Source organism: Haplochromis burtoni, unplaced genomic scaffold (genome assembly GCF_018398535.1).
Source record: "Haplochromis burtoni strain Fernald_Lab_line unplaced genomic scaffold, NCSU_Asbu1 Contig_112, whole genome shotgun sequence".
Lineage (NCBI taxonomy): Eukaryota > Metazoa > Chordata > Actinopteri > Cichliformes > Cichlidae > Haplochromis > Haplochromis burtoni.
The window spans coordinates 1,118,278-1,248,783 of NW_024582473.1; the positions used below are offsets into that span (position 1 = coordinate 1,118,278).

The 130,506-nt window shown below is 41.1% G+C and overlaps 6 protein-coding genes across 14 annotated transcripts in view; 3 read left to right on the top strand and 3 right to left on the bottom strand.

The window, feature by feature from the left end:
- Positions 1-4,014, bottom strand: part of LOC102290818 (ovochymase-2) — a 24,361-nt gene extending 20,347 nt beyond the window's left edge. Inside the window, exons 1-9 of one of the 4 annotated variants that reach the window (XM_014335527.2) lie at positions 3,767-4,012; positions 3,188-3,353; positions 3,033-3,104; positions 2,838-2,935; positions 1,857-1,954; positions 1,583-1,755; positions 536-631; positions 273-451; positions 1-111 (exon numbers count right to left, since the gene is read on the bottom strand). The exon at positions 1-111 is cut by the window's left edge and continues 91 nt beyond it. In XM_014335527.2, the coding sequence (XP_014191013.1) occupies positions 1-111; positions 273-451; positions 536-631; positions 1,583-1,755; positions 1,857-1,954; positions 2,838-2,935; positions 3,033-3,102 (825 nt within the window). In that variant the 5' untranslated portion in view covers positions 3,103-3,104; positions 3,188-3,353; positions 3,767-4,012. Of the gene's footprint in view, positions 112-272; positions 452-535; positions 632-1,582; positions 1,756-1,856; positions 1,955-2,837; positions 2,936-3,032; positions 3,135-3,187; positions 3,354-3,766 lie in introns of all 4 variants that reach the window. The other 3 variants (XM_014335528.2, XM_005928379.3, XM_014335526.2) reach the window with 3 other exon arrangements.
- A 4,250-nt stretch (positions 4,015-8,264) lies between these two features.
- On the bottom strand, positions 8,265-39,925 carry far1 (fatty acyl CoA reductase 1). Of its 2 annotated transcripts, none has more exons than XM_005928383.3 (13): positions 39,792-39,925; positions 25,482-25,586; positions 24,317-24,433; positions 23,494-23,669; positions 21,611-21,790; positions 19,768-19,945; positions 19,392-19,436; positions 18,967-19,094; positions 18,808-18,875; positions 16,116-16,287; positions 13,710-13,839; positions 12,410-12,537; positions 8,265-11,665 (listed from the first exon to the last, which is right to left on the bottom strand). In XM_005928383.3, the coding sequence occupies exons 2-13, from the start codon at positions 25,551-25,553 to the stop codon at positions 11,506-11,508; spliced, it is 1,554 nt and encodes a 517-aa protein (XP_005928445.1). In that variant the 5' UTR covers positions 25,554-25,586; positions 39,792-39,925; the 3' UTR covers positions 8,265-11,505. The 2 variants fall into 2 exon arrangements, with proteins under 2 accessions (XP_005928445.1, XP_005928446.1); XM_005928384.3 differs by lacking the exon at positions 16,116-16,287 and adding an exon at positions 16,801-16,972.
- A 6,586-nt stretch (positions 39,926-46,511) lies between these two features.
- dkk3b (dickkopf WNT signaling pathway inhibitor 3b) lies at positions 46,512-53,779 on the top strand. Its single transcript, XM_005928385.2, has 7 exons — positions 46,512-46,815; positions 47,417-47,542; positions 47,694-47,774; positions 51,108-51,200; positions 52,870-53,014; positions 53,302-53,452; positions 53,547-53,779. Exons 1-7 carry the CDS (start codon positions 46,621-46,623, stop codon positions 53,566-53,568), a joined length of 813 nt encoding a protein of 270 aa, XP_005928447.1. The 5' UTR covers positions 46,512-46,620; the 3' UTR covers positions 53,569-53,779.
- A 6,375-nt stretch (positions 53,780-60,154) lies between these two features.
- Positions 60,155-92,383, top strand: LOC102292780 (aryl hydrocarbon receptor nuclear translocator-like protein 1-like). 3 transcript variants are annotated; one of them, NM_001286304.1, is given in 20 exon segments: positions 60,208-60,308; positions 69,675-69,853; positions 73,143-73,206; positions 75,179-75,326; positions 75,798-75,818; positions 76,041-76,073; positions 77,351-77,380; positions 77,955-78,112; positions 78,660-78,739; positions 78,858-78,950; positions 79,221-79,338; positions 79,717-79,866; positions 83,931-84,177; positions 84,895-85,001; positions 85,108-85,258; positions 85,380-85,459; positions 85,579-85,687; positions 86,963-87,056; positions 88,256-88,349; positions 88,431-88,670. In NM_001286304.1, coding segments are annotated over 17 exon segments (1,863 nt in total). In that variant the 5' UTR covers positions 60,208-60,308; positions 69,675-69,853; positions 73,143-73,206; positions 75,179-75,186; the 3' UTR covers positions 88,589-88,670.
- A 1,529-nt stretch (positions 92,384-93,912) lies between these two features.
- Positions 93,913-116,158, bottom strand: LOC102293480 (BTB/POZ domain-containing protein 10). Of its 2 annotated transcripts, none has more exons than XM_005928389.3 (8): positions 111,029-113,637; positions 105,267-105,508; positions 104,877-105,180; positions 104,497-104,599; positions 101,376-101,496; positions 98,276-98,473; positions 97,833-97,943; positions 93,913-95,785 (listed from the first exon to the last, which is right to left on the bottom strand). In XM_005928389.3, exons 1-8 carry the CDS (start codon positions 111,154-111,156, stop codon positions 95,325-95,327), a joined length of 1,668 nt encoding a protein of 555 aa, XP_005928451.1. In that variant the 5' UTR covers positions 111,157-113,637; the 3' UTR covers positions 93,913-95,324. The 2 variants fall into 2 exon arrangements, with proteins under 2 accessions (XP_005928451.1, XP_005928452.1); XM_005928390.3 differs by lacking the exon at positions 111,029-113,637 and adding an exon at positions 115,980-116,158 and having other exon boundaries at positions 93,915-95,785.
- A 10,330-nt stretch (positions 116,159-126,488) lies between these two features.
- LOC102293959 (stress response protein NST1) overlaps positions 126,489-130,506 on the top strand; it is a 24,622-nt gene continuing 20,604 nt past the window's right edge. Inside the window, exons 1-2 of one of the 2 annotated variants that reach the window (XM_042223494.1) lie at positions 126,515-126,560; positions 126,681-126,781. The gene's annotated coding sequence lies outside the window, so the exon portion shown is untranslated. Of the gene's footprint in view, positions 126,561-126,680; positions 126,782-130,506 lie in introns of both variants that reach the window. The other variant, XM_042223493.1, reaches the window with a different exon arrangement.

Consider the following 130,506-nt stretch of genomic DNA (forward strand, 5'->3'; position numbering starts at 1 on the left):
GTTGTTTCCCCAGCTCCTACCACATCCTTTACCCCAGGAAGTCACACCCAGCGCCACCCAGCGATGACCTTCTGACCCTGCTGGACACACCAAAGGACCTCCTGAGTCTCCCTGGACAGAGGATGAAGTCGTGGGTCAAGGGATGAGTCAATTATTTAAAGCTCAGTGGGATAGAATGACTGATTTACGGCACTGAATTGTGCTGTAAATAGAGCATCTGTGAGGATGGAGAAAAAATCTGAAGTTATAAATAATGAAAAGATTTTTAATACCTGACAGGCATCGCTCCCTCCTGTCTCTGGGCCGGCACACAGAACTGTCATGCTCGGCTGAGGCCGGACGAGTCTCTGGTTCATCATAGAACCTTTAAGAGTTTGGAGGACATATTTACATTTGGCTCGGTCAACCAAATCCAAATGCACCTCTCTCAGAACCATAGGAAGACGACCCCCTAAGAAACAGTTACATAGATTGGAATAGATTAAAAAGCTCCAGTCTAATTTAACAATATTTAAAAGTCAGAAAAACGACATACGTTCCTTTATCCTCCCCCATCCAGCCGTCATGCAAGCAGTCTGAGGAAGGATATTGTCATAAGGTAAAGGCAGACATATCGGCTGGACACGAGCTCCTGTTGAAAAAGTCACATCAGGTCAAATTAAAAACCATGGTGGCCCGAAAGTACAAAACACAACAGAAACACAACATTCCTTGTTTCTGTTTTCACATCATTGCATCATGCTTGAATGTTATTCTCAGCAGTGTCCTTGTGTGACTTTTGTCATTGTTGAACCTGAAAAAGAATCTGTAAGTTGTACTTGCTTGCATGTGAGCTATGTGTGTCCTGTGACGAGCTATGATGCTTCAAGCAAGCATGCAGACTGCATACACATCACTGTGCTCTGAGGATCTGAAGGAACATCTTAGAGCCATTACATATTGAAACTGCACTGACCTTCAGTCTGCTGCTCCCTTCTTTGCAAAGGGTCACCGCAGCAAATCTGCATATCTGATTGGTCGGACGATCTTCCTCACAACTCTTGAGGAATTTGTCTCAAACGACGAGTGGTCACATGTTAAGTGAATGTGTTAACCATGCACTATGTAGCCACACCATCCCAGCATTTCAAGCTTAAAAATTCAGTGCAGTCAGAAAACTTCTAATGTAACAGAGACCTCCCACCTAGATTCAGATACCCGGTTCTTGTGAAATAATCCAGAAGAAATTGTTGTTGTTTTTTAAAATTTGATAGAAAGAGTTGATACAAAAGATATAATTCTATTTTTATAGTTGATTTGATCCATTTGTAGCCACATAGCTTTCTGTAATAACATTTTCTCCTTTACCATATTGATGTCTTGAAACCAGATGTGACAGATGAGGTGTGGATCTGAGAAAACATGCTGATCGACTCAATTGCAAATCATCGGCAAATGAGCGGAACTGGACTGAAATTTACACAGTAGACTTGATTTTTTACTCAATATGACCCAAAATGCACTTGTTTGAGTCTCTGAGTCGAACACAGTGATCAGTATGACACGTTATTTGATTTTGAACCAATGCGAACAGAAAACTTGCCCATCTGGATGCGTTGGTTCAGCTCTATGAGAGCTATGTCATAGTTCATCGGCAGAGCAGGGTTGTACTTTTCATGGACTGAGACAGACTTGACCAGAAAGACTTGCTCCTCCTCATCGTGTACTCTCTGGTCAAACTCTCCAACAAGGACTCTCACACCACTGAGAAACTCTCTAGAGAGAACATTCAAAGCTTATCATTTATTCCGGTTACATAAAATGTTAATTCAATTCTGCTCAATTATAAGTCGTGTCAGCGACATAACGCTTTATACTTTGACAAAGATGTGAAGCAGTGTGCAGCAGTCATTATCCAGCAGTCACTCAAGATGGATCCTCCACAGAAATGAGAGCCCCTGTTCTGGAGGGAAACCTGAGGACAGACGATCCATAAGAAGATTAAGCAGAGCCAACAGCACGAGTCAGTTTGTCACTAAAAGAAAAGGCTGGTTTACCCTTTTCTTTGTGTTTGCTATGCCAGCCTTAAAAATGACACTTTTTTCATGCAGACCCATGAATGCAAGATTCATGTAAATTGCAGCAGATGTGTGAAGTTTAAATGTTTAAAATGATGAGCAAACAAAGTTGCAGTCTCTCATATTGCAGGACTGCGGTGCTGAATAAGGTGTTTTTTTTTTTATAGCAACCCTTTAAAGCCTGAAACATTAAATAATAACCAGAGAAATATATATATATTTTTGAAAGCATTTTGAAGCATTTATTGAACCTTTTGACAATTAAAAAAAAGAAACAAGTTTCAATGCGTATTTTGTTTGCTACATACTTTATATTTTAGTGTGTGTAATTTATTTACATTTTTCTAGGGGAAAAACACACGGATGATTTAGAAGTTTTAAAAAAAACTTTCAAAAGTTTGTATGTGTCAAATATGATATACTAGGCATTAAAGGGGTTAAACCGAGCAATTGAGCAACGAAGCAATTTATCCATAAAATTCCACGGAGCTGTCCTTTTTGGTTCATAGTGTAAAAGGTTACTCCCATCTCTTTGTCATTGAGTGATCCTCAGGAAATACCAGCATGAGCAACCATGTCATGTTTGTGGAGGACAGAATACGTGGTGAGCCTGCATGGCCGCTGATAACCATCAGGGGTGAACAAGAAAGGAAAGTTCAACAATAACTTTAACCACTGATATGCATCTTTAAAGATAAGCAAAATAGCAGTCAGATCAGACAGCTAAGCTAAAGAAAAGAAAGAAAGAGAGAAACGTGAAAGAAGAACTAAATAACTTACCAACCACGGGTGTGATCCGTACATGGCTTCAGTTCCTCCTACCACCCTCAGAGAGGAAACCGTCGGGTTCCACACTTGAGAAATTCCACATTTCGAACCTAACAGAAAGCATCAACACTTTTGAGATCACTCTGTGTCATTTTAAGACATGAAAGGTTGTGTGTTCCTTTTTTCAGTACCCATCCTATTACTCACCTGTTTGAGCAGCATGGATGTCAGTGTTTACCCAAAAATACAGAGAGAGCAGAGCGGCGGTGGTCCTCATCACTAACCCAAGCATGGAGAAAAGGTCTCATACTGGGCAGACAAAAAGGTTTATAAGGACTAGCGTGATGTGAGGGTATACTCACAAACAAACCAGTAAAGGCTGGCCGTGATGGTGATTGGTGAGTTCAAATGTCGCAGTAAAAATTAGTTGGAGAAAAGTGGTGAAAGTGTTTATCATCTCAAGGTCAGCTGTGGTGAGGTGTGCAGAGTGTTATTGGTGCCTCAAAAACAGGGCAGCAGCTGTAAAGCCTTCAAGGGGGAGAAACAGTCATAAAACACGCACAAAAGGACAGAGAGCACACTTACTGCCGCACAGCCTGTGTGAAAAGAAGTGCTGACGTAAAAGCAGCCAGAGGGGGAGGAAAACGGGGAAAGCAGAGAAATAAAACGACAAAATCTTCCAAGTGTCAAAGCTGCAGCCTCTGTGAAGGAGTCCTCTGAATCATCTGACATTCAGAAAAATATTTACATTTTTAAAATTTCACACAAAAATCTCATTTTCAGAGATGTTTGCTTTATTGGATATTAGATTAACACCACTTACTGTATTGCTTGGTCAAAAAACGTGTTGTAAAAGCTTAAAAATAACAAGTCCTGATCGCATTTGTCACTTTGTGATAATAAAAAACGACAACAGGCAGCTGAAAAGTTATTTTACTTACCAGAAAGCAGCACTGTGAGAACGTTTCTCTTTTTCTTAACCTGTGCTACAAAAAAAATACCTCAACATGAGAGTTTCCTCTCCCAGTTACATTTGCAAATGACTGAGAAGTGCGGAGGAGTATTCTGCTCTGAGAGGTGGGAATTAGATACACACCGAGTGTGGCATATCAGCAAAGTAGCAGTATCAGTAGAGTATTCCCAAAAGGAAAGTGTACTGTAGATATTTTAAGAAATACATTGTTCCAACTAAAACCAGTGGGTTACAGGTAAAAACAGATTTTCATCCAAAGCTGCTCATATTGTTTCATTAACAGCCAGGAAGACATGAGTGTGCAGGTATGAGCATAATAATCTATTAGGTTAATATATTTATATATCCTCTCTTCTGGCTCTGCTTTGGGCTCCACCAACTACCAGCTTCATGCTAACTTTGTAACCAGATTTGCTGACCATATAAAGCACAGACGGCATAAAAGATCCACTTAATTCTCAGATCCTAAAGTGAAGCCTAAGTGCCTTAAACCTGCATCTCTTTTAACTCCACCAGAGGTTGATGTCTGTGGTTGCAAAAAGAATTGTGGTTTCTACAGAGTGAGTTTATTGATGTAGTAAATTACTTATACTGAATAAAACATTGAATTCATTTTGCAAGTTTTGATCATTCTAAAGGCCGTTACACATCGTATGTGTGATGAAAAAAATGATACAACATGCCGAATCTTCCATATCTGACCTCGTTGTGCACTGTAAAAATAAAATTATGTCAACATCAAGCAACATCCTGTTTTGTTGTGTCTGAGGTTACTATTTCCATCTCGCTGTGTAATCTCTACCGCTGTGCGATTTGAGGTACGAGCTCGCTTGTTGCCAAATTTAGTGATCCGATTAGTTAGATCTGTTGTATCTGAAAAATCAGAAGAATCGAGCTTGGTTCTGAGTATGCTTTTGGTGTGAGCGGCTGCATTATGAATAGTCCGAAAAACATTTTTAATGCATGAAAGATTCACATGGATTTTACGTGTCCTGAAGGCCTTGAGACTCAAAAAAGGTGGATTGTGCAGGATATCACCATCAGAATTGACCCTCACTCATCACACCAAGATGGCAACTGGGAACACACTCATCTCAGGGTTTTTAAACAGGAGTTCACAAACCAGTGGGTAGCTACGTCCATCTTTTGCACGGTCCATGGCCTAAATCATAAAAAGTAGCATTGCAGGCCACGGAACCACGACGACGAGCTGAAAGACGTTAAAAAGCTCCACAGATTTGAGGTGAACTGCAGATTACAAATTTCTCATATTATTACATGACAACTCAATAAATTACATGACAACTATGACAGGCACAACCACAAGTATCCCTGCTATCAACTTTCCACATTCTCATTTCCCGGCTTTACTCAGCAATCCCACGGAGGGTTTTCCAAGTAACTCACATGAAAACACTTCCAAAAGCTTTCATAAAGTACTTATAGATTGAATCGCCATTTTGTTAACAAGTACACAAATGAGCAGCTATTGACCACGAGTGTTTAAAAGCCTGCACATGAGCATTCCCTGAATTAAAAAATGGAATAGACGTTTAGTGTGTATTTATGTGAGTGTTTTCTGCCTCGGGGCTCCCACTCTAAGCCTTATAAGCCCCCTGCTTCCTGTTTATGCAGCCCAGTGGCCCAGACCCCACAGGGTGTACATGGCTGGATGTGACTCAGTGCTTGGCATAGTTGCTTGGCCACAGTTGCCGGGGCTGCTGTTGCCAGGTGTTGCAGAGAGACGCGTAAAATACCGTGCTGTCGGTAACAATTGGCATAAACAATAAATGGAAGCGTGAAACGAGGTCAGCCTTCAACGGATCATTGTCTTCATTTCTCTTGTTTGTGTAAAGCTGGACAAGAGGAGCGATGAAAGGTTCCCCCCTCACACATAAATCCAGATCGATGTCTGAGCAATATGTAGTAGCTGTACACAATAGCATCCGATTGGTAGGAAGCAATTCAGTCTTTATAAATTCTTTATGTAAAAGAGGAAGCATTAACATGCGGGCACAGAAGGCTTAGCACTTCAGTAAACAAACTTTAACCTCAATCAGACTAATATTGTTTCCAACCTGAAATGTTGTGCTTAAAGAAGCCTGATTATACAGGTAAAGTTTACAGGTCTTGAGTACAATAAAAATTAATGTTGTGTTCCAAATATTAAGCCAATTCTTCACACAAGGACCCCAGATTGTACATCTACTTTCAAACCAAACTATGTTGCATGTTTACATCTGCTTTTTCCCCGAACTCACTGTGTACGTTTATCCCAGCCTTGTTAGTGGGATTCTGGATCCAGTTTCTAAGAGCATTTACTAACTAAAAAAAAAGAACTAACTTAGCAAAATATCAGAATACAAAAAGAACAAAGTACCTGCAAATAACCAAAACTAATGTGAGCAAATGTGCAGTGTTAAAAACTCCAATCAAATTAAAAACCATGCTGGTTCTTCCACATAATGGTATGCATGTAATATTTGTTTTATTACTCTCCCAGTCAGATACTTGAAATTAAGGGTAAGACTCCCTAATTAAGGCCATGTTTGACACAGTCTACTTGAACTCACCTCCACAAATTCAAGAACCAAACCCCTCGAACACTTTGAGCGTTTGTAACTGATTTATCTGGCAAAAACATAGGAGCTGCGATGCTGTACAACCCATCCAAGAAGTTTTTTGCTACACTTTTGGTGAGAAAACTTCTAGTATTTTATAATTCTCTTGCTTAGCAGTATTTATCTTGCAAATCAAACTTTGCAGAATTAGCTGATAACTCCATCCTCTTGCTCAGAGATCACTATTGGCTCCAAAACACCAACATTGAGGTTGGTAAAGCTGATATAACGATGGCAACACACATCTTTAAAATACAGTTTATGGTCACAGTAGCTTGCTAATGTCATGAATGACATTTCAATCTTTGATTGAAGTGCAGACTTTCAGTTTTAATTCAAGTGATTTAACAAAGTACACCATTAAATGTTTAGGAATTACAGCCATTTTTATACACAATGGCCCATTTTCAGAGGCTCAAACACTAATTTGACAACTATATGACAAACAGCACCTTTTCCTTTTTTATTCAAGGACAGACAAAACAGAAAAGATCTGGGATTGATCCAAGTGAATTTGGGAGCAGTTTACGGAAACTCAATATAAGGTCCAAAGAGAAGTTGATGCAAGCGAAGGAAGCCATTGTGTCATTGTCCCAACACTTATGGATTTAGGCCAGTCCACAGATTTACAGTGCTCTGATTTTATCAATACAAAGAGTGTGACGGAACTGTGTGAACATCTGAGATCATAAATCTGAGTCAGAAAATTAGACAACTACTTATCCAAATAACTGCACTTACTCAGATCTCCAGCAATACGCCACCAGGTCTGAAATAGTGTTGATGAAAGGACATTAGTGAAGTATACACACACCAACTGTGGCGCAACAAACTGCATGTTGATAAAACCTGGTAAGATGGAATCTCTCATGACCGCAGTCTTGTTGGAATGCAGACTCCAGCATCCACAACCTTTCTTCTGGAGGTGCTTTTTACTTACATTAATCATGTTACCCACTCCTGTCCGGGCTCACACAGTGTGACTGAGCTTTCAGAACTGTGGCAAGACTGGTTTTAGACTTAAAAGTGTGCAAAATAAAGGTTAACACAGTGCAGCGTCAATGATCGGCTTCTGAGCCTTTATTAGAAATGCAGCCCTTCCAGTCGTGGTTTCTAGAAAATGAAAACAGCCATCAAAAATGATGACAGGCCAATCCTCTCATCCCTGAAGTATAATCCTGATCATATTGAATCTTAATGGAGCCGTCTAATAGCTTCCACTTTAATCTGGCTTCCAGATACAGCGCGTGAGGTGGAGTGCTGATCTGTAATGCACTACAGGAAACAGGAAAACAGGTCAGCTGGACAGATTGAGACTAATGGTTCAGTCATGTGATTTACAGCTGTGTGCCAGAATGACTCAACTACAAAAGAAAAACAACTTCTGAACTAGAAGATTAAACATTGTTTATTCCTTCTTTTTGGTTTACAAACAAAAGGCACCCATTGATATATTTTGAGGAGTGTCACATTAAAATGAATGACAAGAATCCCTTTCCCAACTTCTGAGAGTAGAGTGGGACCGATATTCATCACTGCACTCAAAGTAGGAGCGATTAAACAGGCCTCCCCTCAAGAACCTCACATTTTAAAAATCAAACACTGAAACTAAATCATTTTAAATGCATTCACAACCACTGATGAAAGCTTTATTCTGCACCTTAAACGTGCCCTGCGATCAACTGATCATTTAAAAAGGCCAAATAAAACTACCGCTCCTCCTTTGATGCAGGGGATAAATACTCAGGACATCGAGTCTTTTTAAAACCCCTGAAAACACATTTTAATCTTTTTGTCCCTCCCCTCTATGAAAAGTAGGGTTCTGCTTGATTGCATTTTTTTTTCCTGCCAGGTTACGAGAGCTAAAGTTGTTTCACGTAAGAGATTTTGATCTCAAGTCTGTTGGAAATCGATTGCTATGAAAATGAAACCACAGTAGAAATGGTAATAATTGCAGTTCCTCGAATGGCCACTTGAGGCCGGCTCAACGCAATATCCAAACTTGGCATCTTATGAAGAAAATACTTTTTAAAACTGCAATCATGTTTAAAGATATGCACTTAAGTGGCCGTTCCTTTGTGTTCAGTTTTCTGCCAAGTTATTTTAAGCTAGCCAAACATTAGCATAACATTTGACCTTTGGCACTTTACCAAGTTATCTAGCCATTAGTAACAGTAGCATCACTTTTCCCGCTCAACCTTTTATCCAAATATGGTCACATCCTGTTTCAAAGAAGTCAGTGGATGTTGGCACTGTGGGTACATCTTTTATCTACAGTCTATGGATACCTCTCAAGTCCCAAAATGTAATTTAGCTTAAAGGAAACTGGCATCACCTACTCTATCAAAATGTACAAACGTCTGTTATGCATTGTATTACATTATTTCTTTGCCAAATTTCTGCTGCAATCCGGTTTGGCCCTGCAGAAACTACTCTGGTGGCTGGATTTCGTTTTGGACAGAGGCACACCAAACATTTTTCCCTAAGCTGCTTGTATGACATTAAATTCCTCTAACATGTACCAAAAAATAAAAAAAAATAAAATTCTTGCAAGCAAGCTTATATCACAAAAATGTAAATGTGCCAAAGAAAAACTTTGGTTGTTGCAAAATAATGCTATAATGCAATGCAATTCCTAAACTGTTCAAAGCTGTGATTTCAGAGGTTTACAATCATTTCAATGCTTGTGTGCAATGCCCCGTTTTAACAATCCACTGGTAGGATTCAGTAGTTCCTGACATCAGAAGTGAGAAAACCCTGAATTAGACATGGCGGCGCTTTATTTCCCCTCCCTCCCCCCACCACACTACACAAGAACAGTCATAATCACACCAGAGACTTCACACCCTCGCAAGGAAACAGAGTTAAGCAAGAATTCGTCACATGGTCCCTCAGCTTTTCCCATATTAAAAATCACAGGCAATTACAGAATTTTTCAGAGCTCAGTCAGGGAGAATCTGGCTGAGCAATGAAGTCAGGCTGTTGAATGTCTACTACATTCAGTGATGGAAAAAGTTAAAATGTGCATGTATATACAAAGTCATATGACGAGCAACTTGTAACAGCCAAATTCAGTATTTAAATCTACTGCATTTACATTTTTATAACAGGTTAAATTCTTTTTTTCTTTTTCTTTTTAAATATACAGCAGCTGAAGTTGGTTCAGTTAGCTCTTTATCAGTAAACTAGTCACAATGTTATCAGCATAAAAATACATCTGTTGTGTTATATGTCGTCTACCTAAATAGAGTTATACAGAAAATAACTAGAAAACAGATTTGATTGCTTTCTTTTCACATTATCTTGACAAAAGTTCAGGCACAATTCAGGTTTGAGTCTTGGACTTTCATACGATCTATGCAAAATGACTCATGCTGTGAGATTTGGGAGAAGGGGAGAAAAAAAAAAAAGAAAAAAAAAGAAAATCACACTCCTCAGTGACTCTGGCACGACAAACATGTAGGTGCTTGAAATCTCTATGGCCTAAGATGCAAGCAAACAGCACGCAGTCACACCCTGCTTCATTAAAGCTCGGGGAAAAGACAAACATAACATAGTGCGCAGATTAGCTCAGTTCCAACAATTTAAGACTTAACATGGCAACGAATGGTCCAAGAGGTTATAAACAGCAGCAATAGAATACAGTATGTCCCGCGAAGTTACTCTAACACATGCACACACAAGCACTTGCAAAGAAAAACGACTTAAACCCTTCACAATGTTGGCGAGCTACAATTAGTGCTACCTGAAAAGTAGTGTACTAAAAGAACAGTGTGGAACTCAAGATTTGTACCGGTACAAGAGCGTTTAATTTCCAAGCATTCGAGAAGAAAGAAATAACCATCTCACCCCCACCGTTTTACAGAGGTATGAGCATGTTAGCCAAAATGCAAAAGTGTAGCTTAATAACTTTCAGACGTGATTTAAAACAAAAAAGGAAACTGAAGAAGAAGCTGGATATCTGCTGATGCAAGAACCATTGGTTTGTAGGCACTGGGTAAAGCCACTACAGTACAATCTACATTGTGCTTTGCTGTAATTAGACAGTCTGCCACCGTAGTCCACTGGGGGAACATGCAGAGGTGCATCACTGCTGACAGTTTCTTTCTCACAAGCAGCGAGAGGGGCTAAAGGCCATTCTTTTTGTGGGACATAAAAATCAGCATAAGCAAGCCCCTCCCGTGTTTATACTTCAGTTTCCACAAGCCATCGCTGCAAATGTCACATGTTAGCTAAAATGGCTTCGCTCTTGGTGTTAGGTCATGACAGAGTTAAACAGTGATCCCTAGGTCAGCCGGTCCCTGAATGAGCCTCTTAAAATGTCAAATCAACCAACTGTTTAAGCATCTAGCCAACGCTGCTGTCAGGTGAAAAAACAAAAAAACAAAAAACAACAAAAAAAAACAAAAACAACCCTGATTCTTACAGACTGCTTTAAAAAAAAAAACGTTCCATACCATAAAAATGACACGAACCACAGACAAGCCAGAAGAAAAACAGCAAAACCAGTTATCTTTTCAGATGACAGATATACAACTTACACTTGCAACTTAAAACATATCTGACGCGACTGAAGCCTGGACCGATTCAAAACCAGCTGGGGATTTTTGCAGCAGCATCATCCAATGCATAGCTTCGTTTTGCAGGAAGACAGCCAGGCGAGCACAAAGATGCGAGATGAGCAGGTTTAGAGAAGGTTGCTCTTGAGCAAAGCTGGCGCCGAGGAGGAGGACCGGACATGCTGGGAATAAACAGAACGAGGCTTGTTCCAACTAGTCCAAGTGCTATGAATCAGAGCTGTATGGTGCAATAAATCCATGCACTGAGTTTCTATGAAATGCCAGAGATCCAGATAGCCAACAGACCCCTGTGAACTCCAGGCTTGTCAGGTAGTTCCATCTGTATTTGAGTTGTTAAATGGTTTGGTGGTGTCAATGAAAAAGAGACCAGAGACTGATGTTTTTATTGTTTTTTTTCTTCTTTTCCAAGCACTTTGAACACAAGCACCTTTCACCATCCACAGCCAGTCTTTTCTTAATTTCTTTTGTCGCTCCGCCTCGCAACCCGCCACCACGTCCCTCGGTCACTATCTCATGGTCGAAGAAGCTCGGAAGTAGGACAGGAATTTGAAGCAGAGGCTCACCACAAAGTACCAGATGTTTCTGGCCATCTGGGATCGGGCAATGAATATGCGCCAAATAAACACCACCAGGATGGTGTTGAAGGTGTAACGAATGTTCCTCAGCCTGGAAATAAAACAGATTGTGAGACATGCGATACACCACCCTAGACTGTTTCATATTGACAATGTGTCATTTCCAATGAATGCTCTCTAATAATAACCTAATTAATAAGACTCACAGGCGTTAAGACATGCTTGTAAACTGTGTATAAGCGACCAACCAAACGGTAATACCATATACATCACACTGTCCTGCAATGGTCGAGTGCAGCATGTACCAAAGTCCTGTACACTGTACACGAACTAGGACACTGGTGCATATACCCTGTGTACTCTTGTATCAGTATAATAAGAGTGAGTTGGATGTGCCAAAGTAATACTAGACAAATATTGTGTAGCCAAGTTAGAACTAGTTGGCTATCTACCCCAGTGTGGGTCTTGCATAAACACCCCCTCCCCAAAGAGAAAAACAAAAAAAACAACACAAACCACCCTGCATTTTTACTTTAATCAGCCAATATAGTATTTGGATTTGTGAGCAACAATTCTGCATCTTTTGTGCAAATATTTAAAAATTGAATATTAAAAAAATATTTAAAAAAAAAAAAAGTAAATATTGTCAATAAAACGTTTTCAAATCCACTAACGAAAAGTTGCATACAGCACATTTAACTGGCGATGCAGAAAAGCATCTTTTGTGTGGTGAACTTTAAAGAGCCTGCCAGAGCCCATCACTTTGAATGCTACTACTTCCTGTGTCTCTGTGTTGGAGAAAAGGATGACAGATTTAATTTCATAGACTTCTTACTTGTTGAGGTGTTTGCGTGCAGCAGGCAGCCCCGACAGCTCTTCGTTGAGGACGTATTTTTTGGTGCCCATACAGTAATTTTCCATGTACTCTGCCCAGTGCAGCTGACGCACGTCAAAGTTAAATATCTGCAGCAAGAGAAACAAGAAACACCCTCAGTATGCCTCAGCAGCAACATTTGTTTATGAGAGACGTACTCATGACAAACCTTTATAGATTCTGAATTGACAAACATTTAAATCAACTCTCAACAGGGGACGCTTTCATGGTAAGAAGGCTGCATTGTGGATCTGACAGTGTTCCAGCTTACTGTGGCAGTTCCCCCCCCCCCAGTGGTGCCTTCTAGGAAATAATACAAGCGAGGCACTGTGTGGTCAAATGTTGGGGGACGTGGGAACAGAGTCTCTGCTTCAGTAAGGAAATTCAAGCCCTTGAATCCTCCGTCTAAGGAGCCTGTATCCTCGTTAGGCGAGACAAATGCACTAAAAAAAAAAAAAAAAATAAAAAATACATTCTGTGAAATTAAAAGTTTAACTTTGCTAATATAATGTAAAGCAGAGGTGTCAAACATAAGGCCCGGGGGCCAGAATCAAACCACTGGACAGCTTGGAACAAGCCCAGTATTTTTAAGTTAACTGTATTTTCATAACCGTTACAGCTTCTCCTACATAAAAACATCTCGGATGGCCATTCATGCTACACCTAAATAACTGAGTAACCCACCCACTATAGAAATTTCATAATTAGTCTGGGCAGTGAGCTACCAGAACTTTCTGTGAACTTGCACATTTATTTCTTATTACTTTAAGCCCAAAGAGGCGTCCCAGGAGATTTCCTTCTTTGCTACAGCAACATTAGAAAAACTGTTGAATTTGCCCTTCTTTCTTAAATTACTAAGACATCAGGGATTAAATGTGTAGCTAAAGTTCTGAGATGAAAGTATGCTGTATGTGGCCAGTGTAACATGAATTTGACGCCCCGGATTGAAAGCATCTGATTATTTTCTCGAAAAGACTTCACAAGACGTCAGTGTCGTAATGTTGAGTCCAGATTCCTCCAGACAGTTGCAACGCAGAACAATGATCCCGTTCACAACAAACTGACGTCAGCAGTGAATGAATCACGCTCTGCCTTACCAGCCGACTACTAGACATCATCACTCTGGCACTCCACTCTGCCACAGCGTGTAAACGACTGCAGCGTGGGCGGGGCAGGCACAGGTAACTGAGGCACGGAGTGTGAATGAAGCTGTGTGCGGAGCGATGATTAAACATTGTTTATTCATAGCGACCCTCCCTACCTTTTTATCCTCAGGGCTCATCTGGGCCAACAGCATGGCCATGTTGTCAGTGTTCCACACCCAGGAGTGACTGGTGAAATACTCCAGTACCATCATGGCTTTGTGGAGGCGAGTGATCGTCTTCATCATCCTATGGCAAACGGCATGTAGCGGAGGGGCAGTGTGAGGAAAAGACAGCAGTGTTGTGGATAAATAGTGTTTGCAGAGTAGGACCAGAAGGAAGATGAGGAAGAGGACAGGACAGATAAAGAGTGGTGGGATAAATAGGCAGGATGAGAAGGAAAGGAGAAGAGTATGCCAAAGTGTTTGGGAGCAGGGGCAGAGGTTAGACAGTCTAGAGAAATATTAGGCTATAAAAGACAGGTACCAGAGAGAGCAATGTATATATGTATGTATATAAAAATTAACCGTTTGCAGTCAAATTTGTTATTCCTGTATATCTCAGATCGATTTGACCTCTCCGATTACGCTATGGGCATGACTTCACTGATTTGCACATTTGATTAAGCTGATCTTGATTTTAAAAAGTGATCATTTGAGCTGTACAGTGCTATGAGATTGCATACGGTAGCCATCAGCCACAGCGTTAACACAAATGACAGAAGAAGTGAACACTCAGTGTTACAAACCACATTCTCGAATTAGTAATACCAAAGTCCTGGTGCCAGAAACCAAAGGTACATCTCAGCTGATGTTTGCCCATGACCAGATTGGTTAGAAAACTCAAATGAAGCAATCTGAAACTATTAGGTAGGTGGAGTTAATGCTGTGGCTGATTTATTGATCTAAACTTTGAACTTTTATTGTTCCCATCCTGTCAAAATCTTAAAAAGTGCCAAGAAAAAGTTTTATTAAGCTTTGTGGAAAACAGATTTGTCAGCTACTCCACATAGTTTTCTTTTGCCAGCACTTTTTAAAACTTTTTCTTACTCCTGGAGAGAACAAAGGAAGCATGTTGTAGTTTTTCCAGACAATTAAAATTCAATCGTGTAATAATTTTATTAAACCCCAGATTAGGACATTTGGAGGTCATACTTTTTTCACAGTTTTTGGTAAGTTTATAGCTTGCCTGAAAGATTGGCGTATTTTCCAAACTTTTTCATAGCACTGCAAGTCAAGGTGGCAATTTCTCCCCTGCGGCAAAGTGAGTCACACAAATCAGCAAACAAATCAACTGGATTTAATCTGTTTATAGGCCAGGAGGACAGACAGTTCACTCTCAAATGAACCCATGACCCAGTCTAGGTCAATATTTTACCCAAAATAATTAAAAGCTCAACACAAAAATGAACTAAATCAGCTTAAGTTCCTCAGAAAATAAACTTACAGTGGAGGTGATATTGTCCTCCTGGTAACACAGATGAATCCAGTTAGGATACTTAATTTTTGTGTTAGTTCAGATGGAGATAATCAAATTTTTAGTAGGAATGATTCAAGGTGATGTTGTGATCAGTGTGCAAAGAAGCAGCCAATATTGTTAGCAGGATAAAAGGGATCCGAGTCTTCAAATGCCACCTTTTTTGTCATCCAGTAAATTGTAAATGTCAACCACTTTTGGATCAAATTACTTCAGACGTTTCAATTTGTCATGAACAGAAATGGCAGGCTGCAACGCGAGGCCTGTAATGCTGTCCTTTTAAACTGTTACACTAATGAAGGCAGATTGATATGACTCAGATTCCTTCTGCGAACACGAATGATTCAAAGATGTGACAAACATGCATGGTTGATCAGCATACAGAAGCAGGGATAATCATTTCTTGTAGCTGGTGACAAAGCCAGTTAGGTTCAATACAAATTACCCATTCAGCCATCCATGAGTATTTCAGACAGTTAAGCACAGCAAGTTTTGTCCAATTCATTTTTCATTTATTTTTATTATTTATTTATTTATTTTGAATCAGAAACAGCACTGCTGATTTTAAAACTATAAAGGTGTCACTTTTACCGTCTGAAATATTTGTGGCTTTAGAATTTAGACTAAGAATGAATTACCAATCAGTTTGCATGCAGTAGTGTTGTTTTCAGTGAGACACAAGATGCCCAACTGAGCACAACTTTCTCGATTGGTCAAGAAGTCTCGTGGTGCCTCAGCATTTTCCATGATTGGGTGAAGACCGGCGGATAATGGATGTCATGTTCACAGCATGGCTTGTTCACGAAAAAAAAAAAAAGGCACGTGGCATCTTCTTTGAATTGAAAACACATGCTCGGATACTGCCTACATTAACAGCTGACGTCAAGAAAAGACACTGCAAACATTGTTCCTTCTGCCCTTGTTTCCACCTTCCCAGGAAAAAAAAAAAAAAAAAGACACATTCAGGGAGGAGTGGAGTGTGGGGAAATTGGGAGAGGCAGGGGGCAGACTGGCAGACAGGAGAGGGTTGAGGGCAGTTGCAACCTTACCGGGGCTTCCGGCCCATCAGCGTGAGATAGCCATCATAGAGCAGGGCTGGCAGCGTGTGGCTGACAGTGGTCCAGTACTGATTAGTAAAGGGGTTGGAGCGTAGATTGACATTGGGCCTTCTGAAAGCCTGCTCTAAGGGATTGGTCTTGAAGGACATGTTTATACAGTACTCTGTAGGAGAGAGAATCACATATGACGGAACAGGAAGGACACAGAGGACGAGAAGAAAAGGAATGCACGTTCATTTTCTCCTCCTTTTGATACAAGGAAAGACGCAGGCCCACTGTAATCGTCTAATTAGCAGCACAACAGAACACTGGATCTAGTCTTTGGAAACAAAACAAGACAGTGTGAGTCCACTTCAGTCCATTTATGAGCTGGACTGAAGTGAACTTGGTGCCGAGGTTTTGGAAATCTAACTGAAAATACAAACATTAGAAAGACGCAAAGAGTGCAGAATCCAGCATGTTCAGGAGAACAGCTGGGTTATACATTCTTCACCTGCAAAACTGCACACAAGCATCTTTAACACAGCAGCACTGCAGCTATGACGTTAGGCTACTTCGATAAAGGAAGGGTGACAGTGTAAGCCGGCGGAAATGCGAGTGTGTGTGTGTTTGGGGTAGGGGGTTCTGTTAGAACAGCAGCGGCACGGCACATCCGAAACGGCAATGACGAGGTTACCTGGGTTCTCGTCCAATCAGCCTGAGGTACAGATCATAGAGGAAGGCCGGAGCTTTGTGGCTCACGGCGATCCAGTACTGATTGATTAGGTGATTGGATGTGAGATTAACATTGGGCCGACGGAAGGCCTGCTCAAGGGGGTTCCTCTTGAATGTGGATATTACATGGTACTCTAAGAAACAGAAGGTTGTTCAACACAAGTCATCAATGAGCAGCTTTAAGATTGCCGTTACATTGTTTTGCCTTTATGACTGGCTAGAAGGTTGAGCCATGTGGGAAAACTATACTATATGTTCTGCAGATATACAAAGCCACAAGGTTTGTACCGGAACTAGAAAAAGTTAGATTTCCTAGTTTTCAACTGCCTTAGCTGTTAGGAAACTAGCTAGACAAAAGGGTGCTAATACAATAACAAATAATGTAAGGTGAATAACATCAGGCATCTAAAAATGGCAGCATTACAGGGGATGAGGTGTGTCATAACAGCAACTGATGCAACCAAATGTGCACCTCCACCACCTGTGTGGCGATCAGCCTGCAACTGCTGCGATTGGCCTGTTCAGTCCTGTTGACTCCTCCTATACATTTGAGCTACTAGTTACCGCTGTTGAATGGCTCAGTGTGAGAATAATCACACTTCACTTCAATATGAGAACTCAGCAACCTGTCCAAACTATCAAAATGGATGTGAATGCATGCTCCATGTGGAGAAAAAATTTGAAATTTCTTTAAGTAGTCCTCAGGAACTGTTCTCCAGGGTTCTTTAAGGGCATTTAAAGCTCTTCTTTGAATTTTGGGTGCCCTTTGTTCCATTCTCTGTCGAGATGATCCTACACTTTTCCATCCAGGTTTACTGTGTGTTCAGGATCATCGTCATGCTGAAAAATGAAACTGTTGCCAAGCAGATGGTACTGCATAGTGGATCAGTCTACAGAGGCACGTTTGTGTTCACAGTTCCAATTTTGACAAGATATCCAACAACACTGGGTGAAATGTAGCCACAAACCATGAGAGAGCCTCCACCCTGCTCTATAGATGGGTGTAGACACTCACTGTGAACCTTTGATCAGCTTTGTACATACTAATGATTTGAACAATAATTTCACATTTGGATGAATCGCTCCATCAGACCTGTTGCCGCTGGTTTTTGCTCCAGCTCTTGTGTAGTGTCCCCGTCTCACTTCTTTTATAAGTGAAAAAAGCAGCTAAGAAAAAAAAAAACTTTAAAGGACCTTTAGAAAGCCTGGAGAACTGTTATTTACGACCACCAATAATAATACTAAAGAAATCTGGCAACTTGGAAGCAAACTAATTAAATGAGGGGTGGCTCAAGACTTTTGCACAGCACTGTATGCAGCAGGAGTTGTCAAGATCTGCAAACTGAGAAATTGTGTAATATCATTTAAACTCTGAGGCGAGCCTCTACATGATCTGGATAAAGTCATTTCCCTTCTCAGTTCCTATTTGAAACTGTGTCGTGCTGTTATCTGTCACCTTTTTAATGCACAGTGCAACTTTAAACAAAGGGGAGTGACTCTCAAGCTCGTTCTGTCACGGTCGCTGCCACCCTAATTTTATATATGCAAGCCCTGCACCTGGCTCAGTAATTTAACTGCCAGCACACCAGAATTCAAGTTTTAGGACATAGCGGTTTTACATTTAAAAGCTTAAAACACTGCACTTAGAGCAGGAGCTACAGTTTAAACCATGAAATTTAAATGCAAAGCATTAAGAGAATTCAGCACAAATACAGGACATGATGAGATTATGAACAGTTTTCCAAAATGTGCAACTTCTATACTGGGGAAAGATGCGCTTGGGATACTTTACTGCCCCAAATCAATATCCATAAGGGACAGGTAAACAAAAGCTTCTGCTTTGGGTGTGGCAGGTCGGGAATCAAGTTACAGTGAGGGTATATCATTAGACGCCACGTTAAAGCGCATAAGCTTCCACTGTCAGGGGCTTCCCCCTCATAGGCTGCGTTTAGGCAAGAAATTGTCTTACCGACTTCTCCCCAGCGAAACGGGTTAATCCCACCAGTTGTACAATTGTACACGGGTATGCTTTTAGGCCTGCCGTAAAAAGGGAAAGATGTCAGAGGAACTAAGATGAATTAAAAAAACAAATATTGACTAAAGTTGTGTTAATGTGTGGGTCTCTCACCTGTTAAGCACCTGTGATCCTGAGTACCAGCCTGCAGCCAGCGTAGTGTTGATGACCACATCTACAGGAACCAGGTCAGCCACAGCATTATTAGATGCTCTCATTGTTCGGAGGATCCCTTTACCAGCCTAAGAGGGGGTGGCGTAGAGGAAGTATTAATGCAACTGATTTGTGGAAAACACACCACAATCACAAATCACACCACAGACTTTATAACAATTAATAAACCACAACTAGCTCTTCAAAGCAAACATACGGCACAGTTGTTTATGTAACCAATCATCATGAATAACAGTAAATTACCACCAGAATCTTAAATACTTCAATACCACTCAAAGCTCTCTGATTGTGCTGTAAATACGAGCAATCATAAAACAGTTTAGGCTTCTAGACCCCACCTACAGTTATTTTTCCTGTGTACTTACTGCAATGAAAATCCCACTGGGTCCATTGAAGTTATCAATCCAGCCCTGAAAGATGTTGAAACAATGCGCTTACTCACCAAAGCTGAATGACAACGTTTAACAAAAGCAATGAAAATATTAAAGCTGAAATATAACTTTCAGGCAGATGTTCAACTGACTTAATAAAAAATAAATCAATCACACTGCTGCTTAAACTTTAGGAGAATTCCCACAATTGTGCTTGGCAAAAAGGAGAGGTGAAGAAGACCAAATTTGGGGGGGGGGAACAAATCCAAATTATATATAAAAGACACGATTATGCATTGTTCTTTACCAATGTAAGGTTCTACAGTAATAATGAAAAGGCAGCGTAACACCAGCATCTGGAATTACTCACTGGGAAGGGCTCTTTCCAGCTGGCTCCAACTATGGAGGGTCTGACAATGCCTACGTTGAGGTCTCCAGCCTCCTGCTGCACCATATATTCGGCCAGAGATTTGGTGAAGGTGTAAGTGTTGGGATGTTCTCCAATTAGCTTGGGAGTCAGTGTAGATACCAGATCGTCATCCATCCAGCTGGACCGAGAGAGACAGAGAGAGATTAGCCCTGTATTTGCTTCATTTAATTTTATGACCTGCAGGGCTTTCCAGTCTGAAGTAAACAGAAATATTGCTCATTCTCCAGTACTAATCACTGTGTGGGTGACTGCCCCAACAATATTTAAACCCAGATAATATCCAAAAGGCAATGACACATTCCCCTCAACACTTTGCAATACCTACGTATTGTAGGTTGTCACATCTGTCACTAGCACTACTGCTGCTGTTCAGAAAAACTCTCTTCAAGCGTTAGGAAGCCACACCTCCAGGGGAGCCTTACTCACACAAAAATCAAACCAGTTGTAATTACAGGACAAAAGTATAACAGCCAAAACAATATTCATGTCCTTCTTTTCACTTTATTTTCCTTTAGACTTAGAATTCACCAACTGCTTAAACCAGTTTGTGTAAAATGTCATCGTCTCTCCCACGCTGCACCACGCTCTCATTACACACAACATTTCACTAACAAACACACCAGGGGAAAGGGCAAACAAGTAGTAATGAGCTACATTAAGCTCAAATTAAAGCCAAACCAACAGTGTTCACTCATCAAAGATTACTCTAAAACTACAATGAACAAAGAAGGGATTTTGGGACGGCCGTCAACACCAAAAACATCCAAGAATCTCTACAATGTGGAATTCAGAAAGTTGTAGGCATCTCAAAATGGCAACTTCCATATTTTTGCTTTTTTTTAATAAAAATAAATAAATAAACGGACATGTATACACATCCATTTTTTTATATACAGTCTATAGATAATGCGTGTAAAGAGAATAACTGCTGTTTGATGCACAAGTTCATTAAATGGACCAAAATACCTCATTTCATTACCAGTGCCCACAGTTTTATTAATTTATTCAGTCTGCAGAAAGTCTGCTAAGCAATACGATTTGCTCTTTTGGACTGTTCTCAAGCGTGAGAGAAAAAGAAAAGGAAAAAAAGTCTCCAACAGACCAGGTGGGAAAAGAGTTTAACCCTCTCTTCCATGCAAACCACATGTGATTACACTCCTAAAAATGTGCTCAGAACAAAGAAATGCAAACACGAACAACACAGTTGTCATGATTACATAACTGGAACAAGGTAAAAAGAGAAACCTGAAGAGCGAATTACGTGTGCCAACAATGCCCATCTGCTCCACCTTCCATAGAAAAGCCAGAGTTGGGCAAAAGGAAAAATGATATTCCAGCTCATTAGGTCGTTTCACTCATCACTATTCAACCGCTACACAACAGCCTCGAGCAACTCTGCCCATCCAGAAGATCAGTGTGTACTGTACACAACAAACTCTGCATGCTGTCTCTTTGCACACGCACTCAAACGTTCACTGAACAGCTCTGTACATAAAATCCCCAGAATCATAGCACTAATCTCTACTCCACAGACTTTACTAATCTATCTTGAGCCATTTACTGTAAAGCCAGAGTTAAGCTGAAGTGCTTCGTTTTATTTCACTGGCATTAATCTTGAAATGCACTTCCTACTTGCTTTTAAATCCATCAAAGTCTGGAAAAAAAAAAAAAACTATTAAACTTAATGCTGCCGTTTAGCAATGACTGCTACGTCCTCATATCTGCACACGTGAAGCAGACGTTTGGTGTCAGTGCTGTTTGATCACATTCCAGATCAGCTTACTCCAGAGTATCGATGAGTTTTCGGTAGTCTACGGAGGGAGAGTAGACAACTTCCTCGATGAGCTCTCGGTTACAGTTGGCATAGGCTGTGGAGATGTGAATAAAAACCTCCAGGTGCTTCATCCTGTGAGCCAGGGCCAGCATCATCTGAGTGGCCAGGACATTCAGCTGCACTGCATCCCTGAGTGAAAGAGGGTAAAAGACAGGATAGTACATGTCAGGAAAGCAAGACGTGATTGCAGCTCCACCTAAAAATGCTTACTTCCGTTTTGATTACATAAGGTTCACATATCTGTCGTCGCAAAACACAGAAGTATCATTTAAGCTTCCACAAACAAAAGTTCCTTATCAAATGTTTACCTGACTCCTAGTCTGACTCAAAATCTACACTACACTGATGTGCACAATTTCCTGCTTGCACACTGCCCGAAAACTTTGAACAAGAACACAAATGTCCACAATACTAATTATAAACAACATCCAATTCCACCCATTTAGCACAAATAATTTCCTCCAAGCATAATGTACCATCTCCAAAAGGCTGCAAGAGTTAAATCTCAAAGCAGCTCCAGGCGTGCCCTTTGCATGCCGGGTCAGGTGTCATCAGTCTGTGTGGTTCAAAACAACAGTGGGCAGTCCGTCAACATTGCTGTTTTTTTCTTGTGCCGCACCAAGCAAACACTGACTCCATCACCATTCATTTGAATAAATAACAGCTATTTTTAAAAAAGGCAGTAGATCGCACACACTAAGGTGCTGCCCTTTACCAGGCTCACAGAATTTAATAAGAAGAAACTAAGCTTTTAGGAGAAGCTAAAAGCAGCAAGTTTTAGGCAAAGAACGAAGGAAGGTGCAAGGTCAGAATATAAATGAGCAAAGCTACAATCAGGAGCCCCAAACATAAGACCATACAGCTTAAAACTAATATAGAAATTTAACCCTTTAAGACCTACCATAGAACCAAGTCCGCCAGAGCTTATATTATATTTTTACATGCTGTAGTGCCATTTTTTGGGAGCATTTCAAGTTGCTATACATCAATACAACCATTATAGCCCAAATTTTAATAATATGGATGCATTAAGTGCATAGCAATTACATAAATTGCAAAAAAGTGCAATAAACTACAAAAAAAAAATTGAAAATCGTTTGTAATTATTATATATATTTCTAGTTAGAGAAATTTAAGAGGTTTATCCCTCAAAACTGTAACTACAAAAAAGTTAAAAAAAATAGTTTCCCACCACAGGAAATTTATTTTGAGTGTCTTCACAGTTTTATTTTTGAAATACACCAATTTTTATATACTGCAGGAAAAACGAAAATAAATATTATAGTGCAAATATGCAAAAAAAGCAGCATATGCATCAAAATAAACTATTTCCAGCAGTGCAATATGAGTCCTAAGCATCCCAGAAACTATTCAGAAAAGCATAAAGTCAAACATAACTTTTAAAAACACCAGTACAGGCTCATGAGGCCCTGATGGTAAAAAACTACATTTCCGCGAAAAATACGTCACTTCTGGTTTCGGGCAGGTCATGGCGGACATGCGAAAGTTCGCTCTGATGTCTATTCCAAGTAGGAAGTGTTATGAACAGCTGATCAGATCGGCAAAGCGCGTTTCTGGAATATTATGTTTTTGTTGCTGCAAGCGCTTTTTATGCAGTTTTTGCAAAGCTTTATGTGGAAGGAAACCGTGACCTAGGACAAGCTGATGGCATAAGATGTAAGTACAACTTCTCCGGTTTCATATGCAAAAAAAATTATTGCGCTAGCTTACGTGGTTGCAGTGGTACCGGGATTTAAAAATAGTTACGCAAAACAGAGCGTGCCCGCTCCGACCAGTTTTAAAGGGTTAAAAAGAGGAAAAAAATAACTCACTTGAGTGGCTCACTAAAACGGACAGTGGCAGCACAGTGGAAGACGATGTCAATGTTTTCAGCAAGGATGCTCTGGTCCGCTTTACTCAGATTCAGCTCCGGTTGTGTGAGGTCAGAGTTCACTGCAATGATCTTCTCTGCAAAGTCCGGCTGATCTTGTTGCAATTTTTCAAACAGCTAAAATAGTGAAAAAAGTAAAGTCAGCACGACATGGAAATTACAGAAGACCATAACCAAATACAGATGACTGTCATGCTGTAGAAGACCCCTTTCTTTTTTTGACCTAGTCACAATTTAGGATGAAGAGTCGTCACTTCTCAGACCAGCCTGTTTTTCCTTGTTTTTAAACATTGCATTTGGCATCAAACTGGAAAACTGTTCCCAAAGAATGTGGCAGTATCACGGTGTGGGGGGTTTCTGCACAATCTTTATCAGAAGCTGCTTCACCAACATGTTGCTGCTTGTCACTCTGCAAAATTGGCTGAAACTAAAATAATGACACTGCGATCCCAGAGCCTGATCTGAACCCCACTGAGACTCTGAAGATGACAGGACAAATTTTGGCACACGCAAGCCACTACAGTCTCCAAACTGTGGAAGTGATGAAGTAAGAGGGGAGAAAAAGACCAAACTAGAGCAAAATGAGAAACTGCTGGACTTTGCAAAAGTGCAAAGGCAGTCCATCCAGAGGGTGTTTGTTGTCGATGTGGCAAAAATATGCAGTATAACATTTCTGTGCGCCATTTTTGTTCCATCTGCCAGCTACAGAAGAGCCTCAAAACCATTCATCACATCACACCATCCTCTCTTTTCCCATTACTCACCTTGCTGTTGACGATTTCGGAGATGCGGGCTTTAGGGCTTTGACCAGCTTTCGATCTGACCAGCACATAGACTGATCTGACTTCTGGACAGGACCTCAGCAGCTTCTCCAGCAGCACCTTCAATAACAAGCAAGCAAAATGACTCAGTTTGGACTGAGATTGTTACAACTGGTCAGTCCTGCTAAATCTTCACAAAAGACAAACTCTGATACAGAAGAAAAGTTTTTTTGGCTCCTCTCGTTTCAAAGAGGTTGCATATTTTATTAGGCAAAGATTTTGCACAAGAGTCGTCCTTTTACAACTCCCACTTATGTGCGCTTGGTACTGGCACAAGGAGTACACTAGCTTGTGAACACAGTAAGGCTGACTTCGTGTCCCATCCCCATCTCAAACTGGGGTCTGTCACATGCAAGTTGGATGTGTTAACCAATACATGGTGGTTGACTAAGAGGCCTTCCGACTCTCCTCTAACAGCTTAAGTAAAGTGGAAGTAAGAAATTCAGGACATGACTCTTTGTCTCTTTGTTTCTGTATATCATTCCAAACATATCAACTACTAATGTGCAACATTTTTATTAACCATATAAAAACACAGTGATAATGAAAAAGATCACATTCGAAAACGCTGAAAGATGTTTGAAGTTGGAACTTGAGATTTGCAATGCATCATGGGTTGAGTAATCATTTCTCTTGCCCAAAATTTGTTCTGTACACATTCTTGCACTTTTGCTTTCTTCCGGTTCCCTTTATTTTGAGGACCCAAATCAAATATTTTTGACTCACAGCTGCTCGGCTTGGTTTGACGCTTAAGTCTTTTATATGGAGGAAATGAATGAGAAACTCACTTCTGGAACCAGAGCCTTTTAAAATGAGTGGTCACTGCTGAGCTCTATATTGCAAAATAATAGCTGACAATAGAATTCGATGTGTTTGAATCATCACGAAACTGCAACACTGCAGTTCACTGGATGGCTGCAGTTGTGCAGAGACGTTCCAGCTGATTGAGAGTCTTCGTGTGTGCCACTTCACTTTAACATACAACTTAAGTCAAGTGTGTGTAACATGCTTCAGACTGAAAACTCTCCAGATAGCCACTTTAAAGATTACCAAAGTTCATATTGCTGGGCTCAGCCCTGCTGCTAGATGATGAAAACCACAACTGTACCTTGCCCATGAAGCCGGTCGCTCCGGAGATCAGCACGTTTTTTCCTGCATAGTATTCTGGGATGTTCACCATGATGTCTGCAGTCTCTCAATAATACCACACGACCTGCACAGACAAGATAAGAAAAAGATGAGTAAAATAAAATAAAGCTGTGTTACAAGGACAGTGAAGTCCTACACAGACTCACATTTGAGGAACTTCAAGGTTGCCAAACCTGTTTTGTGCAAAATTTTAAATCAGCCTGTAACATCTGCTTCATTCTGAAAACACACCACACCAGGAAATGCTGCAAACATGCATGTCATTCTGCACTTTAAAATCTAACTTTAAAGTCTCCAACATAGCAATGTGTAAAGTTTTTAAACATGCCTGTGCTTTTCTAAACTGGTTTGAAGTAGGTTTAGCTGGAGAACGGCAGCTGTAACTGAACCAGTCTGTATCCACAGCTTGACTGGGAGGGTTTCCCAGTTATTTTAGTATGTTTTGCTTATTTAATGCTAAAAATAAGAACATGGGTTTCATCAGTTATACAGCTCTTTAAAGTAGAGACCAATTAAATGGTTTGCTTACTATAAATCAAAAGGAAGTAGTTGGACCTGGACAATTTTATATATTAGGAAAACAAAAGTCCAAAGCGCACAACTTTGCTGTCCTTGAAAGACCTCCAAATATGCAAATATAACTTTAACAAGCTGAATAATTTCCATGAAGTACAGGAACAGTATTGTTTATTTTTAGAATAGTGCTGTAATACCACTAACAAGGATTTCCCCAAGAACATAATGGTTCACAGTGAGTTTCTGACATAATAATGAATTGATAACTGCATGTTATTTTATGTATTTACTCATTTTTTAAACGCACCAAATTATTAAATGATAATCCAAATATGAAACAAGTGTTCTGTGGCCTGGCTTATAAAACACAAACGCACACAAAATCAAATCAGCTGTCGATTGCAGCTCTAAACCCAAGTCTGCAAACACTGCAGTAGACAAAGCACTTTGATGTGTGTCAACTTTATCAGTCGCATTATTGGCTTTTATGAAGAATGACACCATCCAGCTGATAACTGGCCACTAGGATAGATATTTCACATAATCATTAACGCAGGTGGTTTTCTCCCGTCGGCTGATTGGAGCCGATTATTGTACGGCACCGTTACAGAAATCCAAATGGGGTGGGTGCAGTTTTCTCTGTGGTGGGGTTGGGTGGACTGTCCCGGGTTCTGTGGGGCCGGGGGGCGCTGCTGCACTGGGCCCCGGTCTGGATGGGCCTGGGCCCCCTTTCCCTGGTGGGTCGCGGAGTATGGGGGTGCCTACTGGGGTCAGCGGGGGAGCTGGCCCCAGGGAGGGGTCACCTGCCCCTCCCTTCCTTCCCTCCCCATCTCCAGCTGCCTCCCTCTTCCCGCTCCACCACAACCACCCACACATGCAGGGCCTTGGAGTAGGGGTATGTCACCAGGGTGCAGAGGAGGCTACCCCCCCCTGTCCCCTTCTGGCTGCCTCTGCCTCAATTTTATCCCACAACTTAGACATTCACATTACTCACACTCTCATTACACATACATATAGGATCTTGGGGGTGGGCACGATACACGGAGTCCAAATTACCATCAGGGTGTACACCTCACCCCTGGCGTCGTTGCCCACCTCTCAATTTTAAATACACGTAGACATTGAGGGCTAGCAGGAGGGACATGCGCTTACCTGCTGCTCTCTGGCAGGTAGCTCCATGCCCTCCTGGGTTTTAAATTGCACCTTAGAACACACATGCATCAACACTACAATGAGCGGGTGGAGGGAGGTTTGGAGTCTTCTCTCACCCCCATTCTCTGCGGCCTGCTGGAGCGGGGGGGCTAGGAGGAGGAGTTGGCCGTCCGACTGCGGTCTGGAGTGTGGGGCCTCCCTGCTGCTGCGGAGTCGGGGCGGTCTGCCTCTCCCCACCGCAGGGAAAAGGGTAACACCACCTGGGTCTGGGTGCAGTTCCCCCCTCCAGGGGCAAGGGTACCTAGACCCGGTTCGTAGAGTACGCTTGGGGAGTGTGATCGTGTGTACAGCGTCTCTTTATGTCTGTCTCCACGTTGGTTGAGTGTGGAGTAAGTGCATATGAGAGCATGAGGGTGGGAATGGATGTTTGTGTCTGTGTGTGCCTGTATGTCTGTGTCTATATGTCAGGTTGGGTATCAGACGCCACCTCTCTGGGGACATCTCAGGCCCTCCAAGGTTTGGAGGCCTATCTCCCCCTACCACCACTTCCCCTGCCAGTGGCGGACTCCCTCAGACATCGGTGCGTTGGTGGTTCTTTGTGTCCGGGGATGGGCGTCCAGGTACACACCGGCTCACTCCTTGGCGGCCGCTTATCGGGGCCTGGAGCCTGGGGCTCGCTCGGGCCACTTCGGAGGTGGGGTGCCCCCGGCCTCTCGGCCTGGGGCTCGGTCACTCAGGCACAGCTGGCTGCCGGCGGAGCTCACGGGCGCGTCACTGCAACTCCCCCTGGCTTCTGCTCCGCGGCTGCTGAGTGAGCCCTCATCTGGGACTCTCCTCAGCTCTTACTGGGACAGTGGCGCGGCTGCCCCTCTGTTGGTCTTCCTTGGTCTCTTGTGTTCTGGGGGCCTCTGGATGTCTGGAGTTTTGATCTCCTCCATACCTGCTTCATACCCTGGTGGACGGGGCTGTGGCTCCCCACACTCCCTAGCAGATCGTTACATGGAGAAACCTTTGGAATGCAAGCATGCTGATCCACACAGGTATGCACACAGGTGTACACACGGGTATTCACAGACGCGGACTACAGCTTTCTTGGCTGCTGCCTCAAAGCACATTGTGCGCTGTCTATCTTGCGTGCTGCACAATATCGTTTATTATTTAGTATCTACTGATATCTACTGCTAGCTAGTTTATTGTGATGGTGCTGTTTTTTTTATTATGTTGCTCTTTGTTGTTTGCTTTCTCTTCTGTTTTTTTTCTCCATACAGGTGACCCAGGTGTTTTGTTTGTTTTTTTCTTTCTTCCCCCCCTTCTCACCGTCTCTTCTCCCCTTTGGTTTTCTTTCTCTCCCTCTCTTTCTTTCATTCTTTCTCCCTGTCCTATCCCCCAGTCATGTCTGTCCCGTTTGTAGCAACTGAAAATAAAATAAATTCATAATTATAATAAAGGTCAATCAAATGGACCAATATGGCAAGGCCATGATGATCCACTTGGTAAAATAAATCCGCTTGGCATCTTTCTTGGCCTTAAGACAACAATTCTGATGGCTAAAGATCCAAACGGGACACAAAAAAAAAAAAAGTTTTACTATTAAGGTGTTGTACTGCTAGAACTTTATACTGTGCAGCGTGTCTGAAAGTGGCTTTCAGAACAAACTTTCAGAAGCATTTTTATTTGTGTGCATCAGTCTGCCTGTGTGATAACACACAGTAGCTGGCTTTAAATGAGATCAGAAGGTCAACACCGCAAGCTTCCCAAATTTCCACTGGGAAAATGATATATTTAGAGTGATGATAGGTACTTTCAACCAATAAACACACAAAATATAAGAAACTAATGTTTGGAAAGCTATTACGATTTTCTATTAGATTTATGTATACTCTAAGCCATTCATCCATTCTTAATACAGGAACAACAACCATGCAAATCGTTATCATGGTCTGCTCGTACTGACTTTATCTTTTATCCTTTCCTCTGAGCAGTTTCCGCCAGATCCAGAGTTATTTCTTTGCATTAAATGGCTTTCTAAAATTATTACAAAATCCACATAATCTGAAACCTGCAGTTTATATTTGCAGCTATCTCCGGTTGTTTAACCACTGTAGATTAAAGTGTATAAAGTTTTAAAAGGGGGTAAACTAAGATTCCATGTTAGCTATCCAGCTCTTTTGTTCACATTGACAGTGCTAAAGGGCGATTCCGTGGTCATTCATGTTTGCATTTTGGCGCTATCGCCACTAGGGATGGGTATCGTTTAGGTTTTATCCGATACCGTGCCAAACCGGTACTTTTGAAACGGTGCCGGTGCTTAAACGGTGCTCAAACCGGTGCTTAAAGAATGGAGAACACAAAATTGGTCCAAAAACCTCTCATGTTCAGCTGTTTTTTTGTAAAAAGATAACAATGTTAGCCTTTTCTGCAGCTATAGGGCATATATGGTATCACTCTTGGCTGGAAGCAGTGCTTAAACAATGGAAAAAACACAAACTTTGTCCAAAAACCTCTCATGTTTAGCTGTTTTCCACTTTTTCTTTGGTCATTTTAGCCTTTTTGGCCAGGGTGAAGGGAGTATCTGCCATCAAACAAGAAGACAGCCGCATGTAGCTATGACTGTGTTTGCTAGTTCACCTTTTGTGCATTACTGTAATAACGTGGTTAGCCTACTCAACGTAAATTACACACGAACAACATTAAGCTACTTGCCCAGAGAAGAACGGCTGCTGCTGCCATCATCATCCGTCATCATTTCTGCTACACTGGCAGGGCTAGGGGCCAGGTCTCTCCTCTTTGGGTTCTTGGGGGATGTTGCTAACTCTGGGTCCGATAACAGGCACCACACCCGCAGTAGATGTGCTCGGTGTGAGGTCTCGCAGCAAGCTATCAAATACAGCGCATTTCTGGGCTTTTAACAAAATGCTATACGTCGCCATATGTTTAATCAGATTCGAGGTGTTACCTCCTTTGACAGTATCAGCTTAAAGCACTTGTTGCAGGCTGCTGAGTTTGCATCTTTTGCTGTGAAGTACAGCCAGACTTTTGACTGCTTCGCCTTGGGCATTTTTAATCTGTAGCTCTGCTCTAAAAGAACGTACGTACCTGGGCCCGCCTACTACGCTCGCAAAGGTAAAATGATTGGCTGGAATCCAAAGTGTATGACATCTAAGGGAAATTTTTTTTTTAAAAAGCACCGAAATGTGCGCTGCTTTTCGGTCTGGTTACTACCGTTTACCCATCCCTAATCGCCACACACGTAGTTACAGTTAAACTGGTTATTCAGGTTTGCACTGTCAGACTAGGACGGGGGTGGGCAACATCCTCCTCTATCTCGGTGTTGCCCGAGGAGAAATTGTAGCTCTACACTCTCCTATCTTAGTTTCCTTTCAGTTGTTATATAAAAGGTCTAAATTATACTCCAAGCATCTGGTAAACATTACAGATCGCTTTACATGAGTCTCATTTCTAAACCAGATGGCTGGTTGCTTGAGAAAACAGCACATCACGACATGCAGCATAAACTGATTTAGTACTTGAAAACTAGACACCAAGTCAAGGGCTACATTGACACCTTATTTTCATTGTCAGCTGGTGGAAAAATCCTGGTGGGCACAACGCTCACTGAATGCAAAAAGCCACTGCCACCAGCCTGAGGACTTAAACTGTCAGTGAATTCTGCTGTGATGCAGAGCAATAGCTCATACACAGCAGATGATTAAAAATATCAAACAAACATTAACTCTGGACACTGATTGCATAACTTTTGCTAACACGGTACTGCAGCTGCTGGGCTCTGGAGCTCATATGGACTGATGTGAGGAACAACTCCCCAGGTCCCACTGCTGTAGACGCTCTGTGGATCCCTGGCCAGTGCTGCAGATGCACAGTTTGCTGCATCACATCTTGTGCCAAGTGCCAAGCTCCAGCTGTACATCTGTCTGATCCCTGCTGCAACTAGGACCAAGTTTCACTGTGTGAGCACAGAACAGCACTCACACCACAGAGAGAATATAAAAGATCTTTATTATAAATATCTATATTATAAAAACATATTTTAGTCTGATATAGCTTGTGGGTTATACTGGGCCTGAGACTGACCTTATTAAAAACATCACACAATGCCCATAATGTGACTGGCCTCCAAACTCAACGGAAAGGGGAGGGAAAGACTAGCTTAGACTAAACGCTGACAGGAAGCATGGTTCAAAAACTAGTTCTGTCAGGACCAATTTGGTCAAAAGTATTGTTACTGCGTCTGCAATCATTTCTATAGCATGGTATTGCTCTGACCCCAAGTGATAAGTGGAAAGCTGAAAGGGGCATTCACACCATGTAACGTCCATGAAATTCAGCAGCTTGAAGCAATAACAGGGAAAATACGTTTTAATAACAGTAAAATACAAAAACCAAACTAGGATATAAACATGCAAGAATAAGAAATTTATTCCTTACTAATACGTTATTAGTAAGGAAAACTGTACAGAATATTAAAAATGCCACATTGAAAGGCTCACTAATGGGAGTAAATGACAACACTATTTGACATGAACCGAGCTTGATTATCTATTGTAGTGACCAACTATCAGGGTAAGGCAAGCGGGAGCACATTAAGTCAGAAATAGCATGAAATGGAGAAGCTGGGGAAATTTGCCAACGGGATACACAAAAGGGTCTCAGCTGAGCCATCAGCTGATGTCACAATCAGCCTATCAGGACTGCGTGAACTCCATGAACTTTCAGAACCAAGGTTAAATTAAATTTTCGGTTTCAATATGGAAAATTGAAGCCGCTTGTCTCTTATCTTCTATTCAGCAAACCCAAACATCAGGTGTAGTATATTAAACCTTTAGTCTGCACTCTGGACTATTATTGTCCCACCGTCTCAAACTCTACGTAAGATTTTATTGATAAGGTTGTCCGATCATTCCCACGATGAATCTTACGATACTGAAAACACAAGCAGAAGAGGCACCGTCGCTTTGTGTGCATTTCTGTCATTTATCTACTTTTAGGATCCGTCTTCTTTCTGAGCTGATCCACAAGGTTCCAAATATGCAAGTGTGCTGTGTTTCTCAAAGGGTTCCCACTCTTGCTGAGCAGTTTAACAATTTGCACAAACTTCAGTTTACACATTAATATTAAGAAAAAAAAATTAGATTGAACATGTTTCAAGGAAGAAAACCAAAACAAAAAAAAAAAAAAAAAAAAAAAAAAAAAAAACACACCCACAAAAGCTGTCAATGCATGAGGTCATTTGGGGAGGAAGTTGGGCTCGAGAGGCTGGAGCGTGTGCACGATGTCCGTGACACACCTAAACCCACTGGCAGTAAAAGTGGATGACACAAATGTGAAGCTATTTGACCGGCCAGCTACTGTTGTCATCTTTCACTTGTTGCTGACAGTAGTTGGCTTACCCCACAAAGCTAAGTCTGCCTTTTGAAGAAAACGAGCACCAGAATGTCAAGTTATTTAAAATGGTCACAGAACAGCCAACTGCTGGCTTCCTACGCCAGATTTATTTTTTCTGTTTTGGAGAGGGTCAAAGTATCAAGTATCTGCATCAAGTTAAGAACACACATATCTGTGAGAGGATTATTTTGGATCAAAAGAGCAGAGGTAATGGGGACAACATAACTGCAGGTGTCCAGCAGAACAAACTCTTCAAACTCACACTGCAGAGCAACTTCAAAAACAGCAGTGTCACAGCTAAACTAAGGAGGACGTACATATGCTTAAACTGGATTATCATATGAATTAAAAGTGTGTGGAAAATGTATTACATAACACTAAGATGGGTCAAACCAGTGGCCAGAAAAACAAAGTACCAGCTAAAGAACAGGAGCCAACAGGATCAGTGTTCAATCATGCAAAGGTTATACAGGCCACAGAGTTTAGAAAGTCAGGAGGTGTGTCAGCCTACTCATCCTGGCATTTAAACCGCAAACATGCAAGACAATCATTCACATCACGCTGCTGTGTTATGGTGCTTTAATAACCAAGACTAGAACAACAAGCCAGCTGTATTAAACCCCCAGGTGCCTTCTGCAAGCATTTATTAATTCTGCTGTAGCTGTAGATTTGCCCCCTGTTTGTGTCTGTGTATGCGAATAACCATCCTTCTAGTTTTTCTTGCTTTGTGTTTAGGGCCCTTGAAGGATCTGCAACATAAAAACTAAAGAGTGTTTAAGTGCCTGAGTAAAACCAAGTGATTTTACAAACCAGTAAATGTGGAATAGCCCACATTTAACTGTAAATGGTCAATGCAAAGCACCTCCTGAAAGATGAACACAAATGACCATGCTGATCATTGAATCGATCACTCATGTAGTGCAATCTGCAGCTAGTTACTGCACTCACTGATTCACTACATGCCTAAATTATCATTCGAATTTAGCAGTATATCCAGCAGCCAGTTTTTGTATACATTTTGCATGGTAGCCGACAGTTTGTAGGAGGAGGGGGATTAAAAAATTTTTATGTCGAAGTCTGACCTTCAAAGCACCTTCAAACTCTAAAGTCAACCAGCACAGACTAACCACTCAAAGCAGCAGTTGGCAAAGAAGTCGATTGTTGAGTGTGGTGGAGTGTAGCTTCACTTCCTCGTGAAACATAACCTGACAGCCGGTAAAACAGGTCATTGTTGTGTGGAGTTCTCTCACCAATGCTGGTGACGCCAACACTTTGAAGAGTTTCAGATTACAAAGTCAGGTGACTGTTGTTTTGGTGCTATACAAATAAAACTACATAGAACATGTTCTATATGCCACATAAATATAAAACAATGATTCTTGTAAGTGGCTTAAGTCCTTGCTGCTACTAATAGGTCCTGTCTGCTTGGGGGCATGCCTGCTACCGTCCACTGCAAGTAAAGGGCAAACCACACGGGCCTAGGCACTGCTCAGTGACCACCTGCCAGTGGTTGTCTCATATTCTGGTTTGCTTTGCACTTTTGTAAGTGTTTTCAGAAGAGTCAGAATCAACAATCACAAGGTTTATGGTGCTCTTTGTGAGCGATTCCACCTAGCATTAGACACCAACCTCCAGCAACCACTCCCCAAGTGGTTGAGGAGTAATTGAGGTGTAATTTTACAGTCACTTTTTGGCATCCAACCTGTTGGTTTCTCAAAAATAAAGACGCAAATCCCCATCCACTATACTAAAACTGTCATTTATTTATTTTTTTAGTTCACCCAGCTCTATTGAAAAAACATTATCAACGTGGCAGTATAGAATGATAGACCAAAATATAGACAAATACCAGCATGTGACCACTTATAAATGGTATTTATAAGAATAAAAACCCCACCAGAGCCTACCTGGAAGCACTGCATGCCTCTTTTGGCCAATATATCCAGGGTTGGAGGAGGACAAACTTTTTTGGCTAATAGCAAGAATTGCTGTGAAGCTGCTTCACAGGCAGGAATCTAGTAATGCTCATGTTTCCTTGTGGTGCCTGGTCTATGATTATAGAGATGAGATAATTGAGAAAAACAAACAAGATGTGATTGTGAAGAAAAACGGGAGTGCAGGGGAGAGAGGGGAGGCATGTCTCTTAGCCTGACCAAAAAACAAACAAAAAAGGATCATGCATGCATTAACCCCTTTAAAGCTGCAGAGAAAGTGTGCACATCACAGGGGGGAAAAAAAAAAAAGACCCTGGAACAAAAGACTGTAAAAGCTTTCTCTCCCCGAACATATCTAGCATCCCACATACAGCTGCCCTTGAAAACTCATCAGCCTACACTGAAATACTCCCTCAAATCGTGTGTCTTCATGTGAATGAACAGAAAGCTCTGTCCCTGGATGTAGCCTTGCAGGGCCTGCTAAGGCGTTTGATCAAGTGTTTGTGAAAGAGCTACTGAAGCCTACAGGCAGGCAGGCAGACAGCAAGTTGATCCCTGATGCTTCACTCTAAATAATTGATCAAATGCATTATAATGCCCCAACTGGGCACCTGTGGCTGAGGTTTAATTGTTTACAGACAGAGGAAGTCTAAGCTTTTGACAAATGCTCTCAGAGGAACAATCCACACCTGACTGATGTGAAACCCCACCTAATACCAAACAAGTGGGAGAGCGATAGATCTTTGAATTAAATGATAAAGCGTTACAGACACTAAAATGTATATATTCACAACACTAATCTAACCAAACTCAAAGATATTAGAGATGATAATAATAAAAATGTCATGATATGAAATGGTAATTCACTTTATTCATGCTTGAATCCTTAAAGATCCTTGCTTTAAATTTAATGAGAAAATCCTTTAGCGTTGCGATGGGTAGCCAACAAACGCTCTAGTTTAATACATGTTTCACACGTTTGATCGTGCTTTTATTGAAAGTGTGTTGACTGTATTATCTTTGGGTTTGTAACAGCCTCTGAGGCACAGAAAAAGGCAATTAAAAAGATGGTAACAATAGCTGGTAGGTTGTTGGGAATTGGATTACCAAGCTTAAAAAGCATTTATAAAGCAGCAAGGCAAATAATATTGTGATTGATGGGAGGCTTAATCCTCAGGCCATCAAATTTCTTAACAAATGAAACACGTAATTTGTCCAATTGGTTCTGGTTAAAATTATCCATGCGATGCAATGATAGTCAAAGTATTTGTATATTGTGTGCTTTCTGTCTTATGTTGATGTGATGCAATCAAATATCCAGACGAGGACAGCTCTACCTACATTACACTGGGCTTAAGTTATTGAGTTTTGCTTTAGGATGCTGTAATGCAAGTCTGTGGCAACTACAAAACTTAACTGGTACAAAGAGAAGACAACACTTCGCTCCCGTTTAAGCTCAGCTGCACTGGTAAAGTTAAAAATTGCGTTTTCAACGCTCTCTGTGCATCAGACTATATAGCACTTATATTACAAGTCTGTTAACTTTATATTATGACTAAAGGTCACTGAGGTAATCACCCAAAGAGTCCTTTGTGTGTCTTTTCTCTCTTATTCTCCATTTGTGGAATTTTTCATATATTTGTTCTCCTTTTGTAATGTTAACATTTTCTTTGTAATTTATTCATTTAATTCTGATTAGAGATTCTCTTTTTCCATTTCAGTTGCACTTGATTTCCCTGTAACTGTTCTATTTACCACATTTTATGTAGATTTTGCAGTTCAATTTTGTTTCACACGCTTAAACGTTAATACATTTGTTTCAAACGGAAAGTACTTTCAGTTAGCTCTCATTTTTGAATGTGCTAAATAAAATTTAGAGTAATACATTTAAATTAATTCAATTGAATTCATTTATATAACACCAAATAACAGCAAGAGTTGCCTCAAGGCACTTTATATTGTAAGGTAGTTCCAACAATAATACAGAGAAAACCCCAACCATCACAGGATCACCTATGAGCACGCACTTGGCAACAGGGGGAAGGAAGAATTCCCCTTTAACAGGAAGAAACCTCCAGCAGAACCAGGCTCAGGGGGTGGGGTGGGGCATCTATCCGGTTGTTCAGTGATGACGCGACGAATCCTACTTCCGGGTCTAAAGTAGTCTGCGTTTAATATGGCTTTTGTGTTGTTAACATATTTAATGTTATGCATTTTCTTCTATTTGATCTCAAAAAGCTCCTAAAACAGTCAGTGATCCCTGTTGACCTCCCTCGGCTTTTATTACCGCTAATCATTTATTTAAGCTCAGTTTTTAAAACCTTAGGATGTAACTACAGCCCAGCCCATGCAGCAGTATATGAATGACTAACCTCGTATTGTGGATGGATTATCTCAGTTGTTCTCCTGGCTGAAGTTTGGTCCTTTTACAGCATCCTGCCATGCGATTACATTTGTTCCTGACCACCGAGAACACTCACGTTAACTTTTATCGAGTGGAAAAAAAGTTAGCTTGTTTATATTATGCTAACATAGCTGTGTCGCTAGCGGTCACCTAGCACATCGTTATATACCAGCTAGCCCAACTTCAGTAACCCTACAAATGTCACTGCTGTTTAGTTTTCTGTCTTCATTTATGCTGGAAGTGATAGCAGAGCTGTACGTTTTAATTTGTTTCCAAAACCCCGCAGTCAGGACATGCTATATTGTATTTAGATAGAAGCTAGCGAGCTAACTCCCTGGTAACTTCCAACTCCGTTAAATTCCGTTTTCATGGATGCCTGGATGTTAAACTCAATTGTTACACCTGGTAGAGCAGAACGCTGATTATTTTATTAAAGATGAAAGACTTTAGACAGTTTTTCAACTCTCAGTAATGCCACAGTGATATATGGCCCTGCAGCGGAGTTTAGACCCAGACACGGCTAGTGACGTCAGACTGAACAACCGGATAGTGACTGGTTAGTGGTGAGGGGAGGAAGACAGAACAAAAGTCACACTGTAGAAGAGAGCCAGAGAATAATAACTAATGATTAAATGCAGTGTGGTGTATAAACACTGTGAGCAAAAAGATGCAAATTAAAGAAAAGAAAGTGCATCATGGGAAGCCCCCAGAGGCCTAAGCCTTCTGCAACTTATCTAAGGGACGGTCATCTGATCCAGCCCTATGATCTTTATCAAAAAAGGAAAGTTAAAAAGCTAATCTTAAAAACAGAGGGTTTCTGAATGGCCTGAAAGCTGATGCTCCCTCTTCTTGAAAGTAGTAATGAGTGAAGACTTAAGATTTAAGTAGGATACTTCCCCACACTAAAGACAGAATCATAAACTGATGCAAAAAGTAACAAAACAAACACATATCTCATGTGCAAAACATCTTCGGTGAGGACCCCCCCCGAGTCTCCAGGCTTAAGCGAAACCTGGACACATGCAATTCATAGCCTGGTGTTTGCAGAAGACAACTTGTGAAATCTCAAAAACAATATCTCTGGCCAGTGTGACGACAACAACTTTAATCCTGTGCGTACATTTTTAAAGCCCTTTACAACATCTTGAAAGCACAAGTTTAATGCAGGTCCAGTCTTCCGATTAGTTAACTGGTTTATGTGTTTGCATTTCTGACTGCATGTTTTTACACTTGAAGATGGACAACTGGGGTTAACATCGTTTTATTACACGGACAACATTTCTGGTGCTCCTTGGCAGTGCATTTTTCCTTAGCTAGGCAACAAATGAGCAACCACAAACAAAAAAAAAAAAAAAAGAGGATAGCTGGCTTTCCCATTTGAAAAAGAGAAGTAAAACAAAGGCAAGTAAAGATTTAGCAGAAGTTTGTTTGCTAACAAACATACTTGATTTTATGATGTTGCACAAGTTATCTTGCAAGAGGATGAGACTGCAGAGATGCTGAATGAAGCTTAACTGATAGAAACCCATTTTGTTTTTTTCCATCTGACTTTTTGATTATGTAGTAGCATCAATATCTCCAACTGACACCATCCTGGTCCAGTTTTTAAATGAAGATTCTACTAAATGTGCTTAATTGCAACTTGCAGTGATTTATACTGAACACAGATGTTGCGATAAAGAGGTTTGCCTTGCCGTTTTGTTGCTGCTAGGCAGGTTTTTTAAGAATGTGCTCGTAGAGGTAGTGCAACTACGGGGGGGGGGATCATGAATCACTTGCTCGCTCTCTGGGGAGGCCAACAAGCATGCGTTGACTTCAAGTCCTGCAGGTGCAAATGCCAACAACGTGCTTAGTCCAGTCAAAATCAACTTCCTGCCTGTAATTGTTGACAAAGCACGGCCATCTATGTACTAGCATTGCAGGTTAACTTAGTTTCAAACTAAGTATGCCAACCAAGTGGGAACAGAGCCAAATCCTAGAGCACTTAATAAACTTTTTACACATGTGTGTGTTAATCATTGAGAGACAAACCTCTTCTGAAAGTTTATATTTGTAGGAGACCTCAGAAATATCTCTAAGGGGAAAAAATTCAAAAAACCCTCTGATGATTGCAACAATTCCATTTTCTTTCAGTCAGCATGTCACCATAATCATCGTGATGAAGTAATTCTTTGAGATTTTACCTAAGCCAGTGTGTGTAATTAGAAAAAGCGTGAAAGAGGAGGGGGGAATAAAAAAAAAGGCAGACTCCATTAGGTAGAGTGAGCAGTGAAGCCCGTGATTCTCATTACACACAGCTGCCTCAAATCATTATCACGGTCACCACTCACTCTCCATTTGCACAGTAGGCGACGATTAAACCGACCACGCAGACTAATGTTTGGCTGTGACTGCCTTTAATGTGATTAGTAGCAGAATCTGCGAGGAAATTAGAAGGTGTGCGCCTCAGCTAGAGCCTCGCCACAAATTAAGAGTCTCCTGTGCTGCTGAAGTAGTTCCCCCTTCCTCGTTTAGGTAGTAAAAACGAGGAAGAGTGGCCACCCCACAAGAAATGCTGCACGAGTTTCGCGGTGGCTGGCTGCCACGTTTGTGCGCGATGTGCGAGAAATGCCAGCAGAGTCGCAGCTGGTCCTCATATCTGCGTAATTTGTTGGAGTTGCGCTACAGAAGCCTCGAGCCACCCCTCCCTTCTCTGTGTCGCATCTCTGCCTACACGTTGACAGCCTGTCGCACGGGCACTTGAAGCTCTGAAACCCCGCTTACAGTTACAGGAGCACGAGCACACACAGACATACACGGACAGAGACGCACACAGGGGCGCGCGCGTGTCTCCACAAGGCGATTTGAAGCGTGTACGTACCAGAAATGTCGGCGCTTTTCCTCCCGGCGTGAAAACTTAGGAGAGAGTGTTGAAGTGAGGCGGGAAGCGAAAAGTAGCGAGTACCGCTACGAAAGACTGAGTGGAGCCCCAGCAGGAAGCCAGCGGAATAAATGAACCCCGTGACGTCAGGGACAGCGGTCTCGCGCACAGATAGGAAGAAGATGAGGTCTCACTCCTACCTGTTTCAACTACTCGGCCTACGGAGACACGAAAAGACTTTCGACTGAGACTTTTCTCCTAATTATGACTTACTATCGTTTAATTATGAGACAGAGGTCATTATTACCTGAGGCAAAACCTGCAAGGCTTTCTAAGCCTTAAATCATCAATTTATTAGGACATCACGTTCACAGTAACACTTTCGTAGAAACTGGAAGTATCCTCGTGGTACGTTAGATGAAGAAAAATGGCAGTAGCTAGGACTAAATAAGGTTTCTGTGCAAAACCTTTTGTTGTTTCAGCACCGTAGGTGTGAAACCACTTCATCAAATTTGCATCTTTAACTTAGCAAAAGTGGGCGGAGTAAGCATCAAACAGTTCACCCTGAAAAGCATGGGCTGAGGAAAAGGAGACACAATCAGGTCATAACATTTTTGTAACTAGCGCATTTCTCAGGCGTGGGCAGTTAATTTCCCCAAGGGGCCTCGTGAGAAACTGGGACTGTTGTGGAGGGCTGCATCAAAACACAGAGCCCAGTTCAGCTCATATTAATGTTATCCTCCTTACTGTATGAGCTCATTGCTGAGGCCCTCCACAGCAGTCCTATTTCTCATCTGGCCCCTTGGGAAAATTAGTTCCTTGATAGAAACTGAAATATGATGTACTGCTGCAACAAAAACGGCAAAAGTGTGCAATCATATTTCTATTTTTGGAAATGGGTTTAATTGGTCCCATTCACTGAACCAGTGATGAGGTGGATAGGATGGTTTTAAAAGGATTAGATAATTTAAAAAAAAAAAGTGGCATGTAGATGGGTGGTTCCCAGACTGCATACACTATACTAGCTACATGTAGTTACATGTCTCCACTCTGGGTCACATGGCACACCTAACAAAGGCAGGTACTTTGAAATTCCTCACCTTGCCCAGTGAGGAAGGAAGCAGAGCCATTAAAAAGCCATGGAAGCTGTTCTAAAAGTGAGGAAAAGTAACATTATGCTGTCGTGGGCTGTCGATTTCATCGAGCCTCTTATTCCTACCGTAATGTAAATGCAAAACTTACACCAGTGTATAAGTACACTGCTCAGAAAATTAAAAGAATCCTCTGAAAACACATCAGATCGCAACTGGATAAAGAAAAAAAAAATATTCCGCATATCTATACTGATATGTACTGGGTAATGTGATATGAATGAAAGGATACCACATCGTTTGATGGAAAAGAAAATGATCAGCCTATAAAGGGCTGAAATCAAAGAAAAAAAATGATGTGGCAGGCTAATCCATTTTGCCAAAATTTCATAGTAGCAGCTAAAAATGGTACTCAATAGATTGTATGTCCCCCAGGTGTTTGTATGCATGTGTGACAATGTCAGGGCATGCTTCTAATGAGACGATAGATGATGTCCTGGGGATCCTCTCCCAGATCTGGACCAGCATCACTGAACTCTTGGACAGTCTGAGGTGCGACCTGGTGAGGTTGGATACTACGAAACATATTGTTCCAGAGTGTTCTGTTGGATTTAGGACAGGCGTCTGAGGGCCACTCAGTGGTAGTAATTCCTTCATCCTCCAGGACTTGTGTGTATACTCTGGACTGGACGGTGGTCTGTCTGATGTGCAGTGCAGGAGTCTGTACTGTCTCCATTCCTGTTCACCCTGTAAACCTCAGACTTTCAGTACAACGCCTGGTCATGCCAACTAACGAGATAATATGACAAAGTGTTGGAGTGCTTGGAAGTATTAGTGATGAGCATAAGAAAGAATACAGAGCATTAGTAGGTAATTTGTGGAGTGGCCTGAAAGGAATCATCTGGTTATGTGTGTGAATAAGAACAGAAACGATGACTGACTTCAACAGGAAGAGGACAGCTCTATGACCCGTGTCTATCCTGAGACAGGATGCTGATGCATGGACATACATCTTGAGAAAGTTGAGGGTAAACAGGAATGTTTCCTCTGGATGAGTCTGACTCTACCAAAGGAAAAGGGGAAAGATGCAGAGAAGACAGCGCGAATGGTTTGAGTACAAGCACTGGGGCCTCCACATTAACAACTGACTGAACTGCAACACCAACACAGATACTGTGTATTTCCTATGAAGCTGAGAGTCTTGTGTGTGTGCAGTAAAATTGAGATTTTCTATTAGTCATGTATGCAGAGTGCAGTGTGCTGGAGCTGGTGACACTGTGGACTCTCATCTCTCTCCCTCTTCTCTCCTCTTAAAGCAGACAGTGTTCTGAAACTTTTAAAGCTCTGCAGAAAGACTTGAGAACTGTTGCGCAGCACCACTTAAAAAAATTACTCCTTGGAAGCACAATATGAAAAAAAGAGGGATGTCTTGAGACATTTGGACACTAACCTCTGTCATATGTGGTCATTGTTAAATAATACACCAATCATCAGATAGCTATATATTTCTAAATATAAAAATTTGGTGAATCTGATCAAACAGATTTTAAGTAAAAGAGAAATGCAAACAAGTTTTGCAACTTTTCCCTAAACAAAATGTACAAAAATGGGCTGATATCAGACAGAGTAGCCATCTGAATACACTTTGACTTTGATACTTCGACCAAGGAAACAAGAAAGGAGAACGAAACAGTAAAATATGCCACTGTGTTACCTGATTTTTGTGTTTATCTTTTACATAAATAAATGTGCACTGTAAATGATTGCAGAGAAGGCACAAATCAGTGCACAAGGAAAACAAAAATCATCAGAATTCAGGAAATGAAGTGTTTGAAGGTCAAAGTTTCCTGGGGGACGTCCAAAAGCTACGCTCATTCTTCCCTATTCTGCCTGCACGCTGCAGAGAAAACAGGTTAGCTTAGTTGTATCTACTGAAACCCAGAGCTAAACTAGCACTCTTACGCTGAAATAATACAAAATGGCCCCATGTTAAGTTAACAAGGACATAATAGTAGATCATCAGAAGCAAGAGACTGTGCTTTTGTTTAGCTGGGTGGACAAACTAGTTTAACAGAGACTTGTTTCATTCTGGATGAATACTGAAAGAGTAGTGTTCCAGCTCCAATATTACTCATAGACTACATTATTAAAGATATACCTTGTATACTTATAGTACAAAAATTAGAAGCTAAATGTACAGAATCACAGGCAACAGGCTCCAGATGCAAGAGCAAGGCATGAGCAGTCCTAACGAAAGAGAAGGATCTGAAATTTTTTTCCATACTTTACACAATATAAGCCAAGAGTTTACAGAAAGGCTTACATCTGCAATATCCATATTCATGAAAGAATCAAAATCTAAGTAGAACATATGGGAGTCTGGTGTGTGTGTGTGTGGAGAGGTTTGGAGATATCACATTTATTTGTGGAAAAACACGGGCTCTTAATGTGGAAATCAAAGAAAGAAAAAAAATCAGCATCAGTCCACGGTATGATCATGTGGGGATCAGCCTCTTCCTTAGCATTTTCCCAGTGTGGGTGGTTTGGTGGGTGCATGTGTGTGAAAGAGTGTTATGTGCTGCCAAACACAAAGCAGGCAACATTTCGCCCTCTAGTGTTCACGGCTGTGTTTGGACTTGATTCCGACGCGCAAATAACTGAGTGCTGCTCAATGAAAAGTACATAGATAGATGAGAAAAGCTCACAAAGTATTAAGGTACTTGGGATTTTTTGGGATTTTTTAAACTTAAATATTTGGATTCTTTTTGTATTACATAGTGTTATAGTGTAAAAATATACAAAACATATTGCATAAATGCATGCATGTGCAATAAAACTAACAGACCTAAAACCCCTGATTATTTTAACAAACATATAACCATTTACTTGTTTGATATCACTAAACAATATCTATACGTCACGCTTATTTACATATCTGAACGTGTATATCAAACACACTGTTGTTGTATTCACATTTTGGCATGGAGATGCTGCTAATCCATTTTTATACCACTGTCATTGCACAAAACAGGTGTTTCTCTGTTCTTTTGTGTTACACTGGTATCTCTCCTTTGAATACAATTACACAGTGCTTTATATTAGAATTTGCAACCCATGTAGATGAGCTAAAGTTAGAGGGCGGGACAACAATTGGATCAAAGCAGGTATATCTTTAGTATCATATGTAGCAGTTTTTACTCTCTCTCTCTGTTATGACAAAAATCTGTAACCATAGAGCCAGTTTCATGTATGAGGGGACAGGGTTCAAGATGTGCTTGAAAATCATGTTCAGATCTTTTTAAATTACTGACTTCATACACTTAATTACTTTTGGATCAAATGGTGATTCCCCCTTGGAACTGTAGCTAATAAATCTTCAACAACAGTTACTTTTACTGGAAGTTAAGAAGTAGGATGAAGCGATGACTTCAGAATTGAGCTATACGTGGCGCCGACTCTTAGCTCAATTACTTTAGAGTCATAGAGATATTATCTTATCGTTAACTGTATTACTGTGCCAACACAGTATATTGCTGCCAAACAGACCTATCAGATCTGCTGAGGTACGTGTCCCTGTAGCATGAAGCTACATTTCTGAGAAAGTGTATGCTAGGCTGAGGCTTCCATGCGTGGGCAATTCATTCTCCAAAGGGGCCACATGAGACACTAGGACTGTTGTGGAGGGCTGCACCAATACGCTGAACTTAGTTCTCCTCATTATTGCTTAGGCTATGCTGTAGTGTATAGAGTTAAGATGAAGCTTTCTATTTCTACGCAGTGTTACTGAGCCATGACTTCATGTTGTAGCTATGAACTGTCACCAGGGGACAGTATCAGACAATATTTCCAGCCACCTGTTTCTGTTTTTATTGGCTCTAGCTTAGCTCTTGCCCCAGAGAAAACAGAAGTCGTAGCATACAAAGAACTTTATGAAAGAGTGAAGCTTGCAGTAAACTTTAAAATACTTGACTATAGTTTTTACATACAAAAAACTTACAGTGTTCACACGTGATGTATGCCGTACCCCTCTGGATACACAGTATGTCCATCCATTCTCTTCCACTTCTCCAATTCAGGGTAGTTGGGGGGCTGGAGCCTATACTGGCTGTCGGAGAGCAAGAGGCAGGATACACCCTGGATAGGTTGCCAGTCTGTCGCAGGGCTAACACATAGAAACAGACCACACAGCATATGTCTGTACTATATTCAAACTTGTTTCATATTTCTGCAAGTAAGATTGGAGTCACTGTAGCCGCAGCTGTTGTTATGCTACCTACCGGTAACCATGTGAAACTCACAAACAGTACTCCTTCCAACAGAACGTGTTTGGTCTTTATTGGTGAACGGCTGTGGAATCAAAGCACTTTGAAATCGGATGATGCTTTTTTAATACACCCTGTACAATCAGACAGTCACATTATTGTACTGACATATGTGCACAATGTACTGAGGTTCACAGTTGTTTCAGGACGTGTAAAGTTGTGAAACCTCATGTGTAATGTGCAAAAGAATAATCTGACCAGGAAGTTGTTCTTTTAAATCTCATTTTGGGGGCATTTTGGGTATAGGAGAACAGCGAGGGATATTTTAAGAAAAGGTAAGCATTTCTTAAAATACACAGTCCAACAGGTAAAATCTAAAACCCACAAACAAGAGACTTAGACATGCAGGAGTAACACAAGACTATATACACAAACAGGACTGATTAGACAACAGGACACGGGAGGGATCACCTGACAGCAGACAATAACGGTCAAGGAAACATAGGAAGAAAGAGACCGGAAGTAAAACTAACCTTCAACATAAAACAGGAAATAACCAAAACATAATAAAAGACATAAAAAGTTACAGACAAAAGAACACAAAGGGACTAAAACCAGACGGAGGACTGGCACTGGAGAGCCGACCTCTACTACTACTACTCTATTATATTATTATACTACTATAATAATGTAATATAAAATTATACTACTATTATATTATTAATACTACTACTACTACTACTACAACTACTATTACTACTACTACTACTAATAATAATAATAAAGACATTAACCCAAAATTATAATACTAAAACTCATCATCAGGGTAATAAGATCAAACCAGAAACAACACTCTGAAATGAACGAAAAACCTCAAATTAAGCCTCATAAACTGAGGAGACTAAGTATCCAAGCTACACAGTATCAGTAATGAAACATCGAGTTGCTCTTCATCACATAAATATAACTAAAATCAAATCTTTTTTCTGTAGGATTGTGCAAAAGAGTCCAAACTTTGTTTAGATTTTCAAAAGAACGGGCAGACCTTCAGTAAAGCTGTCTGACATGATGTGTATTTCTTGCTGTCAGCTCCACTGAAGTGACCGGTGATTAAGCGCAGGCCTACGTGGGAACTTGCCTCTGCAGATCACATCTGGCATTCGTCTGTCAGCCTTTACTTCTGTTTGTTTTACAGTCCGGTTCACATTTATGTCTTTATAAAGGCCACTCGCCTGTGTTTGACGTTTAAATCACGAAATGCAGCGTGAACTTTTTCCACCCCATTAAACCTGATCCTGCTAATACCCCCCCCCCTCCCCACCTTCCTCCCCTCCTCCGCCTCCCCCTCACCACCGCTGCTGCTGCGCTCCTCATACTTTCCAAATAAAACGGATCCAGCTGTGTCCAGCTGTGTGCCCTGCGTGCGTCACACCCGTGTGCTGCTCGGTAGACAGACTAGGTGGAAGAGAAGGAAAGATGTCCGGCATCGCGCAGCTGTCGGTGTTCCGGGGTTTGTGCTTTCTGTGGGCAGCCGTCGGCACGGCGAGGAGCGGGACCTTGTTCCCGCGGGAGAGCCTGGAGCGGGGGCCGGTCAGCTTGACCGATATGTTCCGAGAGGTAGAGGAGTTGATGGAGGACACTCAGCATATACTGGAGGAGGCAGTGGACCAGGTTGGCGTCATATTTTATCCATTCATATAAAGCCAGTGCTGACTGGCAGAGAAATCCAATGTGTCCATATTAAAGTAAATACGCGACAGTTTTATTAGAAAGCAGGGGGATAAAAAAGTGTTTCAAATTATTTTAATGCTCAGTTCCTTTTAGCAGACACATAGTTTCCGTGTCTGCTTTAAATCTGACCCACGCCATGCTGAGTACCACCGTCACTCATCATGATAGTATTTGCTTAAAATAGAGATTTCCCGGCCAGACACTCAGTTCAATAAAAGAAAAGGCAATACGGAAGAGCTCCTGCAAGAAGGTCATACAAACAGCTTTTTCTAGACAGCCTTCAGTACCTTGTGTTTGTTATTTTCCTTCCCAAGAATTGAATTTCAGCAGGTCCGATACATTTCCTGATGTCAGTGAGCGTCTGGTTTTAATCATTTCTGGGCTACTGGGAGGTTTCCCTTTTGCATCAAGCAGAGAATGCAAACTATCCATTCTTATAGCCCCCTTAAGGATCCATATTTTCCAAAATATGAACAACAGATGTACAGTATAACATATGCTGCTCTTTACTTAAGATTTACCCTAATTTTCCTTCCAACAGATCACTACAGAGAGTGCAAAATCCTCTTCAGGCTCACTGGAGCTGGGTCCTAACTACCACAATGAGACTACGATGGTGATAAAGAACGGAGACAAAGCAGTTAAGGTGCTAGACAGAACTGACAAGGTAGGGATTCACTCATTACCGTGTAACTTTCACACACAAGCCATTCACTTCAGTCTGTCTGAGTGGGTTTAGGATTAATTGGTAAGAAAAGAAAAGTTGTTTTTCTACCCCAGGTCTGATACAGTATTTCACCCCCTTACTGTTTTTATAGGACACTAACAACAACACTGGGGAGACTCATTTGTCCCATGTTCATATGGAGATCTCCAGTCAGTGGAACAACATGAATCATGTGAGTCTTTTACCTCTTGTCCTTGATCCAGACCTAAACCTAAACCAAGTTTTAAACAAGGTTTTGTCTTTTTCTTCTGTGTCCACATTTTCCCGATGCTGCCATGAAGCTGCTATTTTTATGTGAGTCAGTATTTTGTACTGAGATTAATAGTTTAACATTTTGGCTTGTATCAAGTTGGGATTCTGGAAATATTTTGGAGAAACACAAAATCCAACTCACTTAGTTTCAGACCTCTTTTCAAAGCGATGGAAAGTTTACAGGCTGCCTTTTGGAAACAGATAAAAGCTCAAGCCTCTTTTTTATTACATTCCAATGAGAATCTGTCAGTATTATTTTAAATATTTATCAGCTTTTAGAGTGCTTGATTTCAGATGCATTTTCCTTCAGTTTGGGAAATATTCCACATTTGTAAGACGAGACAGAGAGAAAGAGAGGTTTTTGAAACCATGGGACCATTGTATTAATACGTTTTTTCAACAACAAAAAAAAGAATGATCTCATCCAGCAAAGAAACCTACCATATACTTTTCATAGTTTTCACCAAGCGGAGGCCAGCTTGGATTGAGGTTGCTGCTGCTGCTTGCTGCCTGCTCTTTACTTTACGGTGGTGGTTTTGATCTTTTTCTTTCCTGGCAGCTGTACAGATGGTGGTTATGTTAATAGAGGAAAAAATGCCAAGGAAGCAAGGAAGATTGTAAGCCAAAAAGCTGTACTTTTGTAAAGAAAATACTAAAACAAATAAATTAAACAACTAACGACATATGTCTTTAACCTTATTTGTTAAGTCACAGTAGAGTCAGTTAATCGCATGGCACTGTTGCTGCTTCAAAAAAAAAAATTAGTCAGCGAATGGGGAGTTGAAGAAAAGCACATGTAAGCTAAAATGTGGAAACATTTGGTTAAAATGTGGATGCTTTTTGGATGAGTGGAGGCAGTCTGTGAGTAATGTGATTTAAGTGAATAGAGGGTCTAGATAATTTCCTACAGCACTGCTGTCCATAACAATTGTCAGTCAAATGCCTTATTGTTGCTACAAAGTGTTGCAGACAACTGTGGCTACTACATTTCAGCTGTTGCGTTAAATGTCCCGTATTTTGCTCCTTTGTGGTTTCATAACTCTGGTCTGTGCTCTTTTTACCCTGATTCTGCATACCTCCATTTCAGCTGCTGAATTTTCTGATGGGTTACCTAGCCCAGCTAAGACACTGCGTTGGCATGAGTTCTCTACCTAACTCGTTAAGTAGCAGTGCAGCATTCTTAGAAAATGTCAGTTGCCAATAAAACAGCAAGGCATGCGCTCCCTCTTTGTTCACTCTTTGCTTGTGAGTGTGCTGAAAGAGCTATTAGGCAGAAACCGTGCCTTTGTGTCAACTTGTAAGATAGATAAGTAATGAGAAGACAAATTGTATTAAGCTGTGTGAGAGAATAACTGAGCTTCTGCCAGGAGCACTTCAGACAAACCTAGGATTGTTTCTCCATTTTCAGACATTTATATTTGGTGGCATTTCTGGGACCTCCCCGCCATTTGAAAATCATACGTAGAAAGCCTAAGAGGAGGGGGAACAGCAGCAAGATCCTCCTACTGTTATGATTTAACCGAAGCAGGACGGGACACAAGAAAAGCAGTTGACAAGGTTTATTCACCAATTCATAATGTGCAGTGGAATTTTCAGAGGCAAAGCCAGAGAGGAGAGACATTGTAGGAGAGTGGTGAAAACAAACAAGCAGACTAGAGAGCAAAACAATAAAATACTGTGTGGAATTCCTTTCACACAAGGAGGAAATCTGGAGCACAGCACAATTCTAAGGTGTTAACTTGAAAACACAAAAAAATTAACACTGAATTATATTATAAACAATCTGTAGAGTGTAGGCGGAAGAGCTGGCGCCATGGTGGATGGGACAAGTGCACAATCCAGGGAACCAGTGATAACAGTTGTGTAGCCATGGCTCTGGGAAACACACAAATGTACACAAATGCAGGGAGAGAAAGGTCAACACTGCAGGCAAGCAAGGATTGCCCACAGAACAAAGCAGACAACCGACATGGTTCAAGTCAAAAATAGCGCAAACAGGCTGAACAATATGGGGTGGTGGTGGTGGGTGACAAAGCAGCTTGCAGCAAAATAGCACGCTCCTATAAGACTTGCTAATAGGATGAGCAGAATAGAATCTGCTAAGCCGCCAGCTGATGAGAGCTGGCATCTGAAATCTGCTGAACTTGACTCCCCGACCTGCAAAAAATAACAGTTGATTTCCAAGCTTTGCAACTTTGTCATGTTACATTTCCTCAGAAAAATATAAAGAAGAAACCCCCAAAAAAGGATGATAGAGGAACTTTAAGTCATCCATTCCTCACAAATAAAACCAGGACTCTGTAATGTGTGATTAATATCTAACCTTTTAGCTTCATTTGACCTGTTTTCCTGTATTGATGAGGTAGAAACGCAGACAGTAATAACGCTTTCGGGCAAGAAAACTGAAATCTAAATTTACAGTGGGAAAGGAGGTCTGGTTTAAAGATGTTCTTTGTTTGCTTCCTGTGTTAAACTTTCACAGGCCACACTTTCAAAGATAAATCAGAGAAATCCACCCATGTGGCTGGGATGGTTTTTGGCATGCACTGTTTCCTCTCACCACTGGAAACAAGTCAAACTAAATCTCAAATATCTCATTAGCATAAAGACTTGTTGACTTCCTCTGCTGGAAAATCCACCCTTAAAAGCGCATTTTTCAGCATGCACAATATTTGTCTCTTTGTTGCATGGTGTACACGGTGTTCCTGCAACAAACTCACAGTTAGCATCATTTAACAACAAGTTTATAATATTTCCAGCTTGGTCTTAAAAGCCCAGATTGTTTCAGGCATTAAAAAAAATTGTGTTTTCTTTTAAGCACCGTTTCTTTCTGTGAGTCATCCTAGAAAGGGCACATATTTGAAGATAATTTCTTTTCCCTTCAACATGCTGGAGTGCAAATCAAGTGTAGAGGACAGAAGGAGGGGATACTCTAGAGACCCAGCCCTTCTGTTGCATTTGGATGCCACTGATGTTGTCCTTAATGCAGTTTGCATGGAGATGGACCCAGCAGATACCGGGAAGTCATTATGTGGGGGTGCAGTGGAATAACGTACAACTGTTATTGTGATACAGGCAAATAGCACTCAGCTACACTGAATTCTGTTTGGCTGAGTGCTTCTTGATAATGATATCCATTGTGAGATGAGATTATTTTCAAGATGCATGTATTTCTTATCTAAAACTATATAAATACTTCTGTTAGGTTCTTCATCACTTCATATATTTGTAATTCATTTTTCTCATCCCACAGGAATGCATGGTGGACGAGGACTGTGGCAACCTGAAATACTGCCTGTATGAGATTGAGAACTCCAAATGCCTCCCCTGTATCCCAACAGACATGGTGGGGAGACAGTTAGTGTTGTCTTTTGTGGTTGCGATGAGCTACTATAATCAGTGTCTTTGCTTCAAGTACAGCATCACTAGTCACGATGAACCCACAGACGATTCACACTTCCCCTCTAATCGTTGTATTGCCTTTCAGCTTTCGAGGGAACAACCTTCCAGCTACAGTACAGTGTGACTGGCTGCATGTAAAAGTAATCACCATAACTTAACCTGGTGGTTTCTGGACTGTCAGTCCCATCGGTCTGAAAGCTCAGCTTTAGCCTCCATGTTGTTTTTGTTGAGTTACAAAGGAATTTGGGCAAAAAGAGTGGAGTACAAGTTTATCAGTTATGCTTGAAAGTTTGAGTAGTGGATGCATCCATGAATGGTTTGGATGATAAGTGCTAACAGACTAATAAAATACTGGAATTTCACTCACTGATAGGAGCTCTGCCGTTGAGAGGTTCAGTTCAGTCACTCAGATTAGCAGTGCTTGGCTAAAACCTGTCAGTCACAGAGACAACATGGCTAACTTTGTCTCAACAAAATACATACAGGGAAAAAAATTAAAATTGAAAAATCACAAACAAACAGTTGTTATCTAGGAGAAACGTCCACAGAAGATAGTTCTGTTCTAAGATGTAAACATCCTTTATAATGCTGATAAGTTGGACAGCATTGTTACTGTGCCTCCCTTGTGTCCATTGTGCTACGTCTTGATAATCCTTGACTCTACGTTTGTGTATTTCCTGTTTTACTTTGACAGTCTGTGTCCTGTGTCAGTGTATTCTGTTTTCCTTCCTCCCTGTCTGGTCTTGTCTGATTAGTCACAGCTGTGTTCCTCACCTGTTTGCCATTTCCTCCTTTCCCTCTGTGTGTATATATGTTTCCGGCTGTTCCTCGTTGGATCATCTGCTTGTTCTTCATGTTCTTTTTTTTAGCTTCTCCCAGTTTAGGTTGTGTTAGTGTTTTCAGTTCCCCTTCCGTTAAATGCTTTACAGTGTTTTTTACAGCCACCAATGAAAGGCTCACTTTCAGTTTAAACCTCCACCTGTTCCTCTACTTGTCTGCACTTGTGTCTGCACCTCTCATCTCCACACAGTCTGCCCTTGCAAACCGTGACAATATGGGGACTTATATATTGGAAGCCTCACGTGGCCAATAGAGGAACTGCAATTTCTGCAGTTTTTTTTATTAGAAATATACAGCATAGAAAATATTGGACATAGTTTTAATGTTATGTGCAGTAGACAAAAAGTAGCACTGAACTTGAGTTTAAAGATAATTTGTGTTGAATGTTTGTTTTGAATAAAACATTTTCTATTGTAAAGTGGCAGAAATAAGTATTTAGATCGTTTACATAATACAATCCATAATCTTGGTTAATTAATGGTACCAACGTTTCTGAAATAAATGATATATACTACAATGTGCAATATTTGCTCCTAAAATATAGTAGATTAGAAGCGGAATGTAGCATAACATAGAAATACCACCCCATGCCCCCCTCTGCACACACCCCTGGACTTGAAAATGTTCAAAAGTAACATAAGTGACATAAAAATGCATTAAGCAAAAAAAAAAAGTGCCCTTTATGCCGTGATGTAATGCTATTTACATGAATCCAAAAGGATGCACTTGACATACTTTTTTTTTAACATATCTGATTGTGTGTCCTCACATAGCCCTGCATCAAGGATGAGGAGTGCTGCTCTGATCAGATGTGTGTTTGGGGCCAGTGCACAGTGAACGCCACCAGTGGAACAGAGGGAACCATCTGTCAGAGTCAGAGTGACTGCAGGCCACACCTCTGCTGTGCTTTCCAGCCAGGTAAGTTTCTTCTGGGTTGGAACACCAGAGAGACTACCTTAAAGTGCCTAATTGGATCTGTTTGCTATTTTCAAGCAATCTGTAATATGTTATTATCTCAACCTGTAACCAGTTCTAAATGCTTGGTGACAGAATTTAGGAATCAAACATAGTCCAAGACTAACAAAGTCAGAACGGGGATAGTCTAAGTGAGACATTGTGATTTGGACTGACCAGTCAATGACTTAGAAGATTCAATAAAGGCAATTTTAAACTCCATGTATTTTTTTCACTGCTGCTTCCATCAGAGCTTTTGTTTCCAGTATGTAACCCCAAACCGGGCAAGGGGGAGTCCTGTCTAAGCCACCCCAACCTGCTGATGGACATGCTAGCCTGGGACCAGGAGGGTCCCCGTGACCACTGCCCCTGTGCCGATGACCTTCAGTGCCAGCCTCATGGGTGAGACCAAACACAGCAGCACACGTTTACAGTGAAAAAAGAGCAAGTGTAATTTGTTTTTGCTTGAAATTCACATTTTTCTCTTTTCTTGCAGCCGTGGGTCTGTGTGTGGATAACAGTACTAGACTTACAGTGCAGCAGAGTTAGATGAAATGACCTTAACGATCCAAAGACGGACGCCTCTGCTGATCAACAGCTGCTGAAAGTACAGGCTGTTGCTTCAGGACTGAACTTGCACTCACTGTATTATTTATGCCTTACTGCCAGTGTATATTATATATATATTAAAAACAACAACAACAACAAATGACTTGTTTTCAGCTTTGAGAACCAAGGAAAGCACGTTCTGTTATTTACTGGTGATCTTATTTTTGGTTTGTCAGCAGTGAACACTAGAGGGCGAACTTTTACACATTTAAAAACTTGGTGGGTATCTCTTTTTGTAATGACCTTTCATTGACATTACTGGAAACTATTAAATGTCAAGAAAATGTGTGAAGGAGAATTAATAAGGAGGAGAATCAGTGAATCAGACTGCATGTGCACTCGGCTCCTTAACCTTGTGATATCTGCTGGACTACAAAATACACATCGTACTTCAGCCTGACTTTCTGACTCATATTATTTCATGCAGGTCATATAAAAAAGAACCAGAGGTGAAAAATATCACTTACAAATTCAAAAAGTTGGATCCATCTATCCACTTATCTTTTTCAGGGTCCTGGGGGGCGCTGGAGCCTATCCCAGCTGTCTTAGGGCGAGAGGCAGGGTACACCCTGGTCAGGTCACCAGTCTGTCGCAGGCGACCAATCATACTCACATTCACTCCTGCATTCAATCCTATGGGCAATTTTATGTTTTCCAGTTAACCTGTCCCCACTAACTGCATGTCTTTGGACTGTGGGAGGAAGCCGGGGGAGAGCCATGCAAACAAATAAAATAGATCCTGGTTTGTTTGTTTTTTTGTTTGTTTTTGTGTTTTTTGCTGGGAAGGGGATCCAGTATAACTCCTTTCTGTGACTGAAGAAAAATTTCTTCCACTCATCTCTTATCGAGTTCAGGCTGGAGGCTGTCTCATATTACCCAAAGTAAAAAATTAAAAATGATGACTATCCTAAATGCTGGCAAAACAAACAAATGTGCATAAAAATGCAAATTAAACTATAGTTAACTTTAAACAGTTATATAGCTCATAATCTGGATATAAATCTATGTTCTTCATGCAACACAATACCTGGATATGAAGCAGATGTTATTACAGCCGCATAATCAACAGGCTGTTGATCAGGTTATGACATAAAATATTAAATGTAATTTTAATCAACATTTACATGATTTGTCAGTCCTTTTGATAGTTTGTTTTCATTAAAGGGCTGATGGTGTGTTGCTATAAATTATGGATTTAGAAAATTCCAACTGTTGCAATGAATTTGTATGAACAAGATATAATAGTGTAATAAATTGTCAATGTGACAAGATATAATACAGCAGAGGGGGCAAAAGCGCAGACAGTCACGTACGTAGCAGAAAAGATGTGTTAAAAATACTCTGGCAAAACTGGGAGTACTAATTCAACTTCTTCAAGGGAAAAAGTGTATTTTAAATTAATAAAATATTCAACTTAAACATCTGTTATATAAAACTCGACCAAAGAAAATAAAGGGAATTTTAAAAAGATATATCTATATTTTCTGTTGCCTACATTGTAGAGCGGTGACTCTGCATACACACTTAAAAACATAGGTTGTAACGGTGCAACATGGGCAAAACAATTACAAAGAAAGATGTCACGCTTTCCATTTGTGAGCACTTCATCTGTAAGTAGAGCAATATCACCACCTGCTGGTGCTCACAGTCAGACACACACTTTTCCTCTGACCTCATTACAGAAACACTAGAACAGCGATCCCCAACCCTTTTCCCGCCACGGACCTGTTTATGTCCGACAGTTTTTTCACTGACCGGCGTTTAAGGTGTCGCGGATAAATATAACAAAATAAAACCGGTACCAAAACCAAAGAATGTTTATTCATATCACACGGGAAAATCATAAATTTCACACCCGAGCTTAAGTTAGCGCAGGCCGGTGTTCTGGGAATCCATCCTACCTGGAAAAACATTCTACCCAATGTTTCTGCGCAGACGCGGCGCATGCGCACAACACCAACGCCAAATAACAGCGGTACCAAACGACTCACGGACCGTTTTTTGTTTTTTTAATCTTCGTCCTGTATTTAATAAATTCAAAATGAAGTAAAATCGCTAAATAAGGCAATATTTCAATTAGGAAAAAAGTGCATTTATGTCAGTCATCCGGAAATATAGTCTTTTAATTCACCCGTTTCCTTACATTATATTGTTAAACTGTTTTAAAATCCAATAACTTGAATCCCAAAAGACTTACTGGTGAAAACTTCTTTGATTGCCCATGCCAAATCATAATATTACAAAAAGGGAAAAATAACACTGTTTGTTATTTAAGGATCACCAAGATTACAAACGTGCTAAAAAATAAAGCTAAGCAGTGCTACATGATCAAAAATACAACTACAAATCTAATCGTGAAGAAGAGAAGAGTTGATTAATAAAAAAAAAAAAGTCATTTTGACTCAAACCTGAGCCCACCTCTGTTTGCAGCTATTTATCTTTAGCTCATATTGATTTTAGTCTAAACTCTAGCTCATACGCACAACAGTTACATTTACATCTGCAACACAAGAATTTCACTTCTACTTGAGCATTGCTTTTTTAAATCCAGAAGAATATTGAAATCATCCTCCAGAATTTTTAAATATAGTTAGTAGTGTCAGACCAGTTTTGATGTTTTGGTCTCCCTGTTTTTCGTTGATTTTTTTTTTTCCATCAGGATTTGGCAGTCACTGAACCAAGCAGAGGAGATAGCACAAACTGCATGGCAGCAGAAGCAGTAGCTGCATAGCTGGCCCCTGGTTTGTTCCCTGTTTTGGCTGTTAAAAAAAGAAAATGAAGATATCCAGTAATATCTGAAAATAGCCTTGTTTATTCCTTTAAAAAAAAAACAAGTTAGAATGTGTCACAGCTTTTCACCTTAAATTGATTTCATACCACTGTCAGTACTATATATCACTTTAATTTCCCCTTTAAGTTTATATCCTGTTTCTAATGTTTGTAGTGTGAAAGCCTCTGTCATCTGCTGTTGATGAACTGTATGAAGGTGTTTGACGGATTGGATGGCATAAACAGGCATTTGAGATCATGTCTGAGGGGTCTCCAGGAGTGGAAGAATTCATGAAAGTTAATGTTTCTCATTCCATTCAAACTGTTTTTGGTAGAAAATATAAACATAGTTTTGCAACAGTAATTTATTACTAACATGCATTATTGTCTAAATTGGTGCATGTGTCTGCTGTCACTAATACCCCAGAGCATACAGTTCATTCTATACAGGAAAAATAAGTAGACAATAAATAAATCATCCATGCCATCAACACACAGCAGTGTAAGAGTGTAATTACTGACTCCTTCTTCACAGTCAAGACAACCCGTTGTTAGACTGGCTGTCTCCATCAGTCTATATGTCTGTGTCTCTGTAGTTTACCTCTGCAGGCTGTTTCTCCAGCCTTTCTGATTCTCACTTTTCCAAGTATTTTTGATGTATTTATTAATTATGCTATGATTCTTTTAGTGCAGTTCTGTTATGAAGTCAAAAGGTAATGTTTTAAAACTGAGGTGACGAGCAAGAGGCAGATCTGACTGAGAAACTCAATTACAAGTATACTGCACACTCAAAGGTTATCAGCATGGGAATTATACAGTAAAGTCCTCTTCATTTAAAAAATGAACATCTTAAATTTAAATTTAGCTTAACACTAGTGATTGAGCTTATGACGTCATCAGGAAAGTGTTTCAGCTTCTATACAGCTTTCTTTTTGTAACTCCACAAGTCGCCCTCTGCTGGCCATAAAAAAGAAAGCAAGTATAATAGACTGCATTCTTTCTCGGAGCCTCGGTGTCCTTTTGGTGTATCACCTCCTCCCTCCTGGCTCACAGCTTCTTCTTCTTCTTCTTGGTTGGCAACCAATGTTAAGGCGCATTACCGCCCCCTGGCTCACAGCTCAGTGCACATTTAGATGAGAAAATATATATTTGACACATTTAAGGAAAATACTAATAAAATAAAATAAAAATGTTCCCTTTAGATTTTTTTTGCTGTATAAAATAGTTGTTTTCTTTTACAATCATTCATCTTAGCAGTAGGATTTACATTAAAAGAGAAACAAATTAAGTTTGAGTGAAAATATACATTTTTGCACTCTCTGGTCAACTGACTCATTGACTCAAATGACTCAAGAAATCCGATTCACTTTGGTGAGTGACTCATTAAAACTTGATTCAGTAAAAAGAATCGAATTTACCATCACTAGCACATAAATAAGTTACATAATATTCAGTACTTACTTTTAAAAGTTTACTCTTTGGCCTCTCCGATTCAGCCGTTTTTTTCGGCAAAATTATCCACACCCACCGCAGCGCTATGGAGTCTGGGATATGTTGGGCCATGAAGTCTACACCGCCATATCCTTAAAATTCAGGAATACATTTGAGGGCTGCATTTCGAGCAGCCTTCGTCGCGTCGCTGTGACATAATCGGCCTTAAAATGCGGCCTTTAAGGCTGCAGACCCTGAATTGGGATACAACCTGTGTTTCCTGCACCCTCTGTACTACTTGAACGTCATCTTCAAGAATGTCTCAATTCCAGAAAATAGTTACTCCATATTAACTTAACTACTTCTGAAAGGTGGGTTGTATAGTGTATATAGTATATTATATAAATGGGTCCAGCTCTTTTTTTTTTTACCTTCATAACTTTTGAAGTACAGGAGACACCCACCTGAAAAAAGCCACAATCTTCTTTTGCACAATTAGTTTCATAATCATAGTTTCAAGTGTTATGAAATCAGTTTTACCCCGGTTCTTTTTATTCCTCAGGCATCCAGAGACGGCACCGGAACTCAGTAATTATTTCACAAAACCTTTATTCATCTTTATTCATCTTCGTTTAAGCATGCATCTTCTAGAAGGGAAGACGTGCAAGGCCGGTGTCCCTCTGCAAATCTTCCACCTCTTTGTTAGTTACAGCCAGCTTTATAGACGTGACCCCATCATAAAACCCCCATGATGTGCTGCAAACTCTGTGTGTCTGTGTGTATGCACGAGCACGTGAGTGCCTGTGTGTGCACGTACCCGTGTGTATGTGTGTGCACATGAGTGAGTGTCCATGTGGGTGTGGGTGCGTAACAGTTAAAGCACTGTGTGTGTGTGTGTGTGTGTGTGTGTGTGTGTGTGTGTGTGTCTGTGTGTGTGTGTGTGTGTGCGTCGTAACAGTCAAAGCACTGTGTGTGTGTCTCTGTGTACGTGACTTCCTGCCGGTCATAAAAGTAATCTCCTCACCCAAGCTACACCAAATTCCTTTAGACAACATACAAAACAGAGTTAACATATTACAAACACTGAGACCCCCACTCTGCCTCCACTGGGCCATTGGCCTCTTGTTGTTTTACATTTACAGATAAGCATGTGGAGAGTCTCCTGCAAACCTACTTCTAAGTTATAACAATTATGCATTTTTATTAAAGGTACAAGCATCAGCATCAGCAACCCCCAACTGTAGCTTCCTGTCTCCTTTTATGACACCAGACCCCCAGTGTCCATAAATTCCTTTCTCTCTAAACAATTACACACACTCTCAGGCCTACAGCTAAGCCAAACTAAAACACAGACCAATCCTTCCTTATTCCTGTAATCTAAACAAATTTAACACATCATATCATAATAATTATTTTCTTGTACTCACACAAGTAACAATACTGCACCAACTTAATGTCCGTGATTTAGAGTAAGAGGAACAATCAGTGGTATACTGAGTCCCATGTCATTCCCCAATTCGTTACTGGACCAAATGCACTTTAGGAATTGAAATGTCCTTCAAAATGTGTAATGAAATGTGTTTTCGGATTACGGTGAGAAAAACAGAGGAGAGAGGAGGCAGAAATGAGAGAAATAGGAAAATCCCTTAGGTTAAGTAATTCCTTTTGTTCTGTTCCCCTCTTTTGGTGTCTCTTGCTCACCTTTTTACATCTCCATTTTGGTGTGGTGTCTGGACTCCAGGATCTACAAACTTTGTTTCAATAAAATTTATTTCAGGCTGTTAAGAAAGACCAAACATAACAAAACAGAATCAAATAATTGAAATGAAGCTCCGTGATAAACAAACAAGAAAAATTGAGTCATAAATTTGCATTTGTGGTTGTGGAACTTGAGAAGGACTTGATATGTCACATCAAGTTAAGCCACCGTCTTAAGCAAATATTTCTGTAGTAAATGAAAATTTCAGAGAAAAAAATTGAATAAAAAGTACATTAATGTTTTTTCTAAAATGATGAAAAATTATTAAATTAAATGGGATTTTTTTTCTGAACACTAGTTACGGAGCAGAATAACCTCCAGGACAACCTGTGAAATGAGAAGAGAGGTTAGGTTCGTCACGAAGTGGGAGGGCGCAGTGGACGGATTGGACTCGGGCCTACGGCTCACACACGGCTAGCGTCTGCGTTCCCTTCATCTCCGACCGTCATTGGCTAACGAGCACGTCGGTCATTGTTTCCCAGCCTGAACTCGCGTCTGATTGGCTGACAGGACACCTACGACGGTAGGGCAAACGCTATTGGTTGAAAAACTAGGTTAGTGGTCCGACAGGCATGACGGTGAAGAGAAACTGGGTCACCGATTGAAAATCGTTTATGTCACACTTCTGTGTGTTGCTATTACATATTACCAGCGGCGTTCAATGGATGGATTAGTCCCCCTGGATCTTTTGTAAGTATAACACAAGAACGAGGATATGTTTGTTGACGCCGCGTCTGTGTGACTTTGCTGGGCTTCAGTCTGTGATGGATATCGTCGATGTTTTCCCAGCGCTGTGGTCATGTCAGTGTGGTTTTCTAGAGCAGGAGGAGGGACTTTAGCTTTGCTGGCCAAGTCTTGACAGTCAGTAGCTAGCAGTGAGCTGTATGCTAATGTTAGCAGACGGGGGAGAAATCGCGTTATGGTCAAAAAGTGCGGAAAACGCCTTTAGTTTGGCGGGGTTGGTTTAAGTGGTGCCAGGAATCGCCGGGACTTAGAGGAAGCTCGGGCGTGGGTAAGTGCCGGTCAGTGGCTTTCAGTTTATTAACTGAACGTGACCCAAGTGAGTAAAGCTCCAGTGCTAGCGCATTAGCTGTGTAAAACGGGCCTTGGTGGGTATACTCGGCAGCATCTATCCTGCTCCGGTAACTTCAAAGCCTCCATTGCTTGTCTCTTTAAAAGGCCTCAACGGTACTGTGCTATTCTTCTATTTATTTGGAGACCTGTGCTTGTCTTAAGTATCGCGACGGTGTATGCACTTGCTGTGGAAATGTGGCCACCGCTAGGTGTCTCTGCTGTGGTTGATCAAAGACTATTTGATTGGGTTGTGGTTATACTATGCATGTAATTAGTGTATTATTTAAGCAGGAGGATATGGGGTGTGATAGATAAAATAAAATCCGAAACAAAACCTAACCAAACCGCTCGAAAGCTGAGTGAGTGACGATTTTAGTTGTTTGTTGTTACACATCTTGGGCATCATAAAAGGGTGGACGTGGCTTAAAAGTGAAACAAGTGCAGAAGGCCTAATGCCCAGGGATGTCAGCTTGGCAAGGCTAATGAGCACCAGAGGGCGATACCTGTGGTTGTAGAAAAGCCTTCCTGTCCTGTATAAGTCTATGGGAAAACTGCCCTCTGGCCTGGCATCAATAAACACTTTCCTCATGTGTTTATGGGCACGGCAACTAATTTCAGGTCACATTGAGTAAGACGTCAAATCCATTTTCTAATGTACTGTCATTATTAGAGACAGACAGGAGGCTTAGGTGTTAGCCAATGAGCATGCAGGTCTCCTTGCATGTCATACCTGGTTTCAGAATACCAAGGCGAGTCCTGCTGAGGACCAGCTGGTTTTGACTGGGAGGATATGAAATGGTCTTGAGCAGGATAGGAAACAGTTGGTTGTCACTGTTGATTCATCATCTGAGTCACTCTCACCACACTGAAGCCTTTTTTTAGTACACAGGGTTTATGGATCTATTTGGGGATACATCATATTAAACCTTTGGACGTTGTGTTAAAGGCAGTTTGCTGTTAATCTTTTTTTTTGTTGGATTACTGTCTCGTGTGTTAGTTTGACAGGTGCACCTTGTGTTTTTGTAGTTTCTCATGCCTGCCTTGAGTAGATTATCCATTAACTGTTTCACCACATGAAAGGCACTTGCTGTGAACTTCAGACTGTGTCTTTGTTTTTGTTTCTAGCCAGGTAGCAACCTATATCAGATCTTATCAGTACGGATCTATGTAGCCACAAAGACATTTTTACAGCAGACATTTGTTGTGATGACTCAGAAGGGTTGCAGTTAACCATCCTGTTGATCATGAAGGCCAGATGACAAACTTCTGGTTTCTATGAGGAAACTGTATGATATAAAACGTTATAGAGAAAAAGATCCTTGTCATAACTATGTGGATGCTAATTTAAATTAACTGGAGATCATTCTAAGTAATTATGTGAGAGAGACTGTCACACTAAAAGTGTCTTGTATTAAAATGTATGTGGAAAATTCTTCAATGCCTAATATTGTGGTAGAAGTATAACGTTAGTGGGGGAAAAGCTTTTTAAAACCTTATTTTAGGGCAACCTTAGTAAACTTATTAAACATATTTTTTTTAATGAGATTTAAGTTGTGATCCTACACATGTAGCTGTTATTTCCTGTTAACCATTGTAATGAATATTCATTTGGATAATGCTTCAACATAAGAGCCCACAAGTGCTCAAGGAAAGTGCCAATTGGTGAGGCTTGCTTAAATGAGATTACGGGACACAGTTTATTTAGAGGTGAATGTATGAGAGCTACTGAAAATGTCCTTCTTAAGGGGTGAATAGCATTGTCAGTAATGAATAATAATAAATAAAGGACATGGCACGGAGGTGTAGTTTGTAGCGCTGATGCCTCACAACAAAGTTTGGATCTTCTGATCTGCTGAGGTCTTTCTTTGTGGAGTTTACACATTCTTTATGTGCCTACATGGGCTTCTTCTGGGTACTCCCACTTCTTCCCAAAGTCCAAAGATATGCATGTTGAGTTTACTTGTGACTGCAGGTGAGAGATTGTGTGGTTGTCTATCTCTGTGTCGGCCCTGTGATGGTCTGGCAACCTGTCCAGTGTGTGTACCCCGCCTCTGATCTTATGATAGCTCCACCGCATTTCCCTAAGTAGGATAAGCAGTTAAGAAAATGGATGGATGTAACCAAGGCACCCTGCCAAGTTTAATAAAGATGCCTCCTGTCTAATTCCCAATAGGAGATGTTGGCCACAGTGACTGGCCATATGCTTTGGCCGGACAAACCTAACGAGCCATGCCATTGACTAAACAGAGAGGTTCCACATCCATCAGGAAACCCTTGCATGTAACTAAGAAGATACGATGCTTGACACTTACTTATTTCTCCCCTGTAAGCTACTGTGGTTTAAAAAAGGGAAAAGGTAAAGAATTGTTGGGGTTGAAAGGAAAATTGATCAATAAATGTGTTTATCTAAATAAAGAGACACAAGTAGCAATAACAAGCCAAAAGATTTTAACTCGTGTAAATACAATAAATAAATAAAAAACAATTTTTTCCATTGTACTTCAAATAATGCATTTTAATGTAATTTTTTTCCTGATATTAAATAAATTAAAATCTAATTTCTCTAAAAACAAAATGTTCTCAGGTGTATGTTTAAGTATGTTTAAAAGGAAACTTAACCTTATCCTTGGCTGGACTAATTTTGGTCTCCAAATATGCAGGTTTTTCAGGCCTGTATATTATCAGGCCTGATTGGTCAATTTTCCTGAAATCCCAAGGATTCTTTCTGCACATATTGCTCATTATTCCCCATTGCATATAGATTGCATAAGGGATTCGAAGCATCCATCCATGCATCGATCTTCTTATGCTTGTCCAGATCAGAATCACAAGGGTGTTGGAAGTCTAACCCAGCTGTCCTATTCTATACACCATACATTTATTCTGCTGGCATACACAACACAAAGTGGGACATGTATTTAGTGTTTATAAAGGGAGCTACTTCAACAAGCTCCACCAAAAATGCCAGCTTATAAATATGCAAAACAATAAGCAAGAAAACAGTTTCCACTACATGTGGAAACAAGAAACGTGTTTACCACCTTAAACAGGCCGTTGAGTACAACTGTGAAATTGAGGTATACAAGAAGGGGTTGCTAGGTGGATGGAAATTATTTACTGCTTTTGTACTCAAAATTGACTTACAGTCACAAGTAAAAAAAAAAAAGAAAACCCCCTTTCAAATCCCAAAGTAAGGAAAAAAAAAAAAAACAACCGGGCCCCAACAAACTCCAAAAAAATGTTAAATACAGTTTGTGTTGAGGAACAACTCACAACATATTGCACTGTCATTTATTTAACAAAAACTAAAGTAAAAACTGAGTATCCCCCATGGTTCAGTAGCTTGTTGGGACAGATGGCCTCACATTGGGCTCAAGAATACTTTGCTTACAAAGGAGCTCGTGGTTGCCTTAATTACTGCAAGGTGCCCACATCATCACCCCTTCAGGTATGAGGTATTTTTGCCGATATGCTGTGGTTTGGTTTTGACAAACGTGGTGCTGTGGATTTTACCCAGACATTTTCAATGTCCAATGAACGTTGTTCCAGAAGTCATGTGGTTTGCTCAGATGTAATTTTGCTAATCTAAGTCATTTGCCATGTTCTTTTTAGAGAGATTAGGTGTTTGAAAACCCTTTAAAATAAGCTGTATTTGTTCAGTCTTTCTAATTTTACTGTTATGAATTTTAACATTTAACTCTTAACTGAGAAGTTTCTCTGACTTTGGGGTGAATTTGCTTGGACGACCACTTTTGTGAAGATTTTATGAATGTTTTCCTCTTGTGAATAACTTTGTCAAATAAAATGATAGACACTGTATTGTTTAGTAGGGCTGCCACAAACGATTATTTTGATAGTCGACTAGTCACCGATTATTTTTGCGATTAGTCGACTAATCAGATCATCATCCATTGGACGTAAAACGTACAGCTTATTGCACCAGCATGCGTCTGCTCTTATATAACTATCATTAGCTTACAGCTTGAAGTGTTTAATGTATGTGATAACTAAAAATAAAGACAAGATGATAGTTTATTAAACTTTTAATGAATTTTTCAGATTGTCTCGGTGGAGTTTAATAAACTCAGCCATCTCTTCTTTCTATGTGAAATATAACAGGACACTGGAGTAAATTCTCTACCATTTCACACTTCTGTTTAATCAGTTCTCTGTTTGACGTTTATTCAGCTGTGTAAAAACTATAACTTTAATCTCAGCCAAACCGATTTACTGAGGAACAAATAAAACACTGAAAAAAAGCCAAACAATAACATTTTTAAATTATCTGAGTGGCTTTTATATCATGTTTAACCTGAGTAGCGAAAGACTGCGGCGGGTTTGAAAATGATGTCCCGGGAGTTTGCCGTTCTCACCGGCTCTAGTGAGCCTTGAACCCTCTAGTTATTGAGCTGGTGGGTAACAGACGTCTCCGAAAACGTCGGAGCACTTTTGCAAAAGTGTGATGTCTTGATAAACCGAGCAGATATTTGAAGCTACACAGCTACATTCTCGCCTGAAAATATGTTAAAAGTTTATTTTGTGACCCAGAAATAGTAATAAGAGTAATATTAAAACTAAGTAGCTGCCGCCATTGTTGGAAACTGGAATTGGCTGGGCCGCGCTATGAATTCTGGGATAGGTTGGGCCACGAAGGATACACCCGACCCATCCTTCAAATCTGGGGAAATGAAGGATGCATTTTTCAGCCACGTTTGGGGAAGTCTTCGAATTTGGGCATGCTTCGCCGTGTCGCTGTAACGTAATTGGCCTACAAATGCGGCCTCCGAAGGATGCGGCCGCTAAATTTGAACACAGCTATAGAAACCGGACACTGCTCTCTTCTTCTTCTGGGGTTTAACGGCAGCGGCATCCCTGGACATGCAGTGCTGCCATCTGTCTGTTTCAGTCTCGTTATTACACTCTTAAATCCTACTACTTATTCCTGTGTCTTTTCAGGATCTTACAAAGCTTCAAACGACACGTCAACGATTTTAATAGTCGACTAATCGTGGCAGCCCTATTGTTTAGTAATGGCCTTTCTATTTATTACTTTGTATTGTAATAAATAAATATAATGTCATTGCCATCTATAATAATTACCTGCCTTGTGTCAAAGTAGATTTCAGATATCATGGCAACAAGAAAAGCAAAGATTTAAAACTGGTGTCTGTGGCTGCTGGTGCTGTCATATCATTGTGATGGGTCTTGATGGATGGGGTCTATTATTACTATGAGGAAAGAGGATCGGTGCTTATTGTGTCACTCAAAAGTGAAAGTTGGTTTCGCTCTTGTCGCTGCACATGTTGTTTGTCGCCACCAGCACTGGCTTGAGTGATTGCATAATCTCTTTGCCATTTGAGATGTCTCTCAGTTAAGGTGCAGTTATTGACACTCGCTCTATGTAACAACAGACTGGGCACTATGTGACGTTTACCCTGTTGAACACTAGGGCTGCCACAAACGATTATTTTGATAGTCGACTAGTCACCGATTATTTATGCGATTAGTCGACTAATCAGATCATCATCCACTGGACGTAAAACTACAGCTTATTGCACCAGCAGCATCTGCTCTTATATAACTATCATTAGCTTACAGCTTTAAGCTTTTAAGGTGCTAACTAAAAATAAAGACAAGATGATAGTTTATTCAATTTTAATGAAATTTGCAGATTGTTTCGGTAAAGTTTAATAAACTCCTTGCTATCTAAAATATAACAGGACACCGGAGTATATTCTCCAGCATCTCACACTTCTGATAATCAGCTGTCTGCTTGACGTTTATTCAGCTGTGTAAAAACTATAACTTTAATCTCAGCCAAACCGATTTACTCAGGAACAAATAAAATACTAAAAAAAAAAAAAGCCAAACAACAACATTTTTAATTTATCTAAGTGACTCATATATATTTAACCTGAGTCGCGAAAGACGGCGGTGGGTTTGAAAACAATTTGCCGGGAGTCCGGTGTTCTCACGGCGCTAGTGACCTAGCCCCCGGCTAGCTATCGAGCTAGTGGGTAACAGACGTCTCCGAAAACGTCGGAGCGCTTTTGAAAATATGTGGTGTCCTGATAAACTGAGCACGATATTTGAGGTTTACACAGCTACATTCTCGCCTGAAAATATGTTAAACGTTTATTTTGTGACCCAGAAAGAATAATAAGAGTAATATTAAAACTAACTAGCTGCCGCCATTGTTGGAAACTGAGCTGGGCCGCGCTATGAATTCTGGGACACAGCTGCTTCTTCTTCTTCTTCTTCGGGGTTTAACGGCAGCTGGCATCCTTGTACATGCAGTGCTGCCATCTTCTGTTTCAGTCCGTTATTACACTCTTAAATCCTGCTACTTATTCCTGCGTCTTTTGGGATCTTACAAAGCTTCAAACGACGCGTCGACTATTAAATCAGTCGTCGACGATTTTGATAGTCGACGTAATCGTGACTAGTCGACAAATCGTGGCAGCCCAATTGAACACTCTCCAGCTGTAGAGTATTAATTCATTACTTTTTCCATCATAAACTTATGCCTTTGTATTTGAATAACAGCAGTAATGACTGCTATGTTACTCAGCACAAGAACAGAATATATACATTTCTGCATTTTCTAGCCACTCGTCTCAGAACACAAAAAGCAGTGTGTGCACAGCATTGTCATGAGTGCCGCCATCAACCGAGGTTGGACTTGTTGGCATGCCGGATGCCTGCATGAGTGTCCCAGCTGGATCAGCAGCCATGCATATCCATGAGAGCACAATCTGTGATCTGATTGTTCGCAATGGAAATGCTCCAACCTGTACTCGGGCCATTTTTGTAGCAGCACCTTGACCTGTGCTTTTTTTTTCCAGCTGGACAGGGCGCAATCTCATGCTGCCAGAGAAGCACAGGTCTTTCTAGATAACAAGCATATCCAGACACTTACTTGGACCTGTTGCCCTGAATCTGAGATTATAATTTCCACATACAGCGCTGCTAGGGTCTTCTTGGGTCAGCACTGTTGAGCCCTGAGACTTGACAACCAGACTTTACTTCCTTGTCAGTGCTTAAATTTAAATCGGTTGTTTATCATTTGTTTAGAAATGTAGCTGGGATTGTTATCGTTTGGCAAGACCTGCCCAGTGATGATGAGAAACTCAAACTCGGCACACAGTTAGTTCTTGGCTGTAAAAAGCTGAATGTGAGCACACTGCACTCAATCTATGCAGTAAACCCTTTCACATCCTTGCAGACAGGCTGCTACACCCTGACTGCTGCAACAATACAAACCCCAAATATGCACGTAAGATTTGGTGACCTCACGTAGAGAAATTCCCAGAATAGCTCCACCCACGAATAGAATTAAAAGAAAACACCTGTGTGAGTGTGCAGGGACTTAAAGTCTGACATAGTTGTACCTGTATATCAGGTTGTTTTACAGGTCAACTTATTGTAGTCTCTTGCATATTTCAGAACTGCCTGTATTGTGATGTTTGTCCTAAGGATTGCATTGTACTGTGAGTTTTATTTTTTATTTTTTAATTAAATTGGTCATTCAAAAGGGGCACATTTAAAGCTTTATGAGTTTAAAAGTCACCAGTTAAGAGTTAATGCTGAGTGAAATCACATTACAAGTACCCACAGAATTATGTCATGCTTGCAGATTCCATCTGTGGAGCTCTGAAAGCTGTAATAATTTTTAAAACTTTTTTTTAAATGACTCATGTTGGGGTTGAAACTATTAAATCTCACAGGAAGCTGGATATAATAACAGTCGTTAAAATATTCCATTTTATTTCACTGACCAGAGGTCTTTGCACAAGCCAGTGTACAGTTTTGATATTTCTGGGTAAGAGAAGACGAGAGTGCAAGGGTTTCGGTTCATCCCTGTTTGAAGCATCGAGTATTAATTTGTAGTGTATTTGATATTTGTAAAATCTTTTCACATCTTTACAAAAACGTTCCATCACTGGCCATGGTGGAAGTATTTGGGAGATTTGGCAGTTGACTTGCCGGCTGGATGCGTCTTTCGTGTATGAACGGGCTTTCTGCCCGCTTCCTGACTGTCTGAGTGGGTGTTTCCCTGTTCAACAGGGAATCAAAGCAGAATGCCTTGCTGACTCACTGATGAAGTAGAAGTAGGTGGTGGATGGAAATCGAGGCTGGCTGGTTAGAGACCATAGAGATTGGCTGACCCACTTTTTACTCCAGCACCAGTTCCTTTCAGTGCTCAATCATGACATACTGGTTTTCCCCTTCTAGCCCAGGGCTTTGTCCCAATAAAAGAGCTCACCAAGCTCGTCCTGACCTAGTACTCTCCTGCCTGCATCTTGAGTTTCACATTGTGTTGTTACTGAAAATTAGATAGTTGTTTTATGAACCCGATCGGCACTCATTCTACATCTATCTTCATCTACTTTTTCTAATAAAGGTTCATTAATATTACACTCTTAAGATTGGAATTGATGGATACACCTGTTAACTAAAGCTGAAAAGATCTTTCTCCGTAACTTGTCTCTACACACAGACGTCATTTTGACATTTTCATAAATGTAAAGTAGAATCTTTACCCAGTTACTCCTCACATTTCTATAGCACAGTGGGAACAGCTGGGTAGCTCACCGTGTTGGAAAATACTTTTTCTTAAATCTCATACAGGTCTATGTTGGCAGCCGTGTTGCCACCTTAATGTGCTGCGCTTCTCCCATCTCTCCATCACTCAGGCATTTTCTGAAGCAATGTATCCAGTTAATATAAAGCTACTGACAATGAAACTGAGCTTGAATCTGTGCAGGAGATATACTCCAAAAAGTGATTCATTAATTTGCTGGGACTAATGAGTAAATATTTTGCAGAATGTGACTTGTAGTTGGCTTTTATCTCGTACCAGAATGAATGTTTAGCCCTGGATTTTGAGTGTGTTACTTGAATACATTTTGCTTACATTTAGAGATTGGCGACAGATTGATTTTGCACCTGACTCACAGATTTCTCTTCATCCCCCTGCAGATGTAGACGGGCCCCAGCTGCTTAAGGATCTGATCATATGAGGGGAGACCACTTCAAAGTGGATGAAACTAGGTCAGGCTGAATCAAACCAGACTCAGACCAGATCACAACCGAGCAGACCAGATTGATTCAGACGATACCAGGCCCGTCCAGGAAGCCTGTTCCAGTTTCCTGTCCAGGTAACTGAAGCCGCTCTGCACGCCATCTGTAGGAGGTGCCTACTCATATTTCAGAGATGTGAATTTGAACCAAGGAGTCCTCCTTCACAGTGCGAGAAATAATTAACATATTTGAAAACTAGGCCAGCATTTGCTTTGGAATAAGTGTGACATTAAAAATGTGATATTTATGTATTTTTATTTCCATGTAATATTTGTAGTGTTTGGTTCAATTTAAGTTATCAGTGAACTTATGTATTAATACACCTCTGTTATATTTGCTTACACAATTTAAGGACTAAATCTGGTTTTAAAGGAGTCATGTTTTCAGAGCAGTGACATGTTGCATGCATCTGATTTCGGCTGACTGCTGTTTAACTTTATCAGCATTCACCCCAGAAGAAAGGCTCACCGCCTCCACATGCTGCTGACATTTTTAGCATCTTATAAAAACACAGCACTCCCATTGCAAAAAATTTAAATGGTATGCCTTGAACAAGTGGTTTAGTGCACACACCTGCTTGCGGTTGAGTGAATAGATAATGGCATCGAATAGCTAGTTTTTTTTGTCTTTGTTTTGTTCTTGTTTCGTATCCTGAACTCCTGAATAACGAGGTGATGCCTACTTCCTTTTTTTGTGGTGTTGAGTTGCAGTGAGAGATAGAGAATCCTCTTTACTTCTCTTTTCTGTCCTCTATTTCACCTGACCTCTCCACTCCCTGAGCCTGGTTGTGCTGGAGGTCTCTTCCTGTCAAAGGAGTTCTTTGACAGGCGTTCTTTAACCGTACGGGATGATCTGATCTTTGGGTTTCTCTTTGCTTTTCTCTAGTCTTTAGCTTACAGTATAAAGCTCTTCGAGGCAAATATTGTTTTGACCTGGAGCTGTATGAATAGTGCATTTACTTGGCAAAGTCATTCAATAGCAAAGGTTTGTTCGTTTAGAGCACGTGTCAAAGTCAAGGCCCGCGGGCCACATCCGGCCCGCGAGATTATTTTATATAGATGTACTATTATTGTTATGCATGGCCCGGCAATATGAGGCGCTAATAATATACAAACTACAGATCCCATAATGCAGCGCTGCAGCCTCCTTGCTGAACGCTAGGCTAACTGGGAACATTCCCACCTCAAACAAGTCAAACTTCTGTTATTGCGAAGCTAGCCGCTCACAATGGTGGAGAGAAAACTTGATTCTGAAAGTAGAGCCTTTCAGCGCTAGTGGGAGACTGAATATATGTTTACAGACATTACTGGTAAACCCGTGTGTCTTATTAGTGGAGCTAATGTGGCTGTAATTAAGGAATTTAATTTAAGACGGCACTACGAGACAAAACGTCAGGATAAGCTGAAAAACCTAAACGCAGAGCAGAAATTACAGAAAGTAGAAGAGCTAAAGAAGAATCTGACATTTCAGCAGACGTTTTTCACCAGAGCAAAATCACAAAGTGAAGCTGTTGTGAAAGCAAGTTTTATTGTAGCAGAGGAGACAGCCAAATTAGCCCGGCACCACTCTGAAGAGCTGCATGATGAAGCTGTGCGACGTCTTGTGTCCAGACAAAACGCAGATTTTGGCAAATGTGAGCCTGAGGAGAAATACGATTGCTGATCGGGTTTGTGAGATGGCCACTGATTTAAGAACACAGTTGTGTGAAAGAAGCAAAAACTTTATCGCATACTCTCTTGCTGTGGATGAAAGTACAGACATGATGGACATTGCACAGCTGGCCATCTTCATCCGTGGAGAGGAAATATTGAACATTAAATCGATGCACGGGACAACGACAGGAAAAGACAATTTTTAAAACGTATGTCAAAGTGTAACCGACATGAAACTGCCCTGGGACAAACTTGTTGGACTTACAACAGCTGGTGCGGTGAAAAAAGCAACTAGTCAGCAGGTTGTGAGTAAAGATGCAGGAGGAGAACTGTACCGGTGAGTTAACAGCATATCACTGCATCATACACCAGGAAACGCTGTGTGGTAAAGTCCTAAAAATGGAGCATGTAATGATCACCGTAACGTAAACCGTAAATTTGATCTGAGCTAAAAGTTTAAATCACCGTCAATTTTAGTCTTTTATGTGGGAAATAGATTCAGAGTTTGCCGACATGCCATCATACAGAGGTCCGTTGGCTGAGTTGGGATAAAAATTCTCAATAGAGTTTTTGAGCTCAGCAAGGAAATCTGTCAGTTCATGGACATGACATGTATGATGCGGTGAAGGCATTTCAAGTGAAGCTGTCACAAATGCACCAGTGCAACCTGCCTCACTTTCCCTGTTGCCAAGTAATGTTGAACCAAGTCAGCGGACTTTGCTGAACTGCACCTGTGCAGATTCAGGTGGAGCTGCAGTGTAATGATACACTCAAGGGAAAGTACGACACTGAATGGCCCGCACAGTTTATTAGTTCCATTCCTGAAGCAACGCCTCAGCTCCGTCTACATGCGGCTCCAACCTTGTGTATGCTTTCATTTATTTTTTCTGGGGTTTTTGGCAGCATGTTCATATTTCTAACTTGCATAATTTTGACAGGATATATTTTTATGAAGAGCAAAATATTTAACGTTAAAGTTTATTTTTTTAAGTTGATTTAATCTGGAATAATATTCCTGTCTGTTTTTATTCATATTTATGTTTAAAAAAACATAAACATGTTCAATAAATATTTATCTTGTTTGGCCCGCGACCTAAAGTGTGCCTTGAGTTTTGGCCCCCTGTGCAATTGAGTTTGACACCCCTAGTTTAGAGGCTTCACAGTAAATACATTTGCTTATATTGTTTTTTTTTTTGGGGGGGGGGGGGTTCACCCATTCCTCTGAAACATTAGTGTGGCTCTTCATGAGTCATCCCACCTGTTTGCGCATGCATGTGCTCGAAAACTCTAATCGAAACCTTTACAGAAAATTACTGAATAATTAAGCAAGAACTCTTGTTAACGACAGGCCTTCTTCAGTCAGCTCAGAGTCACTTGGGAAGGTTTCATCATCTCTGAAGTTTAAACTCTTGCCAGGGTTGTAGTTGGCGAATTGGAATGCACATGGCACATCTCAACCAGTCTGATTTATGTGTCATGTAACTGATACGGTGCGACCTAAATAGCTTACAGTATTTCAATACATGCAGTTGTAATAGTGGCTTCCTGTTTATTGCGCCTGCACACTTGACCCAGATGACACGATGTTTGCTGCATGTGTCCAGACAACAGTTACTCTGTCTGTATTTTCTTTGTTTTGGGATTTCTTTGTTTTTGTCTTTGCAGATTCTCAGAATGATTCCATCTTTAAAGTGTTGCTTTTGTGTGTTCACAGTTGAGGGCTCCAGAGTGGATGGAAGGAGATGATTTTAACACACAGGCTGTGATGAACATCTGTGGTGAGTTTGGCCCTTCCTAAAAAATAAATTAGTATTTCCCTCTGTGCATCTCTCAATTAAGTGTGCACGCTTTATTGAAAAAAAGGTCTGTGCAGATAGTCACCTCCGTTTCTCACAACTACAGTATTTCCGCTTTGATCTTGACCTCAGACCTTTTATAGTGATTTCTTGTCAGCACGGATAATATGAGTAATCCCGCACATGTCGCGCTTATTATTTGTCAGTTCATTTACATACTTAGACCCAGTAGTTTCGGTCTATGCATGCATATGCATGCGACATTTGTGTGACTGTCTGCTCTGTGTTGCTTATTTTCTTCTGCAAAGAAACAGTGGATTGTTTCTTTTATTTTAGCTTCTAATACACACAGACACCTGCATTGCAGCTATTTCTTAAAAGAGAGGGTTTAATCACCAAAAGACTGAATAACAAGGTTGCACACGGGTCTGTTGAAATCTGGCACAAGAGCCTTTTTAGATTTGCAAATGGATTTTTATATTTCTGGGGAAATATTCGTCCTTATGTTGCAGCTGTCATTTAGCAAGAATGTGTTTGTGTATGAACCGTAGGATCCATTCATTTTCTATTAGTGAAGTAGACCTGTCTTAAAAATATTTAAAAATTTAGTTCACGAACCACAGAAAACATCTTTAAGGCAGCAAACCTGTTTCATAATTACCTGCCTTCGTCTATGAATAAACATTTTTTTTCCCTCCTACGATTGAAGCAATTTCTCAGCGTTTGTCAGTGCTGTTACGCTGACGTTACCTCGCCATGATTTACATTTAATGAACAATTCTGGATATTAATGAGGTGAAATTTTCACACTTTGCAGTGCCATCCAGGGAACCATAGTGGATGTTTTTGCTGGCCGGTTCTGTCCTCTGAGCAGCTTGTTTAACGCCCCCTGGTTAATACATTTACGTGTCAGATTAGCGTCAGCTCGGTTATTCATGTAATTGTGCTACATTGTCAAAACAGCAGCTGATACGTTTGTTTAGCTGTTGAACTAATCTGGCAATCATGACAGTTGCTGGTTTATTGTGCTGTATTTGAAACTGCTGGATAGTCCTTTTGGATTTTTGAAATGTGTGCCAGAGGCATCATCCATCTGGTTTGCTGTCTGCAACAACAGACTGTGGTTTAAGAATCTTTACACCAATAAAACAATATATAGGTCCCCTTTAAATATGTGCATTTGTCCTTCAATTTAAAAAATAAATAAGTGAATAAAATAACATTTACTTGGTCAAACTGCAAGAGCTTTATATAGCCGCAATGATGTCTCATACAGGAGTGGGAGCTTTTGTTTTACTTTTTGCTATGAATATGAGTTATAGACTCACACAGCCACCAACTCGTTTGGGGCAAATGTAATTATTCCAACCACGCAGAGTGTTGTGATCTCAGTCAGCAGTGGCACAGCAGTCACTCCTCCTCATCTGGAGCCCTGTGCAGGCAGGCGGCTTGATAACCACTGCAGAGTCACCCAGAAAGAGTCACAACAAAGAAAGTCGTCAACTGTTGTTATTCTGGTTTGGCAGTGTGGTTTACTAGGTTGCCAGTTTGTCTTAAGATTATGTAGCTTCAGCAGCCGGTGAAATAAAAATGGTTACTAAAAATGTGTATGTAGTATTTTTTTTAAATTTGGTGAAACACTTGTGCACTGGTAAAGCCACAAATGCGGTGACAAATAAATGAAGGAAAAACACCAACTTTTGCAGTGCATTTTTCACAAAAACAGACTGCTTTCAGTGTGTATACGCTTTACACGACCAGTTCGTACCTACAAAAAACCCCAAAAACAAACCAACAAAAGAATGGAATCTTGGGTTTTTTTAAAATATTTATTTATTTATTTATTTATTTATTTATTTATTTATTTTTTTGTGACACTCTGTGTATAAAGGCCTTAAATCCGCACACAGAGATATGTCTGTTTTTAAGCTCAGTGTCTCATTGTGCTGTGCAGATGACCTGATGGCAGACCAAAGGATGGACATCTCGTCTACAATGACTGACTTCATGTCCCCCAGCTCCACTGACCTCATCTCCAGTTCCATCAGCACGCCTGGCATGGACTACACCCGCAAAAGGAAAGGCAGCACCACCGACTACCAGTAAGTAGACAAGGAAGAAAGAGAAGCTCAAATGCTCACTTTACATGCTCACTCCACACAGTTTCAACATAATGGCTATATGTAATAGGTAATATAAACATATTTGCTACTACCGCTTGACTTACCAGCAGTGGTAACTGTAACATCACATAAATAGACCTTGAATTTATTCTTGGCAATAAGGTGCACAGAGAAAGTGGAAAAATATACAGACTGAGAATTATGGGAAGAAGTGATAAAGTGAAATGACTAGATAGACAGTGTTTCTGTGTCTCCATAATCAGACATGGTTAATAAGACCAAAGTCTTTTGCATTCATTAGTGCAGGTGTGCTACAATATTCATAACATTTGTGTCCTTAAACACTGTTAGCCAATGTTGCTAACACTTTACACGTTGTTTAAAAAAAACATAATGATCTGAATCATTCAGTGACAAAAAATTGATTGATAAATTTGTGTTTCTTTGCAGAATTGATGGCTTCTCATTTGAGTAAGTTCAAACATGACTCGATGTTAGTAGATCTAGCAAACTCAATTAATCAGCCTGAAATGCCACTGAACCCTCACACATAATCTTTTGCACCATGAAATATTGAACAGACTGAAAAGCAAACCTACTCAACCCAGTGAACCCTTTGTGAAGTGCTCTGGTTATTTGAATGTGTTCCTGTGGTCTTGCAGAAACTTATATCTCCTGTTTTCTCCTTCTCAGCGACATGGACCCAGATAAAGATAAACTGGGCAGGTAAGGCGCCATTATTGCCATGGTGATAGAGCTTTAATCTGCTGGATGTGTCTGTTTATTGCTCTTGAAATAACCTGCTTCTGGCACGATTGGGTTCCCTGTTGACTTCAACTTAAAGGGACTTAAAGGGTTTTCACACTCACATTTGTGAATCTCAGAGATCTGTATTTGGATGTTTCAGTGCCCACATAAACACAGAGGAGGTGAATGGAGGTTTTACACTTGCAGCTCAGAGTATTGAGAGATGTTATTTTTAACAATAGCAGCTTTTACTAGAATAAAAATCCATGTTGCTCTGAATATTACACAGATTCCAAGGTTTGTCCTTTAGAGCACAGTAGAGAACGATCTGGTAATAAACACCCAGTAAAGATGTTTAAGTTTTCCGGCACGAGGACTTTTGCCATGATCTATATGACCAAATCTGACACATCAGAGTTTTCACCATGTTAGGACTGCATGTTCGATCATTTTATTGCATCGGACGTCATCAGTGCAATTTAATTTCACTTAACAGGGAAAGAAAGGCAGTGATGGGTGTATTAAAATAATTTTTCGCAGAAATGTTCATAAAATTAAAGCAAAGTTGAATGAATGTAATAAGCTGCACAGGAAAAGTATCATAACAGCTGCTGTAATGCATGTTACTCTCCAGGGGAAAATCTCTTGCACACTGCACTGTGACACCAAAGCCAATCGAGGAGAACCATTTCACTACTGTACAGACATGTCTGCAGTTCAGCTGGGGGTGCAGTAGGGAGTGCTGCCTGAAGGAGAGTGAATGACGTAGTCACGTTACATAGCAACTTAAGGGGCTTTGGATGTATTACTTTAACCCTTTGGTTTTACTGAACTAAGTGCTCGCCACACACTGGATTAGACAAATCTTCCACTAGCAGAAATAACCCAAGAAAGACACAGACAACGCCGAGTTTGGAGAGATGCTTTATCTCAAAATAAAGTCAGTCTCCTGACTTTTTAGACGAGTTTAACTCGTCCTAATTGTTTTTGGAAAGTCAAGGAATCATTTGCATGTACTATGAAGTCATCGTCTGGGTGTGTCTGTAGAGTGGAGTGGACATTTTCCTTGTTGTTGCTCTTTTTTCCTAACTGTAAATATGAGATAAAGAGATGTGTCATGTTTGTACTGCATTAGTCATCAGATTTGCCCTCTTGCTGCCCTTTTAAAGTATGTGCTATCGCATTAATTTAACAATCAAACCCTTCAGTCCTCTCTAATTTCTCTCTCTAATTCGTTCTCTGTTTTGTCTTTTCAGTGACCAACAGGGCAGGATTAAGAATGCCAGGTATAAACACTCCTTTTCTTTCTCTCTCTCCCATTCCCCCTTACCTGCTAAGCTCCCTTGCATGAATTAAATGTCACTCTGTGGATGGGGACAGAGAGATCTTTGTGCACACTGATAATAAGAAACTTTATACATTGAAGTGTATAGATCCAAGCATTATGTGGAAGGGGACTGTAAAAGCAAACCTAATTGCTAAAGCCAAGCTGTCTTTCTCTTACATGGAAAGAATTCTCTTTAATAGCTGCTTCTGTGCAAAGCGAGAGCAGACAAGCAGGAAGGATATAACCTTATAGTCGTGGAGGATCGGCAGAACAACAAAAACTGGATTTCTTCATGTCTCTTGAGGCTGTTTTCGTTGCGTCTTGCTAGCTGATTTATATCATGTTAGACAGGACTATGAATGCGTAGACAGTGGAGTCTGGATAAGGTGCTCGGAGTTTGTATTTTGTAGAGCAGGTAAAGTTCAGCCAAGCTGATTTATTACTATTTACTGTGGATTTCTGCCAGCAAGATGGGTGGAAAATGACTTTGTTCATTGACACTTTTTTGATGTCTGATGTCTTCTCCTGCACAGAGAGGCCCATAGCCAGATTGAGAAACGACGCAGAGACAAGATGAACAGCTTCATCGATGAACTGGCGTCACTGGTGCCCACCTGCAATGCCATGTCCCGCAAGCTGGATAAACTGACAGTCCTCCGGATGGCTGTCCAACACATGAAGACGCTCCGAGGTTAGAATCAACTGGGAGGGTTGGGGAGGCAACGAAGTGAAAAGTCTTCTCATTCAAACACTTGCTCGCATCAGTTTTTGTACTAACATGTGAAATATGCGCTGTTGAGGACCTGAGGGTTTCCATCCCAGTTAAATGAAGATTAAACAACGAAACATATTCATAAACATGGGAAACGTGAGAGGTTTTTACTGATCAGGTGACAAATAAAGAAGATAATTGATGATGGATCCCTAATCGGGGAACGGGCAGGTCAGGATAGTTAAGATGGATGATGTTAATGCAGTGAAGTACTTACCTGTGCCGTGTTGGAGACCGCTGTTAAAAATGTGAAGGTCAGCAGCTGGTCAGTTGATATTGGTAATCCTTTGGTAAACATTTCCAAATATGGAACTGTGTGTAATTCTTAAAGGAAGATAAATTCATGGTACTCAAAGCAAATAAGATTAAGTGGGAGCATACAGCTTTCTGAAAATGCTCTTATGTGTGCAGGTGCAGTCTGAATAGTCACAGGTGTGACCTGCGTGTGTTTTAATGTTGTGTGCAGGTGCAGCCAACCCGTACACAGAGGCAAACTACAAGCCTTCCTTCCTCTCAGATGATGAACTGAAGCACTTGATACTAAGGGTGAGTGGAAAAAATCAAAAATAATTAAAGGTTCTTTTTATAACTATACAAAGGGGGGGGAAAAACCTCCAGAAATGAACTTTTAATCCAGTTTTTAACGTTCTGTTTAATAATGCAGGCTGCTGATGGCTTCCTGTTTGTGGTCGGATGCGATCGTGGCAAGATCCTGTTTGTTTCTGAATCCGTGTACAAGATTCTCAACTACAGCCAGGTACGCTTGACAGCCTGAGGAATGAAGGGATCTTTTTGTTAATGGTGGATGATTTTTAAGCCACCTTAAAAGGCTTTACTGTGGATCTGCGACAGGCATGCGTTAGTTCCTTTACAAAGCAAAAGAAGGATGCTGTGAATCTGCTCAATCACTATTACTACAAAAACAAGTGGACAATTCATAGCCAGCGAACATCTGTCTATCCATCCTAATTTGAAATTCCACAAATTAAACGATTCAAATTTATTCATCTTTCTCTCTCCTCTCAAGAATGACCTGATAGGTCAGAGCCTGTTTGACTACCTTCACCCCAAGGACATCGCCAAGGTCAAAGAGCAGCTGTCGTCCTCTGATACAGCCCCACGAGAGAGACTCATCGATGCTAAAAGTAAGCAAAAATGGACGTGTGTAATCTGTTTTGTAGAGCCAAGAGTTTGGTCAATGCCGTTAAAATCTGTCACACCAAATGGTGGGAAAAAGAACCCAATATAGGGAACTGAAGGCTAGAAACAGTCAGTGCATTTTCTCAAAGGAAAAGCCTGTTGATTTAACGATGGCAAACACAGCTGGAGGTAAAACAGGGGAAGTGTGCATCATTCAAGGCACTAAGAATAGAAAATGCAACCAAGAGCTCCAAATGGATTTATTTTCCACATGTGCGTTTCCTTTGTTATTTGTGTGCAAGTCCTTCTTTCTAAAATTGCTGAGGCTTGAAAGAATAGTCGTTTTCTGTTGACTGATTATTTTCTTTCCTTTATTTTTGCAGCTGGTCTTCCTGTGAAGACGGACATCACCCCCGGTCCTTCTAGACTCTGTTCTGGAGCTAGGCGGTCATTTTTCTGCAGGATGAAGTGCAACAGGCAGTCTGTCAAAGTAGAAGATAAAGACTTTCCCTCCACCTGCTCTAAGAAAAAAGGTAGCGTGCCATCGTCTTCATTAAAACCTGACAACCTTCCTCTCTGTCAGAGCACCACCTGAAAAAGCTCTGTGCTTATCAGCTCTCTGGTCCCTTTTTGACATCCACTCATTTCTGTAAATCTGATGTCTCTGCTTGTCAGTGCTGTTTCTGTATGGGTGGACTGATCACAGCCTTGTGAAAAGCTGTGACAGCAATCTTATGAAGCACGTGCAGTCAAGTTACCACTTACTCTTTTGGAGATTGGTGTCTAGATCTGACAAAAAGTAACAGCTGAAGTTAGTTTGTTGTTCCCAGTTGCTTCTAAAACTCTTTATTCTAAGTTAATGACATACCTGCAGGGTCCGTGTGCAAGCATCTCTAAATAAAGAAGGATGCACTCATTTATGCACGCAGCACTACAGCAAGAACTTAATTACCCTTGACACAGAGATAGGACTGGTCAGGATCTAACAATAAATGACATGGTGTGTTTTTCCCTTAACAATTATCTAAGGGTGTAGATGCACCATCATGACTACATGTAGGATGTAGCATCTGTAATTACCAAAGTATCGTCGTATTAAACAAACTCTAATTTCAAGCATTTTACATCACTGTCAGGCCTAAAGGGTAAATGGTATTGCTGCTGTGGCTCGTTTCTCCCACATCGTCTGACAGAACGGGTGAGGAGCATTAACATAAAAATAAGCCACGTCTGAATTGCGGAGAGCTTCCACTATATCAGCTCGATGAAGCCAGCAGTGTTTTGCATCCCGTGTCTTAAGAGACCTTTGGAGCGGCTTCTCTCTCCTCCCTATTTACATCTCACACAGTGCTTTGTAAATATCTCCATCACCTCCTTATGAAACCAAAAGCCCTCATTTCCTGGTGTTCCTGTTCTTCTATTTTTAGGTTCACATCCTTTTCATAACAAGGAATTGCACCTCAGATGGCATGAGAGCATGGTGTTTATTTAACCTGCGCTATATTGTCAAAAACAAATTCTAGAGAAAGACCTGTCTGCTTAGATTTTAGTGCTTGAAAAGGTTAAATTTTTGGTCGGCTTTTGTTAGTTTAACTATTCAAATTTTTCATATTATAATGAAAACGATACATTTGACAGTTATCAGCTTTTTTCTTGTCTTTTATACTAGAACTGGCTAAAATAGATGCATCCTATTTCGGTAATGCATGAGGGCTCAGGTGGAGAAGCTATAACAGTAATGATGGAGCAGTGATTATTTATTCATGTTTCAGGTATTTCTTTTGTGTTTTAGTAGTTATTTGAATGATGTGTTTTCTGTGTATGAATGCATCCTATTACCCGATGAGAGGACCGAGTTTATTTATTCATTTGAAAACCTTTTAATTAATCAGCAAAGCTTACACGCCATAAAATAATCTCACCAGTGATAATCTTTGAAAATAGGGCTGCCTCTGAAAGTCAGAGCTATGAAGCATCAATCAAAGATGCTTTCAGTTGAGTGAGACTGCGAGCGCTTATCTGCAAACAACATGCGCTGCACTTGTAGATGAGAGGAGCTGAAACCTGAGGCGCAGGGCCTTTTTTTCCTGATAGGCGGTTGCTCGGTAAAGTCAGATGAAGAAGATTTTTGCCGGAATCTTTATGATCTTTATTAACTGCTTCTATAATTTAAAGGGGAAGAAGAAGCCAGGTGCTGATAATCAAATGCACTTGACAAACTGATGAGCAAGAATGACTACCTCTGTAAAAGCAGAAGTTGTGCAGTTTGCTTCTATGGAGCATTCAGGAGGGTGATAACATAACGCTATAATCTTTCCAGAATTCACCCCAAGGTCAGACTGTGCAATGCTCGAAGGCACTACAAATAACCCAGGAGCTACATCTCCGGCTCTACAGGCCTCAGTTAACATGTTAACTGTTAAAGTTCATAACATTATATTTAGAAAAAGACTGAACAGAACAAGTGTGGCTTGTTTGGGATTGTTGTTAGCACGAAGTTTCCACACGGCTTCTGATCCAAAGTGAAGCTTGGCTTCAATGGACAACAAAGGAGGGGTGATGGTTTGGGCTTGTGTTTAAGTCATTGAGTTGATCATGAACTCAGCTGTATACATAGGTATTCTAGAGTCATATCTGAGGCCGTCTGCCCCTTAATAAAGCTTGGAAATGACGAAGTTGGGTCGTGTGACACGACAGCGATCTCCTGCACAGCAGCAAATCTACAGCTGGGTGGCTGGAAAGAAAAGTATCAAGCTGTTTCTTCACTCTTACGATTACTTCAGTTGGACTTTTATTGTGAAGAGATCCACAGAGTGAAAATGTGAAGATGGATTTTTATTCTCGCAAGATGACAACGTTCTCATTAAAGTGAACTTTGGCCTAACTACCTTAACAGTTTGCTTTGTTGTTGATGAACAGTTGCAATGGGCCAGTAAAAGTCCAGACCTCACCCTGAATGTAATGATGCGATTGGACCTTAAGATTCAGCTGTGCTGAGCAAATGCCTAAAAATCTCAATGAAGTAACACTGTAAGGTAGAGTGGGCGGGCCAAAATTGATCCGCAACAGTGTGTAAGGCTGATTAAATCATACAGAAAACAGTTTGGTTCTGCTGGTGTCGCGCTCTGCTCATTTCTGCAGAGTTGGTCCAAACAGTAAAAGTTAACACAAAAACGGCTAAAGCCAAAAATGAATTTGAACTCTGAGCAAGAACCAGACTATCATTTAACAACATCACAAACTACTAGAAAATGTTGTGTTGCAATTAAAAAGCACTGAGGTAGTTTAATTTGAACAGAAACACGTGATGGCCCATTAATCAAGTAAAAAAATATGAACGACAACAACACATGGGACCTGCTGAATCACATTTAACTGACCAAATTCTGATTTGTGTGAATCTTATTTGGAAATTGCACCTGGGCTGTTCTGGCAACCTCTATATCACACTTCATTAGCTGTGCGCCAAGCAGGTCAGGGCTGAAAGCAGTCTGAGTCAGCTTGGCAGACGGTGGTTTCAGCCGTGGTGAATTAGCTGGAACACATTGGAGTGCAGTGTAACATCACGCCTGGACTCGAGTTTTTAAGATTAAAAATCAAAGGTTTAGAACAAGACACGAACGGAGCCTGGGTCGCTCAATTTTCCTCGTCGGAAAGTGACGCACGGGACATTTGCTCTTCGATCAGTCAATATAAGAAGATTTTCCTGGAATACATTGCAGCATCTGCTCCACTGGTCTAAGAGCAAATGAAAACATGGCTGGCTGCGTTTGGAGCTACTTAGTAGCTTATTGAGGAACTGGAGTGTAAAACGTCTTTTATAATCAGAGGAACATTTGCAGGCACATACATGCAGCTGATTGTCACAGTTCATGTTAAAAAATGTTTGCAGTTAACGTTCATGGAGACACACTTCTCTGTGTTACACGGGGGGGGGGGGCTGCAAAGTTCAGTACAGCTACAGAAGTGAAACCGCCAAGAAGGTATTTTACTTGTGTAACATGTGTTGAGGAGATGGGAGAAGTACTCCCGTCTTCATAGAGAGTGGAAAGGTGTTCCAGATGGTTTGGGCATTTGCAGAGGAGGGATGGCAGATATACTGGACAAAGGCTGTTGAAGATGAAGTTGCCAGGCAGGAGGTTCTTGTAGTTTCTAATCTTGTAGTTTTATGGCAAAGAGCAAGTAATAAACAGCCCAGAAAATCACAGATGGGCTCATTTGTCAAAAATAGTTTAAAGATGGTACAAGCCAAAGTCCACACAGCACTAGCTGATTAACTGTGATCCTTTAATCCTGCAGGGACGACCGTATGATTTGTCTTCAAGGGTTCAGCCTAGTGTTTTGATTTGTATTTGATAATTAGCTGTAACTGCATCACTGCTGTGGCTTCCTCAGCGTTTTGTAAGAGATTTTGAATCAATCAGCCAAACTGTTCAGATGTGGGTTCATAATCAAAAAAAAAAATCACATTCAGTTCAGTGAACTGTAAAAAATGCTCCATCATACCCCACAGCATGGTGACGGTATCCCACTAAGATGGCCCTGCTTATTTCTAATTTTAACGCCTCTCTCTCGCGTCTCTCCACTCTCATTACAGCGGACCGTAAGAGCTTCTGCACTATCCACAGCACAGGCTACTTGAAGAGCTGGCCACCTACCAAGATGGGTCTCGACGAAGACAATGAACCCGACAACGAGGGCTGCAACCTGAGCTGCCTGGTGGCCATCGGCCGCCTGCACCCCCACATCGTCCCCCAGCCCAGCCTGGCAGACATCAGGGTGAAGCCGACAGAGTACGTCTCCCGGCACGCCATCGACGGCAAGTTCGTCTTCGTTGACCAGAGGTGAGAGGCAAAAGGGGAGAGCCGAATAGGTCACCTCGTCTTGATTTATGTGACAGGACAGTAAAGTTCAGCTGCTTGCATACTCACATGATTTTCAAGGTCGCATTTCCCTCAGCTTATCCTCAGAGTCCGCCTGCTTGTTGATATATTTAGAGAGCAAAAGATTGGATAATAAAAGGATAAAATGGCCAAAAATTGAACAGACTGTAATTTTGATATGAGAGTTTGATATGAAATTGCCTCCTGAAGGGTGGAGGGGTGAGAGCTGTGAGGAAATATGGATTCAGAGAAATCGAAATAACTTGTAGTGCATAAAATGTCAGAGTAGAGCCACAAATAGTCTGCTTTTACCTGCAGCGCTGTGTCATTTAGCACAGCCTTTGTTAGCAACAAACACGATGGAGTCAAATACACCCCTGTTTAGGATGCGGTGATTTTTGAGTTTTTAATTTTAGCTGTTTAGATGAACACATTATGTTTCAGTACACACTGTTTTACCTTGGTGCTGTGTTACAACCGGCCTTTAGTGCAGATGAAAAGCTTTTCAGTTAAATGAGTTTTATTCTTGCTCAGTGCATTAAGTGCAGTGAGGTTTCAGGACACAGTGATCTGTTTTTGGGTGATTCACTATCTTAGAAAACCTTTGTTGCCCATAATTAAGACTCTCACCAGCAGCTGCAAGCGAACAATCCTCTTTGTGTCCGTGTGTTCTTCCAGAGCCACAGCCATCCTAGCCTACCTACCCCAGGAGCTGCTGGGAACTTCCTTCTATGAGTATTTCCACCAGGACGACATCAGCCACCTGGCAGAATGTCATAGACAAGGTGCCTTCTGAGAAACCTCTAGAATCCTTGTTAGAGTTTAATAGAGAAGATGTGAATGAATGAATGTTAAGTGTGCTCACTGCGAATGTATCGCAAATGTCCACAGTGCTACAGATGAGGGAGAAGATCAACACCAACTGTTACAAGTTCAAGATCAAAGATGGCTCCTTCATCACGTTAAGAAGCAGATGGTTCAGCTTTATGAACCCCTGGACCAAGGAGGTGGAGTACATCGTGTCTACCAACACTGTGGTGTCGTAAGTATCTGAAAACGCATTTTATTTGCTTTACCTGGAAGTTTTTAAGCTATAAACAAAAATATTTTGGCTCTTTGAAGACTCTGGTACATCACCTGTGCGCTTTCCCCCCCTTCTTCAGGTGTCCTATGATGGAGGGATCAGATTACCCTCAGTCTGCTGCCTCTCCACAGAGTATGGACAGCGTCCTGACCTCAGAGGGTAAATGACTTCCTTCATTCTTTCACTCCCTGCTTATTTATCAAAAACATCAGCCCATGTCCACAGTTATTCTTCACAGTGCATACATTCTTCTTCTCTTGATTGCTGCTGATTGGTAGGTGGGGGGAGGCGGGCGCTGCAGACGGTGCCTGGTATCCCCGGCGGCACAAGAGCGGGAGCTGGGAAGATTGGACGCATGATTGCTGAGGAAGTGATGGAGATCCAGAGGTGAGAATAGGAGGATTTCTGTGGTTTTTACAATCTCAAACCAGTCGAGCAGAAAACCAGCGTTAGTGCTCTAATGGAAAATCACCGTGGCCTAGTTTCTTACTCAGATCATGCTGATAGAGGTGACACAGAGAATGAATTATCAGGTATTACAAGCCAGCTGTACACACTGGCAGGTGAGTATATGACAAACCATATGCAGGATTTTACCTCATTTTTCTGCACTGAATCATTTCAAATGTCAGGTTACAATAAAATGGAGAATAGGCACATGTTCTGTGCTGTCTAAAGTAGGACAGTGTGTTCGCGCTGCAGGCTCTTCTCCTCGCTTTGTGAAACTTCAAGGCTGATGATGAAACCCAGCCAAAATACCACAGACTGTCTCTGCTGATAAATGATCGCCCGATTGTTATGGCAGTTCTGAAAAATGATTGTGTTCAGTGAGGCTGATAGAAGAGGGACTTTTTTTATTTGGGGTTTTCATGTGCTGGAAGATTTTTGGCATTTTAGGGAAAGATGCTGTTTGACCTTCTGAGACTGGTCAAATTTGCAGACCACATGAATTCATGCCTGATGCAGCGATACATACAATACATATACGCGCGTGTGTGTGTGTAATTACTCATGCAGTACGTGTGAACATGCACATTTTCTTTTATCCTTTAGGACAAAAAAAATAACAAGGCAATAATTGGCTGGCTCTTTAGCAAATACACAGAGGATTAGTCGTCCTTGTTCTGCTCTGGCGTGTCACATAAGAGAGCAGCATGAAGACATTCTCCACCTGGTGCAGGTTCTGAGGCAGGAAAACAAATTATTGTTGCCAGCTGCAAACCTCGTAGAGTCTCTCCAACCATGACGAGGGATTTACCGACCTGATATTTAAATCTGAAGTATGTTTGATCTGGACTCACAAAGCTGTTTCAGGTATAATCTGTTCAGTTCCCTTGTATTTAGTGTGTGATACCTCAGCGCTGCACTGGTTGCTAGGAGAAGAAACCACAAAGGATCAGCATACATGCAATGGAAAAACCTTTCTTTAAGTGTTTGAGAGCAATTAACATAGTCACAAAATAAATAGGCTTATTGTAGCACTAGCATCGTGTTGGTACTTGATATCGACTCTACGAGTACTTGGATGGTGTACTTGTTGTGTTTCATGTACTTGTACTTTTCAGTTCATTCGAAATGGCGAGTGTGAATACAGGAATAGACGATTGGAGACAACCTAGATCTGATTCAGAAACACTGCTGTTATCTGTTTCTCCCTATCAGGATTCGAGGCTCCTCCCCCTCCAGCTGTGGCTCCAGCCCTCTGAATATTACCAGCACACCTCCACCCGACACCTGCTCCCCAGGGGGCAAGAAGGTAACACACACACACACACACACCTAATTGACCTGAAAGCAGTTTAATTTGTGTGCTTCTCTGTGAACGTGCACTGTGGTGAGGGCCACGTGCTTGGGGTTCCTGCAGGACATTTAAAAAAAATCTTCATATATCTGTAAATAAAACGTGAAAAATAAAGTCTTTAGATGTCCTTTATTTTGAGATGGTGTCTTTAAAAGTCACTACTAATAAAATAATTCTGTAAATCACTTGCTCGGTATTGTCATCTCTCTGTTGTCATGCACATTTATTTATTTTAGGATAAAATTAAACAGTTTGACCCTCCAGGGCAGGGATGTCAGACTTCTTTTACAATGTGGGTCAAATACAGACTCTGCCTCTGAGTGAGCTGAATCAGTGAAACTACACGATAAATGTCTGTGATGGTTCTTAGTCATTCAGGTCATCGTAGTCTGAGCTTCTTGAAGATGATTCACTTCTCAGATGAGAGGTGAATCATCTTCAAGAAGCTCCTTAGACTACACGATAAATGTGTATAATTACAGAAAAGGTTCTGGTAGTTCTTTGCCCAGACTGTCCTGAAATTGTAAAATATTACATTTTTGTTAATTCAGAGAAAATGTCCTGTGTACTTAATGTAAAAATCATAATTTTATATAGTAAATATGGAAAAACCAGGAACTTTATGTCATTTAAGTGTTTATCTATTACCTAATTACTTTGCTGTGTGAATGGCAATTAATCGGGGTTCTTTATCATTAGGAGAAGTTGTAAAAACTGTTAAAACTTCAAATCTATGCACTCCTTCACATTTTTCAGAGCCATCCAGTGGGCTGGAGTCTTTCAGAGGCCAACTCTGGGCCCCAGGCTTCATGTTTGACACCACTGCTCTAGCTCCACTACCCTAACAGAATAACTGTCCTCGTCTCTACTTTAGACATAATTGCATTGTTGAAACACCAAACTCGACTTAGTATTTATAGTGCAGGAACTTCATGGGTCTGTCTAAAACCTGAAAAAAATGCCCCTAGAACAAACCCAGAAGATCAAAATGTACAAAATTATTTTATCCTGTTTTAATAATGATAAAAATGCTGCTTGTACCAGTTTAACATGTGTATACAAGTTCATGCTTCCGCGAACCTCAGTGTTCGCTCTCACTGAACAAGTTCAATGTTTTTACACTGAACTGATATTTACTCGTGTCGTCTCTGCAGATTCAGAACGGCGGGACGCCCGAGCTGCAAAGCACAGGGATGCTTCCTGGACCCGACTCTGTTGGCTACCCCTACTCCAACCAGTCCATCATGAGTAAGTCACTGAGTAAATCTGTCATTTTATGATTATGACCACTTCATCAGTCATCTTCTTAACAAGTTGCTCTCTGTAAAGGTGACAACTCCCACCTGAGCATAGACATCATGGATGAGCCCGGTTCCAGCAGCCCCAGCAACGACGAGGCGGCCATGGCTGTCATTATGTCCTTGCTGGAGGCGGACGCTGGCCTCGGGGGCCCCGTCGACTTCAGCGACCTACCCTGGCCGTTGTGAGGAAGCTGGGAGGGACGAGCCGGAGCTGCTGACGTGGGGTCGACGTCTGGTTGCCACGTTTTCAAACCTGTGTGCATGACGGCACCGCAAAAATGTCCATCTTAACAAAAAAAGGAAGAAAAAAAATGCTCTGTAGATACAGAGGAGATCCTCTCTCTTTAGGTGTCCATCAGACTGGATGGCCGTTAGGTTTCACCCCCAAGTTTTTGGTTCGTCATTCCCTGCAGGTGGAGCTGAGATCCTGTTAAGACGCTAATTTTTCCAGTGCTGGTTTTCTAACGTTGCCACGGTGAGAAACCATTTCTCTAACAACAGCGGTGCTGACATGTCAATGCTCCTTCACTCTCTACCCCATCAACGCAAATTAACAGAAGGCCCCCCTCCCCTCCCCCAAGACACTCGAGACGGTGGCAGAAGTTTAATGGTGTTGTGTTGGGTGGTGAGCCCCCTGTCTCTGAGGTTTCCCTGTAGGATACTGTACAAGCACGAGGACGTGAACACACAACAGAAGATACTCAGAGGACCTTTATTCTCAAAATTCCACTACCAGGTGTATCTCATGTATTTAAATTCTTCCTTCTTTTTTGTAAAGACTGAATTGTTTTGGAAGGCACCGCCCAGCTGCTGTTTCCAGAGTTTACGCAAACTTTTACTCCAAGCTGCTCATCCTCGTCTGTTTCCTCAGAAATACTGAACTTCTCAGTTTCCTTCTGTGTTCACTCAAACAGCCTGCAGTGCTTCTGAGAGAGGCATTAGGAAGCTAGAAAAACAAGGCGAAAGCCCTGGAATTGAGGGGGGGTTGTTGGGTTGAGGATCCCTGTGCGTGTGCCTGTGTGTGTGTTGAGAAACAGACCAGTAAGGTTTAACAGGTTGGCCCATGTGGCCTTGCTTATAAATCAAACTGATCTTTTTACTGTTATTTTCTAGTGAATGCAGACATGCTTCCCATACGGAAGAAGGAGGAATAAGTTGAAACATTGCAAATATAATAAAAATCCCAGCAGTAAGCGAGACGGGTGTGCAGGAGCTCCGTTAGGTCGGGGTTCCCTGCGTCACGTGTTCCCGTCTATTTAAAAGGCGCTGGTGAAATAAAGCAGGCAATTAGAACAGCCTCGGGATCGTGGATAGATTTAAGAGGGACTAAACACAGCCACGGGTCTAAACTCACACACACCTACCAAGGACCAAACGCCACACGGCTGCAGTAATAACACGACGTAGTTGATGGTACTGCCACTGTCTGCTTGCGTATGAACATAAAAAATGCAGAGTAAAAGCGGACAGTGGCTGCAGTGGTTTTAATACTCTGGTTCTTATTTTAGAACTTAGTCTTTCTCTTCAGCCCACAGAGCGGTTCTTCCTCATACCAATCCAAATGCTCTCTGCAGGTAGACGGGCGTGGACGCAGTGTAGTGTAGATTCTCCACGGATGAGTCCATGTGGTCACAGAGAACAGGCAGGCGAGCAGACATCCACACAGATCCTCACACTCACTGATTGCAAAGCCTCGAAGGTCCGTTTGGTTCGTAATTTGTGACAAATTTGCATCACTCAGACTCGAGCAGACTCCAGAATCTTATTTTTTCAGTGTCATCTTTACCAAGTTCCCAGCTCGCCTGCTGCACTTGCAGTTTTAAATCTTTGCATTATTGGCAAGTGATGCTTTATTAACCAACGTTAAGCTTTTTCCTTTCACCACTGAAGCTTTTTAAATGACTGGTGCTCAGTAGTGATCTTAAGTCCAAACTACTGAAGCCATCTATTTAAAAAAAAAAGAAAAAAAAAGAAAGTGCCAAATCTTTTATTTGCGTTAAGTTTCTCCCCGAAGAAGAAAGAGGAGGGAAAAACCCAACCGATCCAAGACCCAAACCTTGAGAGAATGTCAGCAGCGTCTGCAGCTCGACGTGCTGCATGAGAGTCAAGCTCAGTCCTTAATCAGCTTAGCCAACTGAAAATCTCCAATCTGTCATAAACGTTTTGATTTCTATTGGACCAAAAAGGCTAAAAAGTGTAAATCTACTCCCATCATTCATTATTTCAAAAACAAGGCCTATAAACACGGGTGAAACTGGCACTGAACCTAAATCCCCGAGACCCATAAACCAGCTCTGAATATAAGACAGTCTTGGTGCATAGATTGACCTACAAAGCTGGAATCTTTCAAAGGAAGACCATCAGCGAAGATCTGTTCCTCCTCGTGGACGGCCTCCTGCTCGTTTATCTCTGGTGGGCTTCTGAGCGTTTGCAGCGAGCGCTCCGCAGGAGAGGAGCAAACAGCTGGAGTGAAGCTCTGACAGCTGTCAGAACAAAGAACGAGGCTTTAATGGGGGGAAAAGGTGGTTAATTGAGTCCGGTGGGAGCAGCAGCTGTATGGGCGGGCACACTCGGTGTGCTTGACAGCAAACCAGGACTGTTCAAGTGCTCCTCCATGAGGAAATGTTCTTCACTGCCATTTTATTGACAATGCGGGAGGCGACGCGGCGTCAGCCTGCTAACATAAAAACCAATAAGCTTGGGTTACAGGGTCTCCACCTGCTCACCCCCTCACTGATCCTTCAGCCTCTCAGTCTTGTGTTGAACTGTGTTCTCAGCAGAGGGGACTGGATGGGCTCTTTGGGCTTTACTTTACACCACCCACAGAAGGATCCACCCCCTTTTTTAACCAGCCTGGGTGGGGCTAAAACAAGCTGAAAACCCCCCTAAAAAACCTCTCAGCTGATTTATTTGCAGACTTGCCAGACTGCAGTTACTCTTAAATTTGGTCTTTTTTTTTTTTTTGCCCGTTTCACCCAACTGTTAATTCAAACTACCTTACTAACTGCTGGTGAACAAAGAGGACTTTGTAACGAAGATGGAGCTCACCAACATCTCTAATCACTTCCTGCAACAGTTTCTGGGGGTCACGAGAGATTTTTAATAGACTTTTTTTCCCTCGATGATGAAGATGATCCCTAATTTGACCTCTTCACCTCTCTGCTGTCACAGCCCCGGGCCTTTGTGTTGTCCGAAAAATTAGAGGCAGACATGACAAAAACCAAAAGAAGCAAAGACACAATCAGCTTTGCCTTTTAACTTTCTGAAATCTATTTTGGAAACAAACAAAAAAAAATCTAATTAGATGTTTGGAAATATTTTTTTAATGGCGCTGCATTATAAATACATTATGAAGGCTCCGGTTTGGAGGCGCAGAGATAAAGCCTGGATTTGAGTCTGAAAGACGAAATCCCAGAGATGTATTTAATAAAAAACACAGAAACAAAAGAAGTTTTCTTCATCGCTCTATTTGCAAAGCATAAACAAAAGTAAACTGTGTTCTTGTGTATGACATGAAAAAGGTCTTTAAAGGGCTGATGTATAACTTCTCAGCTTCTCACAGTGACCAGCACGTTCTTATACAAACACGAGGCTTCCTGTCAAACTTAGAACACTTTTGATGTGGGCGGGGCTAACACTTGAGGAAAATACTTTTTCATGATGGGTTTTCTGTTTTTAACTTTCAAAGAAAATACATGTGAGACACAAGCTGGGCTAATACAAGTCACCTGTTTTATTTCCACGTGGGCAGACAATGTTAACATCGACCAACTGTGGCAGCAGCTTTTAAAAGAAATCCTTATTTGAGGAGGCTGAATGCTGCGAGAGTGGCAGCTGCAGCACCAGCTGCTGTTTGGACCTCAGCCGCTTAAGTTTAAGCCGGGCTCAGACTCCGCCTCCGCCGTCCTCCTCCAATCAGGCAGCAGCTGGCAAGGTCCCCTCTGTATCTGTTCTAGTGGGTTTATTTCTGTTTTAAGTGTTTCTACTCTACACACTACAATAAAGTGTTCTCCTTGTTGATATCTCCCTGCCCCACCTGACGATAATGTATCAAATCTTTAAATATTATCATGTTAAGAGTATACTTTATGCAAATATATATGAGTATGATGAGTGTATTGTATGTATCAGCAGTGAAATATTTTTCAAATAAAATTATTTGTTTCTGTCATCGAGATTCGCCCGTGTTTACAGTCGCTTGCTGGCTTCATTCACAACTCTCAGCCAATCGGTGAAGCCCGCTGGTATTTTTATATGGTGTTGCCATCCAGCTCGGGCAGAATCTGCAACAGAGAAACGCTGCTGCTGCTTCTCCACCGCCACATGCAGCTGAATAGAGCTGAGCGGTTAAAGCACACTTCAGCAGGACAAAAAGCTTGTAGGTTAACCCGAGAGGTTCGTCGTGGTTTGCTTCCCGCGGCCCTGTAAAGTTGCTCAAAGCATGAGCAGACACTCTGGACGCACATTAAATAATCATGGTTACAGTGGAAGCAGCGTATCTATATTTGATCTGTCCAGCCGAGGTTGGGTCGTTTTCCTGCTACTGAGCATTTCTTTCATCCTCTGCCAAAGCTTCACAAAACCTCAGATGCCGCTTTAAAAATTGAAAGTAAAGTTTCTTCTTGAGACTCTGCGTGTTATGAGAAGGCATCTGAATTTTAATATTTCAAAACTCTTCTAAAGCTGAGTCACTGCACGCCGATCACATCTGCAGGCTTCAAACATCACTAATCGCGCAGCCTGGATCAGTGTGCGGCGCCAAGACCTGGACGTGAAGCTGTTATAACAGCAGAAGGCTTCAGCAGGACGTCAAACACAATGTTTGACTTATTAATGAGTGATTAACATGTAAACAGCCAGTGTTGGAAACATCTGAGGTGGAGATTTTAATCACCATAAGCACCTTAGGGTTCGAGAGGACTCATTTTCTGCCATGTATATACTTATAGCCACTTTATTAGGTACACCTTTTCAGCTAATTGTTAATATATACCTAATCTAAGTAAATCTATAATCAGCCAATCACATGGCAGCAACTCGATGCATTCAAGGTGACCTGCTGAAGCTCAAACCAAGCATCAGAATAAAAAGAAATGTGACTTTTAATGTTGTTGCTGCCAGATGGGCTAATTTGAGTATTTCAGAAACAGCTGATCTGCTGGGATTTCCCCAAACAACCATCTTTCAGGTTTAGAGGTTCCAGTGGTCTCAAGTATTGCTGCTGACCATGTCTATCCCTTTATGACAGGGGTGGGCAATTCCAGGCCTCGAGGGCCGGTGTCTTGCAGGTTTTAGAGCTCACCTTAGGTCAACACACCTGAATCACATGATTAGTTAGTTACCAGGCCTCTGGAGAACTTCAGGACATGTTGAGGAGGTAATTTAGCCATTTAAATCAGCTGTGTTGGTTCAAGGACACATATAAAACCTGCAGGGACACCGGCCCTCGAGGCCTGGAGTTGCCCACCTCCAAAATCTGAGGAATGTTTCCAAGACCTCATTAATCTGAGACATGAAGAAAACAGCTTAAATAAGAAAGCGACTGTGATTCTTGAAGGTGTTGTAAATAGCATTTATTTAAAAAAAACAACAACCAAAAAACGTGTTCAGCATCTTTTCTGACATCCTGTGTGCTCGCAGCAGTGATGATGGATCTGTGCAGAGTTTCAGAGCACCTCGGTCAAGACTCAGGAGTGGAGCAGAAAATAAACAAGACTTAAACTAACACCTAACTTATCAGAGGGGTGTACTGCAAAACGAAAATCAGTCTTCAGTTAACAGGTGATGATCATATAATCTGATCCGGAGCAAATTCTATTCAGAGTTTTGGTTTAAAATCTGTTGCAAGTGGCACATTTCTGTTTGCAGAGCATACCATCAAGTCCCGCCGTAAAGCTACAGCTCTGCAAACTGTGCATGACACAGTTAGTTTCATAGCTCTGATATCCAGCTGTCCAAATAAACAGCAGCACATCGAGCATGCTGAGTTCTAATTTATTAATCCACAGCAGTGTTGCCTTCTGCTGTTTTATTTATATTACTTATACACACACACTATTTATCCCCTCTTTATAATATCTCAGAGTGAGATATATGGCACTCGATCAGATTTGTGAGGAAGAAGAGTAAAAAGCCACATCAAACACCTGGTTTTATGGAAGCGTGCAGAAAATCTGTGTTGACAGAGAAAACTTATAACCACCATTATTACCGTCATCTCTGGGATACTGGGGGTTTTAATTACTGTCGAATCAGCTAACTCAAAGTCTGGCAATGCTGAACCCGCTCTGTAGTGCACCCCTCTGAAGTAAACACATGTATGTTGTGTGAAACGTTGTGACACAAGAAAAAGAGTCCATCTTCACATCAAATTATTGCCCCCCCCCCACAGAAATATGCAGAGGCACTGAAATCCACTTTCCCAGTGAGGTACAGTATTCTACAACACACACACAGCACTCAGCATTCACACATGTAAAACAGATCTTTCCTCACGTGTACACAAAGGTCCACTAAACTCTCCTTTGGTTGACAAATCAAAGAGTAAACAGAGCTGGGAGGGGAGGTTTGCTGATGTGCTTCTAGTTCTCATTCATTCGGACGTCGTGTGGACTGAAAGCAGCTGCAGCAGAGGTGCAACACAAGGCAAACTGGTGTTTTGCCACTCAGGAGGAAGAGGTGGTGGTGGAGGAAACACTGGAAAAGTCTGTGCTCACACTGAAAGCAACACGCCGCTTAAACTCTACAACTTTGTGCGCTTGCTGGCTGCTAAAGGCCAATCACACGTGTGTGTGCTTCATTAGGTGGTAACATGTGTGCAGCTGTGATGAGAATGCAAGAAGCCTTGTTGGTGAAGGTGAAAGCATTTGTTGCTGGAGGTGTGAACACAGAGGTGGAGGGGGGGAGTGTGTAGCAAACCGTCTCATGCAGAGGGTGACGGCATGTCGGGGTCCGGCTCGTAGCGGTAAGTGGCCTGAGTCTGGCTGCCGCTGCTGTGCTGCTGCTGCTGCTGGTTGCTGTGTGCGGCCGGGCCTGAGCCGTCCTGAGCCTGCTGGTTCAGGCCCTCGTAGGCCTGTGCTGGCTGGGGGGCTGCACTGCTCTCAGACGCCGGCCCCAGCACCACCTGCTGGGGGAGAGTGTCCAGCTCGTCCACCTGCGGCCCGGGAGGGTGCATGACCACCAGCTGGTCCTGCGGAATGTCTGCGGCCGCCGCTGCCAGGTTGGTGGTTGACTTGGACTTGACGCACTGAAAGTCCACATGCCGACTCTTGCCTTCCTCCTTCTCCCAGGACATCCTGATGAAGGGGCGCTGCACGTAGTTGTAGATGACTTCCGGACGGCCTCCAGGTCGTCGCTTCACCTTCTCTTTGTAGGTCGGGTATCCTGGGAAGGAAGGAACAATATGTAGTCGGGACAAAACAAGCTCGAGTGAAGCTGGGTTGCAAAATAGCTTGCAGACAGATACGCACTAACAGCATCTATTGGTTGGAGGATGAGGAGAAACAACTACTCACTACAGGTGCGAGTGCACACAAGTTAATGACATACTGTTATTGGTATAAAACCATCATGGGTAGCCTCCTCCAGCAGTCTGAGCTTAGAGCAGTGTAACTAAGCGAGGATTCAGAGTCACCCGATCCAACCCCAACTATGTTTTATCAAAAAGTTACGTTTTAAGCCAAATCTTAAAAGTAGAGGCTGTCTGCCTCCCGAATCCAAACTAAGCAGCTGAACTATAACTAATGACTCTGTGAGATTCACCATTTGACTCAAACACTGTTTGAGTCAATGTAATATGATGGGAAAATAAACCAACAAGACTCGGCTGATGGCATCAAACTAACCTATATTTTACAAAAAAAATTCAACTTGGATATTGTTAATTACTGATAATTGAAAAAATGTGGGATGTGTGGCCCTGATTCTTTTCGAGCTCCAGCTTTGAGACATGCCAGAAGAAAGTGTTACTTGGCTTCACGCATAGAGGCGAGTGTTACTGAGAGTTTTAGCATGAAGCTAGAGCTTGTATTTAACATTTTCCTAAAAGTCATGTAATGAAAGCCACATTTACAGGCATTTTACTGTTGTTGTGGAAATTCTTGCCTCAGATTCGGCCTTTTAGATTTTAACAACCTGTTAAACAACATAATTTACTGTGTGTAGTGTGGGTAAAAACGTCCCTCTGCAGGCCCGCAGGAACGCTCCCGTTTGTTCCTGTGAAACTGTTTCCATGACCTACAACTGTTTTTCCTTCCAGGTTTGCTGTTGTGTTTTTTAGCTTGGTAAATGGAGTGATTCTTACATAGCGGAGTACTAGCTAACATTTATACTCCAAAGGATGCATCGGAGAGCAACTTCCTCCTGAACTACAGGAGGTAGAGCAGGCATAACAAGCCATCATGACAAGTACTGTAATGTGAGCTGAAGTACTCTGCAGACTTTTATGCTGCTTATGACGATTAGATAGCGGTCCATCATAAAGCATCATCAAGAAGGTGACTGATGTGTCCTAAATGAATTCATTCCATCCTCTCCTCATACAGACATGACCTCACCAAGTCACTTGTATTAGGAGACAGTAGACACCAATGTGGTCTAAACATAGAGAAGAACTAGGACAAGAGCTCACCAATTTTATTTTATTTTGAAACTCAAGGGAAACGGGTATAGGGTGAAAAATACTGGGCCCATCATAGGCCCCTGAGGAACTCCACTGCTAACTTGTTTGTTTATAGAACCTGTCATGTGATGATAAAAAGTTGTGATCAAGGTGGAAAAACCGAGGTCACTTATTAGCAATGATTCTGGCACTGAACTAAAAGATGAGCCGGGAATCCTGTAAGTGCATTTGGGGAACAAGGGTCACAGCACCGTGTGGGGCTATGTTGTTCTTGTGCCTTGGGTTCCAGCGATCTGTCACAAAGCAGACTGAACATCCAACGTGCCAAACCTAGTTTGTGACTTTATGTCTCAGACATACTGGTACAGTTTTACTATTGAAACGTTGAATATCCTGAGATATCTACACCTCAGAGCTGATTCTCATTCCCGTTGCTTCAAACTCGGCCACGACCGCTCCAGTGCAAGCCGGAGGTCACCAACCGATGAAGCCAACAGAACCGCATCATTGATTGAGTTAAATTACCTAAATGACTCTAAGCTGCTGCACTTGATGATACATCTGTGATGGTTTTAGTCCTGGTTGCCACTGGGAGCTAAAGGCTGAGCAGAGCTGTGCCTGTGCCAGCCTGGCTATGAAAAAAAGCAGTCTGTAGGAAGCTGATAAGGACTCTTTGTGACATCATCTTTGAAAGCAATTACTTTTACAAAATATTTTACATCGGCTTTAGACATTCAAGGACCAGACTGCATTTGAAGACAAACACTATTCTGAAAGCCACCAGTAACAAAAAAAACCTTTGTGGTGTACCTTCAATTCCCAGTCGGATCTTTTTCAGTCCTCTGTCCTTCAGCACCGACTTGGCCACGTCTCTGTTCTCGATGTACTTGAAGAAGCGGTAAAGTTTGGTGCTGTAGATGACTGCGACAAGAGATGACAAGAGATACATTCAAAATCAAACCAATGTGAAGTCAGCGCATTAAAATATGAAGAAAAACCGACAACTCTCCGAATGCACGACTTTCCTGCCCTATCTGAGACATTTAAAAGGTAAACAAGAAAAAGCCACACAAACAGAAAGTAAGCGGGAGCTGCAGGAAGTGTTCGTGCCACTGTGGCCTGTTTTCACACACCGAGGCACCTTAGCCTGGTTTCTGTAAAGTGGAGCACGGCCTCCATCAGATTACTGTCACCCAGTTATGAGGCTAACAAACCAGATCAGTGGAGCAGCAGGGTTCACTATGAAATCTTACTCTGCGAGTACTCCTCTCCCATCTGCGGTGGGTACTCTTCGTCCCAGTCCACCACATCGTCGTCAGTCAGCACCACCACGTGACACTCCCTCTCTCCGCTCTGGGCGCTGGCCACCATCAGCGGCAGCACCATCTCCTCCAGGTAACACTCAAACTGACGCCGGGCTCCGTCGTTGGACAGCTCGTGCATGAGGGCGCCTGAGGACGAACAGACCAGACGTCATTGTGGACAGAAAGCAGAAGCCAGAAACGATACTGAGCTGTGATTCTTGCTCTAATCAAAGCAAGTAGAAGACTTTAATTACTCCACATGAACGACTATCTGTATCAAACTTGTTATTGTATTGGATTAATAATAGAAACAGTCAAGACACTCAGGTAATCCTGAATAGAAGCATATGGAGGAGCCTTTTAACTGTGGGTTGTTTTTTTAATCAAATTTGACTAACAGTTCTGAAAATGCAGTTTGTGTCCACAGAAGTTATTTCTAAAGAAGACTAGAAGGTGGTGGTGGTGGTGGAGGCACCACATGATTCAACTTTTAGCAGGAATAATTGGAAATCGGGCTGGACCATATCATACCGTTCATGGTAATACCGGTATAATGTTCGGCAACGATACGAAAATGAAATATCGCGATAGAAAATGTGCAAAACGCGCATGCGCAGTGCCTTTGCTTTCATACGCACATGGCGGCAACGCAGAATGAGAAGAGCGAAAGCGGATCGTTGAATGAAACGGATGAACCAGAACTGGTTTGTAAAAATGCTGCAACTTCAGTGGTGTGGAACTGGTTTAGCTTTCGTCCGTCAGATACACAACAAAGCAATATTTTTGGTAGCGCATGCTAGCGGGCCGTCGTTTTTACCGTGTTTTTTAGAAAATACGGCACACTTAAAATCAATCCTTTGATTTTCTGAAAATCGACAGTGCCCCTTATAATCCCGTGTGCCTTATGTACTCCTCGCGGAGTGATACGTACTGTGCTTCAACATAATATTACCTTATTGTGTGTGTATAACCTCTTTTTAAGTTTTGTGGATATTATACATGGTTATGCTGAGGATATGTCGGCCAGTTTCCACTGGAAATGCGTTTTGGTTAAACTGCCAGCAAGGAATTTGCATTTGCACTTTTATATTTTTTTACAACTTTAATGCACATAAAAAAAACAGCTGCTTGTTTATGTGAAAATATACTGATTTTTTTTTTTGCACTAATAAAGTTGTGGAGTTGTAAAGTATTTTGTCTAGTGTCAATTATATCGTCAGTTATATCGTTATCGCAAATTTTCAAATGTATATCGTGATAAATATTTTTGGTCATATCGCCCTGCTCTAATTTGATTTAATCGTTCATTGAATGTCTTTATCAGTCTCTCAGAGTGTTGTGGAGGAATTGTGGCTCACTCTTCGTTACAATGCTGCTTCGGTTCATTGAGGTTTGCGGGCATTTGTTTATGCACGGCTTTCTTAAGGTTCCACCGCAAGCTTTAGCTCTCAGACAGATGCCCTCACATTTGACTATAAAATACGCCTCAGCGTGGCTGCAAAACAGGCCCAAAGCATAGACCTCCAACGCTGTGCTGCGAGTTGATACGAGATGTTTGTGCTGATATGCCGTGTTTGATTTTCACCACATGTGGCACGGTGCATTAATGCTGAACATCTCAACTTTGGTGTCGTCGCTTCGAAGGGGATTGTTCCAGTAGAGGTTTGCTCAGATGCAACTTTATCTAAACTGTGCAGCCCTTTTCTTTTCAGAGGGGAGAGGCTTTCTCCTAACAACCTTTCCTTGTTCAGTCTTTTTTATTATACTGTCATGAACTTTAACATTTAACATTTAACAAGCTAACTGAGGCTTGTAGAGCCTGAGCTCTTGGGATTTTTGCAGTTTCTCTAAGCATTGTGCCATCTGACCTTGGGATGAATTTCCTGTGGCATCCACTCCTGGGAAGAACTGCAACTGTCCTGAATGTTTTCCACTTGAGGAGAATATTTTGGACTTTGGTGGACTTTAAAATCATTAGAAATGGCCTTATAACCTTTCCCAGACTGACATCATGGCAGCAACAGTTGCTGTTCTAAGATCTTTGATGATGATTTTAAACTTCTAACTTTTCAAAAGTGCTCACACTCGGGTGTCCCCTTTCACTCACCATGTGTTCATGCACCACTCTGCATTTAATCATTAGTTATTATTAATCTCTGACTCCTCCCCCTCACACCAGCCAATCATCTTGTCATGTGTTGTTGCTCACCTGTGGTTGTATTTACTTAATGTTTATTAAGATTTAAGGTTTATTAATTAATATTTGTAAGCTGTACTGTGACACAAAAGATAAATATCAGCCAGTGACATCGGTGAATGTAATCTTATTTGCCAGTATCACTGAACAGGGTATTCTGCTACTGAGCTGATATATCAGTACATCCCTGGTGTTTCTACCTGGAACAGCAATCAATTGAAATCACAGACATGCTGACTGAAAAAAAGAACTCTAAAAAGTAGAATAAAAAAAAAAATCCCATCCTGTTGTGGATTAATTAACTTTACCAGCTTTGGCTTGTTATGTGCCTGCATAACAAGCACTGAATCTCACAGCTAATCATGACCTACTTTAGAGCTCAGCATAGAGCAGCAGCAAGCAGCAGGCTGCGCGCTGAAGCCACTCCTCCCACACACTCAGACACACAAACAAGAGGCACAGCCATGCACAACGACAACAACAACAAACGTCCATCACACGCAGCATTGTCACAAACCAGTACAATGTAGCTGTGCAATAAATTTAAGCAAACAATGTTATTTCAGCTCTTTCTTTTTCTCAATAAATCAATCGCATAATCTGCTCCACATTCAACTGATGGCTTCAGTAAAGGACAGTGAACAATATCCAGCCTGTTAGTGTGAAATTATTGCTTTCCTATCCCTGAAGTAACTGCCTGTACCCATGCAACATGCAGAGACGTGTACTTTTTCCCATTAAAAAACAAAAGAAGTAAAAAACCAACACACTCACCAAACTGTGCACTGACAGAAGGAGGAACTACATCAGTGTGCATGCAGTAAATCAACAGCTAGCCATTTAGATACTCACTGAGGTCTCTGCACTTGATGGTGCTGTAGTTGAAGGAGATACAGAGGTAGTCACATGCCTCCCTCAGCTCGGGAATGGAAACGCCGTCAGGGCAGCGGATTATCCCCGACTTGTAGTAATCCTGCCATTTTCAGCGGCGCGATCGCACACATAAACGGACGGAGCGGTGGATGTTCATGCACGCACATGAGCAAGGGAGAAAAAACAAGGCGCCATTATTAATGCTGCTGCTGCTGAGAGAGAGCGAAAGAGAGGATGAGGAGAGGGGGGAGGGATGGAGAGCGAGCGAGCGAGTGGAGATGAAAGTAAAAAGCAACGTCACAGAGGAGAGAGAGGCTTAGAGGAGAAAGGGTGAAGGGTGATGAAAGTAAAAGCTTCCGACGTCAGCCTCCCTCCCTGCCCCACTTTCCATCCTCTGTCTGTCCCTGTGCACCCTCACGGTGGCTGTTACCCAGGAGACTTTCTACTGATGGGGAGAAAAAGAAAGAGTGGAGACACTCGGGGCACACAGGACAGAAAGTTCTGGCACATCTCATTTCCTGCTCTGCCTCATGTCTCCTTGTGTAATTCCCACAGACATGCAGGCTTTTGCCAAAATCCATTATACCACGACCACAATCGAGCAGCTTTTCGCCCGTTGTTACTAATGCTCTCCCAAAGAGAAGAGGCAAACACATAACATTTTACACCTGCCACAAACACTTTTGGAAGCAGACAACTTGGACGGCTTTCAGAATATTTCCTCTCCTCAGGCTGCTGTTGTGCTAATGATTATTTTGCTATGAACAGATGAAATCAGCATTAATGAACGAGCATGTTCACTACGGTCTGTGCACTGGGTGCTCTTTCAGCTGTCAGTAAATAGTCCAGGAAAAAGAAGCAGCAGTATGCTGTAACACATACCAAACATTTCAAACCACAACTGTATTCGTATCTGTGCATAACAGTCTTTACGTTATCTCACATTATTTTCACCAGCAGTTCCTCTTTCCGTTGTACTGTCAGATAAAAACATGCAACGTGACACCTGCAGTTTTTTCCCCTCTGTAAAAAGCTCCACTAACATAAAAGTTTCCTTCACGGCCTTACGAGACACTTTTACACGATCCAGCAAACCAGACAGTCCTGCAGCCTCTGGGTCAGATTCACCTTTTAAAGCTGGCCAAGTTTCTTTCAGAAGGGATCTTTGTTTTCAGCTTGTTCGCACAGTATTAGCATTATAAGCCAGCTTCTCCCATCAAAGCATGCCCCGAGGGGCCGTGGGTTCTCGACGTGTTGAGTGCTTTTGCAATAGTTTATACTGACAGTTTGTTTTTTTCATGTTGGGGGTTAGTTGTCAATTGGTGCATACAAAAAAATCCCTACCTCCCGCTCCTTCTTTATCAGTTTTGCTTTTAATTACGGCCGCCGACGTGTCACGCTGTAATAATTCTCCCCTTCAGTTTTCTTTTAGCAGAAAAGAATTTAAGGGTATAAAATCTGACTTGATAAATACCTAAAAACTGATATGTGTTATTTTTCTACACTTAGCCACTGCAAAACTTTCATGACAAAAGCAGATAAATGAGGGACAGTGACACCGGTAAATGTCACCTTATTTACTAGTTGCTTAGCAGCTGATACGCGACAAGACACTTGGCTGATGTATTTTTGCATCCTCACTGGAAGTACTCTGCTGCACCTGGCACAATTTAAATTCTGCAGTATTTAATTAAAGTGATTCTTTCTTTCTTCGGGCAAAACAAATGACAAAAGAGTAATAATCTATGTTAGAGGAAAGAGCAGGAAGCATTTAGTTCCTCTCTCTACATTTAACTGCAATGCCTCAACTTTAATTTGTATTAGACGTCTTTAGGCGGCACAAATTGACATTTTAGTGATACTAAAACTCACCTAGTACAACTGCACATGGGACTTTCACATGAATCTACCTCTGAGTGTGAGCATGTTAAACTGTTATCCCTGTTACCTGATGATGGGCTACAGAATGAAGAAGCAGACAGCTAGTGTGCGGACTAAAGTGCATGGTGTGGTATTGTGCTGGTAGTTTATAGGTGCAGTGTGTGAAAAATACGTGGAACAAGCAGTAATATGGTAATATTCTTGTTCATGTATGTGGTGACTATAAAAATAATATACAAAGAAATTCTTTGTAGTGAAGCGGAGTGTTAAAACAGATGAAAATGTCCACTGTGGCGATTTTTAATGCTACTTCTTCTTCTTCTTCTACTCTACTCTCTACTGTTCAAGTCAATTTTAAGCCAACCAGCATTCTACCTGTGGATAAAGTCCCTGCTGTCAGGCCACCCGCTTCTAGCATTTTGGAGGACTGAATGTCTCCGTCACACAATCCCTCTCTAAAAGGGACACAAATGTAGGACCATAAATCATTCGCAAGAGTTGCTGAATTGCAGCAAAAGCCCCCAAAATCTTAGCAAGACTATACCAGGATAGGTGGATATGACTGAACTGCACTGCAATGTACGGGTGCTTCTATTTAGCCCACATCATATGAACAGATGGAAGAAGAGCTTCAATTTTAAATAAACTCACATCAGCTTGTTATCCTCTGCAACCCACTAGAATATGCCAGCATGTGGCATACAGGTCTGACTGTAACTATAGGATCCCACCAGAAACAGACACTTTACTGAGACTGCAAATATTCTCAGCAGATATACGACCCCAACTTTCCTCAATGAGCCGTGCTTCTTAGAATAAAAAGAGCTGATGTTGTGTCTTTAGGATACAACATCAGCTTGTTTGAGGTACTTTGCTGCTTCTGTAATTGCAATCCCTGTTTGGGTAACTACATATTTATTTTAGAACCTATGATAACCATAATAAATGAGAGTTTAGATCATGCAAATAATCCAACGTTTTCAGAGAGGTTCTGGGCCCCAAACACAGGATGGAAAAAGAGAGAGAAAGGTTACAAAAAAGAATGAATATGCCGAAATAATCACACAGAGAATACAAGAGAAGACACTCATTGGGTCTGTGGTTAATAGAGGGGAAATGGAAAAGTCTGAGACAAAGTCAGGGAAAGAAATGACAGTGAAGCGAACACTAATGAGAGGATTACACAGAAAGTGACCGACACACAGACATCCTTTCTCACCAGGATGGCTCTGAAGACAGTGGAGCTGATACCATCTGCCACCTCAAACTCTCCTTTTTCATTGGGCCGAGTGAAATTGTTGTCCCGCCCAGAACCGAACATCCTGAAAATACACGGCAGGTTTTTTTTAATGACTGCAAACAACGGCTGAACAGATAAATGACCATCTATCTGTACTGCCATGCTTTGTGTTCATTAAAATGCATAAGCTGCTGATGATATACCTGGCCTGTGTTATCTCTATGCAGTTATAATCTAACAGAGAACTTCTTTTTTTGCCCGTCGTCTGATTTTCAGAGTGACTACCTCAACACTTATTTTTGTTGGTAAAATAATAAAACTTAAAAGTTAATGTGCTCTGATGTGGTCTGGACAATTACCTGCCCAGCATGGTGTTAGGCTGAGCTGTGAAAATAGCAGGATCCACCACAAATCGTGTGTTGTCCACAATGAGTGTTACTCTTTCTCCCAGTCTCAGCCCACTGCGATGTCCTTCTTTACTGCTCAGGTCATAGATGTAGATCATATCAGAGGATCCTTGGCTCAAAGTTTTGGAGTGGTGGTCAACTCCAGGAGAAGCCAGGGAACGAGGTATGTGTCCTACGTGGGAATGGGGAAGAGAAACCCTGGGTGGACGTGGGCTGGAGGACCTGGATGATGAGCCTCCTTCGCCACGTTCACGGTCTACGGATGGAGAAATGTGGACGATTAATGCAGAGAATATTTGGCCTGCTTTTACCATCTACAACAAGCACCTTTATCCTCCTCACCGTGCTGCCGAGTGGGAGAGGTAACATTCCTGATGCAAGGCGTCAACTGGCTCTCTCCCCGCTCATGGGAGGAGTCGCGTGAACGATCGCTGGAGCGCCGCCGCTGCTGTTCCCGGTAATGTTCTGCTCCTCCTCCTCTTTCTCTCGCACCGCCACTGGCACCGCCCCCGTACAGACTCATGGTCCTGACCTCCGGCCGCTGCTGGTGGTTGCAGTCCAACGCTGACACACCACACTGCTCACTTGTGAAGAGATGGGAGGAAATCACAATGACGCACATCTCGTAAAGTTCGATTATTAAAAATAAATAGTAATAGGATGCAGTAGAATAAAACTAGAGAAGATTAACAGAGATTTTTTTAAGAACACTTGATGCCTCCTACAGTTATACATGTCAGGTCAACTAGCTACAGCTGTGTAAGGTACATAAAACCCTGCAGTGCTGTTAATATGAAATGGATGCAGAACATGTCGAGTTATGCGCTAATAGTGTAATGCAGTAACATGTAAATGACCGAGAAAGTGCATCAACACAAAGACTGACTCGTACACTAATTAACCAGGTGAGATTAGACCTCGAGTCCTGACTCTAATATAAGCCAGTTTCAGATTAAGACCTACGACCTTCTCCAGGTGAAGCCAATAAATGCCCACATACTTTTAGACTAATTAAGGCTATTATTGTTTGGCTCCGTATCTTTATCTCTATCACTTCTGTGGCTTTTATATACATAAAAACAGCATAATCCTGCATTTCTTTACTGTCTTATGGAAATCCATGATTGCAAAGATTAAACAGGTTTTTTTAATTTAATGAAAGCAACTGCCAAATACTGGTTCTCATAAATTAAGAGTGGAATCAATACAAGTCAGAAATTGCATTACTTTGTTTGTCCGCTGCAATGATGACCTTCATCTGCCCTTCTCATTTATTCCTTAATATTTAGAGCAACTAGCATAATTTCATTACAGCAAAACGGAAAATATAAGAAGATTTGGTATTAATTATTAGGTCGCAAAACTTTAAAGTATACCAATCTCTAAAATGTTTATCCCATATATATACATATATTAAGCGTTTCGTTAACTGTGTCCGTAGCTCTAGAAAAACACCTCACATCTGACAGCTTCTCATCGTCTTATACTTCATGGAGCTGAACAGTGAGTAGATAATCGAGCAACTCCATAAAGGTTTTTATATTTAAAGCATCACTTTAGAAACTCATTCAAAGCAGCCATTCAAGTTTGATGTGCTCAAAGCTTCGAGTCCAAGTGGGACGGCACTAATGATCGCACAGAAACCCAAAGTACTGATGCGTGACTTCATGGAGCGGCAAGGCACATTACTCTGCATCCTCTCTAGACTCATTCACACTGTCGTGCAGAAATCGCTCGAGGAGCAAAAGAGTAGTTTTTTACATGCCGAGCCGCGGGACGAGAAAAGTCTGCAGTCAACTCGCGTGAACCCCAACAGGCCCTAAGTGCTGCAGAAACACAACTGCACCAAACTGTGAGCACCACCGACCTCAGCCTTCAGCTACAGGCACACACTACATCAGCATCAATTAGAGGGTGTATCCATGTGAAACAATCTGAGTGAGACGAACTCACTTGGCTACAGGACAACAAAGAGAAATCGTCTCGATTGTTTATTTGCTCCACAAGCTGGTTTTTCACAGGTTTTTGACAGATAGGTAACGACCGATCCACCTTGCTTCGGAGTGAGCGATGCTTCCTTGAGTGTTTTTTCCAGAGACAGACAAGCAGCCCTGAGAGAGCTCTTACAATATCTGCCCTCCATTTCAGAAAGGAGTTAAACACACAAGCTCCTGCGTGCATTAATGCACTCGAGAAATGCAGAAGCAGGCACGCACACTCAAGCGAAAAGCAACTCGCTTCCATTATTGGCTTCAGGCTTTCATTGTTTTAAGACTGAAAGAGAAATACTTGCAAAAACGGATCTTCAGTCATGTTAAACTACATGACAAATACCAAATGTAAAGCATTATCTATACTTTTACATATATAGGTGCTCATATTAAACACTGACAAAGTTTCAAAAAAGTACAAAACAATCCCCAGGAGCCCAAAGCTCAGGTTCAGATTGTTCTAAACACTGTTTCAGACATTTTATCTGCTCGTGAATCTTTGTGATGTCACAGAGCAGGGATTTCTCACTCTATCATTATTTTGAACTGTTAATCATGCAAAGCTATTATATGAGCTGGACACTAGCTTAACATGTCCCCTTCAACCAGATCTTAGAAATGTGAACATCAATTTTCTCCACATTCTTCCCCAAAAAATACTAAAATTCAGATGCCGTCAGTACATTCTGTTAATTTTAACCCAGGATCAACAAATATGGATTCGTTTGAACTGTGAATCATACAAAGCTGCCTTAGGAGAGTCCCAAAATAAAAAGATGGAGCTAAAATGAGCTTACACAGAATACAGGTGCAGTACACTGAAGTCATATAATGTAGTTACAAGCAGACGAATAGGATGAATAGGGAACATAAAATCTGCTTGGATAGCTGTGTGATAATTATATCACTGCATTTACTATCAACACAGGTCTGTACCAAACGGTTAATGACAGTATTGATTAATCTGACTCAATTATTTATTTGTTTGAAAGAAAACTTGAAAAGGACTATAAAATACATGAATGTCTTTAGCCTAATAACAGTCCAGAACCTAAAGGTTGACAAATCACTGAAGTGTACAAAAATGTAACCAAACAGTTGCTAACACAGTACTGCACTACCAAAGGTTCTGATAATTAAATCATTATTTAGTTATTACTGATTGATAACTCTGTTAGATGTGTTGATGAATGCACCCATTATAGATCCACTGCGACAGTACAGCTGGCTCTTTGATCAATAGCACTGAGCTTATAAGGCAGAAACAAATCCAGGTCTCAGTAATGAAGAGAGCTGGGTCTCCCGAGAGGAGTCGCTATGAAATATGATGATGACCGTCTACTGGAGGTGATATCATCAGAGAGACATAAAATGGAAGAAACAGGCTGACTTCTTCCATAAAAAAGACAAGGTCCTGTAAAAGTGGCTTCAACTCTGACAATGACAACACATATAAGTTGTTACATTAACATACACTAAAAAGCGTCTGGTCTGGATTTCTAACATGTCTTCTGTTCAGTCTTTTCAATTTGAACTTGAACATGATCATCGAGGAGGACAACATTTAGGGCATCACTCAAACTGTACATCAAAATAAAGATGATAACAGAGAAGAGGTGAGAGTGTCTACTTATAGTAACTAGCATCCACTGCCACAATGTGGGATACTTTTATTTAGGATGTGAATGTATTTGAACATTCAAATAATCATTATTCTTAAATGAAACTGTTTGTGGGGACATTTTTTCACCCTTGATGTGACATAACACACTACAACCATGAAAAAGTGGCAGTAAAGCACAAAAAAAAGGAAAAAGAAATCAAATTTTGGAATAAATGTGTACAGTATTTTTGCTATTAAAACCCATCCAAACTTTACATTACAATAGTTTTGATTTGTGGTCACAGGCAGCAGTACTTCAATATCTGTGCTTTATTTGGTTTTAGTCTTTGCGTAAAACAAAACAAACAACAGCATTTGTGGCGTGAGCTCTTTTAGTCGAGTGAATGCATCACATACACCAGGAGAGAAATCCATCTTTTGGAAGTTTTCTCCACAGGAAAGCTGTGAATAGTAACGTCTCTTGCCTCGTTTCCTTTCCACCTGAAATTACAACCTTTAAAAAGTGCACTGTGGCATTTCTGGATGCTTTGTATACCCCAGACTGTTAGATATAGCAACTCTATAACTATAACTCGGGAGTGCCACCAGGGATTTGTCATCAACCCAGAGTGGAGGACTGCACACTCCAAGTACTGTCGCCCTTTGGATGGTTTTATATACATCTAGGATAATTCAAATAATGACAGCACTTTGTGTTTTTAACAAGACACTAAGTGAGGAAAATCACTGGGGTTTATTCTAGAACCAAGGGTTAAGTAAGCTGTTCAATAACACAGCAGAACTGAACTTTATTTCCCTGCACCATGCCCACTAAACAGGTTTTGCATGTTTTGGCAGAGCCTCAAAGGCTGGTAATTAGAAAAGGCTCCCTGGATGCCGGCTGAGATCTCAGCGTGCCGGACAGCCGGCTTGCTGCTGCTGGTCAGACGGGTTGACCGGCTGGCTGACAGACTGATTGAGTGGTTAATTGGTTAACTGTCTGGCTGGGTCAGCGGGAGGGTAGACCATAATGTCAGAAGACAAGCAAACTGATAAATTAAAAAAAAAAAAAGAATTCTCCGCAAAAGCAATGCAGCAATGACTTGCCTCTATGGCGATTCAAGGTCATTTATTCATTTTACCAGACGGCAACCCATCAGTCTTGTGAAGCAAAAAGCTCAACTGTTTGCGCACAAATTTCTACAAATTTAGCGTGTCTAAAATAAAAATAAAAATTTAAAGCCACGCACATGGAGATAGTTAACTTCTCAAGCAGGATAACCTCTCAGACATCAAAATGGAAACAAAAATTAATAATAATTTCCGTATTAATACAGAGCTGCAGACTCCGCCAGTGTCCTTGAAGGGAAGGGTCACCATAGTAGCTGAGCAAAAGGAGAAACGGGTGCAGACACACACAAAAACACCAATGTCTGCTTCAGGTTCAGTGTCTTCAGGTGAACTGTACGACAGGCGCACACACAAAGCGGGCACTGACCATTGCTGAAATGTGAAAAACACCATTATTCATACAGAGAGCAGCAGCCCGGCCCGTCATCCAACACAGCATACCTCGACTCATGACACGCTCATTAATAATGAAGTCTCCTTTTCAAAAACACCACAGTTAAGAGTTCTGGCAAGATGTGGCTGATTATGTAATATATGTATTTACACCAGTGCCTGACACAGCATGAATCTCCAATGGGATTCTAATGCTTGGCCGAAATGGGAAATTAAGAATAAAAGCGGGTCTTGCAGCCAAACAGGCTGCCAGCCAGCAGCCACACCAGCAGAGTGGAGGGAACAAAGGAACTGAGAAGGCAATACTTCACTCAGGGCAGGCAGATCCTCTCATCTTTCACATGGCAATGCAAGTCTACAGAAGCCACGATTTCACACAGACGGGGCTAACATTTCACTTGTCTAATTTCCTGCTACTGGACACCCCTCCCTCCCCCCTCCTATACCACCATTTCTACTTTCTTATTCATCTCAAGAGGTACATTGGTTCTGTGTGTGCAGTTTTAATGCAAGTCAGCAACCCATCTAAGACACAGTAAGACAGGCAACGATGCATGGCGTCCTGGCAGTCTATTAAAAGCATGAGGTGAGAGCCCCAAGTGGTGAGGGTCCAATCTATTATTTAGGGGCAGCTGACACTACTGATGGGCGAAGGCAGGGAAGCTGCCCTGTACAAAATAAATCCAACAAAAGGACAATTAATTAAAAAGGCATAAAAATGGGAATTACCATTCATAACAAGGATATAAATGCCACCCCTTGCCCAGGATGAGTGGATGTGAGACTACCATAAATATCATTATATCATCTCACACACTCCACAGAGTCCCATCAAGGATAAACCTCCTGTCACTGCTCTTCCTTTTTGGACCACTATTATAATTCTTTTCATGACAGGGAGGCATACCGAGAGCAGAGCACTAACACATGTAACACAATGACAGAGCTGAAAAGCCTCGGTGCTTTGAAAGCCGACGTGCACCTACCGCTCGGTATCAGAGGGCCAAGTGAAGACAAAGCAGCAGGGAACGAGCTGCGGGATGACAGCGGCACAAAAGCCTTGCGCTCCTCCGAACAAAGCGGGCTTGCCGGCAGCTTCAGCATCCTCGCTCATTACTTTCCAACTTCATCAGCATCGTTTCACACGCACACACTCAGGCCAGACTTAACTCGCTGGTTTAAAAAAGAAAAACACAAATAAAAATCCACCAAAAGCGTTTAACGTGTCTGGATGACGAGGGGGGGGAAGACTCGCTCGGGCTAGTCATTCAGAGTCACCGGAGGGACCTTAAACTGTGAATGGCCGCGTGCTTCGCTGAATCAGAGCGGTGCTGCCTTCACGTGATCCTCGTAAGTTGCCACTTCTCAGGGCTCCGTGTATTTTTTTTATTTTTTTTTGGTTTGCTTTTAAGTCGTTCTTTCTTTGCGCACAACAATTATAACGATTTATTTGTTTGACATTATATCGTAAAGAAAATTTACCCTGGCTTATCCAGAAGGTTACTGAACTTTAAAAATTATTTTCAAAACTGTGATATTATCTAATAAAACGGAAATCCTCCAGTTTCCCATTCCTCATAAATATATTTGAAAAACCGCAAATGAGATTAATTCTTCAAATTTCATAGGCTCTGGATCCTAGTTTGATGAAGATGAAATGCAGAGATAACACAGCCTCTTTTATACTTAACCCTTCGCATGAAATAAAAATGCATTAATACGCTTTTTTTCTTTTTCTTTTTTTTTTGTGCCTTCAACAACTTCCAGTTTGAAGTGACTGAAGAACAAACAGGATGAATTCCTGGATAACAATATCATTAGCAGAATCTCCCTCACTGTGCTGAATGCTGAACTACTGAAACAGCAGAAACCCTGGACTTGCATCTGAAAGCAATATATTTTATCTCCTTGCTTTGTTTCTTAATTTGGTAAGTTTAGTCCCCAGGCGTTTTATAACTGGATATTCTTGTATTTTGCTTATTTATTGTTGTCTTTTTATCTCTTATTCCTCCATTTCTTTTTGCCTAATATATTTCCTGTGGGGGAAAACTTGTTTATTGTGCCTTGTAAATGGGTTAAAAATCTCTTTAGATAGGACCACTAAGACATGGAGCTACTTTTGTAATTATTACTACATTTTACACATACATTTTTTTAATCTTGCATTTCATGGGCACTGACTGTTCAACACAGCCTACTTCTATCTTCAGCTAGATGTCTAAGGCATTACACCTACTTAAGTGCTGCATACTACAAATGCTAAATTCTTTATACCCAATTCGTAACTCTTGAACTTTCAGCAACCTGGCAACAAATCTTTTTTTTGAGTCTTGCATAGCCTTTTTAAATATTCTTAACACGGTGGTCAGATAATATTTGAGTTGAAGAAAACATACACTCACTGGCCATTTCATTTGGTACACCTGTTTAGCTGCTCGTTAACACAAACATCTAATCATCCAATCACGTGTAGACATGGTAAAAAACAGTTAAACTTGAAACCAAGAATGAGAATGGTAAGAAAGGTGATTAAGACTTTGTTGGTGTTGATTTAGAGGTTATCAGTGCCAGACGGGCTGGTCTGAGTATTTCAAAAGCTGTTGATCTACTGGGATTTTTTCACCCAACCAGCTCCAGGTTTAACGGAGAATGGACTGAAAAAGAGAAACTTTCCAGTGAAGGCAACGGTAATTCAAATAATCACTCATTACAGCCCAGGTATGCTAAAAAGCATCTCTGAATGCACTACACATCAAACCTTAAAGCAGATGGGATAGAGTGGTAGAGGATCACAATGTGTGCCACTCCTGTCAGCTAAGACAGCAAACTGAGGCTTAATTTTTGCTGCAGGATTTGGGCAGCATAGTCAAAATTTGACATAAACAAAATTGAAGCATGGATCCAATCTGCCTTGTATCAGTGGATCAGGCCTCTGCTGGGATATTTTCTTGGCACACTTTGGGGACCATAGTCCCGTGTATTGTTAAAATACCGCAGCTTACCTGAGTACTGTTGCTGACCATGTTCATGAAATTCATCAAAGGGGTTTCTTAAACATGACAGTGAGTTCACTGTACACAAATGGCCTCCATGGTCAGTGAAGCACAACTGACAAATCTGCAACAACTGTAAATATGACATGTCTGTAAAGAGTCACCCAGGTCATGGTAATCTAAGTCTTTAAAAAACATAAAGAAGTCCATTCGCTTTTCTTTCCCAGCTTCCTTGAGTGTATGATATGACAGCATTTATCAAAGTCTGAGGAATGTTTCCAGTACTTTGTTGAATCTGTAGCATGAAGAATTAAGGTGGAGAAGACTAAATGTCAACAACATGTACCTTGTACATGGACTTGCCAGCTGCACTACTTAAAATTATTTGCTCATGTTTGTGAACACAACTTGCCACGTTTGTTCTGTGAGTCAGCAGATATTTTGTGCAGAAAGTTCAACACGTCACCATCGCAACCAAGAAAGCCGAGTTTTAAAGCAGTGTTTCTCAAACACTGTGCAGCGGCACATAGATGTGCAGTGAGAAATGATCAGGCCTGCCGTGGAAGGTTATCTGGTTCCACCTGATTACTCTATAACAGCGGTCTCCAACCCTTTTTGCGCCACGGACCGGTTTATGTCCGACAATATTTTCATGGACCGGCCTTTAAGGTGTCGTGGATAAATACAACAAAATAAAACCAGTACCGGTACCCCCCAAAAAAGATTTACTCATAACACACGGGGAAAGACCCAGGGAAAGCGAGTTAACGATAAAAACTATTAAAAAAAATGATAAAAACCGATAAAACCCGGAAACCATTAATTTCACACCCGAGCCTCAACTCTCGCGGACTGGGGTTGGGGACCGCTGCTCTAAGCCATCAGCGTGAGTAAGGGGCAGAACAATTACATTCTCTTCCACTAGAGGGCAGTACAACTACCTGCTCTAAATAAATCAGAATCAGAATACTTTATTAATCCCTACGGAAATTATGTGGGTTACAGTTGCTCCGAGACAGTAACAGACTAAACTATTTAAATAATACAATATGTTACAGAGTTTACAAATTTAAGAAATAGTACTAAGATATAAAAATCGCTCAATTATAAATATCAAGAATATTGACAAAGAATTACAAAGCTGAGAATATTACAGGGGTGGAATATTTATGATTGACATTTGACTCTAGCCTGTGAACACGTGTGCTTGTATTTGTCTTACTTTTAACTTTTATACTTTTTCAATTATTAAACTTTATTCAACAATAATTTATTATGTATTTCAGTGGGAGAATCTTCAAATCTTCATTCAACTTACACATCTTTCAACTTTAACTACTTCCACATACTCACCTACGGACACCATTCAAACAAAGACAAGACCCGGGTCTCTAAGAGTTACCGCTGCATTGACATGAGTAGCAAAGGGGGACAAAACCTTGTTGTCTCTCAGCAGCTTTCAAGCTGGAAAAGTGCAAGATCACAGAAACATCAACACTAATTACATAATAGTGATGCTGTGAGACGACGCAGTGTGTAATAGCAATAGATAAATATTTACAAAGAAAAAGTAGTCAATCTGACATGTGTCCTGGAGAAAATTCGGACCCAGCTGAAGGCCCTCGCATGAGTAGTGGTCAGGAGAAATCTTTTTGAAACCTAGTCCTGGACACTTACCGACAAACCCCAAACCAAGTTGTCTGTAATGTCAATTAATAAAATTAATTACATTTTATTTTAAAAAAATCACCGGTCTTAGCTGAACTGTGTTCTCTGATATGAGCAACAAAATAATTAATTCCTGCATCCTCCAAATGTGGGCGTAAATACTAAATTCAGTCTACATGCACACAAATCGGTACATATGAGACTGAACGGATGATGATGCATGTTTGTGTTTGACACCGTGTTAAATTTTTATATCGACCGTTTCATCAGTATACCTCGGTATACTCTCACGGTCTTAGCACTGACAAGGACACTAGCAAAAATCAAAACTCGAGAAAAAAAAACAGTCAGGAAAGATATGAAGGGAGCAAAGGTCTGTGGCTATTCCCTTTAACAGGGGTTGTCTTGTTGTTGCCTCTCCTGTTTGACCTGTTGTCACTTTCATCTGCACAAAAAGCAGGTTAAATAGTTTCACAATGATTTATGTGATCCATGAGCTGACTTTGTGTTATGCTGTGATGATCCAGTGTTCCCTTAATTTTTTTGGAGCAGTGTATATAGCTAATCCATAAAGGTTTTAGCCTGCAACAAGATTCTTCTTACTACTTATTCTATCTCACCCCTATCCTTAGCATCCTATTCTGCTGTCACGGCAACAAGACACAGTTCATTAACCTCCAAGATAAGCTTCAAAGCGCACTTATAATAACTCTCACCATCATGCACTGATAAGACCATTCCATTGGACAACAGCAAAAATCAATATAGACAGCCTTCCTTGCATTAACAACAGCACTACCGCCTCCTCATCTACGGGAAAATTAGCTGTTTTTGCAAAGGTCAACTCCCAGCTCAGTAATAAATTTATGGATCCAGAAGTAGTGGAGCCATCAAACTATTTCACAAATATTCACTCACTCAAGCTGGGATTAACCATTACATCACCTGTCTGTCCATATGGATTGCAATGTACCCTGCTTTCATATCGCATAATGGTGAATTATCACATTAGCTTCTTATTTTACAGCAACTACAAACAACCGCCCACTACAGAGTTTTGACACTTAACAGAACTACACTAAACACAAAGTGCAGCTCCAGCTCAGCAAAGAGTTGAGTTAATATCAAATTAAGTTGGTTAACTTTAGTTGAGCTGCGTAATCTGATAAAATTATAAGAAACCAGGTTAGCCTATTAAGTTAGCGCTTACAGCATCTCCTGACTGCTAGGAGCTAACTGCTACCAGAAAAAGGAGTTTATAAAAGCTCCCTGTTACCTTTTTGCGTTACATTCCGATTTGTAGTCGTGACAGTTGCTTAAACAGCCCGCTGCACCTTTAACCGAAGATTGGAGAGGCAGAAAAAGACGAGCGTTTTTGTAAGAAAACCCCCTGTAGACAAACTACTGTTAGCTTGAGGACTCTTTGTTTTGGTTTGGGTGAGCGGAGTTCGCGTGGAATATCGCGAGAAAACAGTTCAGCGTGCTGACACAGGCGCGCACTGCACATAATAAGAATTACAACAATGACATGACATTTAAATATTTTATTCCGTTTATTCCACTTCATTAGTGTCATACTTCTTACTAAAGTCATTTAAACTTTATTTTTTATATTTTTGAAGTGCATTGCAGCCTACTTATTTATTTTGGCTTTGGGGTCAAAAGTAAAGTAAACAGCGCGCAAACCTGCAATGCAATCATATAAATTAATTTATACATGTAAAAATATATGAAATTAAAAACACGACACATTTGGTCCAAAGTTTTATCTCCTTCAAGATGTAGAAGTCGTTTTTATGAGTGGCCTACACACCACCTGTCATATAAAAGTGCACGCACAACAGGGAAGCTTTGCCTAATCCAAAAAAAATTCATAAATATCAGTTTAATAAATAAAATCAGTCTAAATAAATAGAGTAAAAATGCACACTGACAGTAAAGGCAGGCTAACACTTATAAAAGAAACAAGAATCTACAAAGTAGCCTCAAGTTTTGCACCGTGAAGGTTCTGGAAATGTTGCTGCGGTCATATAATAATAACAATTTAAAAAAAAAAAATCTAAACTCATTCTGACTTGAGGAGCTCGTCCAAAACGTTCAAAGCGTGCTGGATCTCATCAGAAGTCAGATCGCTCAGCTCGTCCATCTCCTCCAGACGCAGCGGCCACCTTCTCCTCCTCCGGCCCGTCGTCTCCCGACTGCTGTTCCGGGCTCCTGCCGTGTGGATACCCCGGAGTCTCATCTGCAGCCACTCCCGGCGCTCCTGCACCTGCTTGTGCTCTCCGAGGTTGTGCATGAACTGGACCTCACTCACTGTCCTTTTACTGTGCACAGATATGTGATATTGCTAGGATCTAATAGTGATGAACTTGTTATGGTGAAAAAAAATCATCTTAAATGATCTGTGAGGATTACCTTAGTGGTCGTCCTTGACAGTGAACGGAGAAGTGTAAAAGGCAGAGTGAAATAAGTAGAATCTTATAGTCAGTTTTTCCCATTTTGATTACCTGTTAAAAACAAAAAATACAAAAAGAATAAAACTTCAATATTTTTTTTAAAACTGCCTGAAATGAAAAGAATATATGACCTTTAGTCTTAAAAGTGTCAATTAATTTTTAAATTTAATCTATCTTGAAACCACTGCATCCTCTATCTCAACATATATTAATTGTATTAATGTATTAATGTATAAAAATGCAAATATATTACAATAAAGCTTACACAACTAATAACTTCAATTAGATTCAAGCCTTAGTGGGCCTCCGTTTTAGCCCAAGTATAGCCCAAGATGAACTTACCTGTGTTGTAAAGTGAGTCAGCCTGCTTTGGTGGTCCGCTCCTATCAGTTATGATTAGACCAGGACTCCCCAAGTTCCTTTTTATATCCTCGGGCTCCTGCCATTGATGAGCTGCCTTCATTATTGCTGTTGATGTCACACCTCTAGCTCGTGGAGGGGGCAGAAGAGGAATGACAACACCGCCTCTGAACTCCAGGCTTTCACTTTTGTCATACGAGAGCAAATAAATGCTTTTGACCCCAAATACCCACACACACTTATTTTACACGCACAAACTTTTGTCAGAATGAATGCATTGTTGGTATATTGCAAATCCATTAACTACTTTTATGCACAGGGATTTTGCGCCTGGAGACATTTTATCTATGTGACTGTGACAGTGCAGTTTTTCTAACTGGCACAGAATCGTGTTATGAAGTTACTTATTGTAATAAGATGATGATAGTGGGACTACACAGAGGGTCTTGTTTCAGGGTCCAAAACTACACATTCCCAAGCTTCAGTTCAAACTTCTCTCCACATTCTCAATTTAGCATGCTTCTCTTTTGTTTTTTCTTTATTTCTGTGAGCCATCCAGATCTATTAGTTCACATCTGAAGTGACCTTTTTTGTCTGACTCCCGTGCGCCTCACAACAATAGCAGCAACATTTGGATGGGTTTATGACCCTCACTGACTTATAGGGAGTCGCCCTGGTTACGCCGACTTCTTACCCAAGAATTAACATTATCTTAATGAGTTTGTCTCCCAAAAAAAGAGCTTTTGCACCAAGTTGACGTCAGAGGAAACGTCTTGAATCAAAGAGTAAGTAGTAGTTCAGGAGGTGCATGGCTGGGTGATGCCACTGCCGTCACCGTCTTCACCATGACTGGCAAGCATACATGGAGAGTTACACATTTTTCTTTTTTATTAAGTTAAAAAACATTTAAATAGTGACGATTTTTATTAAAAAACAAAACAAAACATCATTTTCATTTTCATACAGATTTCTTGGTGATCGCGTACAATAACACCATCAGTGAACCATAAATCTGCTGCTTCGATCCTCTAAAAGATTTTCCCTTATTCAGCATTTTGATTACGTGTTACGGAGTGCTCTGTAACACCCTGTAGGTGATCAGTGTTAAGAACTGGTGACTGACCATTTATATACCATCCAAACTATAAAAATGTTGCATTACAGGAGAAAGGCAATAGTTCAGAAAATCTGTGTATTGATTTGCAGGGTCCTGTTCCCTCTAAGGGGACATGTGCATCCGAACCATGCCAGCAAAATGCCCCCCCCCCAACAGCATAACAAATCCTAACCATTCTTTAAAAAACAAACAAACAAACAAACGAAAAAAAACAACAACTAAAAAGTGGTTCTGCAATGGCAAATCTCAGGAGCTTGATTTCCCAGTATCAAAGGAGTTGCTTGTATCCTATGAGCTTCATACTCATTAAATTTCTCTGTCAGCCAAAACTGATGTATTTCCCATTGATCTAAATGCAGATGTTACTTTAGTTACAGTGCTTAAAAGATGAGCCTGTTACCTTTCGTTGTCTTAATCAAGATCAAGTGTCACAGAAAAAGATGGGATGTCAGCTGTGCCTCGAGGTGACTGCCATAGTAGGTTGGTGCAATATTAATAACACTGAATGAATACGGAATTTTTGCACTGTTGTTGAACTATTGTATCATCCAGCATACCAACATGAATAAACATTCATTTTATTTATTTATTTCCTATTAAAGGAAAAGGACGCCCTGCGACAGACTGGCGACCTGTCCAGGGTGTACCCTGCCTCTTGCACCCCGCGACCCTGAAAAGGATAAGCGGAAGCGAATGGATGGATGGATGGAAAAGGACACCTCGTCCCTCACAGAGTTCACGGTCTCAGTATCATCCAGACACTCAGGGTTTACATGAAGAAATATGAAGAAACACACGATAGAGCTGTTTTCACAAACTGAACAGAAGTGTGGCAAGAAAAAGACAAACACCTCAAAGATGCAAGTTTTTATTCCCTGGTCCACTTTTTGACACTTATAAGTAAACGGGTCAATTTGTAGCTTGATTAGTTTTTCATTGTTTCCACTTTACGGTGTTAATACTGAACCACTACAATGTTGTCTGATATTTGCTGTGCTTGTTTTGTTTAATACATTTAATATTTTTTTTAGTATTGTTTACTTTACAGTTGTTTTACTTGGAATATTTGGCTTTTTAATAAGAGCTCCTTTATTGTATTTTTACTTCTTAAATATGCACTTTTGTTTTGAGTAAAACAATTTCTCTTGAGCTTTTCAACTGCTGTAACACAAGAATGAACACACTACACATTTCTCTTCTTTTACATTAGTTTATCTTTTAAACTATATTATAATATAAAAATATGTATAATATATATTTTTTGAGTTGTCCTATTAGTTTAAACCAAATAGCCCAGTTCCATTTATTGTTGCATTGTTTAATGATGTCTAAAAGTTGCATTACTTGCTGGATGCTTGTTGTTCCCTTTGTACTGTACGAAGACATTTAAAAAAAAAAAATACTCTTATCACAATCAAAATGATCATTTCTCTCTTTGTAAAGCGTCAGACTCTGATTGGAACATGTAACTGTACTATGTATTTCCTTAACCTTATTTATTGCTTCTCTTGGCTCTCAGGCATACCTCCCATAAGCTTTGGTAACAGTTTTGCAGCATTCAGAAGGTAAATGTTTTAAACTATATTAGACAAAAAGCAATATCGGTTTTTTTTATCTTTACAAAATCTGAATAATCCTAATTCATCCCTTCCCTGTCTCACTCAGTGCAGCTCTGTCATTTAGACGTCTGGGTTAGTTTTCAGTCACAGGTGTCCCAAGGGTAATTGAGCCACGGGACCAAATAGCTTATACTTGAAAGAAGAAGTCTAGGCCTTATTACGGGCACATACGCTGCATATTAGGTAAGCACAAAGGTATGAGTTTTCTAAATGTGGAGGAGCCGGGGATGTCTATGTCATGACACGCTGTCGAATTACAGTAAAGTACTGGCAGCTAAATTTGCCAGCATTAAACTGATATTTCACACTACACCTACTGTAATCTGAGAGCTGTTCCTTACTGTAAATTAAACAAAAAACAACGAGTGTCTTATTGCAACGCTTCACAAAATGCAGAAAAAATTATCTCTCGTGAAATGTGATCATCCCCGGTGGATATACTGACAATTGTTTGACCTCTTCCTTTTGAACGAGTAAAAACGGGAATGACGGCATCACTAGTTATGCCAAGCAGCTCAAGCATTCATAACTAAAACGTGAGAGAAGAAGTAAATGTGTCTTATTTATAAATCCACACAGAGACAACAAAGCCAAATCATTGGTTTTAGATTTACCTGCAGAGCCTTTTGTGTTCAACCATCATGCAAAGCAAACATGTTAATTCATAAATATTGGCTTTACTCTGAAGTCTGCTGTTGAACCCGTTGATCCAACAAACAGGTCTCGTGTTCAGTGATTAAAGTTGTTTGCATACCAGCCCTGTAAGATTTATGGGGTCTCCTCAGACGGGCTGACCTCCACTCGCCTTGACACTACTACAGCGACCTCTGACCTTAGCTTAGGACCTTGTCATTCTTATTACCTCATGCTCATTCAATGTGTAGAGACTTTCTTATGGCACGCAAAGCCAAAAAGACAAGGAGACTGACAGTGTTGTATTTTACCTTCTGCTTTTCTGTGTTTCTCCTGATATTCTCAAACTGGACAGGAGAAACTGTCTGAGACGGATGTATTCTTTTAATCCTTATTTCTGTCTCCAAGTAAGAAGATGGTTTATTTCTGAAAGACAAGGAAAAGACTTTCTCTCTGTATCACCAGAAGGGCAAGTGAGACTATAAACAAAGAAGTGAACAGCATTAATGCTAAATAGTATAAGCATTAAAACTAGGTAAAGGGGTGTAAATAAGGGGATTCCTATTTCAGTTGATGTTTTGGCTTTTAGAAGGTCCCAAGATGACGGCTGACATTGACAAACGACAGAGTGCAGGAGTGGCTCTTTCCAACTGAGACGTAGGGTGTGATTAAAGGCTGTGGATTGTCACACATGTGATTTAAATACTAAAATCTTGAGTTATGGATCATTTTGACCATTTGTGGAAAATGGAATACAGTGAAAACACAGCATCTGACATTATCACCTTAGCAAACACCATCACCAGCTGGCTACTGTGTTTCCACAGCTCATCAGTCCAGTCAATTCATATCATCAGATGTTTTACACTGAAAACAGTTGCCATGGGCAGTTATTTAGAAGTCTATGAAGAAATGGTTTTCTTTCTCTGTAATCTCAGTAAACACTTTCCTGACTTCACATGGGTTACAATCATATTTCTGTCTACGGGGACGTAGGACAAACAAAGTATTCCCCGTAGGAAGCTGTAAACACTTGTTTCAGATCATCAGTAAACTGAAGGGCAGCACCAAAGCCCAGTATCAAGATTATTTCCAACTGTAAATCATGCAACATTAGAAGAGTGCAAGAATAAAAATATGATGGGATTTGAACAAAACTCATGAAACATGAAATGATGATATCTATAACAGTTTACTGTAATGATGCACACATATATAAGGGCTTTTGCTGCAGATGAAAATAGTAACAAAAAGGTCAGATGTCCTGTGAGCAAGTCTGCTAGAAATATGCAGTTTAGTATAAAAGATTGTGACAGTTACAGGTTTTCACTAATGTAAGGCTTTCACGAAATACTGAGGATTGCATTAGTTACGTGAAATGTTATCCCACACTGACTAATGTCTAATCTGAAGCTGAAACTGCTGTGCATCTGTGGGCCACTTTGCACCACCTCCACTTAAGCCGTCTGCTGCCACTGATGCCTGCTCTATTTGGGGCTGAGGGTCTTGCTGTTGCTCTTCTCACCTCCGCCTTTCCATGTATGCACACAGAATGGTGAGGAGGTGGGATTTATGATGTAGGGGTTACAAGCTGTTCATGCCTCTCGCTTCTTCTCCCAGAGATGCACACTGCCACCTGAGGCGTGGTTTTACTACCACGCTGCACTATTACAGTCAGAATTCCCTGCACGTAGCTGGACTGATTGCTTTGATAAGGCATTTTCACATTCCACCAATCTCTGCGATTTTGCCAGAGTACATCATTTAATGCCAAAAGAGAAAGTGTTTGTCTGACAATTTGAAGCAGTCTAACTGCTGAAAAGTAGGTTATTACGATTCATCAGATTCTGGCTTTCAGCTTCATACAGTTTGCTTTTAATAAATTCACTTTATTCTGCTGCACTCAGCTCTCTGATTGTGAAAACAGCCAAACTGATGGATAAAAAATATCTTGGGAAAGCTGTTACAAGCTAACACTCTTGCTAAGGAATCCTGAAACCAATTTTTAAAAGCTAAGTCAAGGCACCAGTTTTGAATGTTATCAATCCAACATGGACTGGGCGGTTAAGGTCAGCGGTGACTATGTGAACCTGACATCTGTAGAGAGCTTTCAAACTAGAACAGGTAGCTATAAAACTGAATCAAACCAAAGTAAGGCTTTTAAAAATGCCAAAGTGTTGGTATCTGTCAGAAATGAGTTAAATTGATTTATGTGGATGCTCTGAGTAAATAAATTATATTGACTTTGGTGATGCCCTTATTGGTGCTGTAGTGATGCCAAGAAGTCAACACTTAGAGTACTGACTGGGATGAGAAGGCAGTTGTTTTATTTTATTATTAAACTATCTTTCTATCCCCCTCTCCCTGTCAGTGTGTGTATGGTGTTTGAGTGTGTGCAAGTTAACCACGCCTTGTGTTTCAGGGGCGGGTCCTCCTTTTTTCTCGCTCTTCAGCTCCCACACCTGGGATGACTCAGCTGCTCTCTACCTAAGGTGGAGGATTTGATTGTTGATTGTTGAATTGCAAACAGTTAGTGGAATTGTCTCTCATGAATTCTTACGTTTGTCTGATTTGGCGTTTGTTTTCCTGTTCCTTCCTGTACATGAAACCTATTTTATGAGTTCTGCATTGAGTCCAAATCGGACACGACAGGAAGACCTGTCTTTTAAGCTAGAACACTCTGGAATAATTCTTTGGTTACTTTAACACTCTAAAGCTTTTTTTCCCCCACTTTTCTTTGTTTTTGTGTCTTGTCATCTTTTTTTTTTCAGTGTGTTCCGCACTTTGGTCTTCCTCTGTTGTTTTTAAATTTGCTTATGAATAAATTAACTTGACTAATGGCAAAAGAGCCCAATCTGACAGCAAAATATGTTATAAACATGAGTAGTAGTAAATCTGGCAAATATTTCATACACACTCAAACCACTGTGACGGTAGTTTGAATGTATATGAAAGACATAAAGTCCATCTATCTTCTTCTGCTTACCCACTTTAGGGTCATAGAGGAACTGGAGCCTGTCCCAGCTGCTATAGAGTGAGAAGTGGGGCACACACACTGGGCAGGTCGGCAATCTGTTACAAGGCTAATGGAGAGCACCATTTATACTCACATTCACACCTATGGGCAATTTGAAATAGCTAGTTAACCTGACTCTAGTAGCTGCATGTAGGAGTCTGAGTACACAACAGTATACAGGGATATTACACAAAACTACAAATATCAATAAGGAAGGGGACAAGAAACATGTGAAAGTAATCAAGAGAACAGAGTAAATAGGAAGTAAATCCCATAATACACTATCAAGGCAAACAGGAAACAATCCAAAAGACATATTACTGAATACAAAGTCGAACAAAAGACCGAGACAAAGAGACTCTGGAGGGATGACAAGGGAAAAAATACAGAAAGACGAGAAAGTGAAGGGAAAACACAGGGACTGAATTCAAAGACAGCACCAGAACTGTAAACCATCTAAATCCGCATCCAAAAGTCTAAAAAACAAACAAACCTATAACTAGAGCTTAACTACAACAAGAATAAATTCTTAAAATTACTCAAATTATAATTGAATTAATTCAAAACCTCAACCTAACAATAATAAAAATCTTAAGGCTCTCAAAAAGCAGTGAAACCAAACACACTTAATAATCACCATGAGTGCCAAAGATAAAAAGTGAAAGTTTTTAAGTAGTCCATCGTGAGCTTTAAGGAAACAAGAAAAAAAATATGTCTGGCTTCAAAGTCAGATTTTCAGTCAGTTTGAAGGAATGAATGAATAATAATGAAGAAATATGTGATGTGTAAATGTGGATGTTGGAGACTTTTTTATATAAGGACTGTGCAGCATGGCATTAAATATAGACCTCACACCTAAAAGCTTCTTTCAGGACACAGAGACGCACACACACAGTAATGCTGTGAACTGAACTCATCTGGAGTGCAACAGTGGTAGATTGGGAGGGAAGCAATTTAAGACCAAAACACCTGAAGGGAAATATACCTCCACACACACACACGTAGACACACACATACTCGCACATACACACATACCCCTTCTCTCTGAGCTTCGATGCCTAGCTCCATGTGGTTGGCATGGAAACAGAAAAACTCCCCCCAGATGAAAATGAGATGCCCCCAATACGATTCACGTGGGAGCACAATGGGAACATTAAGATGAGGAATTATAGGAATAACATCCAAAATGCTAATGCCTTTGATAGGTCTTCATTGTCAGTCTTCACATGAGGAGATTTAAATCAGTCCACATGTTAGACCCCACCGAAAAACAATGATTATTCCACATGTGTCAGAGCTTATTGTTGCTATTTTAGTATCTAAATTCTTTTGTAAACCCACAACAGAGTGAAAAGAGTAGAAATCTCACCCTGAGGCAAAGTATCGTCTGAGTCATACGTGTTAATCACCCCCATCAGCCCCCACAGACTGCGGTCATTTAGAGCTGCAGGGCAGCAAAAGTCTTACTCATAGCATCCTTCAAACTCCCAGGCAGACCAAAAATAGCTGACAATTTTGGGAGTCTGCATGGCAACACAAAACATACTTCTGGTATATGTGAAAAGTTCCCAGGGAAAGGGTTTTATACATACATACATACATATATGTATGTATATATATATATATATATAAATAATAATATATATATATATATTATGTATATATATATATATATATAATATATATATATATATATATATATAACATATAATATATATATATTATATATATATAATATACATACATCCCTCTCTCCCTTCTCTCCCTTCTCTCCCCACACACACACACACACACACACACACGCACACACACATATATATTCCTGAAGACTATTGAAAGAAATTACAGGAGCGCTTTGCTAAGACAGTTCAAGCTGTGTTGTTTGGCGGCTCAAGACTTCTGCACTGTATATTGCTATGTTGAGCCCCAAATCTGCCCATAAGTTATAATAGAATCACAGTACAGTAATTTCTTTAGAAAAAGCAATGGTAGAGGGAGATTTATATATTATATATCTAAATATATAATTATAGATATATTTAGTCATTTTCTCACCAAGTTTTCACGCTTTTTTTCTCCAAAATTTGCCACTTTAATGTGAAAAAACGTTATTTTTTCATGGATTTTTATACCCACCAACACCATGCCCCTTAATTTTTTTTAATACGTTGTTATGAGTACATGTCTTAAACTGTAGTTTAAAATACTATTGGTAAAAGTATTTGGTCTACCACTAGGTGACAGTGTTTCACTAGGTGAAAGTGTTAGTGTGCTTGCCCTTAGTGGGAAACAAGAAAACTGCTTACTTGTTGGGTCCTTCTGTGGAGTTTGTATTGTTCTCTCACAGTCCAGACACATGTTCATAAAGTCTGATGGAAATAAATCAGCCAGTATGAGTCTAAACACCTCTCTGTCTTTCTTTGTGATGGACTGGTAACCTGTGACAGCAGGGAAATGTAAACTATTTACAAGCAATAACAAACAAAACCCCATTTTATACACTTAGCTTTTCTAATACATTATGTCTAAATATTTTAATACGCGTTCCACTAACTCTCAAGAGTCGGGATTTAACAGAAGTCCGTGAACGCCGCATGAACTCTCGGCGGTCCCTTTGAAGTGCAGTTTGTGGCTGGAGCTGAAGCTGCCCTCGGAGGTAACAATTAGCTTATGTTAAAAAAAATGTTTCTGTATAATGATATTATAATTTTCAGGCTCTAAACAGGTAATAGCGTAGTTTACCTACGAAATTGACTTTTAAAACCTCAACTTTCAGTCTGTTCTTCTGATAATTCACCACGGGTTTTTTCCCCTTCTTAACCTGGGATAAGCTAAAGCTCCCACCCCCACCCGCCGCCACCTTGAACTGGAAAAAAAGTGAGTGAACATCCATTACCCTGTAATATAGTCATTTTAACTCGTGTTGCTAATGCCCAGATTCAGTTACACTGATCGCTACAATGTTACACACTCCACTTGTACTTAGAATCTTCAAATAAAAGTAAAGATAGCATATCCTCGCTTGGTCTTACAACCATTAAACAGTTTAGTTTGAAACGTCAGTAGTAACCAGTTATATAGGAGCATACTGATTTAGGCACCATAATTTATAATAAGGTACAGAAAGGGGAAGAAACGTGTGGAGAAGCACACGAAATGCTTCCATTCAGTAGGTTTCAGTCGCTGATTCGTATCATTCCCCTCACCTTTTAGGATGGAGTGAAGTGTTAAAGGCAGGCTAGAGGATGTGAGTAAAGTTGCCCCCCACCTTCTTCAAATCCAACAAAGGTGGTATCAAACGTTTGTGCTACGTTTGTGCTGCTAAAATTGTTGTTTGTGCTGCTTCTGTTTTAAAGATATTAATGAAAATGTAAAGGTCAAAAGGTCAACCAGCCCCCCCACATTACCCAAATCAAACAAAATTGATGTCAAACGTTTGTGCTGGTTTGTGCTGCAAAATTTTGTTTGTGCTGCTAACATTTTAAAATTTTAATAAAATAACGTCTTGATGCGTGCTTAATCATCCAGGTAAGTAAATCCCAAAAGGTTGATTCTGTTCATCTGGACATTTTCAGTTGGAGAAACGTTTCGTCACTCATCCAAGTGACTTCTTCAGTCTCAGCTGACTGCAGGTTTCCCCAACCTTATAAACACATGTGAGTGAAATTGCCCCCCCTACCTTCTTCAAATCGAACAAAATTGATGTCAAACATTTGTCCTGCAAATTATTTTGTTTGTGCAGGTTATGTTTCCCTAATTTTATAAACAGTACATGTACAGTGAGAGAGAGATGTTACATCTGTCTTCACTTGCATCCCAGTCATAGAAGCGTTGGAGGTAGTTCATAAGAGATTACAGGATCACCCCAACCTCAGCAACAGGACCACTCTCAGCACTGATCAGTTGTGTTTGCTTTTGGAACTGTGTCTTAATTCCACCTATTTTGCATAAGGGTCAGTACAGGCAGAAACCTAGGTGTGCCATGGGTTCCCCCAGGCCCCTGGTCAAAGTCACCAAACCAGTTCGTAAGCAGGTACAGGTGTGGCCAGAAGGGTCCTCAGAGGCACTGCAAGACTGCTTTTCCACCACAGGCTGCCACACACGACAACACCACAGACTTTCAGGAATATACAGAAACTGTCATTGCTACATCCCAAAATGCATCATGATGTCACAGAGATCCCTTGCCAAAATCAGTACACGCAAAGCTCCAGGTCCTGATAACATCCTTGGACGAGCACTGACGGACTATGCTGTGGAACTCACAAATGTCTTCACAGACATCTTTAACACATCACTAGGGTCAGGCCGTCGTTCCCACATGCCTCAAAGCCTCCACCATCATTACTGTACCCAAGAAGTCATCTACCTCCTGCTTTAAGGACTACCGTCCTGTCAAACTCACCTCCATCATTATAGAATAGAATAGAATAGAAAACTTTATTTGTCAATTTCTTCAAATGTACTTGCCATACAAAGGAATTGAAATTACGTTTCACACTGTCCCATGCGTAGACATTGACAACAATAAAGTGCAGATGCACAACAAAAACAGCCCTAACAATAAGGTAATATTAAATAGGTAACAGGATAGACAAAAAATAAATAAAATAAAGTGTTCCAACAGTGTTCCCTGGAAAATAGTATACTAGTCTACTTGAGGTAGTCCCAGGTTGTGGTTGGTAGGGGTTTTTGTTTTAATGCAGCATAAGACTATAGCAGCAGTAATAGTAATATAATAATATAAATAGTGCTAAAAGAAATACTAAAAATATATAGCAGCAGGTGTGTGCAATTGCAATGCAGAGGTAGTTGTTTCCAGTCAGGAATGTTTTCCAGTTCTTGGTTCAGAGAGTGTTTCCTTGTTGGAGAGTGTGCGTGGGTGGGGGGGTAGAGTCCAATCTGTCTTCCTATACTTCTGCCAATCTGGTGATTCTGCTGGCTGGGAGCCGGGAGGGAAGAGAGTTCAGCAGTCTCACAGCCTGGTGGATGAAGCTGTTGGTGAGCCTGGTAGTGCGGGAGCGGAGACTTCTGTATCTCTTTCCAGAGGGCAGGAGGCTGAACAGACAGTGCGTGGGGTGGGTTGCATCGTTGACAATTGTGATGGCTTTGCGGGTGAGGCGAGTGGTGTAAATGTCTTGCAGGGAGGGGAGTGGTACACCAACTATCCTCTCAGCTGTTCTCACAATGCGTTGTAGAGCTTTCCTGTTATAGTCAGTGCAGCTACCGCCCCACACAGTGATGCAGCTGGAGAGGATACTTTCAATAGTTCCTCTGTAGAATGTAGTCAGGATGGGTGGTGGAGCACTTGCCCGCTTGAGTTTGCGCAGGAAGTAGAGGCGCTGTTGTGCTTTCTTGGCCAGTGATGCTGTGTTGGTGGTCCAGAGAGGTCCTCACTGATGTGCACCCCCAGGAACTTGGTGCTGCTCACCCTCACCCTTATGAAGTGCTTTGAACGGTTAGTCATGCATCAAATCAAATTATCGCTTTCGCCCAACCGGGATCCATTTGAGTTCGCATACCAAACTCCAGCAACTCATTCACAAACTGGATCTGCTGGGGATCAGCACCTTGCTGTATAACGGGCTGCTAGATTTCTTGACAGGAAGACAGCAGACAGTACGGGTCGACAGCAACACCTCCAGCCCAAGAACACGGAATACGGGGGCTCCCCAAGGATGTGTGTTGAGCTCCCTTCTCTTCACTCTGCTGACCCACGACGAGATCTACTACAGGGGTGAAGTTAACCATCTGCCAGAGTGGTACAGCAACAACAACCTGTCCCTGAATGTGGAGAAGACCAACAGCGACTCTACTTCCTCTGCAAACTGAGAAGCACAAGAGATTCAACCCCCATTATGAGCACCTTTTACAGAGGCACAGTTGAGAGTATCCTCACCAGCTGCATCACTGTGTGGTATGACTCCTGCATTGGGTTCTGCAGGAAAAAATGACAACGGGTAGTGAGAGCAGCCGAGAGCATTGTGGGGACCTCTCTTGCCTCCCTCCCCAGGAGATCTACTGCACCTGCCTCATCTGGAAGGTTCTCCTGCAGTCAGCTGAGACTGAAGAAGTCACTTGGATGAGTGAGAAAGTTTCTCCAACTGAAAATGTCCAGATGAACAGAATCAACCTTTTGGGATTTACTTACCTGGATGATTAAGCACGCATCAAGACGTTATTTTATTAAAATTTTAAAATGTTAGCAGCACAAACAAAATTTTTGCAGCACAAACCAGCACAAACGTTTGACATCAATTTTGTTTGATTTGGGTAATGTGGGGGGCTGGTTGACCTTTTGACCTTTACATTTTCATTAATATCTTTAAAACAGAAGCAGCACAAACAACAATTTTAGCAGCACAAACGTAGCACAGTTGATTGACACCCATTTTGTTTGATTTAATAATGTGGGGGGGCTGGTTGACCTCTGATGACCTCTAGAAATTTTTATTAATATCTTTAAAATGATAGCAGCACAAACGAAAATTTTTGCAGCACAAACCAGCACAAACGTTTGATACCACTTTTGTTGGATTTGAAGAAGGTGGGGGGGCAACTTCACTCACATGGCAGTGCAGTATAAATTTGTACTTTAAAAT

What these genes read in the sequence shown, in the direction of transcription:
- far1 (XM_005928383.3), bottom strand. Translation starts at nt 25,553, where the DNA reads ATGGTGAACATCCCAGAATACTATGCAGGAAAAAACGTGCTGATCTCC. An exon ending in CCAGTGGGATTTTCATTGCA is followed by an intron (nt 19,095 to 19,391) that starts GTAAGTACACAG and finishes ACCCCCTCTTAG; the next exon opens with GCTGGTAAAGGGATCCTCCG. An exon ending in GTTTCGCTGGGGAGAAGTCG is followed by an intron (nt 16,288 to 18,807) that starts GTAAGACAATTT and finishes TCTCTCCTACAG; the next exon opens with AGTACTGTATAAACATGTCC.
- dkk3b (XM_005928385.2), top strand. Translation starts at nt 46,621, where the DNA reads ATGTCCGGCATCGCGCAGCTGTCGGTGTTCCGGGGTTTGTGCTTTCTG. An exon ending in AGTGGAACAACATGAATCAT is followed by an intron (nt 47,775 to 51,107) that starts GTGAGTCTTTTA and finishes CTCATCCCACAG; the next exon opens with GAATGCATGGTGGACGAGGA. An exon ending in CTTCAGTGCCAGCCTCATGG is followed by an intron (nt 53,453 to 53,546) that starts GTGAGACCAAAC and finishes CTTTTCTTGCAG; the next exon opens with CCGTGGGTCTGTGTGTGGAT.
- LOC102292780 (XM_014335507.2), top strand. Translation starts at nt 73,161, where the DNA reads ATGGAAGGAGATGATTTTAACACACAGGCTGTGATGAACATCTGTG. An exon ending in GATAAAGATAAACTGGGCAG is followed by an intron (nt 76,074 to 77,350) that starts GTAAGGCGCCAT and finishes TTGTCTTTTCAG; the next exon opens with TGACCAACAGGGCAGGATTA. An exon ending in TTCGTCTTCGTTGACCAGAG is followed by an intron (nt 84,178 to 84,894) that starts GTGAGAGGCAAA and finishes GTGTTCTTCCAG; the next exon opens with AGCCACAGCCATCCTAGCCT.
- LOC102293480 (XM_005928389.3), bottom strand. Translation starts at nt 111,156, where the DNA reads ATGAGCGAGGATGCTGAAGCTGCCGGCAAGCCCGCTTTGTTCGGAGGA. An exon ending in CTCTCCCACTCGGCAGCACG is followed by an intron (nt 105,181 to 105,266) that starts GTGAGGAGGATA and finishes CTCCATCCGTAG; the next exon opens with ACCGTGAACGTGGCGAAGGA. An exon ending in GGGAGAGGAGTACTCGCAGA is followed by an intron (nt 97,944 to 98,275) that starts GTAAGATTTCAT and finishes CTCTTGTCGCAG; the next exon opens with TCATCTACAGCACCAAACTT.